This window comes from Peromyscus californicus, unplaced genomic scaffold (genome assembly GCF_007827085.1).
Source record: "Peromyscus californicus insignis strain IS unplaced genomic scaffold, ASM782708v3 Scaffold_5__1_contigs__length_169319896, whole genome shotgun sequence".
Lineage (NCBI taxonomy): Eukaryota > Metazoa > Chordata > Mammalia > Rodentia > Cricetidae > Peromyscus > Peromyscus californicus.
Window position 1 is genome coordinate 44,444,421 of NW_026294573.1, and position 112,214 is coordinate 44,556,634.

A 112,214-nucleotide genomic window follows, 5' to 3' on the forward strand; every position below is an offset into this window, starting at 1 on the left:
TAAGCTGGAAGCTCTCAAGCCGGCCTGCAGCAGTAGAAATACGAGGAGAGGCCCTGCTTCCCCCGACGAGGGAGAGCTGACTCCTCAACGCTGTTCCCTGACCTCCACACACTGCTGTGGCATGCAAATGCCCCCCACACACACACCCACATCCACACACTAAAAATCACACCAAATGCCACTCTGAGAAGGTCATTTTGGCTTCAACCCCAGCCATGAGCCTGTCACAGAGCAGCAGATACACAGCACCTCAGGATGCTCTGGGTTGGAAAAGGGTAAGAGGGAGGAACAAGAAAGTCTGATACGCAAGTTTCAATACATAATTATTCAAATAAATTTTAATGATTTCAATTCAGTACAACTGAAAATGTAGTGTCATTAAATAACATTTTCTGCTATATTTCCGAGTACACGTTTGGAGGCCATTTCTAGGCAGAAGTAGCACATCCTAAGCATTCAGCTTATTAAGTAAGATGACCGAGTGTCAAGGCAGGAGGTGGGGAGGACAATGATCAGCTCATAGAATTTGGCTAAGACAGGAGAAAACCAAAAACCAATGCAACTAACAAAAGAGCTACAGATATTAGTAAAATAAAAATACAACCCAATGTCCGTGTCTTAAATGACTAGAAAAATACAGGTAAAGTCACAGCAAATAAAGTCTTCACAGAGTTGAGTAACTTTATTTGCATTTCATAGTGATTTCTTAAGGCCTATATCCAATGAAACCATTTTAAAAAGCTCTATGAGGAATGGAAGTTTATGTGTCGACGACACTTTCTTTAAAAAAGCTTAGATTTCTGAATGAGCAAGATTCACCTTGGTGGGCAGAGGCCCTGCTTCCTCGTGATCTTCAGTTTGAGACCTAACAACCACAAGAGAAGAAGCTGGGTATCTGCTCAGCTTTTGTTCATTCATAAACTCCAAGTCACCATAGATACTCAGCTTCTGCAAAAGAAAAATCAACACACATCATTAATTTGGATGCTCAGGAATCTCTCCAACTAAGTTTCCAAATAACAATTCCATCTCTAGGGCTGCTTGGTGGTGCACACTGCCAGTGCTTGCGAGGCAGAAGAAGGATGCTCCTTACAAGTTTCAGGCCAGCCAGGGCCATACAGTAAGATACAGTCTTAAAACACACACACACACACACACATACATACACACACACACACACACACACACACACACACACACACACACACACACAAAAAAAAAAACAAAAAAAAAACCCAAAACAAATCAAAGCAACATACACAATTAATCTATGGATATTTGGTTTGAAAAATTCTATCTATATCTTTGAGAATGGAGAATATTTTTTGACTGTTTTGTTTTGTCTGTTTTTCAACAGGATTTTTTTGTGTAGTCCTAGCTGTCCTGGAACTCAGAGATCCACCTGACTCTGCCTCCCGAGTGCTGGGATTAAAGGTGTGCACCATCATCACCTGGCAAGAATGGAACATGTTTTATGGAAGAAACCAGGTCCCCTGTAGATGGCCAAAGGAAGCTTTCCCACACATCCTAACTTAAATCCTTAAAGGCGTAACAAATGAGTACCAAGTAAACTTGCTTTAGCTTAATTGAAGTTAACATGGCCACATCAAGAGCTTTCATTCTGGAGTTTTGATGATGCCTCAAGCGACCAAGTCCCCTATGACCTTCAGTCTGTTCAGAGGGAAATAATTTACTGCAGCTGTCTAACTTGCCACACAAGGAAAATGACATGTACTGCTTTAAATGTCTCTAAGAGCATAGACTATAAATGAAACATTCTAATACTAGTGAAAGGACCTTCGTAAATACATACAATTCCTTATAGTGTTACTTTCAATAAGATACTAATAAAATCGGGTCTGGAGAGATGGTTCAGTGGTTAAGAGAGATTGCAGCTCTTGCAGAGGACTTGGGTTCAGTTTTCAGCACCCACATTGGGCAGCTCATAACTGCCTTTAACTCTACCAGGAGATCTGATGCTCTCTTCTGGTTGCTTTAGTTCCTGCATGTACATGGTGCACATATAGACAAGTAGGCACACACATACATCTAAGTAAAATTTTTTTTTTTTTTTTTTTTTTGGTTTTTTCGAGACAGGGTTTCTCTGTGTAGCTTTGTGCCTTTTTCCTGGAACTCACTTGGTAGCCCAGGCTGGCCTCGAACTCACAGAGATCCGCCTGCCTCTGCCTCCCGAGTGCTGGGATTAAAGGCGTGCGCCACCACCGCCCAGCTCTAAGTAAAATTTTTAAAAAAGATTCTAAAATAAAAGAATGAAAGCAGAAAACCGAGGTGTTCCTGCAAAGAACTTAGAAAAAAAATGGAGAAATTGTCTCACAGAATTACACAATCCAAACAAAACCTATCACAGCAGTGACATCCTGTCACGAGAAAGATCAAGCCATCTGAGAGACTGGAGAGATGACTCAGCAGTTAAGAGAATGCTACCCCAGAGGACCTGGGTTCAGTTCCCAGGAGTCACACACCCACTCACAACCACCTATACTCCAATTCCAGGGGATCCAATGCCCTCTTCTGCCTCCATGGGCCTCTCACACATAGTGCACATAAATTCACACAGTGGGCATGCACTCGTGCGCACACACAAACACGCACATGCACACGCACACACACACTACATCTTTAAAGAGTTATCTGAAAGGAAGGACTTGTGTGAGCCACCTCAACAAGTACTTTCCAATCAGGTGAGGGATGGGAGGGCAAAGCAGGAAGCACAGTCCAAGAGATGTCAGCTTTCCCAGTATTAAGGTTGGCACTGAGGACAGCAGCTCCTGATGCCTGGCTTAGGGCTCCAGACCAGACAGATAGATCAATGGTGGCTGGCCAGCACTTGGGAGGCAGAGGCAGAGGCAGAGGCAGGTGGATCTCTGTGAGTTTGAGGCCTGCCTGGGATACAGAGTGAGTTCCAGGACAGCTAGGACTATTACACAGAGAAACCCTGTCTCGGGGGTGGGGGGTTGGAGGGAGGAGATCAGTGACTTTGGAGTGAGGCTGAGTACCCTTTGTGCTTCTACCATTGACTGGTGGTAGTTTCGAAATGTGTTGCAGATTTCCTATCTGGAAAGCAGGGGTGACAAGGCCTCACAAGGCTGCAGAGAGGACTGAAGGAGCAAATGTAGGAACCTCATAGAACAGTGCCCAGAAGAAAGGGCTCATTCTTTTTTTTTTAAGTTTTTCCAGACAGGGTCCCTCTGTGCTGCCCTAGCTGTACTGGAACTCACTCTGTAGCCCAGGCTGGCCTCGAACTCACAGAGATCCGCCTGCCTCTGCCTCCCGGGTGCTGGGATTAAAGGTGTGTGCCACTGCCGCCCAGCAGTGAGCTTATTCTTTCTGCACATGGGTAAAACTGTCTACCTTCCGTTCTGCTAATCCACATCTGACTACCTGTTCTTCCAAGTTCAGATCAAGACAGCCCGCCGCTGATTTAAAAGCTTTTTTGACAATCCCAGCACAGTGCCTGCTTTCCATTATATTCTGGGCAACTACTGTTTACACCTCTCACTCACTTTACCAAACCAGGTGCAATCCCAACACTCAGAGACTTGCTATGAGAAAGGCCAGCCTGGACTACACACAGTAAATTCTAGGCCAGCACAGGCTACCAAGTAAGATCCTACCTCAAATACAAAAAAAAAAAAAAAAAAAAAAAAAAGGCAACTGAAAGGGGAGGAAACGTGTTCAAAGGCAGTGGGAAATAGAGGGATGCAAACGTGTACGGAAAGCAGAGCACTAACTGGGGAAAAAGGGAAAGGGCTGGAGGGAGAACAGCCCGTGGGGAAAGGGGACAGATGACAGCAAGAGCTAATGACAGATGTATGCAGGCGTCATGATGAAACCTTCTGTGTGTGCTGACTTAGTAATAAAGAAATGCCAGATGCCGTGGCCACACCTTTAATCCAAGACTCAAAAGGCAGAGGCAGGTGGATCTCAGTGAACCCCTGGCTAACCTGGTCTATGTGGTGAGTTCCAGGACAACCTAAACTACATAGTGAGACCCTGTCTCAAAAAACCAAACCAAACCAACCAACCAACCAAACAAACAAAAATATCCCCCAACAAAAAGCACTGAAACCTTTCAGAGCTGGGCATGCAGCACAGTAGGTCAAGCACTTGTCTAGCGGGCCCGAGGCACAATCTGGACCCGGTGGCATATGCTCACAAGGCCAGCACTCAGGAAGTGGAGGCAGGAGGATCAGAAGGTCAGGTCATCCTGGACCATGGAGGGAGTTTAAGGCCAACCTGGGCTACATGAAACCCTGCATCAAAACCAACAACTTCACTCCAGCCTCAATACCTTCATAGCTAAGTAATCACAGAAACACCACCTTGACTTTCTAAAGTTGCTTGTTCATATATAAAATAAAATAAGGCCCACTGTGTGACTCAGGCTGGAAAGATGGTGCAGTGGTTATGGGCACTGGCTGTTCTTCCAGAGGACAGTGTTTGTTTCCCAGCACCCACATAGTAACTCACAACCATCTGTAACTCCAGTTCCAGGGGATCCAAACGCTTTTTCTGGCTTCTGTGTGCACTGCACACACAGGGTGTGCATGTACATATACAAGCAAAACACCCACACACAGGAATAAAAAAAAAGTCAGGAATGGTAGTGCTGGCTTGTAATCCCAGCCTTGGATCTTGTCTCAAAAAGCAAACCAGGGGGACATTTTTGCAATAGAATATTGCTGGACGTTGGGTTGGTGTACAAGAAAATATTCTGCGAATCTTAAAGAACAAAGTTGGCTAGTTAGCACGCTGTCCCAGGTTCTAGTCACCTTTACCTGCTCTATCGTGCCAAAGACTTACTTCAGACTCCATTTTCATCCTCCCCATTCCTTTTTCCCTGTGGCATTTCGGATGCACAGAACTCTCACTGGTTTCAGTTGGACTGGATGTCAACAGACGTCATCCAACATTTAATTATATAAATAACTTGCTATTCTTGGAAACTAAATTGAATCAGCAAATTACAGCTTTTTTTCCCAAACACTATTTATCTAAACAATTGTTTCTTGGGCCAGTTAAATTTTAATTACCAAGGAAGCAAGTCCTGTCTCTTTGAGGTTAGCTACCAGAACACAGAACTCAGAACCAAAGACTGGTTTCGTAGCTTCTAACCCAATACCACAGCAATTAATTCCTAATTTTCAGACTCCGCCAGTCTTCTCTCACATCCCAGCTTCGTGGAGTGCCAGCAGCTCTCCAGTCTCACAGAAGCACAGGGGCACTGTGCTCAAGCCAATCAACAGGTATGCCAGTGCAGAGTGGGGGCACCACGCCCAGGGTGCAAACCTGTTTTCAAAATGTGTGCAGCCTCACCTGAGCAAAACCATAAAATCTCCTTCTATTAGCAGGGTCTTGTTTTTCTAGTTAAACAAGGCACTTAAAATGGTTACTCATGTAGCTCTGTCTTCAAGCAGCCCAAGGGTTAAATTAGATTTACCTCAGGGGGAACATACTGCTCCACAGCTGTAGCAACAGCTGCACAGCAGATCCAGAGCAACACCATCACCGAGAGGACCAGAGTCGTGGTTAAGATCCACCCAGAGTTACTGCAAAAAGAACAACAATGATTAGTCCCATGCCTCACATACTCAGAACACAAAACTCTGTGAACTAGCTCTACAATCACTTAACTAAACATTTATTGCAAGGAAATACTACATCTAGTTTATTAGGATGATTTGATGTTCTTTACTCTATTTCAAACATTTCTGTAGCCTTACTACATAACTCTTACAATAATAATTAATGATGAAATCAGACATATAGACTTCTTACTACATATATAAAATTACCTCAAATTTCTGGGCATGGTGGTACACACTTTTGATCCCAGCACTCCAGAGGCAGAGGCAGGCAGACCTCTGAGTTCCAGGACAGCCTGGCCTATATAGTGAGTTCTAATACAGAATTATATTAGAACTATATAGAACTTACTATATAGTCAGGGCTATATAGTAAGACCCTATTTTTGAAAAAAACATAAGCAAAACTAAACAAAAAACAAAAAACCCATCAAATTACTGTCAAGAGCATTTCTGTTTTTATTTACTTTATTTTTTTTTTGGTTTTTCAAGACAGGATTTCTTTGTGTAACAGCTCTGGCTGTCTGGAAACTTGCTCTGTAGACCAGGCTGGCCTTGAACTCACAGAGATCTGCCTGCTTCTGCCTCCCCATTGCTGGGATTAAAGGCATGCCACCACTGCCCAGTCATTTTTATTTTCTTTTGAGACAGGCTTTTTTGTAGCCCAGGCCTCAAGCTCAGCTTGTGACGACACTGACCTGGGGCTCCCACCTTCCCAACTTGTAATTCTCTAGGATTACAAGTTTGGGCCACAAACTTGAATACATTCTAATTACTAAATTAGACAAAGCAAGCAATTATCCTATAAATTTAACATAATGTTCCTTAATTTACAGGTATTGCAATGATATTCATTTAAGAATATACCTCTAAAAGTTAAGGTAAATTATGAAATGATCATTTGTTTTATGAAAGAATTCAAAACTAACTTCCAGAAGTCAGTTTTTCTGTAACATATCAAACATGCAGATTAAATGGATTATAAAACATTTTGTGACCATTATATTTTCCTTAAGACTAAGAAATCTTAAGATAGGAGGGCATTTAAGACTCTCAAAACCTGTGACAATCCCTAATTCTCACGTGGTCCTTCACGGCCAAAGGACCTGTCCTATGGATCACCACTGATCCATCCACTTTTGCTAGTCATTGTTTGTCTTCCAATGAAGAGGAACTTGGGCTGTTGGAGACTGAGCTGAGCTTGATCCCAGGAATCTACCTGGTGGAAAGAGAACTGTCCTCTGATCTCCACACGTGTGCTGTGGCATGCACACCCATACCCAAATAAATAAAGTATTTTTAAGTGTACTTTAAATGAAGCAGACTTTCAGAAAGCACGCAATTCCCTTTGATGCTAAGTTTTAAGGAGGTACAGTTAAGAGATGCTAATTGAAGAGCACCCACTCTCCTTCGCATGGCCCAGCCCTGCCCCAGCACTAGAACTCACTGCTACGGGCGAGGGCACATCTGGTGTCTAGACTGCAGCAACTAGTCGAGACAGGGAGTGGGGCTCATCTTCAACTGCATCTTTTTCCTCAGCAAAGCAAAGTAGACCCTGTAGATGTTCAACCATCTCCATGACCTCCTGACCTCTCTGCCCTATATCCAGCCTCTTAATTTCCTGCTCACAGCTCTCCTGGTTCCTATCTATCCATTATATACAGGACTCTTCCTGACACTCTTTATTCAAATGCAGAATATATTATAATAATTCATGTTTATATACAGAAACTTCTAGAGAATAAGCTTCTAGTTAAAAGTTAGTTATTTTCTAAGTAAGTCATTCAAAAGACTACTTTGAAATTGTTAGGTTAGGGCCAGTGAGATTGCTCAGCTGGTAAGAATGCTCGCCGCCCAGCTCTGATGACTTGAGTTTAATCCCTGGAACCCACACAGTGGAAGGAGAGAACCAATCCCCACAAACTGTAAACACACACACTAGCTATAATTTTAAAACTTCACTGTAGTGTCATGCTCGACCAGAAGGACTCCCTAGAACAAAGCACAGTGAAACAGAATGACTTGCAGCTTTATCAAAACGCTTCATCTGGCACACAATACAGTAGAAAATAAAATGCATGGCCTTTCTCTTCTTCCTTTCCTTTCTTTGTGGGGTAAGGAGAGAAGCGGGCCTCAATTGTCACTCCTGTGAGTAGAAGCATGTACACTTTGATAAAACCCTTCACTCCATCAAAATGCCTACCGTCCTTCTTTGGAGGGGGCATGAGGTAGCCATCACTCATGCCTCCGTTTTCCTGTTCCCCCAGGAGTCCCTGGCACACAGCTGACATCCCCTAGCTCTTCTTAATCTCTCTCTTCTAACTGCTTATCTGTCCACACAGATAAAAATCCCATCCTAAATCATTCAGACATACTGGTGAGTTGAGCTTAATTTACTTATTTTTAACTTAGTGTGTGGGGTCAGAGGACCCCTTGTGGGTGCTGATTCTCTCCTTCCATCAAGTGGGTTCCATCTCACTGGCACACTTTTGTTGTTGGTGTTGTTTGTTTATTTTTGGGGACAGGGTTTCTCTGTGCCCTGGCTGTCCTAGAACTCACTCTGTAGACCAGGCTGGCATTGAACTCGTAGATATCCACCTGCCTCTGCCTCCCCAGTGCTGGGATTAAAGGTGTATGTCACCACTGCCTGGTAGAAAGTGTCAATTTTAAAAAAAGTACAATTACTTGCTTCTAATTAGACTAATTATTCAAAAGTACAAGTTTGGAAAGGAAGTTAAAAAAAAATCTCTTTTTTAAACTTCTAATTTAAAATTATAATTATTTTTATTTTATATACATATAATAGATAAATGTAATTTATATTTATTTTCATTTCATTTATTTATTTATTTAGGTTTTTTTTGAGACAGGGTTTCTCTTGTGAATTTACAGAGATCTGCCTGCCTCTGTCTCCTGAGTGCTGGGATTAAAGGCATGCACCACCACCACCCGGTTATATTTATTTTTAAATCTAATTTAAAAATTTAAAAATAACAAAAACAGGATGACTGACATAAACCAGATTTTATCTTTTGTATATATAGATATATCTCTCTATATATATCTATCTATATATATAGATATATATTAAGAAGAAATACATACAGAGATAGGCATCTTAAAAAACCATCACTTTCTTCATCTTCAAGGTAGTTCCTGTGTGCTTGTGAGTTTCTCATTTGCAGATCTGAAATAATAAAGCACAGGTATATGAAATGTGTATTTTCCTAATCCTAAATGCTGGTCTCACGGGCTTCTTCTAGATATGTATATTCTATAGGTAATTTTTGTGAGTGTAATCTGACACAGTCTATGTGTTAAAATTTCTTTGACACCTCAAAAACCAAATGGGTACTCTACCATATTATGAATTTCCTGCCTTATTTTCAAATGTTTGTTTTGTAGCCCTGAGTGGCCTTGGACTCACAACCATCTGCCTGCCTCTGCCTTTTAAATGCTGGATTAAAGATGTGTATTACCGTGCTTGGCTCAAATGTTTTTGACACTGATGTTTTCTGTTTGATTACATCTGAGCTTAAGTAACAGAAATTGTTTTATTCTAATTGAAACAGCTTATGTTAGCATTATCCACTCATTCCCACTCAACAATAAAATCAGGTACACTCTACTTTAGCCTGATGTTTGATGTTCCGATGATTTAAAACTCATATCTAGCATGGAAATAAGAAGAGAATAGTGAACTCATACTTTCAAGGTAGTGTCACTATTTGGTTTATTGAAAAAAAAAAAAAAAAACAACTTTCCGGTGGTGACGACCTCCCTACGAGAACATGCCTCTCGCAAAGGATCTCCTTCATCCCTCTCCAGAAGAGGAAAAGAGGAAACACAAGAAAAAGCGCCTGGTGCAGAGCCCCAATTCCTACTTTATGGATGTGCAATGCCCAGGATGCTATAAGATCACCACAGTCTTTAGCCATGCACAGACGGTGGTCTTGTGTGTTGGCTGCTCCACTGTCCTCTGTCAGCCTACAGGTGGAAAAGCATGGCTGACCAAGGATGCTCTTCAGGAGGAAGCAGCACTGAAAAGCACCTGATTCAAGATGAGTGGGAAGCATCCCATTTTGGATAATAAAAACAAAACCAAAAAACCACTGCTTAGTTAGTTTATACTCAAAGCATGCTTTGAAACAGTGTTTAGAACAGTACTTCTCCAGGTGGTCCCATGGTTATCAGCATTGCCAGGATGTGGAACTTGTTAGAAATACAAACCCCCCTAGATTCCCAGATCCAGTGCATTAGCAGTCAGAGTGGGCAATTACAACAGATCTGACAGCTAAAGTTTATCTATTTAAATATGACTTACAGGACATTTTGCTTAAAGATGATTCTCTCAAGTTTGCAGGCTCCTGCTCCAATTGCGGTGCATACTGAATTTCTGGTTTAGACTAAAAGGATAATGAAAGCAATTAAGTCATTTGTACCTCAGAAGCTATTTTAGTAACAAGTTCTAGAACACACAATCTATACTATCAACATTCAAATAGAAGAAACAGTAACAGAAGTATGGCATTAAAAAAAGAAATAAAACACATTAACCACAATACTTTAATACTATTACCTTGTAAAAATGAATTCCAATTTCAATTGATCAGAAATAATTCAGTAGCCTGCCTAGGTTTTTAACCAAATATATATTCTACATATTATCTCTTTTCTCATCTGAAACATTCTGTTCTTCTCTAACTCTTAAGCTGACACACTACAGGCAAACATTCTACATCTCTGCGCCTCTGGAAAGGGACTTTCTCCACCAAGTTACACTCGAGTTGACAAAGACTTGACAGGAAGAGATAATCTCTCATCCTCTGAAGAATCAGAAAGGGCTCCACTCTTGAGTACTAACTTATGCTTTTATGTTAGTAGCTTTGGGACACAGAACTTATAGATAAATTAAAAGAGCAAAATTCTTGTGTTTTCTTACCATCAAATTAAGTGCAGAGGACCCAAACTCAGGATTATGCTAAAAATCGCAAAGTAGCTATATGGTAAACCACTCAACTAGCAATAATAATTAAAGCTGTGGCTTGGGCTTGGAGAGACGGCTCTTCTAGACGACCTGTATTCAATTCCCAGCATCACATGGCAGCTGCCAACTGTCCGTAACTCCAGCTCCAGGGGATCGGACACCCTCACACAGACACACATGCAAGTCAAACACCAATGCACATAAAATAAAAATAAATAAATTTTTTAAAAAAGCTGTGGCTCACTACTTGAGAAGAAGATAGTGTTATAACAACAATCTGTTGACTGATAAATATGAGGAACTTACTGAATTAAAAGTAAATAAGATGGTGTATGGGTCTAGAAGGTAAAGTGCTCCAAGTTTGAGCTGAATACTATTAGTAACTGACAGTATGATTTTAAGGAAGGCTGGACGTTCAGCTTCCTCATCAATAAGTGGGGATAATACAACTTCATGAAACTAGTTAAATATTTCAGATAACACAGTCAGCTCTATATCTGTGGATTCTATGTCACTGCATTTCATATCCATGATTAAACCAGTCATGGGGGAAAATCTGTACTGAGTATGCATCGATGTCTCCCCTGTTATTACAAGGCAGCATAACAATTATTTGTGCAGATTTCACACTGTGTTAGGTATCATAAGTAACTTGGATGAATTAAAGTGCATTCGTGTGCTACATGACTTTCAGTTAACTGACTGGATATTCAACAGTAATACTGTAATAATATTATCACCTAGCAATATTGTAGCCATCTCAGTTCAAGAAAACCATATTGTTAAATGACCCATAACTACATGGGGAGGGAGTTTGTAGGTTATATGCAAATTGCAATGTTATTTTATATCAGGGAATTAAGTATCCCCAGATTTGCCATCCTCGGGATCCTGGAACAATCCATCATAGGTACCCTAGGACAACTGAGTACAGCTTTCTAGATCAGCACTTATTAACATCTTATCACACAGTAAATTATTAGACAAGAGAAAAATTACCTTTCTTGAAAGCAAAATGTATCTGTACTAAGCTTATAGGAGGTTAGAAATATTATAAACTAAGTATTATGTTATCATGTCATAATGCCTTTTTCTAGTGTCTATGTTTTATATTTATGTTCAAAGTATATGATTATCTTTCTATCTAGATTTTTCATTTAATCAATTTAGTCACTATAAAACTAAGAAGACCAAATAAGAACCACTGAGCTTGAGGTCAGGCTTTCAAGGTACAGAAGGAAAGATAATTACATTGTGTCCCACTGCTCAATGTTTCCATGAAGGCCAATTAAACAGCACTGTGACAAAAATATTTAAAGCTGAGCAGTGGTGCTGCACGCCTTTAATCCCAGCACTCGGGAGGTAGAGCCAGGCGGATCTCTGTGAGTTCGAGGCCAGCCTGGTCTACAGAGTGAGATCCAGGACAGGTAAAGCTACACAGAGAAACCCTGTCTCAGAAAAAAAAAAAAATCAGTGATCAATTACACGATTCTATGCCGAGAAACTCATATAAGACATGTTCACTGACTATTGCTATATTAGGTCAATTTGTGAGGCACCTGGAAGATAACTATTTTTCCATCATCAGCTTGAAGATAAAAAGTCCACGAAGAGGTTATGAAGCTTTGTGCAGAGTCCATCATGTCACTCCAGAACGACCTCACCAGAGTTAGAGGGAAAAGGAGATGCATTCTTGGCATCAGGGACATGAGCTAAACAAACAAATAAAAACTTTTAAGTAATAAGAAATACGTTATTTATAATATGTATACACACGTGAACAACATCAACATAATGGAGATGATTCAAATCTTAATGGGAAAGGTTAAAGATAATTACATGAATAATCAAAATCATCAGCATTAGACTAAACACTGTTGTTGATGCAAGTTAACTATGGTAAAGCTGAACATCCCAGGCTACTTAAATTCACCAAACAATTTTAACCACAACCCATGACCTCCATCAGGATAACAGACTTTGAGTCAAGCCCCCAAACATGGAGACTCTTAAGATCTCATTAAATAAGGACTACCAAATGACAGATTTGAATGGGGAAGGACAAATCACATCATTCTTATCCTTAATGTTCCCATATAGGAGAAATCACGTCTTAATGAACATCAAAGGAAAAAATGTATGAAGAAAATATGAGACTTGATTACAGTGAATGCTGAGGGTATATTTTATGGCATTAATATATATAACGGGCATGCCTGACAAGATTTGAACACCAACTGGTATCACCTCAATCTACCTCCACTTCTGACTCCGTAACTTATTAAGCAACATCGACCCCAGAGCACAAGTTCGGGATAGACTGCTGCACTCTAGGGATAGCTTTGGCTCATCTTACATCAGGAGAGACATCATCGAAAGCTATTACAATGCAAAGAACAGCTTTTAGAATAAGAAGTTCTGTATTCAGGATCCAGTTTTCCATGTAATAGCTATGAAGCCTATCACAAATTTACTCAATAAGTATTTATTGAGGTTACAAATTTAGAGATCAGAGACCGGGTATTTCTATTTTTATTTTTTGAGATGGGATATTGCTATGTAGCCTAGGCTAACCTCACACTTGTAATCCTCCAGGCTTAGCATCCTGAAAGCTGAGGGTACAAGGATGTCATGCCTACATACTATATCTATTTTAATCATCAATGTATCCCCGTGTTTAATCAGAATAATTTATATAGGAAAATGAATAACACAGGGCAGCGTGTGTATGTAAGGAAGGAAGCCTACTGCAAACAGGGTGAGGTAATTAAGATTTCACAAAGAAATCACACTTCCTCAGAGTCAGAGATTCACAAGGCACATGGGGAATAGGATCAGAAACACCAAGTATCACACCAGATTTAAAAAAACAAAAACAAAAAAAAATCGTACAAATTCCATGGAGAGCAATTTTGTTCTATTCCTCAAAATTAAAACCTCATACATTTCAACAATTCTAGTCTTATATTCTTATTTTATAGATATACTCACAAATTTATAAAATATATAACATATAATAATAAAACAAAAATATTAGAAAGAAACTTCATGTTCACAAACAAGGGGCTGCTTTGGTTGGGTGTGATAGCTCAAGCCTGTAATCCTAAAACTGAGGAGAAAGTATCAAGAGTCAAGTCCCCCTCTGCTATATATCAAATTCAAAGCCAACCTGGGCTACATGAGATCTTGCCTAGAGAAGTCAACCCCAAAACAAGGGGTTATTAATATTATGACACATCTATATGGAATATCATATGGTGAAAGAAGTGGAGCTCTTTACATGCTTATATTAACAAAAATCACTTACATATCCTTGTGCATGTATAAAGTACTTCAGTAGGAGTAACCCTGGCTGCATAGTGGAGCAAAACCAGCAGCCAGAGGATCATTTTCACAGAGGGCGAGTCCAAAGAACAGAGACATACTCTCATGAATGTACACACTGTCTCTTGAGCCTCTTACCAACAGACTATATTTCTTGTACACGCTGAAAAATTACTGTCCAAAACTTACTTAAAAACATTTTTTTCTAAAAATAAAGATCTCTCCCCTGGGATATAGTTCATGAGGAGTAAGGAACTTTCAGAGATGATACTATAGAGGCTCCCGGGAGCTAAACTATGATAGGCAGTTTATACTCAACCCCATGTGTATTTGGAACTGCTGAATTACATATGATCGAAGGATGGCAGGATTTCCATTTAGAAAGAAAGATATCTAGGCCAGGATAAAGAAGAACTGAAAAGGGTTAAAATGGAATTTTAATGAGCAATACAGAGGACAAGTGATCCGGTCTGACTCAAGCAATGGCAAAGTGGGTGGAGGAAGGAACATCAATTTCTCTTAGCCATGGACTGTGAGGAAAAAAGTGAGATTATGGGTGCAAATGTCATTTTTAACAGAAAAGCATTTCAAGAAAGTACTCAAGGGGGCTGGAGAGATGGCTCAGTGATGAAGAGCATGTACTCTCTTCCAGAGGACCTGAGTTCGATTCCCAGCACCCATGTCAGATGGCTCACAACCACCTGTAACTCGAGCTTCAGGGAATCTGACGCCTCTGGTTTAAATACTTGCACCCATGTGCATATCCCCCAACACATGTATACACATAATTTAAAAAGTAAATAAATAAATAAATATTTTTTTTTAAAAAGGAAATATTCCATTAACTTTTCCATTTGCAAACATAATTTTGACGCATGAAAACTAAGTATAAAATCTAACAGTAAAATAAGACCATGCTGGCAACCACCATGTCACGTGACACAAGTCAAAGCACATAAGCAGGCAGCTTGGAAAGGCAGCATTGTCTCTCTTACTTGTTCTTGTCTCAATTCAGCAAACGGCAACTGATCCTGGCAGCCAAGATGGCAAGCATATTGCTCATCAGGTTGGGAATATGCTTCTGTGCACGCTGCAAGAGAAAAAGGCAAATTCTTAGAAAGAGGAGAAGGGTGGTAAAGACGAAGCCTGCAAAGGGATCTGGTATATTACAAGGGTGTAAAGATACAAAGACAAATATTTCATATCTTTGAGCTGCTAAATTTGGCACTAGCAGGAAATACTTTAATGGAACTCTTTTATCTCTCTCCAAGTCCAATGTCTCGTGTACAAGTCTATGAATTTCATACCTGGGCTTTGGCTATAGGATGATATTCACATAAGGGATCCTCACAGCTAAGTTTATGGAGTGGGAAGTCTGGTGTCCTGAAGTTGTCATGGAAAGTTTAACAGCGTCAATTGTTGGCTGTAGCCCTCAACCCGGGCTGAGGGGCTAAACCCTTGACTCCTGATTTTCCTAGGCCTCTGTTTCTTTCTTTTTTTCCAGGCCTTGTGAGAACTAAGAAAGTATTCTACCACTGAGCTACATCTCTAGTTCTCTTTTATTTTTTATTTTGAGACAAGGTCTTCCCAAGTTGCTCAGATTGGCTCTGAACACACTCTGTAGTCCAGATAGTTCTTGAACCTTCCTGCCTCAGCCTCCCAAATAATTGGGATTATAAGCCTGTGCCGCTAGGCCCAGCTGGATTTCTCTAAGTCTGAAATGGAAGAAACACTACCTAATAGAAGAGACGAACAATAAGGTATGTTAGTTATTTGTTTAAGTATTGGGATCGCTCAGCTGGAAAACAAAGATCTCAATACGACAAGGGTAGGAGGGAAACAAAGCAATCTGCTTCGAGCTGCAGGAGAACGCAATGGAATCAGCTACTGTCACAAAAGCTACTGCTTGGAAAAATCCAACAGCTTTCCCAAAGGTCAAGCCATGGCTTAATTTGAAGTCTCCATGTCATTATTTGGGAGCTGGCTGGTGGGACAGAAAAAGATTCATTACATGAACATGGTATTATGAATATACAAAGATGGCCAATGAAGAGACTGAGCCATAAAAATAAGATCATATGGTGATATTTTAGCTTTTGAATATATATTAGCTGGTTCCTAAAATGATTTTCTTGTGTGCTTCCAAGAACTCCTAACAGTGTATTTATCTAAAATGCCTATGAAGCATCCAAGGCCATACGAAACAACACCTGTCTCCTAGGTCAGGTGGATAGCTTTATTTCTTGTGCAATTTAGGGTGAGACCCTCCTTTCTTTTTTTTTTTTTTTTTTTTTTTTTTTTTTTTGGTTTTTCGAGACAGGGTTTCTCTGTGTAGCTTTGCGCCTTTCCTGGGACTCACTTGGTAGCCCAGGCTGGCCTCGAACTCACAGAGATCCGCCTGGCTCTGCCTCCCGAGTGCTGGGATTAAAGGCGTGCGCCACCAGAGACCCTCCTTTCTTATACAACCTTACTAACAGACCCCTAACTTCTTACCTAACCACTTCTAGGAATGTAGACTGAGCACATAGATCCCCTTTTTGATATACTAGCCGGTCATTAGCACTCAGTTGACCTCCTCTTTTACCACTCCCATTTTGGGTTGTAAAAGAAAGCCTGGTGGTCACTGCCTGAGGAAAATTCTTACCTACCTTTATGACCTTGTAAGAATTCAAGCCTGGTGACTTTGCTAGGCCAGAGGATTGCTATTGCTTGGGTTTATAACTGGATTCCAGAGAGACTTAGAGAGAACTGAGAGAATAAGGAGACCAAGAAGAGAAAAGAGAATGGAAAAACTAGATGGGTAAGAACTTGAGAGGAACAAACTGAGACGGAGAAGAACTAGATTGAAGGGTGAGAAGAGAGGACTAGAGGAAAGAGATGGAAGATGAGGAAGAGCCAGATGGGGAAGAACAAGATGAGAAAGAAGGAGATGGGAGAGGAGCTGAGATGAGAAGGAACTAGATGGATGAGAACCTAGATGGGGCAGAACTAAGATGAGAGAATTAAGATAGAACTTAGGGGGAAAGCAAATTAATGTAGGGAGAAATCAAGCAAGAAAGGAGCTAGGCATAAGAGCAGAATAGAAGCTGTGTAGAGAAAAAACTGACACAAAAGAATAAAGTATATAAACTAAGGAGTTTTGTGTACATAGGTTCATTTCTTTTCATCAATGATTAATTATCAGCTGATTATAGATTCTTCCCAGACCCTGGGAGGGGACTATCAAGGGGCTGGACTCCCCTAGTCCTTGATAGAAATCAGTTTATTACTCTAAATTCTAAGAAAATGGAACCAGAAAATGTTCTATAATAGTGAGTTTTAAAGGCTGAAGTAAAGCTGGGGCTATAGCTTAGTCGTATAACACTGGCCTGGTATACACTAGGTCCTGGGTTCAATCCTCAGCACTGAAAGAAAAAAAGAAAAGAAAAAGAAAAAGGGCTCTCTCTATCAGATACACATACTTCCTTTAGCTCATTGGTCATTTCTTTCTTGTGATACACAATTTCACTACTGCAACAATTTTATTTTTTTCTCAACTCACAGAAGTGCCTGTAAAATACTTCTCAGGGGTCCTAGATAAAATGAACATATTGTGGGATATTTATACACTGTGTAAAGGTGTATTGCTGTGACTGGTGTACTAAAAAGCTGAACAGCCAATAGCTAGGCAGGAGGTACAGGTGGGATTTCCAGGGAGAGGAGGAATTGAGGCACACGGGAGACGCCAGGAGACATGGAGAGAAAACAGGAGGTGCAAGATGGAAGAGGGGTTATATAAATGGTTAATTTAAATTATAAGAGCTAGTTAGGAACAAGCCTAAGCTATAGACTGAGCTTTCATAATTAATAAGAAGTCTCCATATCATTATTTGGGAGCTGGCTGGCGGGACAGAAAAAGATTCATTACATGAACATGGTATTATGAATATACAAAGATGGCCAATGAAGAGACTGAGCCATAAAAATAAGGTCACAGTAACACAATACTGTGTGAGAGTCATGTCAGGGGAAAGCTGTGCCTGCTACACTGACCACACTAAAGAAAAAACAAAACAAAACAAACAAAAAAGACAAGATTCCATTATAGTTCTTTACAAAGTTAAACGTTCATTGTGTCCTGACTATAGGTTTCTTTTATCAAACGCATCTCTTTCACCAAAAGGTAAGAACAGTGGCTAACTGGCGACAAAGCCTCTGATTATCTTTACTGGCATAACTGGTAAAGAATTTATCTTTACTGGCATAACTGATAAAGAATACTCTATTAAAATCTTCAGAGTCAAAGGCCTGGTTCAGTAAAAACCTTGGAGCTACGTCAACTAACTGACTGAAAGGTTTAGGGAAATTATACTACCATGAAAAGGTAGCGGTGAATTATGAGTTGGATAATTACCTCTGCATTTGTCTAAACAGAATGCTCAGTTAAACAAAGGAGTCCTATCCATAGCACAAAATAAACACTGTCTCAACACAGATGGAGTCAAGCCTATGACATTTTTAGCAGCATCTATTAAAACTCTAATTTTATAATTACAATATGGTGGGTGACTAGTTTAAATAGGATGTCTGTCATTTTCTAGGAAAAATACATAAAAAGCATAACGCAACTCAAAGAAAGCCCCACTGTTATGCACAGCTGATGTCATTAGCATAGTATCTTACCAGATTCACATTCCAATTTGGTCCGATTTAAATCAATTCCATCATCCACAAACTGGCAAATTGAAAACAGCCTGCAACCTCTCTGACATGCATATAACTCCTCTTCCTGGGAAGTTCAAAAACAAAGACGATTACCAAAAAATAAGATTTTTCTTTCAGCTGGAAAAAAAAGGTCAAGAAAGTAAAGTTAGTGTTTATTTTAAACTATACAGTAAGTTTTGTACTAAAAGGGGGGAAAATGGTTTTAGTTCCTAATTTGAATTATTTGGTTATAGACAGGGTCTCTCACACACACAAGGCTAGTTTCTAACTCCCTATGCAATGAATGACGACCTTGTATTTTGTTTTTAAAATGGTATTTATTTTTATTGTATGCATATGAATGTTTTGCCTGCAAGTTATGTCCTTGTACCACCTACATGCAGTATCCAGGGAGGCCACAAGAGGACATCGGATCCCCTGGAACCAGAGTTACACAGCTGTGAGCTGCCATGTGGGTGCTGGGAATTGAACCCAGGTCCTCTGGAAAGCAGCTAGTGTTCTTAATGGCTGAGCCATCTGTCCAGCTCCTAATCTTGTATTTTTGATCCTCCTGTCTCCACCTTCCTAAGGCTGGGATTTCATGTGCCATCACACCTGGTGTGTGTGATGCTAGAGATTGAGAACCCAGTGTCTTGTGCATGCTAGGCAAGCACTCTCACAAGTGAGTCCTTAGCTCCTTATTTTTAAAGTGATACTGAAAAAAAAAGCCAAGCAGCTAAAAATACCACCCTTTTTGCATATTCTGTGGCCACAACTTATAGGTAACAATATTGGAAATAGAAATAACAATGACAATCAGAACCCTGAACAAGGTAGAAAGGAGTTATCAAGTACCCAAGGGTCACTGGAGTGTTTAGCTACATCCAAATGCATAACCACCAGCTCATTAGCAAAAGTATCAGGACCAGGTTCATATAGCAAATGGCAAAACAAAGGCCAGAACAAAGATGAGGTGAGGTATCTATTCACACAAATATTCATATGGAAAATTTTTTATATGTTTAAAAAAGTTTTTTTTAATTTGTGTGTGTTTGTGTGTGTATGTGTGAGAGAGAGAGAGCGCCCCCATGTGAGTATATGTGTACCATGTGTGTGCAGGGGCCTAGGGAGGACAGAAGAGGCTATCAGAACGCTGGCACCAGAGTTAACAGGAGTTTGTGAGCTGCCACATAGTTACTGGGAACAGAAGGTGGGTCTTTTGCAAGAATAGTAAGTGCTCTTAACAGCTGAGCCATCCTCCAGCCCCAAAAACTTTTACTTTTTCTTTCTTTCTTTTTCCTTCTTTCTTTCTTTCTTTCTCTCTCTCTCTCTCTCTCTCTCTCTCTCTCTCTCTCTCTCTCTCTCTCTCTTTCTTTCTTTATTTATTTATTTATTGGTTTTTCGAAACAGGGTTTCTCTGTGTAGTTTTGACGCCTTTCCTGGAACTCACTCTGTAGCTCAGGCTGGCCTCGATCTCACAGAGATCCGCCTGCCTCTGCCTCCCTAGTGCTGGGTTTAAAGGCATACGCCACCACCGCCCGGCTTTATTTTTTAATTGGTTCACTTGAACTGAGAATACAAACAAGAACAATAGGGTGACATTCAGGAACAATTAGTGCAATCTGCTAGATCAGAATTAAATTTTTCTTGTAAAACAAACAAATGAAACTCTGCAAATTACTTTACCTGTTGAAATCTCAAATTTTCGCATCATGAAATAGGACAAGAGGCCAGGCGGTGGTGGCGCACGCCTTTAATCCCAGCACTAGGGAGGCAGAGGCAGGCGGATCTCTGTGAGTTTGAGGCCAGCCTGGTCTACAGAGCCCAGGACAGGCACCAAAGCTACACAGAGAAACCCTGTCTCGAAAAAAAAAAAAAAAAAAAAAAAAAAAGAAAGAAAGAAAGAAATAGGACAACAGTATTATCTCCAAATATAATTCTGGGAGATTACTAATCTTACCAAAGAGTATGAGACATGAGGTGCTTAATAAATATTAGTAACATTAATCATCATAATTTTTTAATTTTTATAATATGTTTTAAAGGTAGAAAATAACAATTATAAGCATTGAGAATTATGTGAAAAATAAAAAAAAAAAAGATGGTTCTTTCCCCCTCCCCCCTTTTAGGATGGTCCTTTATGTTTAGAAAACAGCAACTGCATAATGAGACTATAAACAATGAGATCAACAAGCTTTTCTTTCCTTTGATGAATACAGTATTTTAAACAAACTAGTGTAGATGAAGGAGCCCATGCAACTTTCTGAGTGAACCACTGTGTACAAACTGGCAGGCACCTACCTAATGAGGAAACATGCATATTCCAATTAGCAACCGTGGAATACAGCAGTCTGTATTCCAGCAGAATTAGTAAAGCTAATGTAGCAGCAACAACCCATATGAAGAGATGGCTGCAAGCCTAACATGAAGTAAGTTTTATTATACAACTTTGGAGGTGGCACATTTAATACCCTGGTTCTAACTGCATTTACTGCTAAGTTAAAAACTACACTTCATATATGATCAGCATTTACAGTTTACAGGCTTTGTAAACAGAAAAAGAATTCTGTTTTTGGAGCACCACATATTTCCTTATATTGCACACAGGAAGCAGGAAGAAAAAGCTCTTACCATGAACCATACCAGATGACATTTTACTCCCTGACATGCTTGCTCTGATTCCTAAACTTGCCTGGAACTCTTAATCCCCTGTCTCACTCAGCTCTTGAGTACTGAGATTGCTCTCACGTGACAATATGCCTCGCTCAGAAGGTTTTTCTTTTGTTAAACCAACCCCCCAAGTCATCCAGAACCAACATCAGAAAACCATATGGCATGCTGGAGTCTAGTGGGTGGGGAATCGGCCCTGAAAGCTCAGCCTTACCACTTATTCCGTATAACCTTGGGCAAGTTAGTAACCTCTCTGATTCCCAGTGTTCTCTAGGTTGAGAATGAGGATACTCTCACATTAATCTTGCACACTAGGAGGGATTATATATTCATATTACCTTGCACTGGTACATCATATAACATTAATAATAAAGTCAATAACACCACAATGTGCCAGGCACTGTGTTAACACAATGTATTATACAACACCCATGAAGAGTAGTCTGGGGAGATGGCTCAGCTGTGAGGAGCACTGGCTGCTCTTCCTGAGGATCCAGGCTCAGCTCCAAGCACCCACATGGCAGCTCACAACGTCTGAAACTCTGAACCCAAGGGATCCATAGCCTCTTCTGGTGTGTACCAGCACTGCGTTCACACAGTGTACAGACAGACATGCAGGCTAAACACTCAAACACATAAAATACAAATAATCTCTTTAAAAAGCAAGAATCATATCTTTATTTCAAATATTTTGTATTCTACAGAATACAAACCCAAATATGGTAAATATTTCATGCTCTATGTATCCCAAGTGACTGGCAAGGTTATAGAAAATATAATCTCCTAATATAGATCACAAGGAAAGAATGCTTCCCATCATAATGAATATCAGCTAAGTAATTAAAGGTCACTAAGCTACCCGGATAACTTTCATATACATTTTCTCACCCTTAGTTAACTTAGCTAAGCCAAGTTATCTATTGTCCCTTGCTTTTGGCTTACTTTGTTTGTGACTGGTTGTGCTCGGGAGCCCAGGCTCACCTAAAACACACAGCAATCTTCCTCCTTCAGCCTCCCAAGTGCTGGCTTATCGGCATGAGCTACATGCTTGGTTGTAAGTATCCTCTTAATCAGTACTACAAACGCAAATGTGCACAAACCTGACTGCACAGTATGAGAAGAAATAGCTACCTATGGTTGTGTTAGGCATTGTTCTAAAAGAATCAGATTAGCTTCAGTCTTCACACTAGCTCTGCAAACATGGTTTCCCTACACTTTACACAATGAAATTCTAAAAAATTAAATGATCAGCAGGATCATTTTTACCCTGTAAAAAACTGACCACACTGACTCTAATTAGTTTTGTTATCAACATGTCTTATGTTCCTTACATTTGAACTCAGACATCATACAACTAAATCTTTGAGAACAAAGGGCAAAATGTATTAATTTTAAAATATCTACTTACAAACTGTATGTCATTACAATAAATAATTATAAAGTCATTAAAATGAGATTTCTATCGGCCAGTTACAGTATCAGATCAATAGAGGCAATGTGAGATTTTGAATTCATTTCTTTTTATAACACACTCTTCTTCCCTGTATGCAATGCACAATAACTCAGAAGTATTCGTAATGCAACTTCATTATGAGATGGCAGCAGCATACAGTAGCCATCTTGAAGACTCAAGTTCTATACTCTACTACTTCTTAGTTAGAGGACTCTGGCCAAGACGCTTTAACTTTCTATTTCCTTTTTTGGTTTGCTTTGTCTTTTTTTTTTTTTTTTTTTTTGAGACGGGGTTTCTGGGTAGCCTTGATGGTCCTGGAACTCACTCTATAGACCAGGCTACCCTTGAACTCAGAGATCCACTTGTCTCCGCCTCCCAAGTGCTGGGATTAAAGGTATGCACCACCATGCCCAGTAAGAGAGTCAGTTTTGAGGTGGGTGCAGTGGACAAGCCTATGATCTCAGCCTTGGCACTTAAGAGATGGAGGCAAGAGAACAGGGGTTAGTTGGAGGCCATCTTGGGCTATATGTCAAGATGCTGTCAAACAAACACTCCAAAATATGTATCTAATTCTAGAATTCTGAGGGTAAGGCAGGGGGACTATCATGAGTTCCAGGAAAGCTGTCTCAAAAAAAATAAAAATAATAAATAATAAATTTAAGTCCAGGACAGACAAGGAACCAATAATTTGAAGTTCTGGTTAAGAACAGTGTTAATAGCTGGGTGTGGTGGCACAGGCCTTTAATCCCAGTGCTCAGGAGGCAGAGGCAGGTGGATCTCTGAGTTCAAGGCCAGCCTGGCCTACTGAGCGAGTTCCAGGACAGCCAGGGCTGTTACAGAGAGAAACCCTGTCTAAAAATAAAAACAAACAAAACAAAACAAAAAAACCCCCAACATTAATAAATAGGAGAAAATGACTTATTGATATCACATCAACTATTAGAAATTAGAGAATGCTATAACAATACCTAAGGCATTGGTATGCATGTGGTTGGTGATGCCTATCCGTAATCCCAGCAGCACTGGGGAGCCTGAGGCAGGAAGATTGAGACCAACCTGGACCACATGGGACAATTCTGTCTCAAAACAAACACATCCAAGAAATATCCAGAGATTCTTGGCATACATGTTTGTCAAATTATTTATGTTCCCAGCACTCTGACTTACACTACAAATTCCCTAGGAAAATCTTAAAAGAGGTAACCACACACCAACACAGTATAGAATAAATTTCAACCTAATTCTAGGCCAATCAGCACTGATGAACTTTCTTGTAGAAGCCTTTTTAATAAGGTGAGGTTTACTGACTGAAGTCTGAAAGTCAAAATCCTTCTCAACTCCCCAAGGTTGGCCCATGGCAGGCCTTGAACTCATGACCCTCTCACCTCAGCCCCCTGTAGGCTGTAATTACAGGTGTCCATTACCATGCCCCACTCAGTTTCTCTCAAGTATTTATTAATCTCTGACGGTAAATTTAAGGCTAATCCCATCTCCTACAATTGTGTGGGGCCTTTTCTGTTTTGCTTGTAACTGATGACCCTCAGGTATGTAAGGTAAACAAAATGCCGTAAGGTACAGAATTTACAATTTTTCATATCAAAAACCCGAAAGCACTTGTCAATATCGAACATCAAGTCACTGGAACTGTCATCCTGGCCACTTTGTAGCCAAAGGAAGCAAAGAAGGCTAGCCACAATGGTTAAGCAAATAGCACACAAAAGAGGAAAGAAAACAAGAATAAAAAACACCAGCATCAACGAAAGCGCTTACAGAGCAAGGAGGGGAGAGGGGTATATACCCTAATTATATATGGGAAAGGGGTGGGGAGAGTCACCGAGCAATTTAGAATGTTGAGTAAACAGAATTCATAAGAAGCTGAAAAACAACTTTAAGGAGGCAGAAGTAAAGGCCAGCCAGCGGCTACGGGGAGGGGCCAGGGGTAGGAATGGGTCCCTCCTCCAGCTACGGTGTAGTCTTCCACAGGACAGCCGCATTTCTGGATCCATTCCATGGATTCCTTATTTTCTGCACTGAGTGACGAGGTTCATTTTACTTTGTATTTCTTTTGAAGGCAGAACTTTAACTGCTGCCTCACGAAGACATCCAGTCCCCGGAGGCAGCGTCTCACACACAGTCACTCAACACAGACAGGAAATCCTCCCTTTCCAAGTGCGTCTCACAACTCCCGGGGCTGACTTCACACTTCAGACCGCAGAGAACTGTCAGCTTGTCCGACTCCCGGAACCCAAAGCGCTCCCGACCCAGAAAGGCGCGCGGTCAACACGGGCAGGCAACATTTTGTGCACACGTGCACTCGCGCCTTCCTCCCCACCCCCGCGCTGCTAGTAGGTCAGGACCTCGCATTCATCTCCACTCTACCCCCAGCAAGTGATACACTCACTCCCTTGTGGCCCGGCAGACTCCCAAGGGCTCGCCTTTTTCTCATCTTTGTGCTGCCCCAGCCTATCACCGAGTCTTGCAGCACAAACTTCCGGCAATTACGGCTGGAGCGGGGTGCAGGCAGGACCCGGGAGGGAAACTGCAGCTACACCGAGGCGGGTGGGGGGAGCAGCTGGAGCGCGGACTCCCCACTGGGGTCCCCGAGCTGACACTGGTGTGGGAAGCCGAGAGATGGGCAGTGAGGGAGGAGGGAAGCCCAGGATCGATGGGCCCTACCTACCTTGGGGTAGGTGTGCAAGGGGTAGGTCAGCTGACAGGCTCGGTGACAGGATGCCGTGTCCCCCAGGACCGAGTCAAACGCTTCGGCCGCTGCAGTCCCCGAGCCTCCGGCCAGCGCCATGGTCAGCAGCAGCAGCGGCGGGAGCCCGAGCTGGGCCTGGACCCAAAGCTTCCCCTTTGGCGCCGCCATCTTGTCCCCCTCTGTCACAGCGGCTCGGCTTGTTGCTGTTTTCTTTTCAGGGCTTCTCCTCCTTCCGGGCCAGCCCCTTTCCCCGCCCCTCCGGCCGGAGCTTCCGACTCGGCGAGCTCCCCGGCTCCGCCCAGGCCCGCCCAGGCTGCGGCCTCCCGGCCCGCCTCCGGGACAGAGAACCTCTCCTGGGCGGGCTTGAGGACCCGGCCAACCCTCACGCCTGTGGCTGGGAGAGGCGCACGCCTCCTCCTCCGTGCGGGGCCAACCGGGGCCTGTAATTCGCGGCAGCCCCAGCCGCCGCGCGCCTCGCAGTGCGTTCTGGGAAGTGTAGTTCTCGTGAGTCACCACTGAGGAACTGGGCCCGGGAAGAAGTGTACAAATAATTCCGAAGCGTGGCTGGACTCGGGGGGTCTCAGGGGTCAAGAGGCCAAGCTGTAGGCAGGCTGGCGTGATTTGATAGCCCCTTTCCAAGCCTCCGAGTGCTGGGGGTAAGGGAAGGATGGGGTTCTTGCTCACGGACCTGGTTGGGGTCCCCTAACCACCGAGCAGTGGTTTCTGGAGCTGCTGCTGTATTGTGCCGAGGTCTGGGGATGGTTGTGGTGGGTCTTAGAGTAACTCTTGGGATTGGGGCTGCCGTGGAGCGGTTGTAAAGAGGGCTTCACTGAGCCCTGGAGAACCCTAACTCCGGCACAACTCAAGTCCCTGCACTACGCTGGGTATTAATTAGAGTCCTCTTCCCTTCATTAGCGTGCTCTTCTGAAAGCTAGGAACCTAACCCAGGAAGTAAACTTGTGTGGTTTCAGTTTTTGAGAAGGGAGTTCCTCTCTCGGGAGGAAATCTTACTTCCTGTAAATACCACCCGACAGTCCCCATCATTCAGGAGTGATTCTAGAAAATCCAGTCGTGTCACTTCTGGGAATACTCACTCTTAATGAAGTTTCTCCCTGTTTCTTGATCAGAATATACCTCAATTACCTGAAGGTAGTCGGAGCCCCCAACAATGGATAAATTTGTCATTCGAATGCCTAGGACCCAGAATAGCCCGCAGAAGAAACAGCTCGGTGGAAAGGTTTACAAGCAAGCCACGATTGAATCTTTGAAGGTGAGCAAGGACTGTAATAATGAGAGAATGCCAAAGGGTTCTATTGTGAGGAATTATGAAGGTATCTTTTTTTTTTCTTTCGAGACAGGGTTTCTCAGTGTAGCTTTGCGCCTTTCCTGGATCTCGCTCTGTAGACCAGGCTGTCCTCAAACTCACAAAGATCCTCCTGGCTCTGCCTCCCGAGTGCTGGGATTAAAGGCGTGCGCCACCACCGCCCTGCATCATGAAGATATCTTACTAAGCACATTTCAAGGACCATTTTTCCCCCCTCCTTTTCACATACCCTGTACAAACTTTATCAAACCTCTGCTACTCTGTATTAATTCAGTTACTCTGGCTTTAGGATCACCACTACCACCCGCCTTGATTGAAAGGATTTTTCTTTGTTTTGTTTTTCAAGACAGGACCTAGACCAGGCTAGCCTTAAACTCAGAGATCCACCTGCCTCTGCCGCCCCTGCACTGTGCCATTACACCTGGCTAAGATTCATTCTCATAATGTGTATCTGTGTCTATGTGTGGGTCTGTTCACGAGAGGCTTTGGATCTCTTTGGAGCTAGAGTAACAGTAATTGTGAGCTCCCTGAAGTGGTTGCTAGAAACTGAGTAGGGTCCTTTTCAAGAGCAGTACGTGCTCTCACCCCTGAATCATCGTCTCTCCAGCCCAAAGGTTTTTGTCGGGAATATTAAAGTTTCAAGTAGGATTCTGTATGCTCCACCCAAAAACCTAGTAAAGAGCACGTGATGTTTATTGTCCAGAACTGTAGTACACGGCTCCACAGCTCCACCTAGGACCACAGAGACTTAAATGTACTCTTTGCTCCCTAGAACTAAGTTTGGTTCCACCTGGTTAGGGAGAGGCAAGGAGTATTTACAAATAAGCAGCGAAGTTGGTGTGCTAGTGCCACTTGTAGACCTTGCACTTTGAAGGCTAATGCAGGAAGATGGTCAAGAACGTAAAGCGTCACATAGCAAAACTACCTCAAGAAAAGAAAAGAAATATATTAGGGGTGTAACTCAGTGGTAGAGTGCTTGCTTGCCATGTGTAAAGCCCTCCAGTCAGTCTCCATCACCACACCACACCCCCCAATTTTTTTTTTGATTCTTCGAGACAGGGTTTCTCTGTGTAGCTTTGCGCCTTTCCTGAAACTCACTCTGTAGCCCAGGCTGGCCTCGAACTCACAGAGATCCACCTGCCTCTGCCTCCCGAGTGCTGGGATTAAAGGTGTGCACCACCACCACTGCTCGGCCTCAAAAAAAAAAATTTTAAAGCAATAATTATATAAATGCTAAATTAATTATGTTTGTACTAAAAACAACTTGCAATGAGTCTCTTTGGTCATCTTGTGCCTCTTCTGCATTTCTGATTTATTTTTAGTTTTCCTAGTTGGTTCCCCTATACACGAGTATCCCAAGTTTGTGCTCCCTAGAGTTCTGCCTTGGTTTGAATGTTTATCCAGGGTGACCATATCCATCCCAAGGCTCTCTGTATGTAACCGATACACCTGCACCTCCAGTCTAGATTTCTAAAGGTGAGAGGGATCTGGGACTAGAAACTGGTGGTATGGCAGCATTCCAAGCGCTGGATTTAGATCATAGTTGTATTCTTTTCCTGGGTGCTCCCATAGGCTTCCCAGACCTGTATTAGAAAGCAGCGGCCGGGTGGTGGTGGCGCACGCCTTTAATCCCAGCACTCAGGAGGCAGAGCCAGGCGGATCTCTGTGAGTTCGAGGCCAGCCTGGGCTACCAAGTGAGTTCCAGGAAAGGCGCAAAGCTACACAGAGAAACCCTGTCTCGGAAAAAAAAAAAAAAGCAGCGAAGAGGGGCTGCCAGGATGGTTTGGGGAGAGGGGTCAGTGCTGGGGATCAAACTCCAGGCCTCTTGATTGCAGAGTAAGGACTCTACCACCAAGCTGTATCTAAGTGAGTTTCTCTTCCTGCATTTGTTTATGCTTTACCAAAATTGCTTCTTTGCATGTCTGCTTCCTGCTATACATCGAGCTTCTTGAACCTGTGTCCTAATGGTTCTGTGTCTCTACTGCTGGCACAGGACTTGACATACAGTTTATTTTCCTAAACAACCAAGTCATCTAGAACTCTGAAAGTTCTGGCAGGACACAAGACCTTTCCTGTTTGGCTCCAGCATGACTTACGCTGTGGCTCTCCATTTATGTGAAGACAGTCCAGCCACCATCCCTTTCTTCCTTGTTTCCTTCTTTCCTTTATGTCTGTCTCCTTTAAGCTGTTAGGACTTTCTTTTGACTTGATGCTGGTCCCTTTTCCTGTAAAATCTTCCTTTGTTCCTATAGAGTTAATTTCTACTTGTTTATCTACTCAATCAAGAACTACTTTCCTTGTGAAACTTAGCTCCTAAGTTACATGAATATAGAGACTCGAAATATTACACCTCTGTGCCCTTGGAATATATTAGTATCTGGTATATATTAAAGAGTCATTAAAAATTTGTTAAAATTGAATATTGAAATATTTTCTGCCTCCTTTAAGGGAGTTAATCTTCCCATCTTCAGTTATCTCTCTATTTAAAATTTTATTCATTTTTAAAAATGTGTATGGGTGTTTTGCCTGCATGTATGTATGTATGTGTGTGTGTGTGTATATACACACACACACACATACATACACATACATACATACATACATACATACATATATATGTATGTATGTATATATACACCATTTGTATCCAGTACCTTTGGAAGCTAGAAGAGAGCATCAGATCATCTTGGGTCTGGAGTTATGGACCATTGTCAGCTGCCCTGTGGGTGCTGGAAACTAAACATGAGTCCTCCAGAAGAGCAGACAGTACTCTCTATATATGGGTTTGATAGGAAAAAGCAACTTTATGCCCACTGGGTACTGCAGGGAGCATAAGAGAAATCTGAGATCAAAATATAAGCCCTGATGAGACTCCCAATAAGGGTGTGAGAGCATAATAACAATATAAAATCATGCTGTCTTAAACTGTGTATGATTTAGAGAATTTGCTAGGTCCATTCTCCACCAAGTCACTCATCCCCACACACCAGCATCATGTTTTAGCTTTAGTTTTTACTTGTCATGAGACGGCATCACAATATAGCCCAAGCTGACTTGTGATCTTCCTGCCTGGCCACCCTGTGTTGAGATTAGAGACATGTTGTAGCTGATCTTTCTCTGACCTGCCGGCCAATTCCCAAATCACAATACAGAGATTTATTATTAATTATAAAAGCTTGGCCGATAACTTAGGCTTGTTTGTAACTAGCTCTTATAACTTAAATTAACCCATATTTTTATTAATTTACGTCTACCGCATGGCTTTTGCCTCTATCCCATTTTGTGTGTCCGACTCGTTCCATGTTCCGACTCGTTCCATGTCCAGCTAGCTTCTCCCCTTCTTCCCAGCATTCTCTCTTCCCCGAAAATCCTGCCTAACTATTGTCCATTTAGCTTTTTATTAAACCAATCTGAGTGACACTTCTTCACAGTGTACAAAAATATTATCCACAACATTTCCCACTTTTTGTCTAAATACAAAGGAAAGGTTTTAACTCTGACATAGTAAAACTATATATAGGGCTGGAGAGATGGCTCAGAGGTTAAGAGCACTGACTGCTCTTCCAGAGGTCCTGAGTTCAACTCCCAGCAACCACATGGTGGCTCACAACCATCTGTAATGAGATCTGGTGCCCTCTTCTGGTCATACATGCTGTATACAAACTAAATAAATCTTTAAAAAAAAAAAAAAAAAAAAAACTATATATAATAAGAACAATTATCAGGTAAGGATTACATTACAATGTCCAGTCCATTTGTATTTGGCATATTTGGGGAAAATACTCCATTATGTATTCTATCTTGATGAGTCCAAAGCTCTGTACCTAATTTACCTTCTATCATAACTAAGGAAAACTGCAGCTATACCTCCCTAATCTTCAACTCCATTAAAGACCCCGGAATGATATAATATTACCTGAGTAAACAGGAAGTGTAGTGCAAGCCACTTCCAAAACTATAGAAATAACAGAGACGCCTGACTGCCTGGACATTCACCCCAGGTTCCTTTGCAAGTTGGGGCATCCATCTTTGGCCTACAGGTCTAGAATATCTGGCAGACCTTTCTATGAAGCAGGAATTTTGAAGGACTGTCTTTCTTTGTTTTGGCAAAGTTTGGTGGTCTTTTTCCTTTATGTCCTGCTTGTCCAGTTTATACAGCATACTGTCAGCAGTCAAGGCAAGGGCACTTTCTTGCCCAAATGGCTAGCCTTGTCACACTGAAAGCAAAACTCCATATGGAGGTTCTTCAGTGCCCATCATCCTTTTATGAAGTAGATTGGTGCTGCCAGGAGCAGACATGCCTTACTGTCATGAAAAGTTCTATGTTAACAAAACATTTTAAATGCCATATTCTGTAGGTCTTTGAAGTGTTTGAAGACCATCTATCTACCCTAAATATATCTGTTTAATCTTGAAAACATACCTAGTATGTTTTGAACTAGTGGTTGTTCAAAAGCAGACCTAACAATCCACACTTCTATCTCATCATTTCTATATTATATCCCACCTTTTTCTCTTTAGAAAGAGATTCCTGGGGGATTTAGCTCAGTGGTAGAGCACTTGCCTAGCAAGTGCAAGGCCCTGAGTTCAGTCCTCAGCTCCGGGGGGAAAAAAAGGTGTAGAAAGAGATTCCTGAATCTAATCTCTTTTGTTCAGGTTTTTTTTTTTTTTTTTTTTTCTGGCCATGACCAATAACAATTTGTAACCAACCTCCCTAAACAATGACAAACATTCATAACCTACCGAATGACCGAAAACCACCCATCTCTTGGGAATGTGGGCATAGTGTTTTCTAGACTGCTTCTTGTTGTCTGGGGGCACTGGCATCTTTAAGGGACCCTGAAAAAATTAAGATAATGGTCAAATCCTGGGGGAGCTAGCTGTTGTCCAGTCTCAGTGTGATGGGATAATGCAGGCTTATCTGAAGTTCTGGCTGGAGTAGTCTGTGAGGCTGGAGCATCTCAGCCAGCAGCCTTGAAGCTGTTCTGGATGCAGAACTCTGAGGAAACTACAACAGGCATTTTGAGAGGCTGGATCATCTGGGCCACCTGTTTTCATTGGTGTCTGGTCCCCTTGCTCTGAAAATACATAAACTTTCAAAGGTAACATATATATCTGCATTAACAAAAGTATGGAATATGCTGTGTGCACAGGTCAGTTAAAGATGATTTTCTGTTTTATGTTTAAGCAGGTAAAATATATGTCACCTGTCTTATAGTTTTTTTTAGGTTTATTTCCTTATGTCTGTAGCCAGGATTTTCAGGGGGTCTTCCCCAATCAAATCTGATCAACCTTGAATGAATCCACAGCCTTTCATTTTCTGTGGAAACAAAAGCACAACCTCTTCCTCAGTGTAACATACTTTTTGACTTCCAAGTTAAGACATTTTAAAAATGTATAAGTTGGTTTAATTTAGTAGTTTTTATAATCCAGAGCAGCTATTGTTTGCTCATTAACAATCAAAAAATTTAACGTCAATACACCACCATACAGGATCCAGACTCCCTGTCTATTTCCCATCTTTATGTGGCTTATTCTTTTTTTTTTAAGTTACTTTACTTCTCTCTTTAAAGACTTTATTAATTTAAACTGTTTTTATGACTATCTATATCTTTTTTTAAATTTTTTTCTTTTTTAAAGATTTTTTATTTATTTATTTATTATGCATACAGTATCCTACTGGTGTGTATACCTGCAGGCCAGAAGAGGGCACCAGATCTCATTTTAGATGGTTGTGAGCCACCAAGTGGTTGCTGGGAATTGAACTCAGGACCTCTTGAAGAGCAGCCAGTGCTCTTAACCTCTGAGCCATCTCTCGAGCCCTCTATATCTTTTTTTATAATTTATTTAATTTTATTTTATGTGCGTTGGTGTGAGGGTGTCAGATCCTCTGGAACTGGAGTCAAAGACAGTTGTGAGCTGCCATGTGGGTTCTGGGAATTGAACCCAGGTCCTCTGAAAGTGCAGCCAGTGCTCTTAACCTCTGAGCCATCTCTCCAGCCCCTCAATATCCTTTTATTTTCCTTAAGCCAATGCACATTATTAAATACACTGTAACCTGTTTAGAGGTTTATTCTGTCTGAACCTGCTTTACCGTGTACCTGTAACCTTTTCTGTCTGCATGAACAAAATCTTAAACTTAAATCTTAAACGCTGCCCCAGGCAGTGGCCAGGAGATAGTGTCTCTGTACCATGGCCCACATGAGAGACTGCAGAGCTAGGAAGCTGTGTTTGACTCCATTTTTGTGTTTGGAAACTTTTTTTTTGTGGGGGGGGGGACATTTCAAGACATTGTTTCTCTGTGTAGTTTTGGTGCCTGTCCTGGATCTCACTTTGTAGATCAGGCTGGCCTTGAACTCACAGAGATCTGCCTGGCTCTGCCTCCCAAGTACTGAGATTAAAGGCGTGCGCCACCACCGCCCAGCTGCTTTCTCAGATCTTATGTGGAAATACGTGTCCTCATGTTGGACGCCATTTGTAGGTGGATTTTTCTGTCCTGACAGCCAGCTTCTGAATCATGACACAGAGACTTATTATTAATTATAAAAATTTGGCCAATAGCTTAGGCTTGTTTCTAACTAGCTCTTATAACTTAAATTAACCCATATTTTTATTAATCTGTTTTGTGTGTCTGACTCGTTCCACATCTGGTTGGCTTCTCCCCTTCCTAGCGTTCTCTCTGCCCTGAAAATCCTGCCTAGCTATTGTCCAGTCAGCTTTTTATTAAACCAGTCTGAGTGACACATCCTCACAGTGTACAAAGGTTATTCCACAACAGCATGTGCCACTGTGGCTGACTTGCATTCTGGTTTAATGCAAGAATCTGCTGAAGGTTGAAGCCTTGTTTTCCTCATCAGTATCAAGATAACTCAACCTGCAGAACTGTCATAGAACTCACAAGTAAATGCTTGGTGAGAGGGCTGACTGAACTTTATGCCGGACATGTAGTAAAGATTCATAGTTTGTTTTGTTTTCTCCTGTATCAAAGAAAAAGGCGGCAGCAGGATAACTCAGTGGCTAAAGGCACTTGCTGCCAAGCCTAACTAAGGACCCGGGTTTGATGACCCAGCACCTAAATGGTGGAAGGAGAGAACCAACTTACAACCAACACATCTGCCCTGTGACCTATAGATACACAAATGAATAAAAATGTCAAAATAAAAATTTAAAGGCTTGTATAGTAAGACTAAAGCTCCAGAGAAGGTTATTGTGGTGATGATAATGATGGCATTTGTTGAGCCTGTTTTTATAGTTCAGACATTATACTAATGCTTTACAGATATTAACTCTTAAGTCTTAGTAACAGCTGTGAAAGGTATGGTTTTATCATTTACAGATGAAGAATCCAGAGGACAGGCCTTACTGGCTGTTCTTCCAGAGGAACTGGATTTTATTCCCAACATTCGTGAGAGCTCACAACTATCTATATCTCCAGTCCCAGGAGATCTGATGCCCTCTTCTGGCCTCTGAGAGCGCCAGGCATATACTTGGTGAACAGACATGCATGTAGGCAAAAATCCATACACATAAAAAAAGAAAGAAACCAGTGCATAGAGAGATGAAGTGGTTTGCCTAAGGATGGTGCCGCACTGAGTGGCAGAGCTGGCATTTGAACTAGGCAATCTGAATCCATATAGTCTGCCCACTAAAACTAAAAAGAAGTGGAAGTTTCTGAATGCCAAGCTGGGAGATGTAAAAATCTTAGGACCATTTTACTTCTGTTATCAGCATATTACAAGTAATTTTGCCATAGTCTTATCTCATTCAATAAAAGGGATACTCGGTAGAACTCATGTAGTTCACATTTAAATGGTAAAGGTTAATTTGGTTAATCTCATCTTACTCCTTTCGGAAGTGATTAGTTCCAAGAACACTTTTTTTTTTTTTTGTTAGCTATTATTAAAAGATACAGAATATGCGAGGTTTAGCACTTCGGAATGCTTTATGAACCTTTCCCTTGTAGGATTGACCAGCCAGTGTATTGTCTCTTGCCCCAGCCAGTGGAATGGCGCACACATTACTGTTTAGGAGTGACGTCTCCTGTGGTCACTTTGGTCAACCTGCAGCGTTGCAGCCATCCCCGGCTGTAGGACCGGACGGAAGGCACATCTTCCCAGTGATAAGCGTACAGTATGCAGATTAGCCTTCCAGTTGTAGTCTGCAGCCGCTTCTCTCGTGTCTGTCTGTGTCCTGAGGAAGGCTGGTAAGAGGTGGTGGTGTATGTTTACAGTTCTATAACTCCAGCACTCACAAGGTGGAAGTTGAGGGTCATCCTCAGCTACCTAGCGAGCTCAAGGCTAGGAGCCTGGACTGCATGCCACCATACTTTTCCCTCCAAAAAAGTGAAAATAGTTAATAAGAAAATATTTCTAATATCTGTGGAATTCTTTTTTTCCCTCTCTAGTTTCTGCTCTTACTCTTCGATCTGAAACTATTGTATATAGCTTTGTTTCATTTCACCTCCTGTTCGTTGAGGATAGGAAGATAAATTAAGAACAAATTGTTTTGACCCTCAAGTTGTAGTCTGGTGGGAAAGAGTCTTGTTAACGAGTGCATGTAGAAGGGAGGCTTCGTAGAAGAGCTGATACTCAAGAGAGTCTTTGAAGAGAAATGGTTATCAGGCAAAGGAAGACCATCCCTGGAAGTGGGTGTGAAATACTGTTTTGGCAGCTGCTGATAGTATCTAGAGCATGTAATGACACTGAAAAGATCTTAAGTCATGGAAGACCTTTTATATCAAGCTTAAGAATTTGGACTTAAGCCAGGCAGTGTTGGCACACACCTTTAGTCCCAGCACTGGGGAGTCAGAGGTAGGCAGATCTCTGCGAGTTCAAGGCTAGCCTAGTCTCCATAGTGGCTTCCAGGCCAGCCAGGACTACAAGGAGGGAAATCCTAAGATACCAGAAAGAGACAGGGAATGGAAACCTGGAGTGTAAGTAGAAGATGAAGCTGAATCGTTTGGGGGTATTGAAAGCAGCTGGACTGCTTAGAGGCTAGACCTTAAGGGCAGTATGGGACAGGCCTCAGAGCCTCATCTTTTGGGAGCTGGCGCTGGCACCCATGCCCCCAGTGGAATTTGGTACTAAAATAGGTCTACCATGTTTATGAAGAGTTAGCTAGAACAATTCTGCTTACCAGTTGAAGAAAACAGTGTGAAGATTGCCATCTTCTTGGGGTTCTAGATGAAAAGAAGAGTTGACTGTAGTACATTAGAACCACATGCCTGTTACTATGCATACAAACTAGAAAGTTAGCATGAAGTCTAGTGTAAAACCAGGAAACTCCAGAAATTTGCAGAGGCAAATGTGGGTTTCCTAATAAAACCCTTCACATCCTAGAATACACAAGACTCCCAAGGAAAGCAGTCCTCTTTAAAGAAGAATTCATAGTTCAAACAAACCCTGTAATAGAATAGTTTAAGGTGTGTTACTTTTGTTTATATTGAATTTGTTTAACTCTGTGAAGCTGTGTTACTGTACCTGTGTAAAACACCTGATGGTTTAATAAAGAACTGGCCAATAGCAAGGCAGGAGAAAGGATAGGTGGGGCTGGCAAGCAGAGAGAATATATAGAAGGAGAAAACTGGGAGGAGAGAACTAAGATCTAGGAGCCAGAGAAGGAGGAGGACTCCAGGGGCCAATCACCCAGCTACACAGCAAGCCATGGAGTAAGAGTAAGATTTACAGAAGTAAGAGAATGGGAAAAGCCCAGAGGCAAAAGGTAGATGGGGTAATTTAAGATAAGGAAAGCTGGCTAGAAACTAAGCCAAGCTAAGTCCGGGCATTCATAAATAATAATAAGCCTCCATGTGTGATTTATTTGGTAGCTGGGGGGCAGGTCCCCCAAAAAGAGTAAAAAACAACAACAAAACCCCATGAGAAAATAAGCCACAAGGAGAGTGACTGAACAGGTAGATATAATAAATTCTCTATCCCAAGAAATGGGAATAGGAGAACAATCTGAAATCTTAAACATGTTTTGAATGTTCACAAAGATTTTAAAAATGAATAAAAATAAGAATGAGAAAAGAAACGACTTGACCAATGAAAAATACATGTTTGTTGAGCAGAAACATTGAACATGTTAAAAGTAGACAAGATGTAGCTAAAGAGAAAAGTGGTGAACTGGAAGCTTGATAATGAGGAAATCATTTAGAATACATCACACAGAAATAAAAGAAAATGAAAAAAATAGGAGTTTTTGAAAGAGACTTGTAAGAAGATTGGTACAAATATTTCTTTGAATGTGTGTCCTAAAAATAGCAGCATTTAAATGAAAGAAATACAATTACTCTTAAACTATGAAGGAAAACAAGGTTCAAGGAAACTCAGTGGTGGTGCATACCAGTAGTCCTAACATTCCAAGTTAAAACAAGACGATGGAGAACTTGAGGCCGGACTAAGGTATGTAGAACCTGTCTCAAAACAAAACAAAACAAATTTAGTCTGTTTAACAGAAGATAAGAAAGGAGACAAGGGCTGAAGAGATGGCTCAGAGGTTGAGCGCACTGGCTACTCTTCCAGAGGTCCTGAGTTTAATTCCCAACAATCACATGGTGGCTCACAACTGTCTGTAATGAGATCTGGCGCCCTCTTCTGGCATGTAGACATACATGCAGACAAAACACTGTATGTAGCACAAATCCTAATTGGTCTTAATAATAAAAACCCGGAGCCAGATATTGGGGTAAATGCTGAAAGATCAGAGAAGTAAAGGAACCAGACACTAGAGAGACTTCTTATCTCTAACTGAATCCTCAGACCAAAAAGGGACCTAGCTCCACCTGCCTTATATTCCTCTCTCTGCCCAGCCATATCACTTTCTGTTTCCTCCTCCCTAATGCTAGGATTAATGGCCTGTGCCTCCCAAGTACTGGGATCAAAGGCATTGAGATCCCAAGTGCTGAGATTAAAGGTATGTACCACCACTGCCTGGCCTGTATGGTTAACTAGTGGCTAGCTCCACACTCTGATCTCCAGGCAAGCTTTATTTGTCAGAGCACAAACAAAATATCACCACAACTGTATACATAATAAATAAATAAATAAATATTTTTAAAAAAGAAAAGAAAGGAGACAAAAAGAAAAAATATTTCCAGTGAGTAACAAATACAGATGGGCTAATAGGATGTTGGAAAAGTAGATCCTTACATTACACTGGACAGAGGGACAAGAGAGTGAAACAGCAGCACCCACTACTTAGAGTATGAAGATAAAGAGCAGTGGGGAGTGAACAGGTGGGAGATAGTATACAACAAATCAGGACTTCATTGAGGCAGTGTTTGTAACAGTGAAAATATACAGAAAGAAACCCCCTCTCAGATGTGTGTTTAGAATAATAGAATTACTATTCAATACCGCTAGCGTGGGTCAGCTCTAACTATATGTATTAATGTAAATACCTCAAGAAAATACACTGGATAAGAAAAGCTTGATATTTATACCTTTCAATAGGAAAAAGCTCCTATGTGGCTTAGGCTCTGTTGTTTTGTTTTTTGAACCATTTAACACTTAATACTAGCTCATACTGCAACAGCACATAGAAAAAGCTTTTTCTCTCAGTTTTGATTGAGTCTCATGGGGACTGAGAACAAGGAGTGGATATAAAATGATATCCCCAAGTGAGAATCTAGTGCATCTCTCTGGAACTTAGCAGGCAATACATGAAGACCAGTTTTAGAATCCTGAACCCACCATCTACCATAGGCCATAAAGCAGGTCCAAGTTGGAGGAAGAGAGGAGTGTGTGTCCGTCTGTGTAAAATTAGAGCTGCTTTGTGGCAGTTTTCTTTGGAGAACTCAACCTGTGCTTGGGAAAGTCCAAAGACAGTTGCTGACTGATGCCACATGGAGAAGTGGATACCTTGCCAGGCTGTTACCTTTGGCAGTTTTTTAGGGCAGAGATGTGGGCGATCTTAGAGAATGCTGGATGACTCGGGTTCACAGGCTCCTCAGAAGGACTCTGGGGCACCTACAGAGAAAGTCTGTATTTAGAAAGTGTACAAAATAATGGGTTTCATTATGACTTTTTTTTTCTTCTTACATTTATTTATTGTGAATGTGTGGCGGGGTGTGTGTGTGTGTGTGTGTGTGTGTGTGTGTGTGTGTGTGTGTGGACAACTTGCAGTTCTACCCTGAGGGTTCTGGGGACCGAACTCAGGTCTTCAGTGTGACAGTGCCTGTGTCCTCTGAGCCATCTTAGCAGCTCTTATTATGACATATTCATACATCTTCCATTCTGTGTTGTTACTTCCCACTGACTTTCCCCCCCGACTGGTCCCCTGCCCCCTAAACAGTCCCTCTTCTTCATGTCACACATCCCATCCCTCTCTCGAGTCCCCTCCCTTTAGAGCTCCTCCTTCAGCCCTCTGTGTGTGACAGCTGTGAGAATCATTACCAGTACAGAAGGTGCTTCAGGTGGCTTCTCAGTAGGGAGCTCTCCAAGGAACTGCAGAAGTCATCCTGTCGGGGAAGAGTCATCTTTAAATGCCTGCCAGTGCAGAGAGTACCAAAACCTGATCAGCGCCACATCTCTTCTTGCTCTCCTCCTAGCTGTGAACCTAAAAGGCAAAACCAAAGCCAGTAGGCTGGGAGCTGGGAAATAGGGAGACGGATATACCTTCCTTTCACCCTCGGCTTCTAGGCTGGAAGCAGACCCCATGTTCTCCCTCCAAGAGAAGGACATAAGACACACACAGACACACAGACACACAGACACAGACACACACAGACACACACAGACACACACACACACACACGTATGTATGTCATGGTTCTATTGGAATTTCAGGTAGAAAAGTACACACATGCTAAGTATCATGAGGAACTTCCATGATGTGAACACATCAAGATAAACATTACCAGAACTCTGAAGCCTCCTAAGGCCCTTCTTGACCCCTAACTGCCTACCTGCTCATGGTAATAGTGATCCAAGATAAGATATTTAATTTTCAATTATAAAAGCTACTTTTTGTCTGCCACTTTTATTTACTAAAAACTAAAAGTTCTTAATTTAAATGATTTCAAAACTACAGAAAAATCACATGACAGTACAAAAGCTTTCCCGTCCCCTTCCCCCGTATTCCTAATTTCTAGTACTAATTTCTAGTACTAATAGAAGCCTGCGGATGAGCCGGAAGGTGCTAGCTGCTTCTGGAAAGGAAGACGGGAATGAGTTTGGTGAAGGGTGTAAAAGGACTTCAATTTTATAATGCTTGATTTTATGGGGAATGGCAAAATAACAACCTTTTAAAGTAGTGAGTTGCTCCCTCTTCCTTTCTGTGTGTTTGAAGTTTTAAAAAAAAATTTTTCAGAAAGAAAATTTGGGTTTTCTCCTCTGGGAAGTGGAGAACTGTTTGTGTGATTTTTATTGTTGAAGTAAACACAGTTTTATGACTTCTCCATTCCGTGCATACAAATTAAGACACTTAAGCGAGCTATGAGGGTGATTCACCTTAGCATCATTTTCCTCCCCCTCTTCCTTAGTACCTGCCTCTCACTGCTAAGTGCCCAGTGGTGTCTGGCTTGGTGAGATTAAAAGTTGCACTTTTCCTAATAGATGCAACTCTCCTCCTGATTTGCAGTAAGCAGGACCTGCTTTTAAGCAATTACCCATCATTTGGGGCCATCAGACACACTGTGCTTTGGTTCAGGTCATAATCAATAATTCATATGTCAATAGGAGAGCCATTAGCTCAGGTGAAGGCAGATGTCTTTCTAATGAAAATGTTCCATTTTCCAAATGACTTTTCTTTTTCACAGAGAGTTGTGGTTATAGAAGACATAAAAAGATGGAAAACTATGTTGGAGCTTCCTCATCAAACCAAAGAAAACCTAGTTTTAGCCTTACAAGAATTAAAGAAGAAGATACCCTCCAGGGAGGTGTTGATGTCGACGAGGATAGGTATGCTCCTGAGCCCTGGGAAAAGTGCTTCCAGTGTGTCTCCCCTTCCTCCTGTACATCGTGAGTTGTTGGGCCCATCTGAGCTCTCCACACTGTCACTGGAGGGGACCATGGTTTAGAACATCTTACTAGCCTCAGACTAATACTTAGTAAAAAGAAAAAAATGAAGTGAAAATAGACAGAACACAGTCCTCAATCTTTTCAGTTTTTTGTTTTCATTTTATTGTGTGTTGGGAGGGGGGTCGGGTGTCTCTTTGCCACAGTGCACATATGGAGGTCAGGGGACAACTTAGCGGACATTGGTTTGCTCCCTCCAACATGTGGCAAGGTGTGGGGGCAAGCACCTTTACCCACTGAGCCATCTTGCCACCCCTCCCCCCACCTTTGGATCAGAATGAACCAAGTTACTCTGTTCAGTTATTAGATAAGGTTTTTAAAGCCTGGGTTCAATTTCTGTACTTACCATATAGACTGGTAAGTGACAGTGACATATAGGAAACATTCTGAGTGTGCCCGACTCTGACTGTACAGAAGTGATTGCGACTTGCTTGTGCCCTCCAGGAGCTGAGGGTTTGGTGGAGCAGTGATGGGCAGATGATGGGCAGTGATGAGCAGCGCCCGCTGTGGCTGTAAATAAGCCCGTGCGACAGGACACTGTCCACTCTCTGATCTGGAGAGTCTGTCCGGCCAGAGATAGAGCAGCTGCTCCAATCGGGGACTCAGAAAGACTTCATACGGGAGGTGGGTGGCATCTCAGTTCCACCTTGAGGGAAACTCAGCGTCATCTGTCATCAGTGGCAGTAACTGGCGAAGCCTGGTTTATAAACCACAACGATAGCAACGTTTGCTGCTGTGTCGTTTATTATAGCTTTGGAGATATTTCAAAGGTAAGTGCCGACCACGTGGAATTGCCGTTTTAGACAGCACACAACTGTGGGTAATGTGCAGGGAGGAACAACATGTGTTCCTCAAGCTGCTCTCTGTTCCCCCGAGAGTCCAGGGGAGTCTTTCACAGCTGCTGCTGCTGCTGCCCTCACTGGTGCGGCATTGCCTTCTCTGCCTCCCCTTGACCTCTTGTTCCTGAGAAGCGGGAGAGAGCAGCGTCACACTGTCACTAACAGCTGGGAAGAGCTGTGCAGAGTCCCCAGGGAGCCCCCAAGAGTCTTAGAGTTGCACCCCTGTAATATAAACCAGCATCTGAGGAAATTAGATGCTTAAAGAACATAAAACCCTATCATTATAGCCAAGGAGAGTCTCCCATCTGTGGCAGGACTGGCTGTCTTTATAGGTTGTGGTCACTAGAGGGCAGTAAGACCATTCACATGAGCCTGTGAGGCCTTTCCACCAGTAGAGGGTACTAGTGTTTAATATTTTATGACCTGTTTATTTATGCACATATGTATGTATATGATCCTGTTTAGACAAACGCCACAGATACCATTCATGATCAGATCTTAAATCTCAACATAATAAGCTCAGAATGTCCTAAAAGGCAGGACAGGTGATCATTTTAAAAACCATTTCTGTTTGACCTTTGAGTACAGTTGTGAGTGCTTTCCAGAATGGGTGTGTCGGATGTTCAGAGATGACAGCTCAAGGGCCATAATAGAACTACCATGAGGTTTGACTTGCCAGGAACTGGAATCCATCCAACTTTTGATTTCTGACCTTACTCAAGCCTTCCTTAAACTTGAAATTGCATGGAATGCAGGAGTTCTTGGTTCCTTTACAGTTATATCAGGTGAAATTCTTACTTGGATCATTTCCTGAGAATGTTTATGCTTCAACTTTTAGCCTTCCTGCCTGGCTCTACCATGTAGATCTACATGATATCTACAGAATATCTACAGAATATCTCCTGTGTTCTTGGAACTGTGGGGTATAAAGGAGACGGGAATTGTGCCCCTCGTTGGAGCTTTAAATCTGATGGAAAGATGGGCAGTTTCATAAGAATTTTGTCTACAGTGTAGTACAGTGCCCTGATGATGGGGAGAAGTTAGCCAAGTGTATGGAAGTAGGAGAGAAGGTGTTGAAGACTGTGTCAGGCATAGGATGCATCATGGAAGCTGCGTAGAGGGTGGAGGTGGGAGAGAGAACATGGTTGTATTCCAAAAGCTCCGAGTTGTTAGGTGTATTTAAAATGTAATATGCCAGAGAGAGTATGGCAAGAAATGAGGCTGAGAGACAGTCTGGACCAGATGGAGAAGGCTTTTTGTAAGCAATTCAGAACTGGGTTTTTTTTTTTTTTGGCAATATATTAGTTATTTATTACTGTATAAAATTGTCCTAAAATTTAGTTGCTTAAGAAAGTATTATTTCACATAGTTTCTCTGAGGGTCAGCAAACCAGGATCCAGTTTATCTGAATAGTTCTGGCTCACAGTGTGTTTATTTTGGTTTGGTTTGATAGGGGTTCTTACAACCAGGCTGGCTGATTCTCTTAACTCCATCACCTAAATACTGTGATTAGAGGTATACACCACACCTCCTGGCTGTTCATTATCTTTTAAAAGCTTGTCATTGGGCTGTTAGTTAGAGCTGCAGTCTTCTGATGGGATGGGCTTCCAAGTTAGCACATGTTAGAGGGCTGCTCTAGAAGGCCCTTAGTTCCTCATCCCATAGACCTATCCTCATGGCTGCTCCTCACAGCAGCTGCCTTCCCCAGAGCCAATGATCCCAGAAAGGACAGGAATTGAAACAACATCAATTCAGAAGCCACAATTTGCTGTTTGTTTCTTTGGTTGGTTTTTTGAAACAGTTTCACCATATAGACCAGGTTGACTTGAAACTCATTGTGTACCCAAACTAGCCTCAAATTTGTGATTATCTTGCCTCAGGCTCTCAAGTGATGGGATTACAGGCATAAGCTATCATGCCTGGTTTCCATAGTTTCTTTTATAGCTTGATCTCAGAAGTAACACACTATCATTTTCATTGTCTTCTGCCAGTGGCTGCATTTGACCAACCTTGGTATGTTTTGAATACACAAAGTGTGGTTCCCAGATGAGACTCAGTGAGGGCTGTCATGTGTGCTGGCTACCACAGCATTTATTCCTTTTTATTTATCCCACATATATTTCCCAGACCAAAAGTTCATGCTTATTTGTTGAGCATTTACAACCATTCTCTTTTCAAATGGGCTTTTACTTTCTCTGTTCCTTCCTGAGATGTTACAGGTAAAACTATGAACCTATGTTAAGCCTGTTCTTCATATTTTTATCTGTCATATCCTTTGTCCCCTTATCCCTCTCAGCGGTCCAGATAATTTCTTCAGATATATGTCTTCCAAACTACTGATTCTCTCTTCTGCTGACTCTTGACTCATTCCTGAGTTCTTCATTTCAAAACTGTTTTCATTTTTTCATGTTTCCTATTTTCTCTAGAATCATAGAACATCTCAGAGGAAATGTCTAAAAAGATATTGGATGCAGCCTTTAATTCTAGCAGTCAGGAAGCAGGCAGAGGCAGGTAGATCTCTGAGTGTGAGGCCAGCCTGGTCTACAGAGCGAGTTCCAGGACAGCCAGGGCTACACAGAGAAACCCAAGCTTGAATAACAAAAGAACAAATCGAAACAAAAAACAAGATGTTGGATGCATAAAGCAGAAACTAAAGAAAGATTGTAACTATTTCAGTGGGAATAATTTATCATCAGCATATAGCGAGGAACTGAGGAGACAAAAATAGACAAGCCTTTGCAGGGAGACAGTAAGGAAAGCAAAGAGCCACGTCCAAAATCCTGAAGCACAGGAATATTTAAGGGATGTTTAGGACCATACTGAGAAAGTTGGCCAGAGGGACAGAAGAGAATGTTGTCATTTAAATGGAAGAGTCAAGGTTCAGAAGGAAGCATGGTCAGCTGTATCCATGGTTATCACTGGACCAAATAAGCTTAGTCTAAAAATGGCACTGGTTTATAAAATAAAGTCATTAGTAGCTTTAGGACAGGCTCAGAGGCAAGGTTGGGGGCAGGAGCTAGAGGAGCGAAGAGGGGGTGCGGAAATGACACTGAAAAGAACCCGCTCATGAGAAGTTGGTATTAAAGAGAGAGGTGACGGGATGGAGGGCGGGGAGTGAGTACAGGGTTTTAAGGCAGGAGAGAATCATAATGTTGAACGCTAACGAGAAGGATCCAGTAGAGTGACAGGAGTTAGCATTGCAGAAGCTTACAGGGCAAGGTCTCCGCGTTCAAACGCATGAGCAGTGTGAAGATCAGCAAGAGCCTTGCATCATTGGATCTGCGTTTTATTTTCAATCTGAAACAATTCATTCACTTGACACACACATATCAAGGACCTTGATATACCGCGCCTTATGTTAAGTGCCCGAGAATGATGCCTGGTCTGTGTTTGTATGATCCTCTTAGTTCTTGCTTAGAAAAGAAGCATATAAGTGTATAGTTGAGATTGACTTTTGAAATACAAGAGTCAGGGTGTCTACCAGGGTCTGTGAGGTGCAGTGGCTCTCTCCTCTCAGTGAACTGGGAAGGGTTTCATAGAAATGTGGCTTTGTTGGTCAGAATGAGCTCCTGTTTGTTGCAGGCAGAGGCATGGCGAGGGAAAGAAAGGAAGGCTGAAGTTCTGAAAAGGCGCATTAGGTATGGATCCACGGTGAGTGTGGAAGCGCAGATGGGCCTGCCCGGGAAGAAGCTGGACAGCCGGACAGCCTGCTGGGTCTGGACTTTCTCCCCAGTGCCGTGTTTTCTAGTGTGTGTTTCCCAGATCTCTGGTCCAGTAATGTATCTCTTGAAGAAAGGGTGCTGGGTTCAGGTAAGCTTAGGAAATGCTGCCTTACCGTCTCCTCTTTTGGAGATTTTCAGCATAATTTCTCATGTAATAGGCTAAGAAAAATCCCATAGGAAAGAAAACTGGGCTGGAAATGTAGTTTGGTGGTAGAGCACCCGTCTAGTTTTACAAGGCCCTAGGTTCAGTTCCCACCACCACCATATGATAGACAAACAATCAAGCCTGTTGGTTTTGTTTTTAACTCAGGGTCACTAATGAAAGTGTTTAGTGGAATATCTTATTAGAAACCTGCTAGCTTAAAAAAAATACACTGTTGTAACCCTTTGATGCTTTTGATGCTTTTAAGCTATGGGATGTATGACTGGAGCCTCCGATAGATAAGGGAAAAGGTAAAGGTGAGGAGGGATACTGGGGGAAGGGAGACCACAGAGGTGGCCAGGAGGCATTTGTTCAGCTAATAGTCATACAAGGCCTGCTGTGCTGGCTACTTTTAAACTGTCAACCCAGCCTAGAATCACAGAAAGAGAACCTTGAGGAGGATCCAGTTATCTTGATCCGGTTGTCTTGCGGGCAATTCTTTGGGAGATTATCTTAACTGATAACTGGTAGAGGAAGACCCAGCCTCCTGTGGGAGACACTACTCCCTGGTTTGCGGCCCTGGATATATGATAGTGGAGAAAGCTAGCTGAGCACACGTAAGGATTCTGGCATTCCTGTTCTCTCTGCTCGTGACAGTGGCTGTGAGGCTTTGAGTTCCTTCCTTGACTTCTTGGCAGTAATGAGCTAACCTGGGACCGTCAGCCATGTCAAGCCTTCTTCCCTAAGTTCCCTTTGGCCACAGTGTTTTATTACATCAAGAAATGAAACTAGAACACCTGCCATGTGCCAGGCACTGTAATGGATGCCTGTGATCAACACCGACGAAGATCTCTACCCTAGCAGGGCATGGTGGATCAGACCTATAATCCTAGTGCTCAGGAGACTAAGGCAGGAGGATTGCCATGGGTGTGAGGCTATCCTGGACTACATAGTGAGTTCCTGGCTACAGAGACCTTGTCTCAAAATAACAATTAATAGCAAAAGGAAGCAAAGCCCAGAGAAGAAACAGAAATCATTTGTGCGGTGGTAGATGATGACAGGTCATGGAAAAGTAGGGCAGATACAAAGCCCCCAACAATGAGTGTGTTGATGCAGACAGGAGTGTCGTTGAGAATGCCATCTGAGCAAACACATAAAAGGTGTGCGGGAGTGAGCCATGGGAACAGAGTGTGGCTCTGGTCACTAGGGTGAGACATGATGAAAGCATGAAGGACTGAGAGAATGGAGCGGAGAGCCCTTAGCTGGACTTCACACGGACCAACTGGAAGCGGGGCAGTGTGATAGCCCATCGCCTCCCCTGTCGCCAGAGCTACCTCCTTGCTGGCCCTGCGGCCTGCCCACGGGCCAGTCTTCCCCGTTAGCTGTCTTTGCGTCTTTCCCAGACACGTTGTTTCTCTTTTCCCTTTATACCCAAATTTCTTTCAAAGTGATCCCTACACCCAGTGCCCTTCTCTGGCCTTCTCGCTCTCCCAGCAGGCTCCTCTCACAGTCACACTTCTCTCTCAGGACACAGTGATTTTTGTTCTGCTCAGATCCAGTGCTCTTGTCTCAGTTCTCATCTTCCCAGACCTGTGATTTGAAACCGTTGATCATTTCCCTTTCTCTTGGCATGAGTGACACCCAACTGGCTGCTGCTTCTGTACTTTTCAGCGGTTTCCCTGCAGGCTCTTATCTCAGTTTGTAATTTACTTATTTAATTATTTACTTCTTTATTTTCTGTTTGCTAGGCAGTAACTCCATGCCAGCAGACCCATGCTGTGGTGTGTACAGTGTGTCTCAAGCCTTGCTCTACAGAGCAGGAGTGCAGAATATTCTTGTTCATGAGTGGGAAAAGACAGGATCGGGCAGGGGTTCTCCATGACCCTGCTCTTCTTCCGTCTCTGTTTCTTGATTCAGTCTGTCTTTCCCCAACAAGCAAGGATGCTTCTTTAGGAAAGGCAGCTCAACCCCGTTCCAGCACACTTAGCCAGTCCTCATGGCTCCAGCTTACCCAAGGCCTTCATCTAGACTGCCCTGTGTACCTCCTGTCTTGATCCTTCATCTAGACTGCCCTGTGTTCATTTACTGGTAAGAGTATCATTTTCCTTTTAAAATATGTATTTCTTTATTAATTATGTGTGTGTTTATCTGTGAGGGTGCACACATTCGGAATGTGTGTGTGTGTGTGTGTGTGTGTGTGTGTGTGTGTGTGTGTGTGTAGAGCAGAGGACAGCTTTTGGAAGTCTGTTCTATTTCTACTATAGGGGTCCTGGGGAACAAATTCAGGTTGGCAGTTTTGGTGGCAAGTGCCCATTTTATCCACTAAGCTATCTTGCCAGCCCATATTTTTTTTTTCCCGATTTCCATGAAATCCATTTAGCTGCTTCAGTTTATAAACAAGGAAACCTACAGAGCTAACATGACTTATCCAAGGTCACAGAGTGAGTTAAGCTCAGAAAGGTACCAGAGAAGCCAGCATTCTTCCTGGTTAGCTCGCTGCACTGTGCCCTGGTCACTAGCCACATGGCCTTTCTCTGTGGGTTCTGCCAGCTTCTGAAACTTTATGTCTTTTAAATAAGACTATAGAGGGGTTTTTTGTGCCTCATGTGCGAGTTTCCTGCTGGTATTTCTATTTAGCCAGTTTCCCTAGCCTTTTGAATTTTATGTTTGGTTGGTTGGTTTGGTTTTTCAAGACAGGATTTCTCTGTGTAACAGCCCTGCCTGTCCTGGAACTCGCTCTGTAGCCCAGGCTGGCCTCGAGCTCACAGGAGGCCTCTGCCTCCTGCGTGCTGGGATTAAAGGCGTGCGCCACCATACCCAGTTGCATTTTTGAATTCTTACATAAACTCTTTTTAATGGAAATGTCCAGCTCAAGTGACACTGTTAGACTAGAAATACATATTTGGAAGTAATTTTTTTAGGAAATGTCTGTTTAGAATCACAAAAGTGAATGATTCTCTGAGTTAAAGGAATACCTAAAAGTCCAAGGATTGAACCTGGAAGAAAATTCATGGTAAGAAATGGGAAGAGAGGGAGCACAGCGGCTGTGGAGAGGCTAAGGGGATGTAGAGGGCAGGAGAAAGGCCACGCAGTAAGTGCACGTGGGCCAGGGACAAGTGTCTCCGGAGACATTGGAAATGAGGGGTCCCAAGACTCTCGAGTGCTCAGGGAAGCTGAGGGCCACAGATGAAAAGGAACCTTGCAGTTAGTGGGCCTCTGTGAGTGGATTCCTTTATCATAGAGCAGTGGGCACGGGGCATCGAGCAAACAGAAGACAGGCAATGGTGAGGGCTGGCAAGCAGGCATGCCCTACTGTAGTTCTACACACGAGAGTCCGGGAAGAGGTTTCCATCAGTTATGTTGACCTGATCTCAGAGGTGGCTCACTGCTGTAATTCATGGTTGGTCAGCTATAGTACATAGCTACTCACATTTATAAAGTGCTGCCACATCCATGACCCATTTGACCCAGGTAACAATCCTATACAATCATTATAATTATTTTCTACCTTTTGAAAATGGGTGAATTTAAAGTAACTTGCTCCAAGTCAGACAGCCAAGTGACAAGCAACAGTTCTAAGAGGTTCTTACACCGACGTGTCCGGCCACTTCCCGACTCCTGAACTCCTGAAAGCTAAAGTGAAGATGTTGGCAGGGTCGCAGGGTCACATTCCTTCTGAAGGCAGGAGGGGACAGTTCAATTCCTTTTTAAAAGCTACCTGCTTTTCTCCCTCTTCAAAACTGGCAATGTGAAGTAGAGCTCTCCTCACAGCCCATCTCTCTGACCCACCCTTCTGCCTCTTCCACATACCCCCACCTTGTCCCAGTTCAAGGGACCCACTTTGGAAAATCAAGACTAATGTCATCTCAGGGTCCTTAACCTTAGTCACACCTGTGAAGACCCATTTGCCATGTTAAGGTAATGTAGTCACAGAGGTGATGCGGGTATCTCTTGGGACATCATGTGTTACCAGCATCCTTACTTACGCAGACTGTTTCAGGCCTCCATGTTCTCGCTCTCTTCTTACGCTCCTTAAGTAATTATAGAGACTGGGGAAGCACTGCCTGTTTTGGTTTTCCCTGGTTAGTTGAATTGACTCAGTCGTTCTTTAGGACCCTTGGGGACCCGCTTCAGTGATGTCCTAGGGCCTGTAATAGCATCACACATCAGTGTGTTTGGTGTGTTAGTCCTGCCTAGAGATTCTTAGTGCAGAGCTGCGTCTTGCCCAGCATTCTGGCCAGTGTCCAGCCTGGGCCTGGGATATACCTAGTATTTGGTAATGTTTGCTGAATGACCCAACAGCTGCTTCCTGTGGGGAATTGGTTTTAACAAGGCGTTAGGATGCAGAAACCCTTAACCTTAAACCCAGGGGACCTGACCTAGGTCATAAGACCAACAGTGACATTGCTTACTTTAAAACACACACTTCATGGAGCAAATAATGACTTTCTGCAGATCATTAACTTCCTTGATGTAGCTACTGACCAACTTGTAACCTTGGAGAAAGGTCATGGAACCTCTCTCTCTCTCTCTCTCTCCCTTTTTTTCCATTGAAATCAGAGAAGGTAGGACTGTTTGATCACCAGAGGTGATAGACTAGGGCAAAAGCTGGGCTGCTTATGTATGATCTTGACGACCAGCCTGGATTTTCACCTTGCTTCCTAAGGTACTTAGCCCTCAGTACCTCGGGCTCTTTACCTGTAAGATAGGGAACTGTCGCAGCATCTACTAGGTTGTTCTGGGGCTGTTAGATACTCCACTGCCATGACAATACCCAAGCACGTCCATGCAAAGGAGGAAAGACCGATGCTGACCGGTCAGTCTCAGCCATGTTCCCTTGGCCCCACTGTTCCTAAGCCATGGTGCAGCAGCGGGGCATCGTGGTGGAGCCTCGAAGTGAAACAAAGCTGCTCACCTCATGTGGGAAAGCAGACGAGGAGGAACACACCTCCTTCAGAGTTGCGTCACCAGTGAGCTTCCAATTAGCCCCACCTCCCAAAGTTTCCACCATCTCCCAGAAGTGCCAGCGGCTGGAGACCTGGCCTCCAGTGTGTGAACCATGGGAAACATTTGCCTTCCCCACAACAAACTTGTACAGTGCTAAGAAACTAGCTCAGAAATGTAACCCTAAAACACCCGTTGTGTTTTAAAATGTATGGTTCTGCCTCTGTTTTTCTAGGAAGGAGTCACTCCGGCTCACTCTACCTTCCCTTCTCCACCTCGCTCTTGAGATGAGATTCTTGCCTCTTGTGGACAGTGTTGTGTAGCTGAAGTTTTCCTGTGTCCCGGCCTGCTGGCAGTCAGGACAAATCTCTCCCACTCGCGTCTCCCAAGTAAACACACAGAGACTTATATTACTTATAAACTGTATGGCCGTGGCAGGCTTCTTGCTCTCTGTTCTTATATCTTAAATTAACCCATTTTTATTAATCTGTAAGTTGCCACGTGGCTCGTGGCTTACCGGTATCTTATATCATGCTTCTCCTCGTGGCGGCTCACAGCGTCTCCTCCCTCAGCATTCTTCCACCCAGAATTCTCCTCTCTCCTTGTCCCGCCTACATTATTCTTCCTGCCTGGCTACTGGCCAGTCAGCGTTTTGTTTATCAATCAGAGCAGCATATATTCACAGCACACAGGACATCCCACAGCAGTGTTGTGCCATCCCTCCAACTCCCTTTAGCCCTGCACTTTCTCAGTTGTTTTCCATGATACCCGCAGCTCCTCCCTGCCACTCTGAGCGTGGCCTTTGTGGGAACTCAGGGATATACTGACCCCTGAAGGCTAAAGGCAGTGACTCTGTCATTGCCCTGGCATGATTCCCAAGCCTTCTGCCCTCTAGTTATTTCTCAGGGTCTGTCCTCGTCTTGTTGGAGAAAACGAAGAAGGTGCCTTGCAGTATCTCAGTACAGCCTTGATGAACACTGTGTCAGGCCCTAATGATGGAGTAGTCCAGGATGTTAGAAGTTCAGTGAGTGGTCCCAGAGTCACACAGTTCAAATCCTGGCCTCAGGATTTCCTAGCTGGGAGACCTTGACAAATTTATTCTACTGAGCTTCAGTTTACCATTTATAAAAGGATACAGTAGAGAGGTTTGAGTTATTGTTAAGTAAGTGGACTAATCCACACTAAGCCTGGGATGATGGGCAGCAGAAATTCTGAGCAGAGGCAAGAACAGAATCAAAAACTTCATCTTCTCATTCACTTTGTTACAGCAGAGCTTTTATTTACAGTTGTGTGCTTGTCTCAATCAACTGCATCCGTGTGTAAGTGGTAGTGCAAAACTAATTAGGAAGCCAAACATAATTGTTTGAGCCAGGCATGGTGGCGCACACCGTTAATCCTAGTGCTCAGGAGGCGGGGGCAGGTGGAGTGTGAGTTCAAGACCAGCCTGGTCTACATAGTGAGTTCCAAGATAGCCAGAGCTACAGAGAGGAAGAGAGGGAGGAGGGAGAGATGGGGAGAGAGGGAGAGAGAGAGAGAGATAGAGACAGAGACAGACAGACAGAGAGAGACAGAGAGAGAGGCCTTGTCTCAAACAACAACAAACACATAACAAACAAGTGGTTATGGTTTGATTCAGTTCAGCAAACACTTGCTGACTCTTTTGTGATAGCCCTGTACTGAGGACTTGGAATATTAGTAGAGCAAGGTATAGGTCTGTCCTTAAGATGTTTACAATTTAGAGGAGAAAGTAGGTCTTTAATTATTCTAGGCAGAGCTGGGGGTGTAGGTCTGTGGTAGAACGTTTGTCCAGCAAGTGTAAGGACCCAAGTTTGATATCTAGCACTACCAAATAATAATAGAAGTCACAATAATAATAAATAAAAAGAATAAATATTTCAGGCAGAAGGAACCATGTGAGCTAAGACTCAGAAATGTGACAAGGCCAGACAGTGTGACCCCAAAGCAGACATGCGGTTTTAATTTCTGTGGAAGAGCTGGGGATGGAGGGAGAGGAGGGTGATACAGAGAAGTACAGCCAGAGCGGTCCCTGGCTAGCCAGAGCTTTAATGCTGTATTTAGAAGCTTACTTGAGTGCATTTTGTGATTCATATTCTCCCTCACTTTTTCCCTCCCTCTCCCCCTTTTTCTCTGTGTCTTTCTCTCCTTCTTACTAGGCAAGTGTTTTACCACTGAGCTCTACCCTATCCCCATCAAGTTACTGTAAAACAGTATTACGGCTTCAGGGTAGAAGATGAATTGGAAAGGACCAGATTTGAGACAGAAGTTGCCTAGTTCTTACATATGCTGAGCAAATGCTCTACCACTGAGCTACATCGCCAGCCCTGCCTAGAATACTTAAATACCTACTTTCTCCTCTAAATTGCAACCATGTTAATTTGATCTGTCTCAGTAGACCCAGGAGAGGTGAGGAGAATGTGAGTCCGGACCACAGGAGTGGAGAGGGGGGACGAAGGAGGGGGAAGTGTTAGAGCAGTGGACCTGTGCGGACTAGAGAGATGGTTCAGAGGCTAAGCGCACTGGCTGCTCTTCCAGAGTGTCTGGGTTCAATTCCCAGCACCCACATGGCAGCTCACAGCTGAAAACTCCAGTTTCAGGAGACCCAACATCCATAGCAAAACACTAATGCACATAAGACAAAAATAAATAAATTAACAAAAATAAATAAATTTTTTAAAAAAGCAGTGGACCTGTGTCTTGGAGTGAGCGGACAGGGGAGCATGTGTTGCTATTGTGTGAGCAGAAATGTTGAGTCTGGGCTACTTTAGAATGAGGTGTCCAGTAAGATCCTGAAGATGTGGTCCCACGCCCAGGGGCCTTTGGCTAGAGACACACACTTGGGAGACGTCTGCTTCAGGTGGAGGTTGGAACGCAGGAGCAGGTGAGATTACCTGGGACAGTCAGGTAGAGAAAGAAGCCAGGGACAGTGCCCAGATTGGGGTCCTCAAGTAAGTACAGGTTAGTCCGCAGTGAGCACGTTCCCCGTACAGGACAGGAGTGTCCAAGAAGGATTGGAGAAGATAGTTCAGAAGGAGGAAGGCCTCAGTCTCTGGTGCCAAGAGAGGCTATGCAGTGCTGGGACAGAGATGGCCCCTGGATTTGGCACAGGACTGCATCTTCTCTCTCACAGCTGGAGAGGGCACCTTTCCTAGGAGAGCAGAGGATATGGTGAGGACCAGGTGGTGGGAAGGACCCGTCCCCACACACTGCTGCTGTCAGGGGCATTACATGCAGCAGCCTCCTGGTGCGTGATCGAACTGTACAGACAGAGGCCTGCCACTCAGAAGAAACCTCTGTTAATAATTTTTTTTGTAAATTTTTAAGACTTTTTCTCTGCGTATAAACAAATATGGTGTTTATATGGATCTACATATGTAATTTTTAAAGTAAATATTGGCTCACACCGAACGTACTCTTCTGCTGTTTCCACATGACTGAGAATTGATCATCGTTCATGGCCCTACATGTAGAGCTATCTGCCTGTTTACTTTTGTGGGTGTGTGTCTAGGGCTTTTGCAGTGTGGGTTTTTTGAGACAGGGTCTTACTGTGCAGCCCAGGCCTGCCTCTGCCTCCTGAGTGCTGGGTTGCAGGTGTGTACGCGCATGCGCAGCTTACTTACTCCAGTTTCTTCGGGAATGTACTGTAATTTTTAATAAGTTGGACCCGTGATGATGAGCTCATAGGCTGCTCCTGGCTTTTCCCAACTTCAAACAGCACTAAGGTGAATGTTTCTGTTCACTTTGACAGGGCGAGTGTAGGCCAACCTCTGAGGACTGTCACCTGTTCAGCTGTCTAAGGGCTGGCATAAAGTGATGCTCTGTCAGTGTCTTCAGTGAAGATGCCTGGGTCCTGCAATGTCTTCTTTCTCTTTGTATTTTTATATATTTCCCGTTTTGGTGCTAGAAATCACAGCTCTGGCCTCGATCTTCTAAACACATGCACTCCCACGCAGTCCCACCCTTAGCCACACCTTTGTGTCTGCAGCATTCACAACACTGCCCAGCAGCATAAAGAACTGTCTGCTGAGTGAATAATCTCAAGGACACGGAGATTCTGCCTCTAGAAAGGAGAGTGCCCAGGAGTGAGCTCCACTTTTAAGTGATGTGTTTCAAAAGCACTTTCCTGAGCGTTCGTTAGCTGGAAAACACCTTCAGACATAGCTAATGAGTGCTATATTCTTCTCCTGTGTGGGTGATGAGTCTGTTCTCTTGTCCCTGGTCAGCAGGAAGACAGATAAGAACTCTTTATAACTAACTGGTTGGAGTGGGAAGTTACACTTACTGTTACGTTGCTGTTATTGTCTCTTAGCATTACTTTATTTTCATCTCTACGATTCTGCTCACAGAACCTTTTAAAAGTGAGGGTAGTGTCTTTCGAGCCCTGAATGACTAGTGCCTGGCGCAGAACCTTGTACACGTGACCTTTGGCAAATGTGTGGAGAACAGTGACTCCAGCTGTGTTGAGCTGTGCATTTGACATTATTGGGGAAGTGGTTTGACTGTTTACCTAACTCAAATCTCTGTTTCCCATTGTTCAGTGATAACTCTTTTATTACATATTAAGTCCATCCTTCCCTCTCTCTCTTTCAGATGGAATCTGACTGTGTTACCTAAGCTGACTGCAAACTCAGTAGGCTTAAGTGATCATCCTCCTGCCTCAACTTCCTGAGTAGCTAGTACTGCAGGCATGCGCCACTGCACCCAACTTTATATTAGATTCTTAAATATATGTTTCTGGGCCTTTTTTATTTCATAAATTCGTCCATTCATTTTAGTGTTGGTCTGTGTAATTTTAAGTAACGTTGCTTTATAATGTGTTCTGATACCTTAGAAGGCTATTTGTAGCAGGTTAACCCCTCTGTTTCAAAGTAGTATTTTATATTCTTGTGCAGCGTAGTTCCAAAGTGAAGTCTAGAAATATTTGGTTGTCTTCTAATAAGAACTATCTACTGAGATTTTTTTTTTAATTGAGATCCTGTTAAATCTATAGGCTCTTCTTTTTGGTTTTGGGTTTTTTTATGTTTATTTGTTTATTGTTGTTTGTTGTTGTTGTTTTAGATAAGGGCTCCTGTAGCACAGGCTGGTCTCAAACTTGAGATGTAACCAAGGATGCCTTGAACATCCAGTGTCCTGCCACCAATCCTGAGTGTTACTATCACAAGCTTGTGTTGCCACCTCAGTTTACAAGTCTGTTTCTTTACTGGTGTTTTGTGTGTACCTGATGGTGTCTCCATCGTGTCCTGTGATATAGTCCCCTTTGTTCAGGTGTTCGGTTAAGTGCTTTAGTCAGCTACGTGCGGCTGTCCTGTGGGTCTCTGCCAGCCTGTGCTCGCTGATCGAGACCCACAGAAGAATGTACTCCTCAAGAAACTCACTTGGTGAGCAAGACGTGCCTGCCAGATAGGTACAGTGTGCGCTAGTGATCCTGGTGGTGAGCACAAGGTGCAGGGCAGGGTACCAGCAAAGCTAAGGAAGACTTCCTGGAGGAGGTGGGACCGAATGAGTCTTCAAAGCTGAAAGCTAAGCCAGCTGAAGAGGGGGGAGAGTATTTTAGGTGGGCAGAATGCTTATAAGGCTGTAGAAGTAAAGAGACAAGAAAAAATATTCAAGCATTTTAGGAGCTACAGGCAGCTGGTGTGGGGTGACAGGAAGAGGGTAGCTGGAAATGAAGCTAGGAAGCAGGGCAAGGTGGCAGGTTGTGAAGGGACCCATGGAAGAGTTTGGCTGGAGGATTTAAGGGTTTAAATAGCAGAGTGAAATAATCAAATTTCTGTTGTAGGAAAATAAATTAATTAAAAGGGAAAATACAGGGTAGAGAGATGGCTCTGCAATTAAAGGTACTTGTCACCAAGCCTGACCATCTGAGTTTGGTCTCAGGGACCCAGGTGGTGGAGGGAGAGGACCAACTCCTATAGGTTGTCCTCTGACCTGCACATGTGTGCAGCATAGTGCACAAATGCAGGACCCCCCCCACAGACCTAATACACTGAATAGATACACTGAATAGATACACTAAACACAACACAATCAATAAATAAATGCCAAAACATTAGAAATACAAGAGAAGAAGGAGACTTGGCACTGTGGGTAGTGTGTTGGTCTCACAAAAGACATACAAAGGTGAGACAGAGACACTCTAGTTACTGTGGTAGATGACGCTAAGGGTTCCTGAATTCAGCAGACACCATGGCTCCAAACTTCAGTGAGCATCTCCACAACATCTAGATAATTTTCTACTTAATCCAAATGCGGCTTTCATGCTTAACCAAATTAACAATAACTCCCTAGTATAATTCCATATTTAGTGCATATCCACATTTCTTGTTTATTTCAAAATACCCTTTATGTGTTTCTGGCCAAGACTTAGATCACACATCCAGTTGATAATCGGGACTCAGAATCTGAAGCCAACCTTTGTGAACAGTGCCATTGGCTTGAAGAAACCCTGCGTGTTGTCTCTCATAGGGTCAGGATACAGACGATGGCAGTTCATCCCCGACCTCCTGAAGTCCCCATCAGCTTTTCCCTGCATAGCTCATGCACTGGTATTGTCTCCCAGCTGCGTCGCTTATCAGGGCCCACAAAATGTTTCCTGCCAATCTTTTCATATTAGTTAAATAAAAAGCCGGGTGGCAGCGGCAGCAGCGGCGCACGCCTTTAATCCCAGCACTTGGGAGGCAGAGTCAGGTGGATCTCTATGAGTTCGAGGCCAGCCTGGTCTACAAAGCGAGTTCCAGGAAAGGCGCAAAGCTATACAGAGAAACCCTGTCTCGAAAAACAAAAACAAAAAAAAAAAAAAAAAAAAAAAAAGTGTTCTGGGGAGATGGCTCTGTGGGTAAAGTATTTGCTATGCAAGCATAAAGACCTATGCTTGAACTCCTAGAACCTACAAAGCCAGACATGGCCGCTGGAGGACACAGACAGGAGGATCCCAGGGCTTACTGGGCAGTCAGTCTAGTGGAAGCAGTCAGCCTCAGGTTCAGTAACAGACCCAAAACAGAAGGTGGAGAGGGCTGGAGAGATGGTTCAGTGGCTAAGAGCACTTGCTCTTGCAGGGAACCCGGTTTGGTTCCCAGCACCCACATGGCTGCTCACAGCCATCTGTAACTCCAGTTCCAAAGGTTCTGACTCCTTCTCCTGACCTTCACAGGCACCAGATACACACATGGTACACATGTACACGTATGCAGGTAAAACATTCATACACATAATATAAATTAATATGATGACCAGCAATTGAGAAAGACATCCTGATGTCAACCTCTAGCCTCCATGCAATTGAGCACCTATACAAATATACACATGTGCGCACAACACCCACACCCACTCAAGAATATTCTTTCAATAAGTACAGTTAATTTTTTAACTTAAAATATAGTAAGATTCCAAAAAAGATAAATCTTAATTTAGTCTCTTTCATTGCAACTTTGGAAACTTCTCCTTTTGTTGTTATTGTTTGAGACAGGGTCTCACTAAGTAGCCTTGGCTGGCCTGAAACTCACTCTATAGACCATACTGGCCTTGAACTCATCAAGCTCTGCTGCCTCTGTCTCTGCCTCCTGAGTGCTGGGGTTAACAGTGTGTTCTACTGCACTTGACCTCCTTTGTTCTTTCTGAATCTTCTTGATGACTCGCCACGTTGGCCAGTTCAGTTCTTCCCAGAGAGGGTCTCATTTTACCCGCATACATGCATTTCGTTCGGACGGACAGATGCTTGCACAGAAGTCTGCATCCTCCAGTATGTGAGTGCCCCTCAGTGCTTTCCAGAAGACAGAATGCATTTCCTTCTGATTCACTCTGTTCTAGGTCACACTGTGAACAAAATGCGCAGGCACTCAGACCCAGAGGTGGCATGCCTCGCCAAAGACGTTCTCACCGAGTGGAAAACTTTCTTTGAAAAACATTTGGATAGACCTTCTATTGAAGTCCGAAGTGATCCAAAAACTGAGTCATTTCGAAAAAATGCCCAGAAATTACTCTCAGAAGCCTTGGAATTAGAGGTAAGGTTTTAAGTGTGATTGTGGGGGTTCCTAGTTAAATGAGCCTGTGTTCCCACAATGAGCTCTCCCCATCTCTGTGCAGGCCTGTTCTACAGTTATTCTTGGGGATGGAGACAGTCAGCAGTTAGGAGCACCCCTTGATGCCCTTGCACAGGACTCAGGTTTGGTTCCCAGCATCCCACTGGGTGGCTCACAACCGCCGGCATAACCTGCTCCAGGAAATCTGACTCCTTCTTCTGGCCTTTTAGGTACCCACAATGCGCAGGCACACACATGCACACACGTGCATACACATACGTAAAAATTTTTTAAATATTAAATAAATTAAATTAAACTGATAGGTTATCCTTCAAGGATTCTGGATCTGTGAGCATTTGGGAAGAGTGTTGTATGTTGGCTTTGGAACTGCCAAGACCTGGCCCCAGTGCGGGTCCTCATTGTGTACCTGAGGCACATTTCTCAACGTTGCTGAGGCTTGTTCTCACCTGTGAAAGGAGAACTGAATCCCACCACCTGCGTTCTTGGGAAAGCTAAATGAACCATTGATATGAAGGAGTAATCTGTGGTGCCTGCTGGTTAGAAGTCATGTAATAAATGTTGGTTTCTTCGGATTTCAATTCTTTCTCTTCCACTGAAATAAAAAATTCGAAACGTTGTAAATTATCAGTGGCAATAAAGAGGGAAGACTCTCCTCCCTCCCTGTTGTCAAGACCTGTACTTCCGGATCTGTGGCATAAAATCAGCTCAATGGGCATATTCCATCACAGCCGGAAGCCCGGCTGGTAGTAGTGGTTTGAGGTATCCATGCTGGAAAAAACTTTGATCATTAATAATAATATTAATCATGAGCCAGGCATGGTTAAAGCCAGCACGCCTGTAATCTCAGCACTGGGGAGGTAAAGGCAGGCAGATCTGTAGGCTCAAGGCCAGCCTGGGCTATGAGTGAGACTCTGTCTTGAAAAAATAGAAAAGAACTTAATGTTATGAGAAAACAGATATACAGCATCCATATTTTCCTACTATAATTTCTCCTTACTGAAATATCCTTCAAGATTAAATTGACAGACACAGAAGTTTAGGGCTGGCAAGATGGTTCCCTGGGTGAGGGCGGCACAGGCCTGGCACCTTGATTTGGATCCCTGACATGTATTTAAAGGGGAAGGAGAGAACTGACTCCATGAAGTTGTTCTGACCTCGCGCGTGTGTGCCTTGCTGTGTGTGTCCACACATCACAAACACCCCTCCTGCAGGCAAATGGCAGCAAGAGACCTTTAAAGGAAGACTGAGGAGCGAGACTTAAGTGCTAGGCCTGTCCTCAGTTTCCTTTCTGTCTCAGTTATTTATCCAGAAAGCAAATGGGCTTCCGCTGTGTTAGTTACACTTTTAAAAGAAAGACTTGGGTTTTTAAAATGCAAACTTAAAATATCAAATGAAAAAGATACAGAACATATATTCAGGAAAAATATCTATAGATATAGAAAAATATGTTTTATTTATATAAAAATATACATTTTACATATAGCTATAAGTAAATAGAGATAGATAGATAGAGAGAGAGAGAGAGAGAGAGAGAGAGAGAGAGAGAGAGATAGATAGATAGATAGATAGAAGGATATAGAAAAAAAGTCACCGTTGAACCTGCCTCCTAGATGTAATGTTGTTAACATTTTGGTGCATTTCCTTTTATGGTGAATTATTACAGTTTTTGAAAGAAATTTCAGACAAGCTATGGTTATCCAAGATTTATTTAGAGCAAATTATTTGCCAAATGTCCCATAAGATATTTTTATTGATTATTTAAATAACATTCCAGAAAATTGACATAATTATTTACATTTGTGTTGTCTCTTGAACCTTGCTCAATCTCAATTAGTGTCATCTTGTATCTCCCATCCTATGCATCTTCGTTCTTCACGTCTGACTTTGACTGTCTGATAGTCCAGAGGCTCGCTGCGCTGTAAGATAGCTCGGCTTTTCCTAAAGGCAGCCTCCGTATGAATAATGACGAGAGCAAATGTGGAAGGTGTAACTAATTTTCCAGAGTATCGATTAGCCAGCAGATTCGCTATTTTAAATAAAGCTTATTTTTGAAATAAACCAGGATTACTGCCGAAACATACAGTGTGGTCTATAATACGCAGTTAATGTGGTGGTAAATACCAGTTCCCTGTGGTATCTTTTTAAGTAAATGATAATAACGAAGCCATGCTTGTAAGGATTAATGAGCAGTTTGCCTGCTATATTAAACTCCATAATAATTATCCTTTTAGTTTATCCATTAATTATCCTTTAAATGGCACATCAAGTGGTAAGCACTCAAGTGTTACAAAACGAAGTTGAAAAAGTGATACATTCGTTAGTGCTTTCCAGTGTAATTGGGAAAAATATCAGATTCAGTATAGCTAAATGGTTTTGTTCCCAAAGAGTATATTTAAAAATGTAAAGTATGTATCCTATTGTCTTCTTTGCCCGAAAAAAGAAAAACAAACACCCTGTCTGCCTTGCATGAACAGCCTCGGATGGTATTCTTGTAAATTAATACAGATCCTTTTACACAGTTACATAGGTTAATCCTTGCACCTGTCATTTCTTTATTGAGGTAAACCGGTGGCCACCTAATCCTGATCTGTGAAAGTAACCAGTGTTGTTGCATCCGCATCAGACATCAGGACTCCACAAGTGTGCTTTATCACGCTGTGGTCAACCTAAGTTCCCAGCCCGACGACTGAAACTTTTTCATGTATCCTAGCGTGTGTTTTTGCAAATCCCGACTCTCCCGGGTTTCTGTTTCAGTTCATGCTTTAACAGTGAGAGTCACGTGTGACGAATGCGCACCACTAAAGGTTCTCTCTTTATCACGCTGCAGAATCTGCTTTCCATGTCCGTGTATTGCTTCCTTGTCCCTGGAATAATGGACCAGATGAATCAAACGGCTGTTGTTGAAGCCCAGGCCTCATTCCCTTCCTTCCTCCCTTCTAGGTCTTTCTTCTTCTGTCCCTTAGATCTTTCCTCACGAGTGTCCCCCATCGAGTCTCTCTCTCCCTTCCCCTCCTCATTATCCACTCTCCTTCCTACCTCACGGCCTGTGATCATTTCCCTATTATCATTAAAAATGAACCTGATTCTAAAGTGAGCCCGTATCATTAAGAGTTGGGACACTGGCTGGTGGCCCAGTTGATCGTCAGATGTTGCTAATGAGGTCCAGCTCAGGGGAATGTTCTCACACCAGACCGTTAGGGTGTTGGTGGGGTTTTCTCTTCTTTGTTTAATGGATTCATGGATTCAGACTGTACCCCTGGCTTTGACCAGCTCTCTCATAAATGTATCCAGTGGTCAAAGAAGTGTGGCGAACTGTGTACAAATCCAGTTGTGCTAAGAAAAACCCTCGCATGGTTTTTCTCCAGTGAATATTCAGTTCATTATGGGATCTGCCAGGTACAGGGAGAACACGAGCTAAACAGTTGCCTCCTCACCTAAAAAGCTCACTCCCCCAACTTAGTGCATGTGAGTCACTAACAGAACTAAGACAGACAGAGATAGTGATCCTTGGGAGCAGATGGATACACACACAACTGGGAATTCGAGAAGGTTTCATGGAAGAAATGGCAGGTGAGCTTGCTGTTGTAAGAGAGGTTGGATTTTATGAACTAGAAAACACAAAATGGAACTCTGATATTTTATCTGTTGTGGTAATGATGCTATTAAAAGAGCAGGAGAAGGGGGAGACATGTGTGGGGAGAAAGGAGAGTCACTCAACAGGTATTTGTTGAGCACTTCCTACATGCCTACACCTGAGCTGGGCACAGAAAATTAGGAAGTGAACCCTGTGTAGGGGTCAGCCCCAGAGGTGCTCACAAACACAATTACAGTAGCATGTGGGGGTTTTGCACTGAGGGTAAACTCAGGAACAGGACCTTGAATTAAAGAGTTTACAGACATGGCGCTTGATGATGGTGCCATTTCTTGCCAAGCCCATTCCTCTGAGAGCATTGCTTGGCTGTTTTATATTTTCCCCCAGCTACAGCCAGTTCATCCAGAATTGAACCACTCTGGATGTTGAATAATTGAATAATACACACTCCACCCGTGGGCACAAATAGATAAGGCAGCGAATCAGATTCTCTATCCCTGAGAAATAGGAACTCAGGAACACCGAGAAGACAGTACCAGTGGTAAACAGGAGGGGTGGTTAGCTGGTGACCACCACACTGGGCCGTATTGCCCCTTGGCTCTCTGTGCTAAGCGCCATCTGCTTCCCAGACTGTGATTAGGTTGTTGGGTGTTAGAGATAAGCACTAGTTGTGGGTAGAGAGATGTGTGGGACTGAAGAGAATCGGGCAGTAGGCGTTGGTAGTGGCCATGGTGCAGGGAGGGACAGAGTCCCTGGGAAAGAGACTGTCTTAGTTTGCCTTCTGTTGCTGTGATAAACACCATGATGGAAAGCAACTTGCCAAGCGTTTATTTGGCTTACATGTCCCAGACACAGTACCAAGGGAAGCAGGACAGGAACCCGAAGACAGGAACTGAAGCAGAGACCTTGGAGGAACCCTGCATATTGGCTTGCTCTACCTGCTTTCTTATACAACCCAGGACCACCTGCCCAGGAGTAGCCCTGCCCACATCAATCATTAATCAAGAAATTGTGCCGGGATTATGCACTCGGGAGGCAGAGCCAGGCAGATCTCTGTGAATTCGAAGCCAGCCTGGTCTATAGAGCGAGATCCAGGACAGGCACCAAAGCTACACAGAGAAACCCTGTCTCGAAAAAACAAAAACAAACAAACAACAACAACAAAAATAATCAAGAAATGCCCCCAGACTTGCCTATAGGCCAATTTGATGAAGGTGTTCCCTCAACTGAGGTTACTCTTCCTGGACTCTAGCTTGTGCCAAGTTGACGGAAACCCAGCTAGCACAAAGACCGTGAACGATACAGAGACAAGATCTAATGACCACACGCAGTCACTGCCTCTTTGTGTTTGGGGCTCTTGTTCCTGTTCCATTCAGCAGATACACCTCACAGCAAGATCAAGTCCCAGAGAGACTCTGAATCATTCACCTAAAGCACCAGTTAGGACCCACTGGAATAGGGTCAACATCGAGGGGGTCTGAGTCAGTCAGGAGCATCCTTTGTTTCGTGCAGGAAACCTGTACAGAGAAGTGCACGATGTGCTTTGTAAATGGCATGAGTATTTTTCTTGATTCCTTTTCTCTGATTAGCCTGAGTTTAGCAAGAGGCATGAGGATGACTAGATGCTCCCTGCTTTCCCTCACACCCCTGGCATAGCACTCATCATACTGCCCCGGTCTGGGGTTTGTTTTGTTCTGTGCTTATATTTTGACATGATCTTTCCGTGAAGCTCAGGCTACACTTGCGCATGAGCGCCTCCTGCCTCAGCCTCCTAAGTGTTAGGATATGTACCACAATACCCAGCTCTTGTTGCCCCATGTGTTACATGCTCGCTGTGTTCTCTCTCTCTCTCTCTCTCTCTCTCTCTCTCTCTCTCTCTCTCTCTCTCTGTTTTTTTTGAGACAGGGTTTCTCTGTGTAGCCCTGGCTGTCCTGGAACTCTGTAGACCAGGCTGGCCTCAAACTCAGGGATTTGCCTGCCTCTGCCTCCCAAGTGCTGAGATTAAAGGCGTGCGCCACTCCTGGCAACAAGCCATCTCTTTCTAGCCTGTGAGTTTCTGGAGAGGAAGAGTCAGGTCTTATGTGCTGTGCCCCCAGATCAGGCCTGAGCAGTGACTGCTGAATGGTGTGTATGAGTCTGTGTGACCGTCAAGGTTCCTGGAGGGTTTTTTCTAGTGTCTCTAACTTTATTCCCATGGAATGGCTGTTTCTTGTTTTGTGAACACACAGAAACCCTCTTCCTTTGACAACTATCCTCTTTAAGGAAAAAAAAAAGGCTCCTTGCACATTAGGCTAAGTAAATTTGGTGAGTAACCCACCTCATCTCAGGTAAGAACCTCTCTGGCAAATACTGTGGGCCCTGTGCCAGGAAGTGGCTGCCATTACAGCCTGGCTAAGCAGTTTGGACCCAGGGCTTCCTCAGAACAACTTTAGTGCCTGCCCAGGAAGCCCTGAAGAACCTGAGGGAGTTGGGTTCCAAAGAACTGTGGTACACAGTGCACACAGCCCAGCCCTGGCCCAGGAGGCTCGAAGCCGGGGACATAGTTTCCTGAGCATCTGTAGGCGGGCTGCACAGGCGGTCGCTCTCGGCTCTTCCTCCTTCTCTCTCTCTATTCTGCTCCTTCTCAGCATCCCTAAGGAAGTTTCTGTTTCCATTTTCTTTGGTTTGGGCCTACCTGTCTTTCCCATGTTAGGCCGTCCTGTCAAACGTCAGATGACCCTTACTACATTTTTGGTATACTTTTTCTTTCTTTTTTTAAAGATTTGTTTGTTTATCTGTATATGTGAGTGCCTGAGTGCATGCACATGTGCCGTGTAAGTTTGGGTACCTACTGAGGCTAGAAGAGGACATCGGATTCCCTGGAACCAAGGTTACAGGTGCCATGTGGGTGCTGGGAACCAAACCCAGGTGCTCTCCAAGAGCAGCAAGTGTTCTTAACTGTTGAGCCACCTTTTCCGCCCCATAGTGTCCTTTCATTTATTTATTTATTTTTATTTTATTTTTGAAACAGGATGCCACTATGTAGCCCTGGCTAGCTTAGAATTTGTCATGTAGACCAGACTAGCCTCAAACTCACAGAGATTTGCCTGCCTCTGCCTCCTAAGTGCTGGAATCAAAGATGTGCACACCATATGGGCCTGACCTTATGTATTTATGTTTTTATTGAGTTTTGGTTGGTTGGTTGGCTGGTTGACGGGTTGGTTGCCTGGTTGTTTGTTTGTTTGGTTGGTTGGTTGGCTGGTTGGTTGGTTGGCTGGTTGGCTAGCTGGTTGATTTTGTTTTTAGACAGGTAGGTTCTATGCTACCCGAGCTGACTTCAAGTTCGCAATTTTCCCAACACAGCCTCGGTAACTTACAGTCCTTCTGCCTCAGCCTCCAGCGTGCTGAGATTCAGGACGTGAACCTCCATTCCCTGCTTGCCCTTTGTGTCTACATAGTACGGAACATACCTGTACTGGCTAAAATGCCCCATCAGATTGACCTGTGGACAAGCCTGTAGGCCATTTTCTTAATTAGTAATTGATGTGGGAGAGTCTGGTCCACTATAGGTGGTGCCAGCCCTGGGCTTGTGGTCCTGGGTGACATAAGAAAGCTGGTTAAGCAACCAGTAAACAGCACTCCTCCATGGTCTCTGCATCAGCTTCTGCCTCCAGGTTCCTGATTCCTTCCATGATGAACGGTGTTATGGAAGTGTAAGCCAAATAAACCCTTTCATCCCCTCAAGTTGCTTTGGCCGTGGTGTTTATCACAGCAGTAGAAGCCCTAACCAATCTAGACACAGTGGCCACACTCAGTGCCTGGGAGGGACTGAAGAGGAAAGAGGAAGTGAGAAATAAAAATGTGGGCTGTGAACATAGCTCGGTGCTAGAGCTTATGTGTGAGGTCCCAAGTTCAATGTCCAGCACCCCCCAAAAAGATAGATAGATAGATAGATAGATAGATAGATAGATAGATAGATAGATAGATAGATTATGTGTAAGGTCGCAAGTTCAATGTCCAGCACCAAAAAAAAAAAAAAAAAGATAGACAGATAGATAGATAGATAGACTATGTGTAAGATCCCAAGTTCAATGTCCAGCACCCCCCAAAAAATAGATAGATAGATAGATAGATAGATAGATAGATAGATAGATAGATAGATAATGTGTAAGGTCCCAAGTTCAATCTCCAGCACCAAAAAAAAAATATATAGATAGATTAAATAAAAAATATTCCTATTTTAAAGAACTTATTACCAAGGGAGCTATAATATATTATGACAGTGACCAAGGGACACTGAGGACATTGTTGCAGCCTGAAGAACACTAAGGTTTTCTTTCCATATATGGGGGGTGAGGGTGGGGAGTGCTTAAGCTTGACATACCAGCATAGCAGTGTGTCTTAGTTAGGGTTTCTGTTGCTGTGATGAAACACCATGACCAAAAGCAACTTGGGGAGGAAAGGGTTTATTTGGCTTATGTATCCTGAACCACAGTCCATTGAAGGAAGTCAAGGCAGGAACTCAAACAGGGCAGGAACCTGAAGCAGGAACTGATGCAGAGGCCATGGAGGAGAGCTGCTTACTGGCTTGCTCCTCGTGGCTTGCTCAGCCTGCCTTCTTATAGAACCCAGGACCACCAGCTCAGGGATGGCACCACCCACAGTGGACTGAGCCCTCCCACATTAATCACGAAATCAAAAAAATGCCCTACAGCCAGGTGTGGTGGCACATGCCTTTAATCCCAGCACTCAGGAGGCAGAAACAGGTGGATTTCTGAGTTTGAGGCCAGCCAGGACTACACAGAGAAACCCTGTTTTGGAAAACTAAAAAAAAAAAATAAAGCCCTCTACAGGCTTGCCTGCAACCTGATCTTATGGAGGCATTTTTCTCAGTAGAAGTTCCCTCTTCTCAGGTGACTAGCTTGTGTCAAGTTCACATAAACAGGCCCGCAATGTGATCCCTAGGGAAAAGCAGTTCTTGCTACTAGGAGGTGGGCCCGAAAAAGGGGGTATGCCTGGAAGTTCCTGACCAGCCACCCAGCCTGTCCTGGGTCCACATGTGGACACAGGTCCTGTCTTGCTTATGATTAGGTCTGGGACCTCAGGCTGGCTTTTAGACCTGAGGTAGGTCACCCCAGCACTGCTACAGAGTCTGTCCAGCTTCCAGACTCAGCCACCTGGGAGTGTCTCTGACCGGAAGGGAAGGCACATGAACTCTGGAATCAGGTCTGGTTCCAGCCCTGCCTCTTCGGTTGTGAGGCCTTGACCCCCCCTTTACCTCGGAACCTCCTCCTCAGATGTAAAACGTGCTAGTCAGTTATGAATATTAAATGTGAATGTGACTTATAAACTGCGCTGGATGCATCTCAGGGTCCAGACCAGCATTTCTAAAATGTTACACAAAGTTAAAAGGCACTTTTAAAACAAAGAAGTATGCGCTGTTACTCTGATTTATTGTCCTTGGACTCGGCTTCCTGGTCGGTAAAGCACACGGTCTGGTGCCGGTTGCTTAGTTCAGGCCGGTTTCCTGTTATAATGGCAAATATTACCACCCGGCAGGGGTTGTGAATGAGGTCCCTGTCACAAAGCACATGGCCTTGTTCCTTAATTGCCAGGGTGGAATTAATTTGCTCTTCCTGTTTCTCTTGTGACAGGAAGTAGATGTCCTTGAATTTCAGTTGATTAATGGAGGCCCCAGAGCAGAGTGCGCCAGCCTCTCTTGCTTTTAATCCTTATGCATCGCAAAGCCCTAATTTGATAATTTTGCTGTTTTTCAGATGGATCACCTACTGGTTGAAAATATTGAGCGGGAAACGTTTCATCTCTGCTCCCGGCTCATTAACGGGCCGTACCGGAGGACGGTGCGAGCTCTGGTCTTCACATTAAAGCACCGAGCTGAGATCCGGGAGCAGGTGAAGAGCGGGGCGCTGCCGGTCGGCACGTTTGTACAGACCCACAAAAAGTGACCCGAGGGCGGGCCCAGCGCCGGGCCGCGCTTCGCCACTCAAAGACTCTTTTGAGTTTGGGTGATGCGGGTGTCGGCTGAGCTGGATATTCCCATGGTGCCATTCCTTCAGACAGAATGTGGGGAACCCTGGGAGATGGGCCGGTGGGAGCGGCTTCATTAGCTGCCTTGCACTGGCGCTGCCTGACGGGATGCACAGGGCTGTCACTGGGAAGCGCCATCCAGCTGCCATCACCCAACACAATGGAAGGGTGACAGGTTTCACTGTGAGCTTGCCAAGGACACCTCTAAACTCCCCCATGTCAGGCAGATGAAGTTACCACTTTATTTCGCCACCCTGCAGGTAACTGAAACTCAATTACCGCTGCTGCTCCCTCGGTTCCATCCCCCTGAGTTTAGACAGCTCCGATGCCTCTCAGAACTCCCCTGTCTGTTCTCTTTGCTCAACCCCAGGGGTGAGCCCACCGGAGCCTGAGACCAGCCCTGCTTTGCCAGTGCTCACTTATCTGAGCCTTTCAGCTCTCCCTGGAAGACCTCAGGGGATGGGCTCCTGAGCCCCCATGCTGAGGCTTCTAATGAGGAGCTGGCCTGAAGCTTCGTGCACCTCGGGGTTTATTTGAATACAGGCTCTGTTGAAGATGCATAATGAAATTTCTCTTGCAGTGACTTACTGCAGTAGGAAAAGATGCATGCGTGAAGATTTTCAATGAAATATGTCTACATGAGCCTGCTTGGGTGATTATGTAAATTGTACTTGCTCTTTAAAAAGTGATAATAAACAGACGTACTAAAACAAGTATAGTTTCCTCATGGAAGAGCTCTAGAGAGCTGAGTGTGATGGCTGGTGCCTGTAATCCCAGTACTCGGGAGTCTGAGGCAGAAGGACTGCCAGAAGTTTGAGGCCAGTTTGGGCTATGTAGTGAGTACCAAGCCAGCCAGACCTACATAGCAAGACTGTCTCAAAAAAAAAAAAAAAACCAGAAGAGGAGAAAAGAGGAGCTTGGGGCGAAAAAAGGAGAGAGGGTAGACAAAGGGAACGTCTGGGTGGAAGGGTGGTTAGTGGGGGGACAGGCTGGGCGTGGTGGCAGCCACCTTTTATCCCAGCACTCTGGAAGCAGAGGCAGGTGGATCTCTGTGAATTCAGGCCATCCTGGTCTAGACAGTGAGTTCAGCCAGGGCTGCATAGTGAGATCCTGTCTCAAAATACACACATACATGCAGAATCTGAGGGAGGTAGCCAGCCTCAAGGGGAGCTGGAAACAAAGGGGAGGACAGAGGAAGGGAGAGGGAATGTTCCAAGGGAAAGGGAAGCGGGGAAGGCAAGGGCTGATGGTGTCCGCCTTGTGGTGTTACTCAGTCTGAGATGATTGACAGGGCCTTAGTCCTCCAGTCCTGTTAACTTCTCTTGCCCGTTCTCTTAAGGGTTGTTTTCTCAGTGGTCCAGATTTAGTCACAGTGATACCCATTTACTAAGCACTAAGCCATGGGTCCAGTAGATACCCAGCACTGGCTACGGGTGAGACCTGGGCTTGCACAGTAGAGGCGCCTTGTTCAGCTTCCCCACATGCTAGTTAATAGCCGAGCACATACCATGTGCCCACCAGAGCTCTGGCAACATTTTACAAAAAGAAAATAGCCAACTCAAGGCGAGAAAACAAGGCCCAGAGAAGTGCACCAGCTTACTCAGGATCACAGGTAATGAATGACTGGTGTCAGTCAGAACCCACACCTGCTGGCCGGCACGTGTCTTGATTACATCCAGTCATTTCCACCATCACCTAGCTGCTGGTGCCATTTCTAGATCATATCTTCAGCCACTTGCTATGTAGACCAGGCTGGCCTTGAACTGTTCCCCAAGTTTCAGATACCTCCTCAACGCCCACGGACGTCTATGATAGAACATGCCTTCTCTCAGTTGGCACTGTGGCAAGCCATCCATCCCCGCTACAAAGCTGAGGACCAGCCTGGCCCCACAGCTCCTTCCTGCAGTCCTGACGGTTTTACTTCCTCCCGAATATATTTAGACTCCTCTGTCTCCTTGGCTAGCTCTTCAGGACTTGTCCTCTTTTTGCCCAGATGACTGTATAGCCTTCTGTCCCACCTTCTCCAAATCTGCCTCTGTTATAAACAAACAGATATATCAAAGCTGGGAATCCCAGCATTGGTCCCCCAGTGAAGCCCATCAGGATCGCTGTCACCTGCAGGATAAACCCCAAGCATCTGAGTGCTGTTACTAGGGCTGGCTCTGGTCCAGTCTTGAGCTCCTCTGCTCTCCCACATCAGGCTGGAGGCTGCTAGTCTTCATCCTGCCAGGTTTCTTGAAGCAACTGAGGTCCTCACAGGCCCTTTGCCATTCTGGAATGCTACTCTGCCTGGCTCCTTTCCTGGCCCCTGTTCTGTGCTCTGTTCTAGACTGGGTATGAGTTCTGTGGTTCAGCTTAGACTTCTGTCTTCCACTACACAGAGTCTTCCTTGCTGCTAGAGATCCTGTTTTACTGGGTGTCTTCAGTGCCTAGAATAAGACTTGTCCACAGTCTGGCCAGTCAGTATTTGTGGAATAGATGTATATTTGGATGTCTATCCTTCACGGTCCCCCATAGTCTGGTATCCCCCAGTAGCTGGAATAGGCCTTTAAAGATGTAAAGCAAATCATTTCCCTTCTGTGCTCAAAACCCAGTGGCTTCCATTTTTGGTGTAAAATCCAAACCCCCCTCCATGGGTTACAGGGCCGTGCTCCTGGATGACTCTTTGGCCTCCACTCCCACATCCCCTTTTCTCAGGCTTCGCTAGCTAGACTAACAAACAAGCACTTACCACGTACCCAGTCCCACTCGCTCACTCCCACTCTGTCTACACACATGCCAAGTACGCCTCTGCCTCAGGGCCTTTGCACTTGCGGTTCTGACCCTCAGTGTTCCTACCCTCAGTGGTCTCAAGTCTCCATTTCTCTTTTAGAAACGCCTTCACTGATGCCCATAAGTACAATGACTCTTTCTTTCAAATGTTTTGTAATACTTTAACCTGGCCTAGGTCCGAGGACGTAGCTCAGGGGTAGAGTGCTTGCCTAGCTTGGACAAGGCCGTGTTTCCTTTCCTTCGTGCTCACTTGGCAGTTATTTCGTGTGTTTGTTGTGAGACGGTCTTGCCACGCAGCCTCACAGGCCGCAAGCTTGAGCTCCTCCTGCCTCAGCCCCTTAAATGCTGGGAGGCTCTTTAATTGAATCTTATCTGCTGATTTGTTTGTTTGTGTTTCTCCCCACTTAGAGCACTTCCGGTTCCTGGAAGTAGTGTTTCTCTTTTCCTCCCTGCTGAGTCTCCAGCACCAGGAACAGAGGCTGATGCAAGCTAGGAGTCCATGCTGCTGGTTGTATAGCTGAATGACTAATTGTGGGCATGCAGGAGCAGCGTCTATAATCAAATCAGGGAATACTTCCTGGAGGAAGAGATACCTGCACAGGCCTCTAAAGGAGAGAGTCATTAACTGGGTGGTTGAGGTGCATACCCTGCAGAGAGAGCAGAGTATGGAAAGCCCCAGAAGTAGAAGCGACAGGCAAGTGGCAGGTATCTAGCTGACCTGCAGACGCCATGCTAGGGAGAAGGAGGCAAGGGCCGGGCTAGAGCATTTGGATTGGTCAGGTTGGTGGTAACTGGCTTGGTGGAGAGGTGGGGAAGGACAGAATGAAGGCGGGAGGCCTCATTTATAAACAACCCAAGAGTTCTGCTAACTTCGGAGCCCAGAGTAAGTTGAGAACAAATTGCTTTCTGCCTGAAAGGCTTCAGCGGTGATGGCTGGAGAGAGTAAAATGATTTTAGAGATGTGCCTCAGAGATTGGGGAAGCAACTGTGTTATTGGTGGCTGTTTTCTCCTTGAGGCATGAGCAGAATGTCCATGGACACTAATGGAGCTGCTGCTGTGGGTGTGTGGAAGAGGAGGAGGCTGCAGCCAGCTCTGGCCTGGTGCTTACCCGCCTGCTGAGAAGCACTGAGAAGCACCAAAGGAAAAGGTTGCTCCGGGAATGGACGGGGGAGTTGCTGGCCCTCTGAGTTACCTGTAAGTCTGGTGTTCTCTGTCTAATACATGGGTTCAGTTGCTAGAGGAACCATACCATTAGAATCCACTCCAGAGGTGTATTGATCCTTTTCCAGTGGTTAAATCAAAGTTTTAAGTCCTGGTCCTTTTAGGAGGGACCAAGTCTCCTTATTTTCATTCATTCAGTCAACAAACAAATGTGTGTCTTCTGTATGCCAAGGACTAGAGTGGCACAGCTATGAACAAAATGTGATTTCCACTTGCGGGGTCCTTAGTCCCCTGAAGACACATAAGTAAATAGTTACAATGTGGCATATCGGGTGTTTACCGTAGACATTTGTTTGCAATACTGAGGAGGTGGGAAAGGAGTGATTAGCTACTCAGAGGAGGAAAGGGTCCCGGAAGAGTTCATCTCCGCAAGGCTGGAAGCACAAGGAGGAGTCTTGGCAGAGTGTGAAAGCCCATGAGCGGCGTGAAGTGTAGGGCTGGTTTCGGTGCAGGCAGAGACGAGGGCACATGCAGCATCCGTTCATCGGGTTCACAGAAAACTATACAAGCATGCCCTTGGGGTCCTGAAGGCCTTAACCGATTGGTCCTCCGGTGTGGGTGACCTGAGAAGGTTTTTGGTTTTGTTTTGTTTTGTTTTAGTTTTTCAAGACAGGGTTTCTCTGTGTAGTTTTTAGTTTGGGTTCCTGTCCTGGAGCTCCCTCTGTAGACCAGGCTGGCCTCGAACTCACAGAGATTCGCTTGGCTCTGCCTCCCCAGTGCTGGGATTAAAGGCGTGCGCCACCACTGCCCTGCGACCTGAGAAAGTTTTAAGGAGTTAGTCAAGATAAAAAGGCCCTGATGGAAATAGATAAAGAGAAAGAAACTTTGAAAAACGCTCAACAATTTAAGGCCTAGAGAGGAAATAAAAACCAACAACTTCAGATTCAGCAAATTGGAGATCTTTTTTTTTTTTTTTTTTTTTTGACAAATGAAGTTTAGAGTTGCCCAAACGGATATCATTAGGAATTCCCGGTTTGAAAAATAACAGAAGGCCGGGATAACTCATTTACCGAGTTCAGTGGTGACGGGACAGGCGGCTGGCCTTTTTCCATTTATAGACTATCAGGTTCTTAAACTGGGAGTTGTCAGCCTTGATTTTCTCCTGTGGCTGCCTCGGGCCTCCAAACTTCACTCTGAGATGGGCAATGTGTTTCCGATGCGTTTATTGCAGCCACGTGGGACGAGGGCTCAGTCTGTTACTGCTCATTATGGCCATCAGAAAGCATCAGTCCGTCCAGGAGAACGAGGCTGGGGAGCTTCCACTGGGGCGGGGGACGCAGCCTTGGTTTCAGAGGAGAGCTAGTTTGATTGGATGACATGGTGTTTCCTTTTAAATTCCCCCAAACCATGTAGTTGCTGTCCGGGTTGGTAGATTGATCTTCAGATCCAAGAGGACCATGATGTCCAAGCGGTGCTGTTTTCCCATCCTGTCCAAAGTCACTCGTTTGGTGCATAGCTGCTGAGTTCTTCCGAGCCAGGTGCAGAGGTCACGGGATAAACACAACAGTCTCTAGCCTCAAGCTCAGGGTCTGATGGAGAAGACAGATGATACACAGACCTTTTAAAAGTTGTTTAAGCTGGGCGATGGTGGCGCACGCCTTTAATCCCAGCACTCGGGAGGCAGAGCCAGGCGGATCTCTGTGAGTTGGAGGCCAGCCTGGGCTACCAAGTGAGTTCCAGGAAAAGGCACAAAGCTACACAGAGAAACCCTGTCTCGAAAAACAAACAAAAAAAAAAAAAAAAAAAAAAAAAGTTGTTTAAATCGCGCACTGCTTTGGGTTGTAGATGGGGATAGGTGGGGTGTAGGTGGGTGTAGGTGGGGTGTAGGTGGGTGTAGGTGGGGTGGGTGTAGGTGAGGTGTAGGTGGGTGTAGGTGGGTGTAGGTGAGGTGTAGGTGAGGTGTAGGTGGGTGTGGGTGGGGTGGATGTAGGTGGGTGTAGGTGAGGTGTAGGTGGGTGTGGGTGGGGTGGGTGTAGGTGGGTGTAGGTGAGGTATAGGTGGGTGTAGGTGGGGTGTAGGTGGGTGTAGGTGGGTGTAGGTGGGTGTAGGTGGGTGTAGGTGGGTGTAGGTGGGTGTAGGTGGGTTTAGGTGGTGCATGCTGTGGCTTGTGTGTGGAGACCAGAGGACAACTTGCAAGAGTCAGTTCTCTCCCGCTGTGTAAGTACCAGTGATGAAACAGGTCATCAGGCCTGGAGACAAATGTCCTTACCGTACTCGGAGCCGTCTCAGTGGCCCTGAACAGACCACTTCTTTCAAGGGCAAATGACTATGGTGTATGGAAATGCAAAGAAAAGCATTAAAATAGACAACAACAACCAAAAAAAAAAATTATTTTTTTTTTTTTTTTCCAAGACAGGGTTTCTCTGTGTAGCTTTGGAGCCTGTCCTGGAACTAACTTTGTAGACCAGGCTGGCCTCAAACTCACAGAGATCCACCTGCCTCTGCCTCCCCAGTGCTGGGATTAAAGGCGTGCCACCACCATCCTGTAATATTTTTTATATTTATTTATCAGGTGGGAGGGTGCATGCCATGACACTTATGTGGAAATCAGGGAACAACCTAGGGGAATTGGTTCTCTCCTTCTACCCACTCTGGGGGTTGAACTCGGGTCATCAGGCTTGGCAGCAAGCACCTTTACCTGTTGAACCATTTCACATGACCCAGCCAACAAAAGTTTTAGAAGATGCTCAGCCTTGCCATTGATCAGGACGGCAGTGATGGGTGCCATCCTTAGAGGCCTAAGGGCTGGAGGTCGCCACACCACTATTTAATCCACAGCTCTAGCCCCTGCCCAAACCAGATGGCAACAGACAAACCCACTGAGAAGGGGTTCTGTCTGCCTGCATCTGGGCCAGATGTGCACATCACCGTGTTCTCAGGTACTGGGTATGCAGCCATGGAGCTGTTTGCACTCCCTTCTCTGTTGGAAAGGAAGATCCGCAACGGTCCACATCTGCTTTCAGCAGTTAAGAGGATACATTTACCGACTTGTGCTGGGGTGCCAGTCCCAGCCCTCTCATGACCTGTCCCACCCGGACAACATGCTGACCTAGTAGACGGAAGATGTCAGCAAACTGGGCCAGATGAGCGAAACACAGATGCATCAGAGCATGCGCTGCAGAGAACAGGGAACTCTGTGATGGTTCAGCGGCCCGACTCAGCCACCAGTTACTCTGCTATCACAAAAGCAGGAGGCCTGTCTAGGCTTGGCTGACACAAAGCTACCAGCTGCTATGGGGTCCAGAACAGAAAAGAGTGTAGAATCGGGTGCAGACTATCGTGCAAGCAGCCATGCCGAGTGGGCCATATAAGCTGGAGAGATGGCTCAGTGATTAGAGAACTAGCTGTTCTTCCAGGGGACCTGGGTTCAATTCCCGAACCCACATGGCAGCTCACAGCTGTCTGTAACTCCAGTCGCAGGGGATCCAACACCCTCACACAGACATACATGCAAGCGAAACAGCAATGCACACAGTAAATGAATGAATGGATGAATGAATGAAATTACAGTGTGTATGGGTTTAGATCAGAGTGCAACTTTCAGTAATCAGTCCTCTCGTTCCACCGTGTGGAACCTAGGGATCAGCTCAGGTCCCTGGGCTCGGTGGCAAGCACCTTCACCCACACAGCATCTCCGGGTCAGCATCTACATGTGGGCATTTGTCAAGATGAAAAGCCCGCTGTTGGTACATTACAGTTAACGGAAGCCATCACTTTGCTGCTAATGTTTCTTCTCTAACCCAGGATTGGGACCAGGGTCCCCCGCGCTCAGTCTTCGTGTCTCTGCAGCCTCCTTTGCTCTGGGGCGGTTTCCATTTTTTTCTTGTTCCCACAGCCCTCACAGGCTTGAGCAGCACCAGCTGGGCACTTTGCAGACTGCTCCTCAGTTCAGATTTGTAAGAGGATTTGCTCCTCTCTGGGTTGGAATTGTTTGGGGCAAGAATGCCACCACGATGAGGTCCCCTTTTGTCACAGCCCGTCAGGGGCACACAGTAGCATGCAACATCCCTGGTGGTGGGAACTGAAGAGAGTTCCCCCTGGGTGACTGTTTGCCTCTCTGACTTAGAGGCAAGTCATTAAGCCAGGCCGCCATCCTGAGCTGGAGGATGGAGGCCAGTGCAGCCCCACCTCCTGGCACACTCAGCATTTGCTTGTTATGTCTGAGTCTCCTTTGAGGAAGACCTGTTCCTTTCCCCCGTTTATCTAGTTACATCAGCATGGACTCACAGTTGTTTATTTTGCACGCTGGATGTAATCCAGTCTACTTATTCTTCACAGTGAGGTTAAGCTCGCTAGCTCATGTAGCATGTGTTCTTCAGTGACCATGTAGGCCGAGTTCTGTGCAGGCTTCTCCCCAGCTCCTGTGACGCCCTTTGAGAAGACCGCTCACAGGCTCACAGCAACCTCACACAAGCCATTTCAACTCTCAGGCCTCCATTCCCCCACTGAAGAGGTAATTTCATGAAATGTTCTAGAGGTAAAGAAGGGGCTGGTATTTGTGTGTTTCTAAATGTCTGGGCATTTCATTGCCTGTGAGAGGCCTTATGTCTTTAATGGCTATCTTCCTTATTTATGCTGGAAAAACTACCTCAGAGCTACTAGTCCCGGGGAATCTCCCAGGAACATAATCTACATTTATTTCCCGTCTTACAGCCCCCCTGGTCTGCCTCCCTTGTTCTTGCACCCTCTCTGAGTAGGATCTAGCCCTCCGTCTTCCTCACCTTTCCTCCAGTGGCTCGAATCTAGCCTCAGGCCCAGAAATCAAGACCCTTCTTGACCAAGTGCCTGCTGCCCTACTCAGTGTCCTCCTTGGGTGTTTCACTGTCTCCTGGCTGTCTTTCCACACCTCTATAAACTGATAGTGTCCTCCTCCACCCTTCTGTCCTGCCCTTCTGTGCTTCCGAATCGACTGCATTTGAGAAAGCCCTGGGCAGGGATAGCTAAGGCTGACTGAGGTCTTCTGCAAATGCTCTACTCCAGCATGATGCTCATAGAGGAAGGGCCGTGAGGACTACAGAGACCCTGTGCAAACAGCCAGGAATGGCTATGGTTTTTTTTTTGGGGGGGGGTTGTTTTGGTTTTCAAGACAGGATTTCTCTGTGTAGCCCTAGCTGTCCTGGAACTCGCTCTGTAGACCAGGCTGGCCTTGAACTCAGAGATCCCCCTGCCTCTGCCTTCCAAGTGCTGGGATTAAAGGTGTGTGCCACCACCGCCCAGCTCGACACCCTGATCTTAGACTCAGTCTCCAGGGAAATTATTTCTGTCATTTAAGTCAAGAGTGTGGGGGCTGGAGAGATGGTTCAGTCACTAATCAAGTGTTTGCCACACAAGCATGAGGACATTAGTTCCTGGCACCCATATTAAATAAATAAATAGATAAATAAATAAATAAAAAGGTCCTGTCATTCTAATCTCAGCAATGGGGAAGCAGAGACAGGGAGACCCCAGGGACTCACTAGCCAGCCAGTATAGCTGAGTCAATGCGCTCAGGGTTCAGTGAGAGTCTTGTTCCCAAAAATAAGAGTATTAGCTAGGTGGCGGCAGCGATGGCACATGCCTTGAATCCCAGTGCTTGAGAGGCAGAGGCAGGAGGATCTCTGTGAGTTCTAGACCAGCCTGATCTACAGAGCAACTTCCAGGACAGCCAGGGCTGTTACACAGAGAAACTCTGTCTCAAAAATAGAAAGTTATAGAGGAAGACACTCAATGGCCTCTGGCCACCCAAGCTCACACGCATGCTCACCCCACCCCCCACACTCATACATGAATGCATATGTACACACACACCACACACGAAAACAAAAGAAATTAAAATAGGAAAAAATCAGCCATCAGTGTGCCATGGCAACCCTGCTAGAGATAAATGTAGCCTCTCACAAGTGACAGTACTTATGGGATGCCCCCTTCCTCTACATCAATCCATGTGACAGTCCCAGCCTTCAGAGATGAACCAGACAGAGACCAATCTGAGGTGACTAGTGATGACAAGGGGGTTGGGTGCTGGGTGGAGGAGTGGCTTCCCTAAGTCTGTGGAGGGCCTGGTCTGCCTGGACCAGCAAAGGCCTTAACTGCTGAGCTATGAGTTTCTAGCACCCATTGGTACCTCATAAACATCTGTAACTTCAGTTCCAAGGGATCTGATGCTCTCTTCTGACCTCTGCAGACACCTGACACATACATGGTGTGTGTGTGTGTATGTGTGTATATGTGTGTGTGTATGTGTGTGTATGTTTGTGTGTATATGTGTGTATGTGTGTGTATATATGTGTGTATATGTGTGTATGTGTGTGTGTGTGTATATATGTGTGTATATGTGGTGTGGTGTGTGTGTGTGTGTGTGTGTGTGTGTGTGTGTGTGTGTGTGTGTGTAGGACAAGAGACCGTGAGCCTCTCTCTTCCCCAGATCACCAGTGACAGCCCCAGTGTAGCTGCGCAGGCCCCACCTCACCGATGAATGAGGTTGGGATGTAACATTGGTGGCTCGGCCTGCCTCCAGGTGGCTCACGAGGTTTCCGTCACAGACACAGCCTGTCCTGGAGGACCCAGCGGGTCTGTTGACAGATGGTGTGGAGCCCGAGTGGAAGAAGCTTCATTAGTCTGAGTGGCTTTGGTGGGAATGGGATTAGCATAAGCACCCTGGGGCAAGTGGATAAGGCAAAGCTCCCTTAGTTACACTCAGATTTTGTTCTCGGCCACAATCCGCAGCCCTCCAGTGGGTGGTTAGTCCAGCTCTCTCTCGGCTTAGGTGCCACTGCAGAAACAGCACAGGGCAGGGTGGGAAGAGCTCTTCTCCACCTTGACCTCTAGAGTAGCTGCAAACCCGATATCCAGCTGTCCCCCGCCAGGCCAAAGCCCAGCAGTTAAGCGGCACTGTCCTCAGCTGAGAAAGCAAGCCCAATGGCTCAGCACAGAGCGGCTTGACCAAGGTTACAGACACAGTAGAAGGCTGCAGACAAGGGTTCAAAGCTGGCTATGGGACTGACTGTAGGGCCCTTCGTGAGGGGCAGCTTCCATCTCCCACAAAGCCCGCTAGGTGCCAGCTTCTCAACTGAGTCAGCAGGAACCAAGTGGGGCTGGCCCTGATCCTCTGCCCTCTCTCCAGCTCCCCGGAGGAGCAGGAAGCTTTTCTGAAGAGTTGCTTCCCTCAAAGAAACATGTCCGAAGAATCTCTTTGCAACAATGTATAGTAAAAAGGCTAAACTTGTGTCCTGGTTAGTTGTGCTAAGCACTTGTTACACAGTATCTTGGTTTCTGGCACTTCATTAATTTATCAGATTAAAGAACTCCCTACAAACGAATTCTTAAAGACCACAAAAAGTCCTTCCCTCCCTCCCTCCCTCTCCCTCCCTCCCTCCTTCCCCCCCTCCTTCGCACTCTTGTATCTCCTCTCTGGACACCAGTAAGGCCTTTTTCTGTATATCCTGTAGAATCGGAGTTACAGTATCTCATTTAATCCTTTCAAAGTCCTTTGAGGTAGGCTGTATTACAAGTCCAGAAAGTAGGCAGGAAGTTGGTTATCTGAGGCCCCACAGTACTGAGATGTGGCCCCTGCCCTATTGTAAAACCCACGTGTCTTCTGGCTCCTTTATTTCCATGGCTGGCCACAGAAGGCTGGGGTGGACAAGGTGATGCAGCCCAGTGAGAAGACAGTAGCTCTGAAGCCGATGGCGGTGGTGACGCATGCCTTCAATCCCAGCACTCAGGAGGCAGAGCCAGGCGGATCTCTGTAAGTTCGAGGCCAGCCTGGTCTACAGATTGAGATCCAGGACAGGCTCCAAAACTACACAGAGAAACCCTCTCTCGAAAAACAAAACAAGCAAACAAAGGACAGTAGCTCTGTGGCTCTAGCCCTCCCCCACCCCTCTCTGGGTCATGGTGTCTGTCTATGAGTGTGGAGGGAAATCATTCCACCTCACTCAACAGGTTCCGGGACCATTGAGTGAGGTGAGCAAGGCCCATGATTAGTAGCAAAGCCTGGCTGTGTCACATTATTTTTAATGCCCAGAGTAAATCACACAGCCCTTAGTAAAGCAGCTGGCCTCATTCTCACCTCCCATCTGTCACTTCTGTCCCTCCCACACACCAGTCAAAAAAAAAAAAAAAGCACAGGCTAACCTGAAATCCTTTATGTAGCCCAGGCTAACCTGAAATCCTTTATGTAGCCCAGGCTAACCTGAAATCCTTTATGTAGCCCAGGCTAACCTGAAATCCTTTATGTAGCCCAGGCTAACCTGAAATCCTTTATGTAGCCCAGGCTAACCTGAAACCCTTTATGTAGCCCAGGCTAACCTGAAATCCTTTATGTAGCCCAGACCAAGCTCAAACTTGCCATCCTTCTGCCTAGGCCTCCCAAGTGCTGGGATTACAGGCATGCCACCATGCCCAGCTCTGCCATCTTCTTTCTTAAATGTCTGCAGAGATACTTTCTCAGCCTTTTCCTGTGAGCACTTTCTAGAAGTTATCAAGGACATGACATGGGGAACACTAAGCCAGAGCCTGGAATGCAACAGGCACAACTGTACTCAGTGGTCCAGTGCCAGCACCTGCACTGGGTCCAGCAAGCAGGTCTGAGGCAGTCTCTGTCTTGACAAGCATTGTCCCTTGTGCCCTCCGCTGAGTGTCTCAACCCCAGGGAATGCCTTTGTCAGCTCCCCTGGCTGTCCACACGAACCCCCTAGACCGGCTGTCCCCAGTCTCAGGAAGAGCCTGCTGCAGAATAATCTGTCTCAACTGGGATTTACAGCCGAGCCTGTCACCATGGCCCTGAAGGCTCAATTATAGATCTGTAATCTGGGACAGGAGCCTGCCAGGATTTGCCAAGTGGGCCCAAGGGAGAGCCACAGGTCCTGTCAAACCTGGGACCCCCGGAGAGCACAGGGCCACCAGGCTGTGACCCCGTGGTCAGGCTGCCTTCCTTGTCATGAGGAAGCTGAGGGCAAACAGGGGAAGCACTTTTGGAGCCTCGGCCTGGAAAGCAAGCCCAGGCATTTGCTGCACTGTCCATGAGTTATGACTTCATGAGTACCACCATACACTTCTTTATGTGGTGAAGATGTCTGCTTCGGACCATGCTTTGAGACTGAAGTTGGAAGTGAAGTCCTGCACTTCCGCTGATAAAGACCACATTCCGTCCCGCAAACACATTAGCGATGTTTTGGCACGGCCTGAACGTGGAGTCACAGTTTCAGCTGTCTGCAGTTACAAAATGGAATCCTGCTGTTGCCCCAAGTAGGAACTTTTTCTCCTCAGAGGTCTCCCAAGAGTCTCCAGGGGAGCCTCTTAACAGCCCTGCAGTTTCAGACATCTCAAGTCCCTCCTCACCAGCTCCTCAGTCAACGGGGCTGGTAGGCGGTGCCATGTTGCTGCCTCCATCAACTAGTCATCGGAAACCCCTGGACATGTCCTGGGATCTCAAACCACCTCTTCCCCAGGCTGGACTATCCAGAAGCCACAGGGAGCTGGGCTGGGTTCCTTGACTCTTAAGTCCTACGGAGGCACAGAATGGAGTCTGCCTGCTGTGGACCAAATGCTTGTCAGTGAGTGCTCTGTCAGGCCACCTTTCCTGAATCAGGGCTTCCTAAGTGACAGTGATTCTGAGGTGATGCTGCCCACTGGGAGGGGGATCAAACAAGGTCATGCGAACACAATGCCTGGTAGATAGTAGGTGCTCGGTGAACACAGCTACCGTTTGTCAGCAATGAACACAACGAGGTGTGTGAGGCTTTGAAAGAGAGGCTTGTGTGAGAGATGACTCGAAGAGTCTTCATGGAAGGTGAGAAGCCAGCAAAGCTTTGGGCTGAGAAATGGCACACCCAGAGGGTTACAGCAGGGACTCCCAGGCTCTGTGGCCCAAATACCAAACAGTGTCATGAGCTACTGGAAGTATCTCTGTGGGTGAGGGCCAGAGAGCAGTTCAGAGATGGCTTGGAATCTGCCCAAACTGTTACCTTCACATTGACCATGTGACCTTGGTCGGTGCCTTTCTGGTGGCTTTCCTCTCCTGGCGAGCAGGGAGTCCAGCTGGCTATCGGAAGTTTCTTACATCCTGGCTTTTTTTTTAATCTTTTTATTTCTATTTTTTTTATTGAAAAGTGTTTTTTTTTCACATTAGATACCAACCACAGTTCCCTCTCCCCCTGCTGCTCCCACCCACCCTCCATCTTTCCTCCACCCAGCCTCCTATCCAGTCCTCAGAGAGGGTAAGGCCTCCCACGGGGAGTCAAGGAAGTCCACCATATCAAGGTGAGGCAGGACCAAGCCCCTCTCTGCTGCATCAAGGCTGAGCAAGGCATCCCTCCATGGGGAATGGGCTCCAAAAAGCCAGTTCACGCACGACATCCTGGCTTTTTTTACCTGAGCCTTGAAGCATCTCTGGGGGAGAGGGGGCAGAGCCTGTGAGCTTCTCCCTTTGAGAGCCAAGAGCCAAGGACATTCAGGCTACAGAGGGAAGCGACTGACCAGTGGGTCTCGCCTGTGTCAAAGATATCAACTGGTGCTTGCAGAAAAGAGGGTCTCTGGTGGAAACCAGAGACCCCTAACACCAGAGACCCCTAAGTCAGAAGCTCCGAGGGCGAGGCCAGCGCTCTGTGCTCAGCAGAGCCCTCGGGGAAGTCTGGTCTCATGTGCACTTGGGTTTGAGTCCAAGACCAGGTGGGATCGAGTCTTCTCTAGTGTCTCCCAAACTCTCCTTTGAGCCGTCTGGATGCAGGGCCAGCCCTAGATTTCACATTCTCCAGTGTCTCTCAGCTTCTCTCACATGTCTACTGCCTCCCATCTGGTGCATCTGGGGCTTATGAAAAAATAAAAAAAAAACTCTCAGCTTAGGAGAGGGAAAGGAAATTATTTTGGAATCCTAACAGCTCAGGCAGAGCGTCTGGAAGCCCCCTAGTCCTCTCACGTCTCCACCTACCTACTTTCCAGAAGCACGTGACACGGCAGGGGTGGGGTGGGGGAGTCCTCATCAGCACTTCTGAGTGGGAACTTTCCCTCTACAGACCCACAGGCTCTGGGTCACAGCAGCAATGGGAGCCCGGACCTGTGCAGGGCAGTGAGGAGGCTACAGTCTCTGAGGAGCTGGCTGCTCAAATAAATGCCTAAGAGGAGAGGGAACTCAGGCAAAGCCACTCAGCCATACCTGGGCCTGCCATCATGGCCCAGCTGCTCGAAAGCCTGCTAGCTCTGTCTCACACATGGAGTTCTTCTTGGAATCACCCCACTGTTGTGCCATCCTGGGTATCTGACTAATATTTTGAGCCATGCTTCTTAGTCCGCTCCAGACCTAGGTTGGCGGTGCAGAAGAGGGAGTCGGACTATCCCTGAGCCACCCCCTGAGTGTCGCCAGGACAGCAGGTTGGCTCCACCTCTAGCTCTCAGCCTCCAGCCTCCACATCAGCTCCGATCAGCTCACCCAGGTTCAAGTCCCTCAGCATGGCTCAAGGCTTCTCTCTTGTCCCAGCCTCCAGCCCCTCCGTCACCTACCATACCCCCTGACAGAGGCCTTACCTCCATAACCTGAAATACCACTGCGGGAACACAGGAGGGTTTTACTCTGGGACGATAAAGGTGTTGTGTAAGTAGACGGAGATGTTGCCTGGAGCACAGTACACCGAATGTGCCAAGTGCCACTGAACTGAGCACTTCAGAACAGCTAGAGGGAGAGTGTGGTGACACACCCCAGCCATCCAGCCCTCGAGAAGCTGAGGCAGGAGGATCTGGAGTTAGAGGCCATCCTGGGCTACATAGCAAGACTTTGTCTCGATACTAAATAAATAAACAGAATAGGATGTAAATAAATGGCAACGAAAAGTAGATGTTGTGTGAGTTTCAGCTCAACAAGTGGCTGTGATCTTGTCATTCCTCCCCAGCTCCCTAGGATGGCGCCATTGGGCCCAGCTCCATGGGTCGGCGCTGCAGGTCTCCTGTGGCCGAGCTCCCCACCGGGTCTCAGCCTCGCTCTTACAGCATTGCCATCTGGACATACCCGTCAATCATCATCAAGGCTTCCGGGCCTTTGCACATGCCGTTGCCTCTGCCCAGGGCATTTCCCTCTTGTCCAGGCTCATGTTTCAGTCTTTAAGGTTATGCTTAGGGGCCATCCTCCCTGGGAAGCCCTGAGCTGCTTCTCCCATCCCTGGGCCCCCTGCTCTTTTTCCAGCACTAAGGTCGCCCAGCCTAGACGAACTCGGGACTGGAGGGAGTGAGAGGGAGCGAGGCTGAGGAAGACTGACGGGGATGGAGGGAAGGAGCCAGCTGCAAAGACAGTGTGTAGCACACAGACGGGCAGGGTGCCTCCTGGGTGCCCTAGGACCTCCTCCCATCCCTTCTCCAGAGGGCAGCCCTCTGCTTGCCCGTGCTGCCATTTAGCTCTCCTTGTGGCCCACAAGATGGCGCTGTGTCCACCGCTAGCCCAGGCCTCTGCCAGGTGGGACTGGAGCGCGCTGATCAGTCCTTGGAGCTTGCTTGACCCTCCCTCTGGCTCAGGGGCGCAGAAGCACAGTCAAGGACATGCTTGCCTCTTCTCTCTCAGACCTACTCTCCTTCCTCCCAGACCCCAGGTACCCAACAGCATGCTGGGCAGGCCCAGAAGGAGCTCAGGCCCATCTAGAAAAAGCAAACACACACACACACACACACACACACACACACACACACACACACACACACACGCACACACACACGCACAAACACACATGCAGACATGCACAAGAAAACCCTACATATAACTACACATGCACACACGTGGGTGCAACCTCCTCTCTGTCTGCTTCTGCTGCACTCCCACGGAGAGCCTCAAAGGAGGTATGTGGGAGATGGACTTTCCTAGACAGAAACAGGCCAGGCCTGCAGAAGGGTGCATCGGGAATAACACTGGACACACGAACACAAGTGAACACATCCTAACAACACTCCCCACACTGTCTGGCCATGCTTGTGAACACCAGTAGAGAGACACACATATCCACATGTCTATTTAGGACCACGAGGCTGATCTGGACACCTGCCACCCAGTGGGCCTCCTGTCCAGTGTCCAGGAGGGTCAGTTCTAGGTAGGGATCCTCACACTGTCACACGGGCACCCGGCAGCGCCACCAGGGCTGGGAGTGTGCTCTCATACCCACCGAAGCCCCATCCCTGGTTCCAGCTCCTTCTCCCCTGGCTGTGTGACCAAGCCTTGCTGTGTCTGCTCCCTAAAGCCAGCGTCCCCTGCATTTGCCACTTAACAGGGGCATGGAGAATACTGGCGAGACCTGGGCAGTGAGGGGCATGCTGGGAAAGACACTTTTCACTCAGAAAACTCCCTCTCCAACACTGACATCCGAGCACCCCAATGAATCTCGAACTGCTATTCTGTGTATCCCACCGGCACAGCATCCTCATTCACTCATGTCTTTGTGTGTGTGTGAATGTACGTGTGTGTGAGTGTGCGTGTGTGTGCGCGTGCATGCATGCATGTGGAGAGGCTGACACTGGGTGTCTCCCTCAATCACTCCCCACTGCATTTTTCCAGACAGGGGCTCCTGATGAACTCAGAGCTCACTGATTCGGCTAGACTAGCTCCCCAGCAAATCCCAGGGATCACCCTGTCTCTACCGTCTCAGCATGGGGATTACAGGAGTGCACCGGCACAGTTGGCGTTTTAAGACGGGTTCGAGGGGATCAAACTCGGCTTATGTGGCAAGCAGTTTGCCGGCTGGGCCATCTCCCCGGCTCCATTCATTCATGTGCTGTCCCCCGGCACTGTGCTGGGGCCTAAGTCATGACGTGCACTACATGCATATGACCCTTCACTTTCTGTAGGTTCCAGTGATGGGGGAGACAGGGCTGAACACTGACAGTGAAGCAGAGGCTGCTGGGAGATGGAACAAAGGTGAAGAAGCTCTGCCTAGTAAAGGGTCACGCTACAGCCCCAGTGGAGCCCTTGTCCCCAACTGTCCACGGGCCTAGCTGCCTCCAGGCTGCTCACACTGCTCCTCTTGCCCAGACTGCCCCCCCTCGCCTGCCTGTGTCTGCTGTCTGTCTCTGAGAGGCCACCCTCCCCAGTGCCTTCCTCATACCACTCAGGCCGTGTGGCTCTTCAGCTTTGGCCACGACACTGGTCAGGTGGAGGCGTCTAACCAATGCACGGGCAGTGCCTGCTCTCTCCCAAGGCCTCATGTTTCTGACCCTAAATCGATAACCAACTGCCGTGTGACCTCAAGCCCATGATGTCGCTTCTCCAGCCTCAGCAGTCCCCTTCCCCAGGCTTGTGAGAGAACCAAAGGGGAAGACGTGACGTGGGGAAGGATTTGGGCAGCTGCAAACTTTCAGGTCTTCTGTGCTTGCCAGGAAGAGGGGATCTTATTCAAACAGCCTCCTCCTGCGTCCTGGAGGGCAACCAAGAGGTACGTTGGCCCCACAGGCTTGGGCTGTGCTTACCTGGCTCAGGGGTGGGCCAGTTTCTGTTGGGGGTTTGTTTGGGTTTGACTTCATAGGCAGGGAAACTCCCCGGGCCGGTGAGGTGGGCGGAGCCTAGTCAACAGAGTTGCCAGGGGAATCCCAAGGGCTGGGGGCCCTGGTCACCCCCCACAGTGCTCAGGGGCACACACTCGCTACCCAGCAAGGAGAAAGGGTAGTGAGTCTGCCTCAAGGACTGGGTGACTCTGGCAGTCAGGTGACCTGAGTATGAGTCCAGTGCCTCCAGGCAACCAGACTTCTTTTGGGGGGCTTCCATTGTAAGCCTGGGTGCACAATTTATGACTTGGGTGTGTGTGTGTCTCGGGAGATATCACATGGAGATCAAGGACTGGCATGACCACCCCCAGGTCTCTTAGGGAAGTCTCCCTCCAGCCAATCCCTGCTCCATGAGCCTTTCTGGCTTCAGTACCTCTGTTCCCTCCTACCCTAACACGGAGCCATCAGCCAACTTGGAGTTCCAGAACTTTCCAGTCTCCAGTCTCTAACACATCCATGCCCTTCCTTCCTCACCCTCTCCCTTTCTGCTAGGACCCTGCATAGGCATCCCCTCTTCTTGGGGATCCTCCCTCCCCTCAGAGGCACTACGAGGGCTCTTCTCTGGTCACAGTGCTTATTTGCTTTATGTCACTGTTATGGCTAGGTCCCCCCAAAGCATGTATGTATGCCACTGCCTACTGAATACCCACCGGGTTCAGGGCCTGGCACACCCTGAAGTAGCTTCAGTAGGTGGGAGACGGCATTGGGGAGACTCTGTGGGTTTCATAGAAAGAGCCCCCATTAGAATGTGGACACGGGTCCCTGCTTCATCCTTCCTTTCACCCTAAGATCAATCGGGTGGTCTTCATTAACCTTACAGGTCCCAACTTCCTTACCTGCAAATCATGGCGGCTGTAAAGACGTGGGGGTAAACTGCTTGTGTGTCCCAGAGTGGAGCCAGAGGGACATCTCCAGGGCTGCTGCAGCCCTATTCAGGGCTTTTGCTGATGCACTCTGGGAAGCTGTGGCCAAGGGACACAGTGAGCCACTGAGTCATGGTCTAGGTTCAGGTGGGGAAGTGTGCTGAGAAAATGGAGCCGCTACCCCCAGGCCCACAGACCTTGGAGGCGCTGGGAGGAAGCCTGCTGGGACTGTTTTCCAGGAAAGAGGCCTACGAGCATCACGGGCTGAGAAAAAGGCAAGGGTGACCCTGGCAGGCCGAGGTATTCTGGGGCCCCCTGAGTTCATGGAAACAGCCTTGAGCTCTGACAAGTTACCGGGGACATTTGTTAAGGCTAGCCAGATCCACTCCTCAGCCTGAGTGGGTCTGATGGGGCAACACTTGGGGACCGACAGTCTGCACAGAGCACTGTGCCAAGCCAAAGTTTTCAAGTGTGAGCAAGGGCTAATGGAGCTGAGACATGAACTGTACACGGGGCCTAGCTGCTCCCCTTACTCGCGATGTGGTTTGGGTGAGCCCTTACCTCTCTGTCCCACAGTCCTGCAGTGGGGCTTAACCAGTTAATATATGCAAAGTGCTTAAACTGGGCATGGTGGTGCATGCCTTTAATCCCAGCACTCGGGAGGCAGAGACAGGTGGATCTCTGTGAGTTCAAGGCCAGCCTGGTCTACAGAGCGAGATCCAGGCCAGAGAAGGCTACATAGGGAAACCCTGTCTCAAAGAAAAGTAAGCCAGAGAGATGTGTGGAAGGATCCTGGGTCTCAGTGCTCGCCTTCACCTGTGGGAGCTGATACCTGTGACCTGAAGCAAGTAACTCAACTTAGTGTCTTGTTTTCTCACTGGAGAGATGGGACTCCACAGCGTTCACTTCACCTCAGTGTTAGCAAGAAGAGTGAATGCACTGAACTAATGTGTGGAGAGCCTTCAAGTCTTAGAGCGCCAAGCGTGAAGTTCTGAGTTACGGCCCAGATCCGCCTGTCCCTTCGGCTTCCTCCCCTGCTCTTCTAGAGCAGCTGAAGTCTGGGCTCTGCTGACTGACTTGACGCCTGGATGTTTTTGCCTTTTTTTAAGCTTGCTTTATTTATTTATTTATTTATTTATTTATTTATTTATTTATTTATTTATTTATCCTGTGTGCGTGTGTGTGTGTGTGTGTGTGTGTGTGTGTGTGTGTGTGTGTGTGTGTGTGTGGTGTGCATGCACACACCACAGTATAGGTGCAGAGGTCACTCTCGGGAGCTGGCTCTTATCCTCAACCATGTGTGCTCTGGAGATGAAATGGTCTTCTTCAGACTGGGTAGCACTGACCCACTGGTCTCATTGTCTTACTCGACAACCTCCCTGGCCCTACCTGGGTTTGTTTTTAAAGAAATAACAGAAATAGTTACAGGTCAGAAAATTAAAATGAGTAAGTGAATGGAAAAACAGTCTAAGAACGTGTCTGGCATGCGGTGTATGTCAACAAATGTTCCTGCTGTCGTTTCCAACCCACAGCTCACAGCTCTGAGAGCTTCCTCAGTGAGCCACAGAACAAGCTAGAACCGGTCACAGGCTTACCCCCCCAATGTTTGCCTCTTATGCCTTGGATCCCTGTGACTGGATCCTTGTGTCCAGCCAGCCTGGCCCAGCTCCTGGGGGTGCTAGGAAGGGCCTCTTGGGGGTGGTTAGATAAACCAAGGTCACATGGTGGCTGAGGCAGCTGGAACCCAGGGGTCAGATCCCTGGGTCAACTAATTGACTTGCCAGAAGCGTGTGTGGGGCCAGCCAAAGGAGACCATGCAGCATGCTGGGTGTATTACTCATTTGCTTGTCTTGGTCCATAGTCATCTTCCTTTTGAAGCCCACGACACAGGGGGCATCTCTGACACTGTTCTGAGGTGCTATCCTGGTGCCATAAACCACCTTCCAGTTTGCCTTTGCCTTTCTGACGTCACTGGGTTTACCTCTGAGCCTCCTCACCCAGCCTGCTTCCCGACTCCCCACTCCCGAACACCATGTGTTCCTCAAGCTTCTGTGCAGTGCCATGTGCTGTTCCCTGTCCTGAGAGGCTGTTCCCTCTCCTGAGCCTGAGGAGTCTCTCCTGGAAGCACAGGTCCTCCCTCTGAACTCCTTGAGCACTTAGGCAAGTTGAGCTGTTCACTTGGACTGTCCTTGCCCCTAAGGTGTTCGAGAGGAAAATCCTTGTTTATTTCTGTGTGGTCTCCTTGTGTCCCTCAGGATCCCACTCAGGATCTTCTGTGTCCTGGGAAGCTTGCTTACCATTGCATCTGAGATGGAGGTGGGGAGAAGGGGCCTTGGCTCCCCTCCCCAGGTCCCCCTGGCCGGCTGTGTTCCCTGTGCACATGTCTCGGGTTGCAGATACACTTTAGGTTGATGCTATGAAGAAAACAAACAGGGTGCGGGGTGACAGGAAGGGACATCATCTTACATCAGTGATCAAGTGCCCCTGGAACAGAGAAGACCTGAGGGACAAGACCAAGGATACTTCCGTGGAATTATTCTACTGCAGGATTCGGGGCGATGGTCTTGGTCCTTGGAGAGCAGCAGAGATGTGGGGAGGCTAGGGCAGACTGACTGGCGAAGGGGATGTGGGGGGATGGAGGATGTGGGGGGAGATGGGGACATAGGACTTGCTTCCCTGTAAGGCCCTGTCCAACCCTGAGATTTGAGGACTCCTTGAGAAGCTCTTGCTCGGAGTCAGGGCCCATCAATCACCTGATCCTCATAATAACGGTGTGAGGGGGATGCTTCTATCCTCATTCCACACAAATGGGGCTCAGGGAGCTTAGACATCCACCCCGAGTCACACTGAGTCAGAGTAAAACTTGAAAGGGATGCACTATCTGACCTGCAGTCTAAAGGGTGTTTTCCCAAGACCAGCCTGTCTACTTGCCCAAGTACCCTCTCATCTGTGACATCCACTCAAAGTTCCTGCCTAGGCTAGACTCACAGTGGTCATGTGGGATGGGAGGTCCCACTTGCTGGACAGTGAACCTGCAGAGCTGTGCGGTGCCCATCCTGCCCGACTCTTCCAGGGCTGAGCTTGGTGGCTAATGGATCATTTCAGCCCTTTAAGTTCTAGGAGACACTGCCCTGTCCTAAAGACTGTCTTTTCCCATGGCTCACACAGACAATCAACGTGCTGGCTGCCTGGAGAGCCGGGAATGCCACGCCGAAGGCATGTCTGTGAAGACAGACATGCTCTCTCCTGCTCTGCCATCCAGGCTTTTCCCACTAGACACTGCCCTCACAGCTGAGGCGTGCTCTGGGGTCTGGGAGGCCCAGCTCGTGGCTCGTTCCCCCAGCTTAGGGAAGTATCTCTTCCTTTAGCCAACCCCAGTGTATCACAGCCATCTCCTTGAACATTTTTCCTCCCATACCCTCAGGTCCCTCAATGGTACAGTGAGGGAATTATACACGTCAGCAAGCGGTACACCACTCACCATCACAGAGGACAGCACCCCAGGGCTCCCTTCAAGAGTATCCAAGCTTGTGTCCAGACTTCCTGGGCAGGGAAACGGCTGGTTCCGTCTTTTTTCTTTTGCTGTTGTTGGTGGTGGTTGGTTTGTTGTTGTTGTTGTTTTGTTTTTATTGTTGTGTCAACTTGACACAAACTAGCGTCTTTTGGGAAGAGGTAACCTCAATTGAGAAAATGCCCTCAATGGACTGTCCTACAGACAAGTCTGTGTGACAGTCTCTTAATTAATGATTGATGTGTGAGGGACCAGCCCACTGTGGGCACTGATACCCCGGGCAGGTGGTCCTAGGTTGCCTAAGAAAGTAGGCTGAAAGCCAGGTGATGTTACACATCTTTTAATCCCAGTACTCAGGAAGCAGAGGCAGGCAGATCTCTTAAATTCGAGGCCAGCCTGGTCTACAGAGAGAGTTCCAGGACAGCCAGGGCTACACAGAGAAACAAACAAAAAAACAAACAAACACCAAAAACAAATGAAAGAGAAAGCAGGCTGAGTACACCAGAAAGAGAGCAAGCCAGAAAGCATCCATCCTCCACGGCCTCTGCTTCAGTTCCTGCCTCCACGTTCCTGCCCTGACTTTCCTTCCTGGTGGCCTATAAACTATAAGCTAAAATAACCCCTTTCCTGCCTGAGTGGCTTTTGGTCATGGTGTTTTACCACAGCGACAGGACAGAAACCGAGACCTAGGGGCTGTCACAACACATCAGGGCAAAGGCACTCAACTCAGAACTGAGGGAGGTCGGGGGAGCGAAAGGCTGAGTTCAGATACCCCAGGGTTGACCGAGGACTGCTCCACAGGAACACTTACGCCAACTGACTCCCCTAATTCATCGAATCACCACACCCTCCACAAGACAAGAGGTGTAGAGCTGTTTGCCCAGACCTCCACAGTTGACGAACTTGGACTGGAAGCCGGTTTGACTCTGAGTGTCCAGGCTACTCTTTCTCCTCCGCTTAATTCGCTTCACTTCAAGGGTTCTTGACTCTCTGCCGTTTCTTCAAGGTCCCAGCTGGTCTGCCTCTTCGTCCCCAGTTCTGCTTGGCCACCTAGACACAGCTCAAGGGCAAGACTCACACCTGCCTGTGTGCTGCTGTACGCTGCCTCACAGACACAGAGTCTGGGACCGAGGACATGCGCGATGGGGCGCCAAATGAACTGTGCTGTAATGGGGCTTCCATCTTCTTAACCCGGTCCCAGTGGTCAGCAGCTGGAGTTTGGAGACCCCAGTTATTACTGTGCAAGGACTCCTTGAGTGATCATTATGCAATATAAAGGTGAGCAGGGACAAACAGTAGAATATAAATGTATCGTTTGTTTATTTTTCATTAACAAGGTTGTTCCACTTCTTGCTATCAAGTAGAGCTCCGGAGAAGGGTGTGTTGATTTGCATACTAATCCTAGAGGCCCTCACAGGGAAGGGCAGGAAGTCCCCTTTGATCTGATGGAAGCACAGAAACATCATGTGGGTGGCCTGGAGCAGCTCTGAGAGACTGGAGCAGCTGAAAGACTGGAGCAACTCTAAGGGACTAGATTAGGAGAAGGTACAGAGGACTCCCGAGAGAGCTCGCCTGCTGAGCGAGGAAGAGCTGCCGGTAAGAACATCAGCGCAAGGGCGGAGACACATGGAACTTCAGTCAGTGTCTTGGCCAAAGATGACAAGACATTCAAACAAAAGTCCCAACGTAGAAGCAACACCTCCTCAGCTGCAGCCCCCGCTCTGAGCATGCTGTTCAGCCTGCCTGGTGTCTATAGGAATCGGGCCCAGGAGGCCATTGCCACCTCTATGGGCGAGCATCCACTAGGATGCACAGGACCACCAGTCTTCAGTAGTGACATGGTGTGGCAGGGGCTGAAACACTGGCCCGAGCCGGAGCTTTGGCTCTCTTCCCCCTTCACGGAGGCTGAGCTGGAGTTCTTTAGGCAGTCTTCACACCAGTCCATTCAGGAGGGAGGAAGGCCCGAACCCATACTAGACTTCCTACTAATGAAGGTCTGAGAAACTAAGAGGTGCTTTTATACGTACCCTGAGTTGCTGAAGAACAGAATGAGTCTGTTGTATTCACACTGCCACTGGTGACCCCCCAGCTATCCAAGCTCACAAGGTACACATACAGGAGCATGCTTTCCTGTGGCAGAACAGCCTTAAAATGATTAACATAACAGCAGTTATGACCGTCTCCAGAGCCCTTATCCACACAAACTCTTCTCAGAGCCCCGTGGCGAGCAGAGCAGAACACTGATCCCGAGAGAACGGGCTTGGAGAGGAACGTGATGCGCCCGTGGCCACCAGCGTGTCCACAAGCCCCACCCTGCCCTGCTGTGGGTCCCTCAGCTGCTCTCTTCCTGCTTACAGCAGCATCAGGACCACAATGGCAATGATCATAAGGACTCCAGCTAGGATGCAGAGGCCCAGGAAGACGATGTCACTGGTGTCCTGGGACACCACCGTCCCTGGGCCCTCCAGGACCTCTGCCTCATCCCCGGATGGTGCCTCCTGAAGGTGCTCAGCCGTGGCAGCGTAGGGCCCGAGCCAGTGAGAGCCTGACAGCAGGTGGGCAGATGCCTCCTTGCGCCTCGGCTCACAGAGCACCTCGTACTCGTGGATGTCCTCGTGCCCTGCAGCGGAGAAGTCGATGTACAGCACACTGACGATCACGGAGGTGTTATTTCTTCTCTGTGGGGGGGGTCACAGATACGTGTTCATGCCCACGGAGGCCCTGGCTCCCCTGGTTCCTCTAAACACACATAGGCCTGATCCCACAGCTTTGCCACAGATTCCTTGACACTCTGAGCCTCAGAGTCCTCATCTATCAAAAGGGCAGAAGGGCCAGCAAGTTGGCTCAGTGGGTAAAGGAGCTTGCCGCCAAGCCGGACAACTTGAATTCCATCGCTGAAACCCAAATAGTGGAGGGAGAAAACTAACTCCCATAAGTTGTCCTCTGATCAACACACACACACACACACACACACACACACACACACACACACACGTAATTTAAAATAATTATAGAAGCAGACAGTGTGAGCGTGGACTGTCTTGAAGGGCATCAGACTTGATGGGCCGATGTTTGCTCTGGTTTCAAGGGGCTGAAAGGGGATGAAAGTGAGAATACCACAGCTGGGAGGTGTAGCTTAGGGGCAGAGCACTGGACTAGTGAGTGTGTGAGGCTCCAGGTTCAACACCCAGTACCAGCAAAAAAAGCAAAACAAACAAACAAAACAAAACAAAACCACCCCAAAACCAGCAACCATGGAGTTGAGATTGTACTGGCAATACTTAAGCCAGGTGTGGTAGTGCATGCCTGTAATCCCAGCACTTTGGAGGGAGAAGAGAACCCAGAGTTCAAAGTCATTTTTAATTACATAGTAAGTCAGCCTAGACTACCTGAGACCCTGCCTCAAAAAGCCAAACAATAACAACAACAACAAAAACTACATAACATCTGGGGCCATTTAGGATCCAGTTAAGTATATCAATTCATTTAATTCTCACAATAATCTTCTTGGTGTCATTAATATTTCCATTTCACAGATAAAGAAACTGGGGCCTAGAGGTTAAATCTGTTGTCTGGGACCACACAGCATACAAGCAACCGAGGCCACACATATGTCAACTCCACAGCAGACATTGCATTCCTCAGACTGCCCAAACTGCCCCAGCCAGGGCTGCCACTTCTGAGAAGGGTGTCTAAAATGTGCAGCTGCCTAAATTTGGAGGGAATAAATAGGTGTAAGCAGTTGGGTCCTCCCATCATCCAAGATTGAGTGGCACGCCCCCCTTGGGAAGGTTTGAAGGAGTGTCATGTCTGTTTCACAGACTAAGGGACTTCAGGCCTCTCCCAAGTTTGGGCTTCTGAAAGGCCCTGGATCCCACAGTCCCAAATAAGCCTCTACACCTGTGGGCTGGGTCAGCCTGCTCCTCACTCTCTAAGGGGAACTTGTAGCCTTGCTTTTGGACACACAGCCTCAGGACATGGGACAAAGCAAGGCAGGAGCTGAGAGGGGAGGGGACTGAGAGAGGGTGGTCATCTATGTAGTGAGAAATGGAGAGAAAGCATGTGGTAGAGGCAGGAAGCATGGGGGCTTGGAGAGAGGAAAAGCCCCGTGGAGAGAGGGAAAGCCCAATGAGACTAGAAGGCTGAGGATTAGGAGGCGAAGCCCAGTGTTTCCAGAGAGGCACAGAAGGGCTGGCCTTGATGCTGCTATTGCTCCTGGTCACTCACACCTCGGTGACAGCAGCTCCTTGCAGAGGCTGGGCCTGGGGCTGAGGATTTGCAAGGCTTGTATTAACTGCTCAGCCTTTACCCTTCCAAGCCTGATTCTATGGTCTATGGCCCTACATTTGGGGCAGGGTGGAGTGCTGAAACTGAGTATTCATGAGTTCTTGGCTCTAGGACTTCATGATTTCATTTGTGGGACTCTTTGAGGGTGAAGGTGGGCATGTGTTCATGTGTGTGTGAGCATGTACATGTGTGTTTGGAGGCCACAGGTCAACTCTAGATATACTCCCCAAGAGCTGCCCACCTTGTTTTCTGAGGCAAGGTCTCTCACTGGGTGGGACCTGGAGCTCGAAGATTAGGTTAGATTGGCTGGCCAGTGAGCTCCACAGATAAGCCCGTCTCTACCTCCCCAGCATACACCACCACCATGCCTAGATTATGTAGCTCTGGCTGGTCTGGCCTGGAATTCACTATGTAAAGCAGTCTGGCTTCAGAATCAAAGATCCACCTGCCTCTAACTCCCAAATACTGGGATTAAAGTATATGCCAGGCCGGAGAGATGTCTCAGTGATTAAGAGCATGGGCTGCTCTTCCAGAGGTCCTGAGTTCAATTCCCAGCAACCACAAGGTGGTTCACAACTATCTATAATGGGATCTGATGCCCTCCTCTGGCCTGCAGGCATGCATGCAGACAGAGCCTCATACCTAACAAATATGTATACACCTAAATAAAGGTGTGCCACCACATTCATCCTTTAGGGTCTTGTGTTTTTTAATAAACATGTCCTCATGCTTGCATGGCTGGCACATTACTGACTGAGCCCTCTCCCCAGCCTTCTGGAACGTTGTCTCCTCCATTCCATGACACCGAATGTGGTTCTGTCCCAAGAAAATCCCTAGGGGCCTCAAGGCATGGAGCAGAGGTGAGGACAGACTATCTTGGCAGCCAGATGCCCCTCAGTGGCTGCCTGGAAGCTGAGAAGGTACAATGAAGGACTCCAGGGGCCAGAAGCAAGCGGCAGAGGGCACGGGCATCGGGCCAAACCAGACTGCAAACCCCCGCGTTTCCGAGCTGGGGACTCTAACAGGGGCAGACCACCATTCCTTCCCTCTCCAGTCCCTTCCTAGGGACTCAATGCAGGGTGCTGGGGCACTGCCCAGGGATTCTCTCAGGCCCCACCCACCCACCCAGCCCGGCCTGGGTCCACAGCCTCCAGCATCCAAGTATAGGAGAAAATTTTCATTTGTAAGCACAGTCTTTGGAGGGAGGTGGGTCCTTCTTTGAAAGCTCATTTGTTTGTGGAGCCCAGAGATGTATTGGGGTCACCAGGTTGGGGAGGGTGAGCAGGAGGAGAGTAGGGGGGGGGGTGGCTGTACATATTAAAGGAATCAGGGTTTCCCCTGGAGAGCTCTCAAGGGAGGAACAGGGAGGAAATTTAGGGCTAGTCACCATTGGGGTCTTTTGAAAGAGTGACAGTAAGCTTGCATCCAGACCTGAGTGCACCACCAGAACCAGGAGAGAAACTGAGGGTAGCAGGCACCCTTCAGTAAGGCTCAGAGCCCATCTCTTATGCCTCCCCTCCCCTCCCCCTACCTGAGACTCTGTACCGCAGGTGTCAAAGCGGGCTTGGATCCGGAAGTTGCTACCAACTTCCTGGGCTGCACAGCTCCGGCTGCCCAGGTAGACCCTTGTCCGCTCCAGTGGGGCCAGTGCCTGGGCAGAGATCAGGATCTGGAAGTCCGTGCGGGAACAGCTCACATTCATGGGTACCACTGGAAGAGGAGGGAGGAGCCTGAGACCTTAGGGCTGCAGTCACACCCATCATCCCTAAGCCTTCCTGAAGGACAGCAGCCATGGAACAGAAGAAGCCCAAGGGAGAGAAGGTACTTAGGACATCCTACAGGACTGAGTTGGGATATTTACATGCAGTGCTCCACTGCGCCACTGGGTCTGTGAGTTCTGAGGGCACGTGGTGTGCCGGTGTCTCCGAGTCCTCTGAGGCCGGCATAGAGCTTGGCAGACCAAGGAAATGCTGAATGAATGAATGAATGAATGAATGAATGAATGAATGAGCTTGCGAGTGAGTGGAGACTAATTCTTCACCACATTAAAAGCAATTGCTCATCACAGCCAGATACCCAGCAGTCCATCCCATCATTCAGTTAATGCATCACTGACGGCCTCCTCTACAGCACAGTACACACAGACACTCCACTGCTTGTGCAGGACAGTGGATGTGGGAGGTACACAGGAGTGCTACGCAGGACAATCAAGCAAAGATAGAGGAGGGGTGTGGCTCTGAAGAAGATCGGGGAGGGGAACCTTGTTGTCCCACCCTGTGATGGCCCGAGATGTTGGGCATACTTCAAACCAGTTGAGTTTTGGAAACAAATCTCTGAGAGGCGAAGCTGCATGTTGTGGCTGACTTGGGATCTCAGACTTGGGGGGACAGGATTCCCTAGTTAACAGTCTGTCCATTACTATCTGCCAGCTCCCAGCATGCTCTGGGCTGTGAGAGAGTGTGATTCTCAGGGTCTGGGACTTCAGGGGCAAGGGTGCATGTAGGGGTGTGTGCAGGGAAGAGGCAGGTGGGGGTTGGTAGCTAGCTGGAAGAAAAAGGAGACCCGGCAGGCAGAGGCCTGGATCCCTCAGCCCTCTCTGGGAAATGTCTCAGGCATATTTCAACCTCGGGTGTCTGGACAGGCGGGGATTTATGGGTCCGCTGTCTCCCACGATGATCTCGGTGGCGCTGAACTGTGTGTCACCCCTGATTGATGCCGAGGCTGCCCTCCCTGTGGAGAGGCTGCCTACTGCCTGGGCCCCATCTGGTGCTGGTCCAGTGTTGAGTACCCTGTCTGACCCTAGGCTCCCACAGGGACCTGTGTGGGGAGCACAGAAGGCCCTGAACAGGAGCCAGGATGACAGCCGCCCTCCCCTCCCACCTCTCCAGAGATACTGCAGGAAGAGGCAGTCTAGATCACTCAGCCCCGCCCAGCCAGGCTCTCAGAGGCAAGCAGGAACCTCAAGACCCTTCAATCCAGGTCCCTGCTGTACAGGTGGGACAACCAGGATCTGGGGGCCAGGTCACGGGACCAAACCTGGGTGGTACCTGGTCTCACAGTATTCTCCTTGTCCATGATGAATCAAAGGAGACAGTGCCAAGGGTCACAGCTGCCCTTCCCACGGGGACGGGCCCTGTCTAGGCCCAGAAGGGAAGGGTGGCTTTGTGCAAGTCTCTATGTGCCACCAGCTTGCAGCAGCTGTTTCCTGCCCCACTGCCAGCCCCCCCACCCCCCAGCTCCTCTGCTGCTGGGGATGAGGAAAGAGGATCCTCTCACTGCTGAACAGGCCTGGGCATGTGAGGGAAAGATGTCCTCAGAGCCAGACATACCCTGCAGCCCTCACTCTGCACCTGGCTCGGGGACTCACGGTCCTGTACGACTGATCCACGGTACAGAAGTTGGAAAAGCCTCCACACCGGCTTCCCCAGACACCTCTGCAGCAAAAGCATGGCCACGTGACTGATTTGAAACCGAAGTGACCAAGACAAAGCATTGAGAGAGCTTTGAAAACGCTTTGGCAAGTCAGGCAGTGGTGGTGCACGTCTTTAATCCCAGCACTCAGGAGGCAGAGGCAGGCAGATCTCTGTGAGTTTGAGGCCAGCCTGCTTTACAGAGTGAGTTCCAGGACAGCCAGAGCTACACAAAGAAACCCTGTTTTGAAAACTGTCCCCCGCCCCCAAATACTTTGGCTTTCTGGATAATGGGATTTTTGTGGCTGGCACTTTTCCTCTTCTAGCCTTGAATGTGGACACGATATCCGAGTTTTGGGGCAGTCATGTTGCAAACACAAGTCTGAGTATCTCAGAGGTACCATCAGGACATTCTGAGGACTCCCACAGTAGTTGCTGGCTAGCACAAGGCAGGGTGAGGACATGCACGTGCCTTCTGTCGAGTCAGCAGTTCTGAATGACACAGGCAGGGCTGGTGGCATCTCAGTGGCATTTCACCTAACACTTGCCATTGATAACTTGACATTTTGTGCATTAATCCCAGAAACCGGATCAAACATCTGAGAGACATCGAACCCACAAGAAAAGGAGCCAGGTGGGAAAGAATTAGGACTCTGGAGTCAGAAGCCATGAAAGGAAAGTCCTATGGCAGTGGAAATAAGTGAGGGCCACATCACAGTAGCTTCAAAGGTCCTCAGAGCAGGCCACTTCGTAGGGCCTGGAGGACACCATAGAGGGGTGTGTCACAGTGAACAGGAAGAAGGCCACGGAGTTCCCCAGGACCCACACTCTCAACTCAACTGACCTCCAATGTAGGCCACAGAGAAGCCCCTGCCGGAGGTGCTGCGGTCAGTGTGCAGCAGCAGCAGGAGCTGGTTGTGACGTGAGGTGACGGGCGGTGGCAGGCGATGACCACACCACTTCCCCAGGAGCTGTGCCTCCTCACTGGCCCCATCAAAGGCCGCCAGGTGGTCAAAGTCACAGGTTCTGGTCAGGCTGCTGGGCTCCTCCAAGCCCAGGTCCAGGATAAAGACCTTGACCCGGTAGCCGGGGGGCAGGCGGATGGTCCAGTGGCACCGGATGTTGTTGGGGTAGGAGGCAGGGTACTGTGGGCTGGAGAAGTTTCCACGCACAGCCGTGAATACCTCCTGGCATTCTCCTGGGGAGGAGGAAGAAAGAGTCACACACAGTCAATGACAAATAACTAGAGTCTGAGTCTGCAGCCTGAGGTGGGCGCCACTGGGAGGCGGCAGAACCTTCAGGAGGTGGGTGGGGCCCACCGGAAGAAGGTTGGCTCACTGTGAGGAGGCCCTCAAAATGGGCGCTGGGCCCCGGTCCCCTCCTTTTTCTGGCTCTGCTTCCTGGCTGTCATGAGGAAGCAGCTCTTGTCCCACTCTTTGCTCCCTGCCGTGATGTCCTGCCTCACCACGGGTCCAAAGACCACAGCCAACAGTTCTTGGACCTCTGAAAGTGTGGGGTACGGTGCTCACATATTGGTGCTCACATATCTGTGCCCACATACCCATGTCTATCTCAGGTACAGAAAGCTAACATTCTGTCAACATACCAGCCCTGTGCTCGGTACTGCCAGCCACCAGCCCCTGCGCCTCTGCACATACTGTCCATGCCCCTGGGCGGACTTCGTCAAGGCTCTGCTCAATTCCTCCTCCAGGAAGTCCCCTGTGATTCGACCTGTTAGCACTCTTGACAGTGGCTCATCACTGTGGACTATGGGTTCTCGGAAGCACATCCATCCTTCCTTTTGTGCACACATTACGTGAGCGTGTAGCACATGCCAGGCACAGGTACAAGGAGCAGCTAGCTCACCCTCAGGCAGGGAAATGGACAAAATAGAGAGGAGGTGGATAAGAGTATGAAGGAATTCTCTATGGCAGTGGTCCTCAACCTTCCTAATGCTGTGACCCTTTAATATAGTCCCTCATGTTGTAGTGACCTTCAACCATAAAATAATTTTCATTGCTACTTCATACCTGTAATTTTGCTACTGTTATGAATCATAGTGTAAACAACTGATATGTAGGATATCTGATGTGTGACCCGCGTGAAAGGGTTGTTCAACCCCAGTGGGGTCCGGACCCACACGTTGAGAACCCCCGCTCTAAGGAGTTTAGAAGGGATTGATCCCATCTGAGCAAGGCAGAAAGTCTTACAGGGGATGTGATAGGGTTAGGCCTTGGTGTTGGCCCAGAAGGGTGTACTAGACCCTTCTAGACAGGGCAGAAAATCCAACCCCCAAAGACACAGCAAGCCTTAACTGAATTCCCAAACAAAGCAGTAGACAGAGGTCCGCGGGCACAGGTGTTGGCATGGGCGTGGCCCCTCCTACCTGAGAAGTAGTGGGCCTTGAAGCCCCGGCCTCCAATGTTGAAGTCAGACTTGAAGATCACCTGCAACTCATGGCCCAGGGACACAAGGGTGGGGGGTCTGGTGCGGCCACAGTAGTGGTGCCCGTGGGCAGGGCCGGGGGCTCCAAGCACAGCCACATAGTCGTACATGCATTCATGGCTGCCCTCCACCTGGAAGTCCACGAACACCAGCTTGACGGCAGCAGGCCCAGAGGCACGGATCAGCCAGTGGCACTCCACGTTGTTGGGATAGTTGTTGGGGTACTCGGGGCTGCTGAGGACCCCTGACAGGCCAGTCAGGACACCGCCGCACACGTCTGCAAGGGAGTCCATTTGAGCTGACCTCTTCTCTGGGGAGCCAGACACCCAAAACGCTGCTCCACAAACACCCACGCCTGACAGGCACAGATCTGTACCCTGACCCAGATGGCATCCATCTTCTATAGGGAGAGGTCAAGGAACTTAATCTGTCTAGGCCTGAGTTCACCCAGGTATAAAGACCCGAGTGCAAGGGGTTTATTTGAAGGCCAAGGATCTCCAGGTGGACATAAGGGGGTGAGATGAGATGGCAAAGTGTCCTAAAGGGAGCTGCTGAACCCCACTAGGGAATTCTAGTAAAGCATACACCTGAGTCATGTCACTCCAGGAGCGAGGGGACTAGGGAGTTCTATACTATGTGGTGGTTGGAAGGAGAATACCCTCAGCAGGCTCATATATATATATTTGGTTTTTCAAGACAGGGTTTCTCTATGTAGCTTTGCGCCTTTCCTGGATCTCGCTCTGTAGACCAGGCTGGCCTCGAACTCACAAAGATCCGCCTGCCTCTGCCTCCCGAGTGCTGGGATTAAAGGCGTGAGTCACCACCGCCCAGCTTAGGCTCATATATTTGAATGCTTTGTTCCCAGTTGGTGGAACTGTTGGGAAGGATTCAGAGGTGTGGCCTCGTTGGAAGAGAAGTGTCATTTGGGGCGGGCTTTGAGATTTCAAAAGCCTGTGCCATTCCCAGTTAGCTAACTCTGCCTTAAACCGGTCCACCAGAGGCGAGCTCTCAGCTGCTGCTCCGGCGCCATGTGTATCTGCCTGCTGCCATGCCCCCCACCATGACGGCCATGGACTCTCACCCTCCGCAATGGTGAGCCCTAAATAAACAGTTTCTTTTATAAGTCATCGTTGTGGTCATGGTGTTTTGTCACAGCAACAGAAAAGTGTCCAGGAAAACTGGAGAGAGTCTCAAGGGGGAGACCACAGACACCAACGAAGTCCTCAAACAGAGACAGGAAGACCGTCAGGACAACACCAAAATGACAGAGGCCAAGAGGTATGGGCAGGTCACCCAGCCAGCAAGCAGAACTGGAGCCCAGAAGATTAGGGGCAGCTACATGGCCAGGGCATGGCAGTGGGCAGCTAAGGGCTGGCTTCCCGTCCCGGGACTCCTCAGCTGTGTGATCTTAGGCAATCACACTCCCTCTCTGGCCATCGGATTTACTGAGAAATGAGACAGTAAGTGGAGATAGTCTGTGATAGCCCATCAATTAATATCAACAACCTAGCAGAAAGATGCTTCAGACTTCATCCTTATGCTGCATTTCCAACGTGCCCAGGTGTGGTGTATGTGTGTTGACATAAGTGTGGACATTCATGCCGATGCGGGTATGTTATGTTTGGAGGTCAGAGGAGGACATCAGATGCCCTGCTCCATCACTCTCTGCTCTGTCTCTCTGAGACAGTGTCTCTCTCTGAATCTGAAGCTTGCTAATTTTCAGCTAGGTTAGACAGATGACCAACAAGCCCCCCTCCAGGGGCATGGGTACACACGGCCATGCCTGGCATCTCATGTGGATGCTGGGGGCCCAAAAGCCTCTCACTCACACAGCAATCTCCCCAGCACAGTTATCTTTTAGTATAATAAAAAACAGGACCCAAAGTTACATATCTTCTACATAATTTAGCCAGTGGAGTCCATCAATATCCACTGTTTGTCAGTGACTGGCTTCTCACAAGTCATTGCTGGAAATGTGAACTTGGGGCCAGGGCAATAGCTCGGCCATTAAAGCATTTGCTGAGCAAGCATAAGGACCAAATTTTATCCCCAGCATTCCCATAGAAGTTGAACATGGTAGCTCACACTTGTAATCTTAGGGCAGGGGAGGTGGAGGCAACAGCCACTCTTACTTAATTGGAGAGCACCAGGTCTCAGTGAGGTGGCTCCTGAGGTTGACTTCTGGTTTACACACACGCACCCATGCACACACACATGCATGCAAACACATGCATACACACACGAATGTGAACTTGTGAAATGAATGCATATCATTAAAATGCTACCTTTATCTTTTTAGATATCAAAGACTAACAAGACAGCACTGCCTGCCATCAGCTATTCCAGTTTGTAAAAATGATGGAAAGCGTTGCCTGTGACGTCAGGACTTGGACGCCTTAATGTCCTAAACTCCCAGGCTTAGATCTCCACGTGCTAATCACATCAGCCTCTTGTTCTTGTGTCTTAACCGCACAGTTCTGTGCTTCTAAATTCAGCAGGGGCCACCGTCCTGCCTGAGTCCTGCGGTGGCTGGGAGTGGACTTGTGGACATGGGCATCTGTGGCTGTCCTGCCTGGGCTGACACAGAGGCATCTGATCTCATCCTGGGGAGAAAGGAGGGCTTTTGGGTCTGTACACAGGAGCTCAAAGACAGGAGGGAGGAGGGAGGTGAAGAGCAGAGCTGGGGCTCCACCTCATGAGGCTGGGTGGCAGGTGACAGCCTGCTTGGAGGCCTCAGGATTAGGGAAGACTGGTAAAGAATGCACACAGGGAAAGGCCTAAGAGAGGAGGAACCACAGGTTCTAAAAGCTCCTGCCTCTGACACCCTGGGCCCAGGCAGGGGAAGGAGGCAGGAGCCACAGGACTTCAACAGGCGGAACAGCCGGGATCCTCCTGTGGCCTGATGTTGGCAGAGGAGGGCGCAGACCTCCTCTCAGGGAACAGCAAGCTGCCCGGGGGAGCCAGCAGTCACGGAGGAAGCAGAGAAGTATCACAGAGGTAGCAGCAGGTAGTGGTTCCCAGGGAGGTCACAAGTGTGAAGATGCCACCTCTGCCCCTGTAGGCGGTGCCGTGCCAAGACACTGCCTACTCACCTCCCCGTGCCCTGTCCCCCCACCTCCTGCAGCCCTTCTGCCGAGTGCCCCCTGACCTTTCTGGTAGCCTGCAGAAAAGCCGCGGCTGGCCACGTGCTTGTCCGAGTGGAAGACGACAGACATGACGTGCCAGGAGGAGGTGAAGGGTGGTGGGGGCACCTGGCCGCAGAACCTGCCCAGAAGATTGCCTTTGTCTCCAGAGGCCCCGTTGTAGATCTCTAGGAAGTCGAAGCCACAGGTGTCATGGTACTCCAGGTCAAAGGCGTGGAAGGTGAGTAGCACGGAGGACCCCTCGGCCACCACGATCAGCCAGCTGCACTCGGTGTTGTAGGGATACAGACTTGGGAAGTTTGGGCTGGAGAAATTCCCAGATGGTGCGGAGAGCACACCCCCACACTTGACACCTGAGGCAGGAGAAAAGGGTGGTGGAGAGTCAGCTCTGGGGTCTTGACTACACAAGGCAAGTCTGGGGCCTTGAGGGTGCAGAGAAAACAGGACAGAGTCCTAAATTACTCATGTGCGCCTGAGCTCTCTCAAGCATTCACACTTCTTTCAGAGACTGGGGAAGCATTCTTCTAGCCACTCAATAAATGTTGTTTGAGCACTGGCCAGTGCTCTTAGATGCCAGGAGGATTGCAGGAATAAAGATCTTGCTCTCAGGGCATGCGTGTTCTGGCGGGAAGACAATAAACACAAACCAACCGTGGAGCAGACAGGGGAGTGGTCAGCTCTGAGGAGAACAAGAAGGCAAGCGAGGCCAGGCATGGTGGCACACACCTTTAACCCCAGCATTAGGAGAGAAGAGGCAATCGGATCTCTTCGAGCTCAAGAACAGCCTGGTCTACATAGTGAGTTCCAGGCCAGCCAGGGCTACGCAGAGAGACCCTGTCTCAAAAATAAATAAACATTAGATAAATTGAGCCAGGCGATGGTGGTGCACACCTTTAATCCCAGCATTTAGGAGGCAGAGGCAGGAGGACCTCTGTGAGTTTGAGGCCCGCCTGGTCTACAAAGCGAGTTTCAAGACATCCAGGACTACACAGAGAAACTCTGTCCTGAAAAACCAAAACCAACCAACCAAACAAACAAACAAACTAAAAAGGTAAATGAATAGAAAATAATGAATAATTTAAAAGGAAACAATGAAATTATAAAACTAGAATTTGGCAACCTTTAATGTCTGTTCAGTCACCAAGGAAAAGGATGGTAAGAGGGAAAACCCAGGTTGGCCACACAGGTATTCTCTGTGAAGCTCACTCAACGTTGCTAAGCTTTTAGAAACAAACAAACAAACAAAATGGTAAGAGTAGCTTCAGACCGGCCTCAAACTTGTAACCCTGTTGCCTCAGGCTCTCAAATGCTGAGATAACAGATGTGAGCCAGTACGTCTGGTTCAAATGTTTGAAAAACAGAAAAAGACACAACCTAGTATCACACCTATACTATAGCACACACCTATAAGGGAGGTGCTCTGGGGGCTGAGGCAAGAGGATTGTAAGTTTTAGGCAAGACCATGATTCAAAGTAATAATAACAACCACCACCACTAGAGCAGCAGCAACAGGGTTGACAGAGGCAGGAGAGAGACCAGGAGGTGGGTGTGGAGGAATCAGGATGCACGATACATGTGTATGAAAATGCTAAGGAACAAAGTTAATAAATAAGAACAAGCCAAGAGGGAACTGTATATAGTAGGATGCTATGCAACTTGAAATGCATACACACCATTACTCAGCAAGTCTACTTCTTTTTGTTTTTTAAGGTAAGGGCTTAGCTATATAGCCCAGGCTAACCTTGAATTGCAAATTTCTTGCCTCAGCCTTCCAGGTGCTAGGATGAAAAGAGTGTGTGTGTGTGTGTGTGTGTGTGTGTGTGTGTGTGTGTGTGTGTGTGTGTACTCCTGGACTCAGGCGATCCTTCTGCCCAGCCTCCCCAGTGTCTAGGACTATACTCACTAGTAGACCCGTAGACAAGTAAACTTACTTGGATCCTCTTGCATTGGCTCCTGAGTTTAGGACTGCAAGCACGTACCACTGCACATAGCTAAAGGAATGTTTGGGGGCAGGGGGTTTCTGTGCACATGTGTGCACGTGGAGGCCAGAGCTTCACTTCAGATGTCCCTCAGATGCTATCCATCTTGTGTTTTGAGACAAGTGTTCTTATTGGTCTGGGGCTCACCAAGTAGGGTAGGCTGCCTGGCCGGTGGCCCAGGGATCTGCTTGTTCCCACGTTCCCAGCCCTGGGATGACGAACATGTGGCATTATTCCATAGCTTCTGGATCTTGAGCTCACTCAGGTCCTCTTGCTGGCATGGCAAGAACTTGACCAACTGAGCTATTGCTCCAGCTTATAGAAGAACAATCTTTCATGAAATAAAAAAGTTAATTTTGAGGCTGCAGAGACGGCTCAGTGATGAAGAGCATTTGCTGCTCTTGCAGAGGCCCTCAGTTTGATTCCCAGCACCCACATGGCAGCTTACGACTGTAACTCCAGTTCCAGGGGCCTCTGATGTCCTCTTCTGGCCTCCACAGGCCTGCAAGGGGTGCACAGACATACATGCGGGCAAAATACTCACACACATAAAATAAAAACAAGTAAATCTTCAAAATACAGACTTTTATTTATGACTCTATGTTTGCACATGTGTGTGCATCATGAGGATGGAAAATGCCACAGCACGCATGTAGGAACTCAGGACAGCTTTACAGGGGTCAAACTCAGGTCACCAGACTCTTGAGACAAATGTTTTCACCTGTTGAGCCACCTCACTGGCCCGACAGAGGAATATTCTTTTTTTTAGATTTATTTTGGTTTTAAATTACGTGCGTTCATGTGTGTCCGTATGGGAGTATGTGATGCGCGCAGGTGCCCATGGAGGCCAGAGGTGTCAGATCCCCTGGGACTGCAGTAACAAGTTGTGAGCCATCTGATGCCATGGGTGCTGGGAACAGAACTGGACTCCCCTGGAAGAGCAGCCGGTGCTCTGAAGTGCTGAGCCTTCTTGCCAGCCCCAGAAACATTCTTAATCAAACCACGAGGCTCCTCCATTTGGCCAAGCCCAGGATGGAGAACTTCATCCTCCCACTACTTCAACAATAAATGGTGAGGGGGCACAACTGGATTAGGAATCAAACATAATGCATGGCTTTCTCAGGTTTTTATTTGTGTTATTGACTTCATTTTGCAGATGAGAAGACTAAGCCCCGGAAGGGGAAATCACCGTAGTGGACATCTTTTGCTCAGCACCCTCTCTTCTAACTTGTGGGACCCCAGGCTGCCTGTTTCTGACACTGCCTTGGCTCCTTGTGGTCATTCTGACCTGTGGGGAGGGTAAGTGTTTCAGGCCAGGATCAAGCTCTTCTCAGAATGTCTGGGGGTGTGTGTCTCTTCCTCATTGGTCCCTGAGCTAGGAATGGGAGCCCTGGGGGTCCACGTTCAGGACTATGGAAACATGTCCACAGATAGCAAGAGCCACGTGGGAAAAAAATGGCCCTGGGCCAAGAGGCCCTGGCTGCTGGCAGGCTCAGCTCCATCCCTGCCACCCTGTTGTGGAGCCCAAGAAGCCTTTTTGCCTGAGTGTATACAGCTTAGGTCCTGTCACTTGCAGCCACAGGAACCCTCAAGGACACACTTGAATGAAGTCCCCAGGAGAAGGACATACTAAGCCAGAGGTCTGTGTTGATTTGGACTGAGCCTCCCCCGCAGGGGAGCTCACAGAAGAGGTGGCACTAGGAGAGTTAGGCAAGCCAGGTGAAGCCACACTGTGTGACATGCTGCATCCTGCATCGCATGGGCTTATGGGATAGCAGTATTAGGGGAGGGATGAGGCCCACACAGGTGATATGAGCGGAGTGGGAAAGCAGATTACATTGACTCCATCACTCAGCCTCTGTGGACCTCAGCCATGCACCTGTGAAATGGGTGCTACCCTCGTCCTTACTCACTGCTCCAGGTGCTGGGGAGACAGGCATTGAGGGGCCATGCAGGGGACAGGTCACATGATTTGTCCCTGCCTGGGCAGGCTGGTATGGCAAGAAGATGGAAGGACCTTTCTTCCAGTGTCCACTCTTGTCCTTCTCCCAGGGTTGACTATAGGACAGGAAAAACCACACAACTGTCAGAGTGGAACTCCTGTGGCCTCGGTGGCCCTGAGCACCAGCACAAATGGAAGTCTTGCCCATCAGGATCCAACCAGGCACACTAACCCTCAGTTAGTCATGCCGAGGGCATCCAAGCCCTCGAGGTTAGTAAACAGCAACACACGTGTCCTATTCCCCAGGCATGGCTGAGACCCTGAGGTGCTCACCCCATTTCTGCCAGCATTGGGGTGACCGGCAAGCCACCTCTTCCCTCTTGGCCCCTAGTGGAGCTTGAGGAAGACAAGTTATAGGGGGCTGCTTGCTGAGCCCCAGCCCCCAGCAAATGCACCCACTGCCGAATAGTGAATGATTCCACAAGCTTCTCACACAACACCTGGAGGAGCAGACTGACACAAATCACAGACTCACAGCCTGGGCTGGAGGAGCTCTGGGAACCTGGGGAGGGAGCATCTGAGCCCAACAGAGGATGAGGAGGGCTCCGTGGAGGAAGTGACGTGACTTAAGGGTGAACACAAGAGGACTGTCTAGATGGTTCAGGATAAACGCTCTGGCCACCAGGCCTGGCCACCTGAACTTGATCCCCACACACATGGTGGAAGGAAGGAGAGAACCAACTCCCCCAGCTTGTCCTCTGACCTCTACACGTGTGATGCAGCACACCCATGTGCACTCACCCCCTACACACACAATACATGTCATTGAGAAAAGTATTTCAAAGAGAAACAGGATCCTTCTAAGAGATTATTCCAGGAAGAACTTCTTCCCAGGCATGGGGACAGTGGGACGTAAGATCCCCCGGGGAAGGCATTCTCAGAAGGAGTGTGGTTCCCAGCAAGAACACAGAGCTAGCCCACCAGGGACACCGAATGGCACAGTGAGGAATCTGGCACCACTGGCTGCGCTGGGAAGTGTGGCAGGCTCCCGGAACAGAGGGACCTTCCCACCGGGAGCCTTCCACACTTCTGAGCCATTCCCTTCCCCCACAGCAACTGGGTGGCCCTGTGCCTGCCCCTGAGCCCTGAGTTTCTTCATCTGGAACAAAGGGCCAGTCCTCACCTAGGACTTTGTTCTGAAGATGAAATGTTCTTATGCATGTGAAGCAAACAGCAGGCGCTCACTCAATGCTGTCCTTCACTTCTCAGGAGCAAGCACACACTCCACTTCCTGGCTGGGGCTTCTTGCGGCCCTGGGTCCTCCGCACTCCCCTCCCATCCTCTCGGTTGCGGGTTGCTGGATCACCTACCTTCTGTGGCTTGGGTCCCAGGACCTGAGTCCAGCAGTACCATGGCCAGCAATAAGCAAGCCCCCAGCTCAGCCAGCATCTCCTCACTGGGGGTCCCCCACCAAGGCGGAGTTCAGGGGTCAGGATCCAAGGGTCTGAGAGGGGAAAGAGAGGTGAGGTTGGAAGGACCTCCAAGTCAATGGTGGTGTGAATAATTCATCGGGCCCTTGAATTAGTAAGCCGATCCCAGGTGCTTCCTTCACTCCTCACTGAGGTGACGGATCTGGTGTCACCAGGTTGACACGTACTGAGAGCTGCAATGGCCACCCTGCATCAGGAAGGAGACAGGGTAGTGGACAAAGGGCCTAAATTCCAGGGCCAGGCAGATCTGGGATCCATCCCAGCTCAACCTCCAGCCAGTCAGGTGTTTTAAACAAGCCACTGCACTCCTGTGGGGCTTGGTCTTCTGAGCAACCGGCACAGCCCTTCAGCCCGGCCTCTGGGGCTACTGAGAAAAAAGGAATGAGATCACATGTGCTACTGTATGCAGAAAGCACTCAGAACATGCTGAAGCACATGGCAGGTGCATGCTCCTGTCTTTTTCCACCCTCCACTGCACGGGGAGCCGAAAGGAGTCTAATGTTTGTGGGACAGATGGGACACGCTTCCGATGTGAAAATTCGGCTCAGAGGGAGGGAGAAGGAGCTGGTGGGCAGCTGATGAGCTGATGAGCTGATGAGTCTTTCTCAAGGAAGAATGCATCCGGAGTAGCAGAATTAGCACTTCGGATTTCTGCTGTGAGTTCTTCTAATGCAACAGCCACCGGCCACGGTCTGTAGTGTGACCAGAACAGTGCGTGTGCCTTCGCTCATCCACTAGGCCTCATTGCCACATCGCTGGACCCAGGCCCCAAGCTGGGAGCTGAGCCTGCAGAAGCGCCCCGAAGAGTCCTGTGTCCAGCAGAAAATGGGACTGTTTTTCCCTCTCGGAATCCTTCCCTTTGATTCAGCCCACCATATGTTCTTTTCTAAGTTTCTGTTTCTCTTTCTTGTGTGCTTGCTCATGTACACACACACACACACACACACACACACACACACACACACACACACACACAGAGAGAGGCATGCATGTGTGGAGGTCAGAGATCACCCTTGAGTGCTGTTCCCCAGGAGCTATCCACCTTGATTTTTGAAACAGGGTCTCTTACTGAATCTAGAATTCCCCCGTGAGCCCCGGGGATCCACCCGCCACCCGCCACCCGCCACGCCCCCCCCATGATGAAATAACAAATACTTGATACCATACCATGCCTGGTTTTTATGAGTGCTAGGGATCGAACTCAGGTCCCCGTGTGTGTGTGTGTGTGTGTGTGTGTGTGTGTGTGTGTGTGTGTGTGTGTGTGTGAAGCACTTTCCCACATCTCCCCAGTCCCTCCACCATGTATTTCTAATCTCTCTGTGTGTGTTTTGGGGGGAGGGGGCAGAGCCTGTACTTGGCCCGGGGCGTTGGAAGGAAATGGGACATATGTTCACCTTCGCAGTAAGAGCAGGGCCTGGGCTCTGGTTTCCAGTGTATTGAACTCAGTGCTGGGTGTCCCACTGCCTAGCTGAGGGGTCTGTGAAAGTAAGCCTTCTCTCGGAGGCCCAGCTTCCTCCACAGAAAGAGGTAGCTGCAGCCTGCTACTCTTCAGTAGGATTATCTGAGGCCGGGGATGGCTGTCTTACCAGCCTGGCTCACCACACCACAACAAGTATGCTTTTCATCTACCCAAGAGGAACCCAGCTGTCCATCTGCCAGAGCACATGTCGCCTCTGGCCCATCCTTTTGTCAGGCTGTCCCCAGGGAGCCCTCGGCTGCTGGCAGAGGAGGCCACCTGGAAGGTGTTCAGCAGAGGGCATCAGGAATGGTCAGACTGAGACCGGCTTATCCATGGAACTGGATGGAAAAGAAAGGAAAGTTCTGGGCAGGCTGAGAGGTAAAGCTTTCATCAAGCACTATATGAATGAAGGGAGCCGGGCGGGTGGTGCAGCACACGCCTTTAATCCCAGCACTCAGGAGACAGAAGCAGGCAGACCTGTGAATTCTGCAGAGGAGTTCCAAGACAGCCAGGGCTACACAGAAAAACTCTGTCTCAACAATAATAATAATAGCAATAATAATGTTTATGGGTGAGGGGCGGGGCATGGTGCTGGGGTGCTCAGGTGGCTCATATGCACATACCTCTCAGGTGGCTCACATGCACACTGGGTTGGTAATGTGGCTCACATGCATACACCTTTCAGGCAGTACAGCAGACAGTTGGTTCCACAGTTGACGGGGATGGAGCCGATGTTCCACGATTGTGTCAGGGTCCTGGGGTAAGTTCTACCACAAGAAGACCCTAGAATGGGCAGTCTGTTTGGCAGGTAATCCCAGGAGTGCAGAGACGGATGGGGGACAGGATGGGGAAGAGGTAACTCAAGGAGTGCTAGTGAGCAGAAGGGCCCAGCCTAGGCTGGCCAGCACAGACAATGTCCTCAACTCACTGATCTGAGGAGATGAAGCATAGTTTAGCTCCCAGCTCTGCTTCAAGTGGCTTCAAAGGCAGTATGTGCCTGGCCTTCCTAACCTGCGCCTGGCCCCAAAGCCTGGGGCAGGAGGGTCAGGGGTGCAGACAGAGCTCTGCGTTCATGCGAAGAGTGAACACCAGCCGGTGAGGGCGCACTGGGA

General features: G+C 46.8%; 3 protein-coding genes and 1 pseudogene across 6 annotated transcripts; 2 read left to right on the forward strand and 2 right to left on the reverse strand.

The window, feature by feature from the left end:
• Positions 1 to 310: 310 nt before the first annotated feature.
• On the reverse strand, positions 311 to 25,661 carry Tmem59 (transmembrane protein 59). Its single transcript, XM_052716041.1, has 8 exons — positions 25,404 to 25,661; positions 18,580 to 18,685; positions 14,913 to 15,007; positions 12,153 to 12,305; positions 9,931 to 10,012; positions 8,712 to 8,793; positions 5,462 to 5,570; positions 311 to 948 (listed from the first exon to the last, which is right to left on the reverse strand). The coding sequence occupies exons 1-8, from the start codon at positions 25,590 to 25,592 to the stop codon at positions 793 to 795; spliced, it is 972 nt and encodes a 323-aa protein (XP_052572001.1). The 5' UTR covers positions 25,593 to 25,661; the 3' UTR covers positions 311 to 792.
• Positions 8,809 to 9,924, forward strand: LOC128096457 (40S ribosomal protein S27-like; annotated as a pseudogene).
• Positions 25,662 to 25,775: 114 nt separating the features above from the next.
• Tceanc2 (transcription elongation factor A N-terminal and central domain containing 2) lies at positions 25,776 to 68,802 on the forward strand. 2 transcript variants are annotated; one of them, XM_052716043.1, is made up of 5 exons: positions 25,776 to 25,928; positions 26,552 to 26,694; positions 40,508 to 40,649; positions 58,238 to 58,431; positions 67,819 to 68,802. In XM_052716043.1, the coding sequence occupies exons 2-5, from the start codon at positions 26,593 to 26,595 to the stop codon at positions 68,005 to 68,007; spliced, it is 627 nt and encodes a 208-aa protein (XP_052572003.1). In that variant the 5' UTR covers positions 25,776 to 25,928; positions 26,552 to 26,592; the 3' UTR covers positions 68,008 to 68,802. The 2 variants fall into 2 exon arrangements, with proteins under 2 accessions (XP_052572003.1, XP_052572002.1); XM_052716042.1 differs by lacking the exon at positions 25,776 to 25,928 and adding an exon at positions 25,935 to 26,080.
• A 21,323-nt stretch (positions 68,803 to 90,125) lies between these two features.
• Positions 90,126 to 109,626, reverse strand: Cdcp2 (CUB domain containing protein 2). 3 transcript variants are annotated; one of them, XM_052715588.1, is made up of 6 exons: positions 109,524 to 109,626; positions 104,238 to 104,585; positions 101,031 to 101,366; positions 99,489 to 99,842; positions 96,766 to 96,944; positions 90,126 to 93,625 (listed from the first exon to the last, which is right to left on the reverse strand). In XM_052715588.1, exons 1-6 carry the CDS (start codon positions 109,600 to 109,602, stop codon positions 93,299 to 93,301), a joined length of 1,623 nt encoding a protein of 540 aa, XP_052571548.1. In that variant the 5' UTR covers positions 109,603 to 109,626; the 3' UTR covers positions 90,126 to 93,298. The 3 variants fall into 3 exon arrangements, with proteins under 3 accessions (XP_052571548.1, XP_052571547.1, XP_052571549.1); XM_052715587.1 differs by lacking the exon at positions 90,126 to 93,625 and having other exon boundaries at positions 96,409 to 96,944; XM_052715589.1 differs by lacking the exons at positions 90,126 to 93,625; positions 101,031 to 101,366 and having other exon boundaries at positions 96,409 to 96,944.
• Between the last annotated feature and the right edge of the window lie 2,588 nt (positions 109,627 to 112,214).

Bases quoted from the DNA above. Each gene is read 5' to 3' on its own strand.
- Tmem59 (XM_052716041.1), bottom strand. From the start codon at position 25,592: ATGGCGGCGCCAAAGGGGAAGCTTTGGGTCCAGGCCCAGCTCGGGCTC. The intron at 15,008-18,579 runs GTAAGATACTAT...TTTCTCTTGCAG, and splicing joins CAAATTGGAATGTGAATCTG to CGTGCACAGAAGCATATTCC. The intron at 12,306-14,912 runs GTAAGAGAGACA...TTGTTTGTTTAG, and splicing joins CTGAATTGAGACAAGAACAA to CTCATGTCCCTGATGCCAAG.
- Tceanc2 (XM_052716043.1), top strand. From the start codon at position 26,593: ATGGATAAATTTGTCATTCGAATGCCTAGGACCCAGAATAGCCCGCAG. The intron at 40,650-58,237 runs GTATGCTCCTGA...ACTCTGTTCTAG, and splicing joins GTTGATGTCGACGAGGATAG to GTCACACTGTGAACAAAATG. The intron at 58,432-67,818 runs GTAAGGTTTTAA...GCTGTTTTTCAG, and splicing joins CAGAAGCCTTGGAATTAGAG to ATGGATCACCTACTGGTTGA.
- Cdcp2 (XM_052715587.1), bottom strand. From the start codon at position 109,602: ATGCTGGCTGAGCTGGGGGCTTGCTTATTGCTGGCCATGGTACTGCTG. The intron at 104,586-109,523 runs GTAGGTGATCCA...CTCCTGCCTCAG, and splicing joins TGGGACCCAAGCCACAGAAG to GTGTCAAGTGTGGGGGTGTG. The intron at 101,367-104,237 runs GTCAGGGGGCAC...ACTCCCTTGCAG, and splicing joins TTCTGCAGGCTACCAGAAAG to ACGTGTGCGGCGGTGTCCTG.